Below are 143,419 nucleotides of genomic sequence, written 5' to 3'. Positions count from 1 at the left end.
CAGCATTCCTCCCGGTCTTGGAGAAGCCCAGTGGAAAACCTGAGTCCCCGGCAACGTTTCACCTTGTTTTCCCATTTCAGCAGGAGCCTTGCCCACCCCCTGACGGCAGCTTTCCTGCCCTCTCCCAGGGTCACTGGCATTGGGTAAAGGAACAGATAATCTCTGGCTTGCAGTGTCTGTCTCTCTCTCTCTCTCTCTCTCGGCTCCATTTTCCTTGCATTGTACACCTCCAAGCCATTGAGGAAATCTTTCGGGCCTTTCTGCAGCCGAGTGGTCACTGGGGGGGAAACCCAGCCCCCTTCCCCCCATTGTCAGAGTCCTGGCTGTATCCTCACTCTAAAAATAGGCCTTGTTATCAAGTGATTGTTCTGACACCTCAGCTTGAAGCCTTTGACGTGGGTCTCAGCCAGAAGGGCAGGTGGGGTCCGATGGAGAAAGGCCCGTTGGGAACCACCTCTTAAAAATAATAAAAATTAGTCAATACTGAGAATTCTTCCCATACACTTCATGCTCCCGAGCCTGGGAGAAGCTGAAACACATTCCTGTATCCCCCAAAAAAGGTCCTTATAAGCACCTCAATTGGACAGGAGTGGGGAGAGATTTCTTGTTGCTGGCTTTCGTTAGGCAGTTGGATGTGCAAAACTCTTGCCAATATTCTGCAAATTGCCTAGAGTTCTACCAGTAAGTCCCAGTCGTGTACCACTTTCTGCCCACCCTTCCCTTACAATGCTGAACTTTCAGTAATGCAGCCACCATCAACAAGAACTTCTAGCATTTTATTGTATTTTTTTAACTTTAAAAATACTCTTTATTATACACCAATCTACACAAAGCTTAAGCAGAACAATACATACAATACCTACATACATACCCGACATAGACACACCATGACTATTAGACTTCCAGCTATTCTCATTGTGCTGTTTTATAATTTGTTAATCTGTACGCATTTCATTTTTATTATTCTGCTTTCCTATTTTTTATCTAAACAAGTTTTGCTATACATTTTCTCTGTTTTCAAGATTCATTCTGAATCTGTCAGGAGATTTACATTGTCCGTGTAATTTTTTAGGTATTCTTTAAATATTATCCATTCCCTATACTTTTTGTATTGCATTCCCTCTTATTCCCCCTGTCAATTTTGCAAGGTGTAAACATTCAATCATTTTCGCTAACCAGTCTGTTTTTGTGGGAATGTTGTTACTTTTCCCGTTCTTGGCTATTAAAATCCTCGCCGCTGTGGTTGCATACATGAATAGAGGTCTGAAGGTTTTCTTAATTTCCATGGACATGATACCAAGCAGAAAGGTTTCATGTTTTTTTGTAAAAGAGAATTTGAACATTGTTTTGAGTTTGTTATAAATAAGAAGTTAAGAGAATTTTGGGACATTATTTATAAAGAACTTCTAGCGTTTTTCATTTGACAGCCACCCAGCGATACATGTGTGTTCGGTGACCATCCACTGTGAACCTGATGGATTGCTAAAAGTCAGAGGGTGGGATGGGTGGGAGATTGAGTGCTTGACGTTTCTCCAACAGGAGTTAATAACTGCCTTCCTTAATGATCTGGAATCTCTCTCCAGCCTTTGGAATGCAACACCCTTCGGAGTTTGCGGGGAAGGATAGGGGCACATCTGGAGAGAATTTTGGCAGTTAAAATTTGGACATAGAGGGAGCAGAGTGGTATGAATTTCAGCTGTACTGGAGTCATGCTGGGGAACCGTGAAGGTTTAAGTTGTTGGTCTCAGAACCTGATGCAGGACAAGCGGTTTTGCTGTCTGTCTATTGATTCTGCTTGTATATAAACTCACTGACGTGGTCCAAAGGAAAGTAGAGCAATATGTTTGGCATCAGCTGGGCTACAGAAGTTGCCGGAAGGAGGCGTACGAGGTGCCATCCAACGGTTTTAGGGACTCCACTCCAGATTTGTGTGGGGTTTACTCCTTCGCCTTTTCTTCTTCCAAAGATATCCCACAAGGCAGCAGAGATTTAGGGTCAGAGTTCTCCTTCTCCTAGATGGGCTCCCTTCCCAGGTGAACGAGCCCCATCTGCCCCTCATTTTTCAAAAAGGGAAAAAAAGAAAACTGCATTAAACATCCCACCCACACAGAAAAGCCATAGATTGTTAAAAGTCAAAGGCCTGATTAAAAAGGAATGTTTCCGCTTGGCACAAAATAACATAAAATACAAAAATGTGCTAGGCAAAATTTGTTTTGCAAAAATGTGTCTACTGGGTAAAATTGCATACAAAAATATATTTATTAGGAGAAAACTGGGTATTTCATTACTTAATCTGTATGGTGTTATGTGTTGGGAGAAATTGATGATTTTTTAAAAAAGAAAAGCTGCTGATAAAGTGCAATGAAGGCTTTAAATATAAATAAATTGCCAACTAATGTGGAGATGTGGCGGACTGGATTTCAGACTGGACAACAGGAAACTAAAAGCATCATCATCATCATCATCAGTGCTTTTTTTATGGGGGGGACGCAGGGGGACGCATACCCCTAAACATTTTACGAATTTAAGTTTGGCTTACAGAGAGGCAGTACAGTATTTCAATATGAGTAGGAATATGAGAGTACAGTCATACCTCGGGTCAAAGTAGCTTCAGGTTGAGCGTTTTCAGGTCGTGTTCTGCGGCGACCCGGAAGTAACGGAACGGGTTACTTCCAGGTTTCGCCGCTTGCACATGCGCAGACGCTTAAAATGACATCGCACGCATGCGCAGAAGCGACGAATCTCAGCACTCGCAGATGCGGGTTGTGTTCTGCTCAGGATGCGAACGGGGCTCCGAAATGGATCCTGTTCGCATCCAGAGGTACCACTGTATCCCTAAACATTTTTTTTAAAGAAAAAAGCACTAATAATAACAGTAATAATATCTGTACCCCACCCATCTGGACATACTCGTCCATCCTGAAAATGCTCAGAAGTGACCTGTGCAAAACAGAAGCAAAAAAATAAAATAAAATGTGAGTGCAGGTTCATATTTAATTCTTAAGGGCTCCCCTTTCCATGGCTGTTTCCCACATGCAGCATGGCACTGACCTGATCCACAAGTCCGGCCACTCAACCTTCAAGCCAGGAAGAGGGGGAAAGAGCACACGGAGGTCGAGCCCTCGGGATCTTGGGTGGATGCAAAGATGCCACTTCCCCTTGTTTTCTTGCTTCGGCAGAGAGGTAGCGGCTGTTTTTATGGAGCGTTGTCCAGGTGACCTTCAAGCAGAGGCTGAATAGGCCCTGGAGACTTCCCCTGGACAGCTCAGCGAGGAACTGGGCCAAGGAGTGCTCTAATTGCCTCCCCGTTTCCCCCCCCCTTCTCCTCTCCCCTTCCTAATTTACTGAGTGCTAAATACAAATATTACAACTTCCCCTCCTTGGGGCTGGTTTACGCAGGCAGCCCCCGGCAGGGCATTGTCCTATTGTTTTCAGAGGGAAGCCAGGGCTGGAAATTAACCTGCTGTTCACCCCAGTCCTGGGTTTCACACCCTGTCCCTGCTGGGGATTGAGAAGCAGGGAGGGGTTGTAAAGGAGGAGAAAGAGAGAAACAGCTCCTTGGGAGACAAACTGATGGAATGGAGCAATGCATGGAACTGCCCTTTAAAGAAACAACAGCAACCAATTTATTCGTGTTCATCTGTTCTCTGTCTATCTGGTTGCACCGTCAAACAAGCCGGACTCTGCAAAAGAATTAGTGGACGCAAGGTATGTTTAGCCTGGAGAAGAGGAAACTGCAAAGGTATACGAGAGCCATCTACAGTACAAATATCCAAAGGGGTGCCACATGCGGGCTAGGACCCACGTACCTACGGGACCGCCTCTCCTGGCATGCCCCGCGGAGGACCTTAAGGTCCACAAATGACAACACTTTGGAGGTCCCAGGTTGCAAGGTGGTTAGATTGGTCTCAACTAAGGCCAGGGCCTTTTCAGCACTGGCCCCAACTTGGTGGAACACTCTGTCACAAGAGACTAGGACCCTGCGGGACTTGACATCTTTCCGCAGGGCCTGCAAGATGCAGCTGTTCCGCCTGGCCTTTGGTTTGGACTCAGTCTGACCCTTATGTTTCCCTCCCCTTCTGGTTTTGATCTATGGGCTACTTTTAAAATGAGGCTGCATTTTAAATTGCATTTTAACCTGTATTTTAAATTGGTTCCCCCCCCCCATTATGTTTTTACTGTAATTTTACTGGTGTTAGCCGCCCTGAGCCCAGCTCTGGCCAGGGAGGGCGGGGTATAAATATTATTATTATTATTATTATTATTATTATTATTATTATTATTATTATTATTTTATGCTTAAGACAGCCCTGACCACAGCAGGAGGGGAGAGGGGTCTTGGGTTAGGGCAAGCTTCAAATGGCAAGAAGGCGATTCCAACTAAACATCAGGAAGAACTTTCTGACAGTAAGAACTGTTCGACTGTGGAACATTCATGACAGATATTAACAGATACCTTGGTTCTCAAACTTAATTCGTTCCGGAAGTCCATTCCAAAACCAAGGCGCGCTTTCCCATATAAAGTAATGCAAAATGGATTAATCCGTTCCAGACTTTTAAAAACAACCCCTAAAACAGCAATTTAACATGAATTTTACTATCTAACGAGACCATTGATCCATTAAATGAAAGTAATAATCAATGTACTATAGTGTAAAATAAATAAGACAGTATTGTAGATGGTAAAAATTAAAATTAATTTTTTCCCTTACCTGCACTGATGATAGTCATTGTTTGGATGGGGGGCTTTTATCTATTTCCACAGTCACACAGTCAATCAATCAGTAGCTGAACTGGATTCCACACAAAAACAAATTAAACAAAAAAGCCTCAAAAGCAAAAATGCAAAATAAATAGCAAAAACAAAAGCATCAAACTTAATCCGTTTGACTTCCAAAACGTTTGAAAACCAAGGGGCTGCTTCTGATTGGTGCAGGTACCCTGGAAACAATAGCTGACAGCCGCATTGGACATTCGGCTTCTGAAAAACGTTCGAAAACCGGAACACTTCTGGATTTCCGGCATTTGAGAATCAAGGCGATTGAGTACCAAGGTGTTTGAGAACCAAGGTACCACTGTATAAGCCACAAGATCCAGGAGAACCTACAGATTCAGAGGGAGCACGCCTCTGTGTTTCAGATGCTCTCCAAACGTCTGTGGACAGTGCCTGACCTTGTCAGATGCTGGCATCATCACAGGAACATAGGAAGGGTTTTTCCCCAGCCCGTATGGAGATGGCAGGACATGAACCCAGGACCTTGTGCATTGAAACCAAATGCTCTATCGCTGAGTTACGGCCAGGGGGACTTTGAAATAAAGAGAACGAACCTCTCTCCCAAGAGCGTGCAGAGTAGGTAAAATATTTTCCGCAATTTAAATAATTCACGTTCCCTACCTGCCGTAAATCCTCGAAGCAGAAGAATTTATAGTTAGCCTTGCGGAGGAGTCTGTTAAGAATTAAAAATGGTCTCCATGAGAAAGAAAGCAAAGCAAAGCAAAGCAAAGCAAAGCAGAGGCTCAGTCCAGACATCACATCAAATCAAATCATCGTTTGTATTAACCATAGTTTAGAACCCAAACCGGGACGCAGGTGGCGCTGTGGGTTAAAGCCTCAACGCCTAGGGCTTGCCGATCGAAAGGTCGGCGGTTCGAATCCCTGCGGCGGGGTGCGCTCCCGCTGCTCGGTCCCAGCGCCTGCCAACCTAGCAGTTCGAAAGCACCTCCGGGTGCAAGTAGATAAATAGGGACCGCTTACCAGCGGGAAGGTAAACGGCGTTTCCGTGTGCGGCTCTGGCTCGCCAGAGCAGCGATGTCACGCTGGCCACGTGACCCGGAAGTGTCTCCGGACAGCGCTGGCCTCTTAAGTGAGATGGGCGCACAACCCCAGAGTCTGTCAAGATTGGCCCGTACGGGCAGGGGTACCTTTACCTTTTACCTAGAACCCAAACCAGGATTTGTGCTTCCAGACATGCACAGGCAAAGAAAGTTTTAAACCAGCCTTTTCCACCCTGCTGTCTTTCAGATGTTTTGTGCTACATCAGCCCCAGCCGACATTGTCGCAAGGGGTGGGTCTGAACCTACACCCGTGTCCAGCACTCACACATATTCCTACACACACTACCAAGAGGTCTAGGATCTTTTGCTGGAGTTTGAAATGTGTGTTTCTTATGAATATGTGTTCATTCTTCGGTACAGTCAGATGTGCATCCTAAAATTAACTCTGTAGCACTTGGGCCCAGATGCAGGTATGAATGATCAGTCCAGGGACATGATAGTATTTCTGCTTCCACACTATCAGCCCATCCTTAAAACCCCCTATCTGTGCCCAAGTATAGGGCCTTCTCGGTGGTGACGCCCGCCCTTCCACCAGATGTGGAAAGCCCTTCCACCAGATGTCAAGGAGATAAATAACTATCAGACTTTTAGAAGACATCGAAGGCAGCCCTGTTCAGGGAAGTTTTTAAATATACTCAGAGTCGAGAGTGGATTTCATGCTCTTTATTCAGCTCATAGTGGTGAGGAGGAATGAATGTCCCCCCAAAGTATCTGCTTTATATACATTTTTTACACAATGGGCTGCACATGATTAGCTAATTCCGGAATTCTCCTGTAGGCCAATCAGGTTCTGGATTCACTTCCATCTGGAGCTGGATTGGGTGGCTCCTGCAGACCAATCATACTGCTGCATTGTTGTAGGACCAATCAGACTGCTGCATTGTTGTAGGACCAATCAGACTGCTGCATTTTGGATCCTATTCAACTCAGTACATAACATTTTTAATGTTTGATGTATTTTAATTTGCCGGAAGCCGCCCAGACTGGCTGGGGGAAGCCAGTCAGATGGATGGCATATAAATGAATTATTATTATTATTATTATTATTATTATTATTATTATTATTATTTTCCAGGGATACTCTCCAGCATCTCAGACAAGGATCTCTCCTAGCCCTACCTGGAGATGTTGAGGATTGAACTTGGGACCTTCTGTATACAGAGCAGATGCTCTACCCACTGAGCTATGGCCCTTCTTCCCCAAAAGCTATGGCCTTCCACTTGTGATGTCTAAGAGAACACCTCCCCCTGTGGTCCCCCTGCTTCTCCAGCTGCAAGCAAAAATGACAGAGCAGAACTCTGGCTCCCTTTTTGGCTCGGTAGGAGCCACGGAGCTCCAGAAAGCTGCGTCAGGAAAGAGAGGATTCAACACCAAATGACGAATGGGCTCCAGGTCAGGGGAGGCCATTGGCTTCTGCTGCGCTTCTTTCCTCCTTGCAGCAGGTAAATCGAAAGACAGGCCAGTCACAGGAACAGAGAAGAAAACAGGCCGCATCTAAACATGGCAGGAAAAACAACACAAGCAGATTAAAGTGGGTAAAATTATTATTATTATTATTATTATTATTATTATTATTATTATTATTATTTATACCCCACCGAAGAATTGATGCTTTTGAATTATGGTGCTGAAGGAGACTCTTGAGAGTCCCATGGACTGCAAGAAGATCAAACCTCTCCATTCTGAAGGAAATCAGCCCTGAATGCTCACTGGAAGGACAGATCCTGAAGCTGAGGCTCCAATCCTTTGGCCACCTCATGAGAAGAGAAGACACCCTGGAAAAGACCCTGATGTTGGGAAAGATGGAGGGCACAAGGAGAAGGGGACAACAGAGGACGAGATGGTTGGACAGTGTTCTCGAAGCTACCAGCATGAGTCTGACCAAACTGCGGGAGGCAGTGGAAGACAGAAGTACCTGGCGTGCTCTGGTCCAAGGGGTCACGAAGAGGCGGACATGACTAAACGACTAAACAACAACATCCCGCCCATCTATAATAATAATAATAATAATTTATTATTTATACCCCGCCCATCTGGCTGAGTTTCCCCAGCCACTCTGGGCGGCTCCCAATCAGTGTTAAAAACAGTACAGCATTACATATTAAAAACTTCCCTGAACAGGGCTGCTTTAAGATGTCTTCTGAATGTCAGGTAATTCTTTATCTCTTTGACATCTGATGGGAGGGCGTTCCACAGGGCGGGCGCCACTACCGAGAAGGCCCTCTGTCTGGTTCCCTGTAGCCTCACTTCTCGCAATGAGGGAACCGCCAAAAGGCCCTCGGCGCTGGATCTCAGTGTCCGGGCTGAACGATGGGGGTGGAGATGCTCCTTCAGGTATACAGGACCGAGGCCGTTTAGGGCTTTAAAGGTCAGCACCAACACTTTGAATTGTGCTCGGAAACGTACTGGGAGCCAGTGCGGATCTCTCAGAACCGGTGTTATGTGGTCCCAGCGGCCACTCCCAGTCACCAGTCTAGCTGCCACATTCTGGATTAATTGCAGTTTCTGGGTCACCTTCAAAGGTAGCCCCACGTAGAGCGCGTTGCAGTAGTCCAAGCGTGAGATAACCAGAGCATGCACCACTCTGGCGAGACAGTCCGCGGGGAGGTAGGGTCTTAGCCTGCGTACCAGGTGGAGCTGGTAGACTGCTGCCCTGGACACAGAGTTAACCTGCGCCTCCATGGACAGCTGTGAGTCCAAAATGACTCCCAGGCTGCGCACCTGGTCCTTCAGGGGCACAGTTACCCCATTCAGGACCAGGGAATCCTCCACACCTGCCCGCCTCCTGTCCCCCAAAAACAGTACTTCTGTCTTGTCAGGATTCAACCTCAATCTGTTAGCCGCCATCCAACCTCCAACCGCCTCCAGGCACTCACACAGGACCTTCACCGCCTTCACTGGTTCTGATTTAAAGGAGAGGTAGAGCTGGGTGTCATCTGCATACTGATGAACACCCAGTCCAAACCCCCTGATGATCTCTCCCAGCGGTTTCATATAGATGTTAAAAAGCATGGGGGAGAGGACGGAACCCTGAGGTACCCCACAAGTGAGGGCCCAAGGGTCTGAACACTCATCCCCCACCACCACTTTCTGAACACGGCCCAGGAGGAAGGAGCGAAACCACTGTATAACAGTGCCCCCAGCTCCCAGCCCCTCTAGACGGTCTAGAAGGATGTTATGATCGATGGTGTCAAAGGCCGCTGAGAGATCCAGCAGAACTAGGAAACAGCTCTCACCTTTGTCCCTAGCCCGCCGGAGATCATCAACCAGCGCGACCAAGGCAGTTTCAGTCCCATGGTGAGGCCTGAATCCCGATTGGAAGGGATCCAAATGGTCTGTTTCCTCCAGGCGTGCTTGGAGTTGTTCAGCAACCACCCGCTCAATCACCTTACCCAAGAATGGCAGATTTGAGACTGGGCGATAGTTGGCCAAATTGGCCGGGTCTAAAGATGTTTTTTTAAGAAGCGGTTTAATGACCGCCTCTTTCAGCGGGTCTGGGAAGGCTCCCTCACAGAGGGAAGCATTCACCACCCCGCAAAGCCCATCGCCCAGCCCTTCCCGGCTCGCTTTTATCAGCCAGGATGGGCAAGGATCAAGGAGACAGGTGGTCGGTTTCACTCGTCCAAGCAGCCTGTCCACATCCTCGGTGGTAACAGATTGGAATTGATCCCATATAACAGGACCAGACAGAACTCTAGCACTCTCCCGCCCTGGCCCTGCTCCCACTGTGGAGTCTACCTCCTTCTGAATCTGAGCGATTTTATCTGCAAAAAACTTTGCAAAAGCATTGCAGGAGATCTTGGGGTCCCTACCAGGCCCCGGTGGTACAGGTGGTTCCGATAAACTGCGAACCACCTGAAAAAGTCTCCTGCTGCTGTTTTCTGCAGATGCAATGGAGGCGGCGAAGAAGGCCCTCTTCGCCGTCGCCATTGCCACTTGGTAGGCTCAACGTTGAGCTCTAACCCGTGTCCGGTCTGATTCAGAATGAGTTTTCCGCCACCGGCGCTCTAGCCGTCTCAATGATTGTTTCATCACCCTCAGCTCCGGGGAAAACCACGGGGCTGTCCGGGCTCCATGCAATCGGAGAGGGCGCTTCGGAGCCAGACAGTCAATAGCCCTGGTTAACTCCGCATTCCAGCGTGCCACCAGGGAATCAGCTGAAAGGCCATCAACTTGGGATAAAGCATCCCCTACCACTCTCTGGAAGCCAATTGGATCCATTAAGTGGCGGGGGCGGACCATCCGAATCGGTCCCACCTCCCTGCGGAGGGGAAGGGTTGCGGAGAAGTCCAGTTGCACCAGGAAGTGATCTGACCATGGCACTTCTTTTGTTTCGCTTTTAGTTAATGTCAGATCACCGACATCCGTAGAGGTAAACACCAAGTCTAAGGCATGTCCGTGGCTATGAGTTGGGCCAGACTTATTCAGGGACAGCCCCATGGAGGCCATGCTTTCCACGAAGTCCCGAGCGGCCCCTTGTAAGGTCGTGTCGGCATGGATGTTAAAATCCCCCAGGACAACCAAGCTAGGTGTCTCCAGGAGCATATCCGCCACGACCTGAAGCAGCTCGGGCAGGGAATCCTTGGTGCAGCGGGGAGGTCGGTACACCAGTAGGAATCCTGTACTGCCCCTATTGCCCAACTTCCAGAACATGCACTCAGAAAACTGGGTCTTCCCAATAGGACGCCTGGTGCAGACTAATGACTTCCTAAAAATCACTGCAACCCCCCCTCCCCGCCCACATGACCTGGGTTGCTGTGCGTAAGAGAAATCTGGTGGGCAGGCAGCGGCAAGGATAGGCCCATCTGCCTCATCCAACCAGGTCTCTGTCACACATGCCAGGTCAAATCCTCCATCCACAATCAGGTCGTGGATGGCAGTGATTTTATTCATCATTGACCTGGCATTGCACAGCAACACTTTCAGGTCATGTGGGTTTCCCTTGTTGATTACTGTATCTAGCTGGGCTTCCCCAGCCACTCTGGGTGGCTTCCAACAAAATATTAAAATACAGTAATGCATCAAACATTAAAAGCTTCCCTAAACAGGGCTGCCTTCAGATGTCTTCTAAAAGTCTGGTAGTTGTTGTTCTCTTTGACATCTGGTAGGAGGGTGTTCCACAGGGCGGGTGCCACTACCAAGAAGGCCCTCTGCCTGGTTCCCTGTAGCTTTGCTTCTCGCAATAAGGGAACCGCCAGAAGGCCCTCAGCGCTGGACCTCAGTGTCCGGGCAGAATGTTGGTAGAACCCCAGGTGGGGTCAGGGTGGGTGGGGAGGTAAGAGGTTGGCAGGGGGCACTGGAGGTGTGAATAAGCATCAGACTTTGAAAAGCTGGTCTCATGAACCCAAGTTTATTTATTTTGTTGAATTAAACGAATTAGCTTTAACTGGATTTTTGGATAAATGTGCAATTAATTGTTTGTGGTTTTTGCTGCGCTGTTTTCTTAGCGGGTTGTGCAAACCACTATCTGAATAATGCTTTTAATAGGGTAGGGGGCACTGCAGATGAATTTGTGGAACCAAGGGGGCAGCAGCCCTCAAAAGTTTGGCAACCACTGCTCTAGAGGCATTGTAAATTGGATGCAACCATTATGGATTTTCCCCCTTTTTTAAATTGAGTATTGATGTGTTTTTATAATGGGAACTGTTTCCTTCGCAGCAAAATGGGGAGCAGCTAAAGGTTTGCCTTGGTGGATTCCTGGCAAGAGAGGCCTGGTCCACCCTCATCTCTCTCTCTCTCTCTCTCTCTCTCTCTCTCTCTCTCTCTCTCTCTCCAGCTCAACATCTTAGATTTGGGGGGGGGGGTTTAAATGTTTTCAAGAGCCTGAAATATTTGGGAGGGGAAAAGAGCTATAAAAAGAATTCTGAAAAACACAACTGCAAAAAAAAAAAGGAACGGGAGAGAAGAAGATGAAGACGAAGAACGCAGCTGTGCTCCGGGTTCCAGTTCCCAGGTGATGTCAGGATTGGAGCCCCGCCAACCCCAGCCCCACGGAGACAGTCTTTGTGGGTTCAGCACGGAGTGTTTTTCCTTCCTGAGACTTGGGGACACCTTCCTGTCTCAGAGAACGCAGCCAAGAGTTGTTTCGAGGGTTTCTGAGAGCAGGAAGAGGGAGAGAGAGAGAGAGAGAGAGAGAGAGAGAGAGAGAGAGAGAAAGGGGAGGCCCTGGCGTCAACACCTGATAGCCTGGGGTCCTGTGATAACCTGGCATGGTCCTGTGCTGGTGCCCACCCTCTCCTTCTTTTTATTTTGGCTCAGCGCTCTGAGCAGCGAAGCCTGGCCCCCTCTCAGCCTAACCTACCTCGCAGGGTTGTTGCTGGGCGGACTTTGGTAACATGGCACCCTGAGCAAGGACAAAATCTGCCCCCCGTCCCTAAGTATTTCTCATTTTCGAGTTCCAAGAAAGGAGATTCCGACTAAACATTTGGAGAAGTTTTCCGATAGCAAGAGCTGTTCAGCAGCGGAACAGACTCCCGTGTGAGATGGTGGATTTCTCCTTCCTTGGAGGTTTTCAAGCAGAGGCTGGCCATCTGTCATGGGTGCTTTAGCTGAGATTCCTGCATCGCAGGGGGTTGGACTAGATGACCCCTGGGTCCCTTCTAAGATTCTGTGATTCACAACAATTCCTTTTGGTAGAGTTGCTAGTTGTTGTGGGGATTAACTGAGGAGGGGGCGAACACACTGGAGAAAAAGGTGAAATATAAATGCAATAAATAAATAGGCAGAGGGAGAGAAAGTGGGAGACACTTTCTTTTTTAATGTATTTTTATTAATGATTTTATTGATTTACAAAGGTATGTGCAATGTCTCTCTCTCATACATTTTTTCCATGTACAGTGGTACCGCAGGTTAAGTACTTAATTCGTTCCGGAGGTCCGTTCTTAAGCTGAAACTGTTCTTAACCTGAAGCAGCACTTTAGCTAATGGGGCCTCCTGCTGCCGCTGCGCCACCGGAGCACGATTTCTGTTCTCATCCTGAAGCAAAGTTCTTAACCTAAGGTACTATTTCTGGGTTAACGGAGTCTGTAACCTGAAGCGTATGTAACCTGAGGTACCACTGTAACACATTTTTTAAAAACAAACTTGCTTTTGAACACATCTGTGATTTCATAGCATCCTCGATCCGGAACAACAGAAACTCCTGTGATTGATGGGTTTTGTGCTACACTGGAATTATTGTATGGTGTGTTTTGGTCCTGAAAAGCAACTCACACCAAAAGGCAAAGTGAGCAATTTGTCTCTCTAAGGACTGGAAGTGAATGGAGCCCTTTTGAGCCTCTGCCTCCGGTCTGCCTCTCCGAATTCCACCATCTTTGGAGAATGAGGGTCTCTTAAACGGCCCAGAGATGGGCACTTCTCCTTGCTAATGACAATTGTTTAAATTCACACTGAAATGGAGAATGCCTGTGTATATTGCTGAAAGTCAGAAACCCTTGATGCAAATTGCCCAGATAAATCTCAAACTACCTTGGGCCTGCCTCACCGTGATTTAAAATGAAAACAGAGAACATTTTTTCATTGAGCTGTTTTGGGAGACAAGTAACTGTCTGAAAAGTTGATAGATTTAGATTAGATATACAGTGGTACCTCGGGTTAAGTACTTGATTCGTTCCGGAGGTCTGTACTTAACCTGAAACTGTTCTTAACCTGAAGCACCACTTTAGCTAATGGGGCCTCCTGCTGCCACCACGCCGCCAGGGCACAATTTCTGTTCTCATCCTGAAGCAAAGTTCTTAACCTGAAGCACTATTTTTGGGTTAGCGGAGTCTGTAACATGAAGCATATGTAACATGAGGTACCACTGTATAAAGATTAACTTCAAAGGTCCAGGAAATTATACCCGAGGCCCTCCTTTTTTGGTCCCAAAATTGAAATGAGTGAAAATCCTCTGCATTCCTAGTGCAAACTCCCTGCAGTAAGAAAGCTAACCCATCGTACACAACCTGCTCAGGCCAGTCTTTTGCCTGCTGCTCTAGTTTTCCATTTGCAGGGAAGTGCTTAGGTGACGTGTTTGTGTGTGTAATTTCAGGAGGCAGACAGTGATTCCAGGACGAAATCCTGAGCCTTTGGAGGCAGAAGAGAAGAAAAAGAAGGTTGCTTTTGCCCAGGTGCGATTCTGTCCCACGTGCATTTTTTATTTTCTCTGGGCTGAATTTAACCCAAGGCTGTTTTGTTAGGGTGATCCCGAGCTCCAGGGTTATGAGAAATAAAATCCAGAAATGTCCAGAGCATTGCATCCTTTATATTCTGGAATCGGCGCACAGCTGCCTCCCTGCGTGCTCCACAAAACTTCCTTTTGCTCCTTGCGTCCAGCCCACCCCAAACCACGCTGACTCACAAGCTGTGTGGGAGAAGAACGAGGAACGCCATCCCTGCTGTTCCCCACAGAGAACCAGAAGGAATTCCCTCCTCCTCCCCCCCCCCACCCAGCCCCACGCTCTGGAGCCCAGCACCCTTGGTCTTGAAGGTTCTCTTCCAGTTCCCTGCCTCCCCCCCCCCACAACTCCCCCTCTGGGTTTTGATTTATGGTCCTTGATTGCTCTGTGCAGCTGTGAGCGAAAGTCCCAGGTGGGGCCAGGGTGGGAGGGGAGCAGTTTGTTCTCACTGTGTCTAATCCATCCCAGACCCCAATAAACAGCCGTGAGAGTCTTAAAAAAACACCGCATTCCGGCCACTGGGCTTTACTGGGGAGACTGGGAATGGCCGCTGCGTTCTGTAAATAAATATCCCCAGCCCTCTTAAAAGCAGGGCTTGTTTTTCTTTGGGAGAACAGAGGCAATGGGAATATAAGATGCTGCTTTTTTTCCTAAGGGGTTGGCTTCTACTGACTTCAGCCTGGAAACGGGAACTTCTCCCAAAGGCTGCATGCAAAAGTACTGGGAACTTTAAAAATCCGTTTCGCTTCATGCAGGACATAGTTAAACTACGGAACTCACAGCCACTGACCTAGACGGCTTTACAAGATGATCAGATAAATTAATAGGGCTGCTAGCCACAACGACTATGCTGTGCTTCCGTAGTTGGAGACAAAAATGCTTCTGAATTTCAGGAAACTGAAGGCGTGGAGGGCCCTTGTCCTGCTTGCCGGCTGCCAGGACCTAATAATAATAATAATAATAATAATAATAATAATAATAATAATAATAATATTTATTTATATCCCACCCTCCCCAGCCGATGCCAGGCTGAGAGCGGCTAACAGTAAAAGTAACACAATTTACATAAAATCACAATCTATTAATTGAAATACATTCTAAAATCAATTCATTCTAAAATCAATTCATTCTAAAATCAATTCAGAATCAAATTAATGGCAACCATTGGGCTAGAGTTCTATGAGGATTACCAAAGGAGGGGGTCAGACTGCATTCACTTCGAGGAGCAACTCATAGCACGCGGTGTGGTAGCCTTTTTTGAGGTTTTTGAAGACTTTGGTGATTTTTGAAGCTTTTCCAAAGTCCGTGCTTCGCAAGACGAAAAAATCGCAAGACGAAAAAACTCGCGGAACAAATTAATTTCGTCTTGCGAGGCACCACTGTAATGGCAACCATTGGGCTAGAGTTCTATGTGGATTACAGAAGGAGGGGGTCAGGCTGTGCCCTGGCCAAAGGCCTGGTGGAACAGCTCCGTCTTGCAGGCCCTGCAGAAAGATGTCAAGTCCTGCAGGGCCCTAGTCTCTTGTGACAGAGCGTTCCAGCAGATCGGGGCCACGGCCGAAAAAGCCCTGGCTCTGGTCAAGGCCAGCCTAACCTCCCTGTGGCCCGGGATCTCCAAGATGCTTTTATTTGCAGACCGTAAAGTCCTCCGTGGGACATACCAGGAGAGACGGTTCCATAGGTACGAGGGTCCTAGGCCGTATAGGGCTTTAAAGGTTAAAACCACTAGCTTAAACCTGATCCTGTACTCCACCGGGAGCCAGTGCAGCTGGTATCGCACCGGGTGAATGTGATCCCACGGCAAGGACCCAGTAAGGAGTCTCGCCACAGCATTCTGCACCCGCTGGAGTTTCTTGGTCAGTCTCAAGGATTGACATGGCTCCCAGTAGGTTTCCAGCACAATTCAAAGTCCTGACCTTTAAAGCCGTATACTGCCTCAGTCCAGTATACCTGAAGGAGCGTCTCCACCCCCATCATTCAGCCTGGACACTGAGGTCCAGCTCCGAGGGCCTTCTGGAGGTTCCCTCCCTGCAAGAAGTGCGGTTGCAGAGAAACAGGCAGAGGACCTTCTTGGTAGTGATGCCCTCCCATCAGAAGTCAAGGAAATAAACAACTATCTGACTTTAAGAAGACGTCTGAAGGCAGCCCTGCTTAGGGAAGTTTTTAATGTTTGATGTCTAACTTTAATTGAAGTGCCGAATTGCAACCCAAGCGTGCGCAGACGCAGGTTGCAAATGCTGCAGGTTAAGAACGTGCATCCCACATGGATCACGTTTGCAACCTGAGCATCAACTGTAAATGAATTATTATTATTAGTTTCCCAACAGAGGGATCTGGTTGGCCACTGTGAGAAGAGGATACTGGACTAGATGGGCGATTGGCCTGATCCAGCAGAAACTCTTCTTATCATCCTTACATTCGTTTTGAGTAGACACGGATACATTCAGAGCTATAAGGGAGAAAAATCAGAGATCCAGCTTGACCAGCAATTGTTTCTTTTGGACCACGCTCAGATTCACACCCTCCTTCTTCCAGGACAAATTTGCTTTGGCAGCTTTTTTGTTCCTTGGGACAACATATTGACCAAAGATGCTATCGGGGAACAAACACGCTGCAGGGCAGGAGACAGTGTGTGTGTCCCCCCTCCCCCCAGCTTCCAGATGGTAGGATGTTCCATTCTTGCTGAGTGAGGATGGGAAAGGGAGACCCTGAGACCTTGGAGACAAGCTGCCAGCCAGAGCAGGCTAGTTGGGTGAGCTGTCATCCTCGCGCTGTTGAGGAAGAGACGGGCTGCAGTCCATCTGCAGAGTTCCAGCTCCTCTGTCCCTGCAGGAGATAATACAGTGGATGCTTGGGTTGCGAACGTGATCCTTGCGGGATCGCAACCCGCAGCATTCGCAACCCGTAGCAGCACGTCTGCGCACATGCGGGTTGTGATTTGGTGCTTCTGTGCAGGTGCAAAGCGCAATTTAGCACTTCTGTGCATGTGCGGCTTCCAAAACCCAGAAGTAACCCATCCCAGTTTCGGTGGTCTGTAACACGAAAATAACGCAGCCTGAAGCATATGTAACCTGAGGTATGACTGTACCGGACTGGGAAAATAGATAGTCACTTTCCTATGTTCTTGCATGGTGCAGTGCAGGTGAGATTGCCACTGAAGGCGGCCAAGACCCTTTAGATCAGGGGTAGCCAACACAATGCCCTCTAGACGTTCTTCTGCACTTCCCATCGTCCCAGACAATTGGGCATGTTGGCTGCCCCTCCTTTAGTTGATCAGAAAGGGGGTAGAGTTTCCTTCATTGGAGGATCAGCGGTCTGGAGGGTGGCAACACCAGAACGGGGCCTTTTCTGCAGTGGAATGCTCTCTCCAGGGAGGTTCGGCTGGCACCTTCATTATACAGCTTTGAAATGCAAAAAGAAAGTTTCTCTTCAATCAGGACTTTCTTGAGCTGATTAACATCCAATACCCTTTAAAATGTGTTGTGGGAGGGAGGATTATTGGTTTGTCATGTATTTTGTCTTTTTTATCTTGCATTTTCATGGTGTGAACTGCCTTGAGGTCAACAGATGAAGGGCAGCATACAAATTTTAACAAGCAAGCAAACAAACAAAAATAAGCTGAATATCCTTTAATTGGCTGGTAGCCCTAAAAGAAGCCCAAGAGAGTGTATGCAAGAAAAAAAGGAACTTTAACTTGAGCAAAACCTCATCATGATTCACAGCAAAGCAAATCCAGCAGCTGATTAACCCCATCCTGACCAGCAACTGTAGTTTGGGGGTCACTGAGCATAGCAAGAACCCGGAGCAGCCTGTCTTCTCATGGGCTTTCTCTGATTCTTGTGGGCGCAGCAGTGCTGGTGGGGCAGCACCCCCTCCCTTTGGCTACGCCGGGGGTTCCTGCCAGTCCCTGACCCTCCAAAGCTGGCTCTGCTGAGCACCTCCAAGCAGCTTGCTTGTGGCAAAGACCTATTTAAGAGACTGGGAAGGGAAGGTCTTTAAGCTGGGCAACGAAGGCTCCTGTCTATAAAAGGGAATCGTGCAGGCCTATTAGGAAATGAATCCCAAGCTTCCTGTCTCCACAGCTGGGCTGGTCAGCCTCTGAGTCATCCAGGGCCATAGAGTCACCCTCAACACCCTTCACCTTTCCCAGACCAGATAAATCAGACATGCTCCTTCCCATGTTGCGAGTTTCCAGTGGTGTCCCCCACTGCAAGTTTTGCACCCGAATCCAGGGGACACAGTGTCCAAATTTGTCTGAGTTCTCGGTGCGACCTGTCAACATAAGGATCAGCTGCTGCAAAGGTTCACTGCTGTGAGTTTTCTTTAAAAAATCAGGATGACTTCCACCGTAATAGAATTTCATCAGACCTAAAGGACTACTATGGGATGCGGGTGGCGCTGTGGGTTAAACTACTGTGCGGCTTGGGCTTGCCGATTGAAAGGTTGGCAGTTCAAATCCCCGTGACGGAGTGAGCTCCCATTGTTCGGTCCCAGCTCCTACCAACCTAGCAGTTTGAAAGCACATCAAAGTGCAAGTAGATAAATAGGTACCACTCTGGGGGGAAGGTAAATGGCGTTTCCATGTGCTCTGGTTTCTGCCATGGTGTTGTGCCAGAAGCGGCTTAGTCATGCTGACCACATGACCCGGAAAAACTGTGGACAAACGCCGGCTCCCTCAGCCTTTAAAGCGAGATGAGCGCCGCAACCCCAGAATTGTTTGGGACTGGACCTAATGGTCAGGGGTCCCTTTATCTTTAAAGGACTACTTAAAAGCCCTATATCAATGGTATTTAACACCTTTTAATGTAAAGCTAATATGCAAGTTAAAAGGTAAAGGTAAAGGGACCCCTGACCATTAGGTCCAGTCGTGACCGACTCTGGGGTTGCGGTGCTCATCTCGCTTTACTGGCTGGGGAAGCCGGCGTACAGCTTCCGAGTCATGTGGCCAGCATGACTAAGCTGCTTCTGGCGAACCAGAGCAGCGCACGGAAACGCCATTTACCTTCCCGCCGGAGCGGTACCTATTTATGTACTTGCACTTTGAGGTGCTTTTGAACTGCTAGGTTGGCAGGAGCAGGGACTGAACAACGGGAACTCACCCTGCCGCAAGGATTCGAACCGCTGACCTTCTGATCAGCAAGCCCTAGGCTCTGTGGTTTAGACCACAGCGCCACCCGCGTCCCTTTAATATGCAAGTTAGGCTTGCATAAATGTTGAGATGTGGATCAAATAGCTCAGTTTGTAAGCCTGAGGCTCGAATCACGTGGAGCTTCAGAGTCTCGGTCTGTAGAGCATTAGAATCTCAATCTCTGGGTCGTGGGTTCGAGCCCCATGCTGGGCAAAAGATTCCTGCATTGCAGGCAGTTGGAGTAGATGACCGCCATAGTCCTGTAGCCCTGTAGTTCTACGATTTCACACACACACCCCTTTTGGAATTGTTCTCAGCTAGAAACATTACGGAAATCTGTTCCCTGATAACGCCCAACCTTACGCTGCTTCCAGCTTGCTGCAGCTTCAGTTCATTCTGCTCTTTAGCTTTGCTTAATTTTATTGAGAACCATTTCATTTTTATTAGTAAGTGGGATGGGGGCCAAGCCAAGCTCTCCTTAGTGGGATGAGCCTCTGAGAATAAAGGAAGACTCCGGGACACAGCAGCAAACAGAGAGTCACCCAAGGATGTGAAAAATAACTTTATTTTTGAGCCCCGCTGAATGAAGAAATAACAACAACTACCGACAGCGATCATACGGACCAGCAATCATCTTGGATAAAGCTCTGTTTCAATGTTGTCCGTTCGAAAGTAGGCTAGAGGTCTCAGGAGCTCCTGCCACACCCCCCCGGGATCCACTAAGTTATCGTGCCCTCTCCCCTACTGGAAAAGCACCGGTGGCGGAGTGACTCCTCCTGGATCTGGGCGGAAGTCCAAGGAATGGCTTGTCCATCTCTCCTTGGCAAACCACAATCCCTCATTGCGCCGCAGCTTGGTTCGGGGGTGGTGGTTTCGTTCCCACCCTCTGCCGTCTCCCCCGAGTCCGCATCTTCCCCGTCGTCTTGGAGATTGTCACCCGCCAGCACCGAGCCCACCCTGGTTCCAGTCACCCTACCCTCTTGCCCCAGTCAGGAACATTCAACTCAAGCCGCCCCAGGCGTCAAGCCCACCTTGGCTTCTCAGACAGGCGGTTGTCTCTGCTTCGTCTCATCTCCGCAGTACCTTCAGATGGCTCACGCCTCTCGCCTTCAGGCAGTTGCCCCCGCCCAGATCCCGGCGGATGCCCTGGAAGGAAGGCAGAGAAAGCGTTGAAAGAAGCTCAAGAAGGACGCTGACAAACTGGAACGTGTCCAGAGGAGGGCAACCAAAATGGTCAAAGGCCTGGAAACGATGCCTTCTTATGAGGAACGGCTAAGGGAGCTGGGCATGTTTAGCCTGGAGAAGAGGAGGTTAAGGGGTGATATGATAGCCATGTTCAAATATATAAAAGGATGTCACATAGAGGAGGGAGAAAGGTTGTTTTCTGCTGCTCCAGAGAAGCGGACACGGAGCAATGGATCCAAACTACAAGAAAGAAGATCCACCTAAACATTAGGAAGAACTTCCTGACAGTAAGAGCTGTTTGACAGTGGAATTTGCTGCCAAGGAGTGTGGTGGAGTCTCCTTCTTTGGAGGTCTTTAAGCAGAGGCTTGACAACCATATGTCAGGAGTGCTCTGATGGTGTTTCCTGCTTGGCAGGGGGTTGGACTCGATGGCCCTTGTGGTCTCTTCCAACTCTATGATTCTATGATTCTATGATTCTATGATTCTAAGCGCCGGACCTGCCCAAGGCTGTGGGGTGCAGTGGTTGGAGTCAATGCTAGGAATTCCCCAGGCACCAAATTACGCTAGTAGGACTACAAGAAGTTTTGTAAGGAGAAATATATGAAGTGTTACAAAGTAGGAAAAGATAGAGATATTGGTTATGAGTTTGAAACGTAATAGGGGAAGATAAGAAATGAACACTAAGAGATTAGATTGGACAATTTTCAGACAGGACTGGTAGAAGTCAAAAAAATTGAATAAGATGTAAAAGTATGTTTAATTACTGTTGAAAATGATATGTTAAAAAACTAATAAAAATGTATATATAAAAAAATTAATTCCCTAGGCACCGGGCGCATTTTGCGACTGGCACGGGCCCAATCGTGACCACATGGAGTTCTCTGGATGCCAGACTGGTGAGTGACATCTGGCAGGCCCCTCTAGCTTTCTTAAGCAGGTCAGCGGAAAAGCTTATTTATTGCATTTATACCCCCCCCCCTTTTCCTCCAAAGAGTACATGGTTCACCTCTCTCTTTAATTAATTCCTATGACAACACTGTGAGGTAGGCGAAGACCCTAATCTCCCAGGTCCAAGTCTGACACTCTAACCACTACACCACACTGCCTTCCTAGAGTCCTTCTGCTCTGTGGCAGCTACATAAGTAGGCTAATTATTATTATTATTATTATTATTTATACCCCGCCCTCCCCAGCCAAGACCAGGCTCAGGGTGGCTAACACCCAATATAAAAACAACTTGATTGAAATACAACTTAAAAACAAGTTTAAAATGCAACATCAAAACATTAAAATACATCCTCATTTCAGTGGAAACTCAAATCAAAAACTTTTTTGGGGATGAAAACGTCAAGTCTTCGCCAAGGCTAACTATCCAGACTGGTCCTGCATGGGCCAGGAAAAAGCCAGGGAAGTCCCCAAATAGGAGTTCCATATAAATAAATATTGGTAAAGCAAATTGTCATTTAGAGAAGGATCTGAAATATTTCCCTTGAAGCTTGAATTAGTTGTTTCTCGATTGTTTTGTGTTATGTTTTAAGGTAAACAGCAATGAATATCTTTTTTCTTTAAAATTCAAAGCTGTATAGAAATTACCGTATTTTTTGCACCATAACACTCACTTTTTTCCTCCTAGAAAGTAAGGGGAAATGTCTGTGCATGTTATGGAGTGAATGCCTGCGGGTGACGGGGGAGATCTGCTGCAGTCGTGAGCAGAGGATCCATGATTCCCCTTCCTTCCCTCCTCCATGGTTACAAAGTATAGATCCACATGGATCCTCAGGATTTTTGCATTGGGCTACTCCAAACTCACTGTCAGATCACATGTCTGTGGCCACAGCATGAACCACAAAAATCATATATCCACTATTTCGTTTAGAGTATTTTTTTTCTTGTTTTCCTCCTCTAAAAACTACGTGCGTGTTATGGTCTGGTGCGTGTTATAGAGCGCAAAATACGGTAAATGAATAGTAATAGCAATAAATCTCATCAGGGAAAAATGGGGGAAACAGGAAACATTCCATTGTGGCATCCGTAACCTAAGGTGCTATTTGTCGATTAGCTTCTATATTTCAGTTTCTAACAGTTTCAGTTAGAGTGCTAGGAGCTGTGGAAGACCAGGGTTTGCACCCCCACTCTGCCATGAAGCTCAATGGGTAGTGACGGGGGGGGCATTCACTGCCCTTCAGCCTAACCTACCTCACAGGGTTGTGGTTCGGATTAAATGGGGGGGGGGGAGAGAGAAGAACCATGCATGCCACACTGAGCTCCCTGAAGAGGAAGCAGAAATGTAGCAAGTACAGTCGTGCCTCGCAAGACGAAATTAATTCGTTCCGCGAGTTTTTTCGTCTTGCGATTTTTTCGTCTTGCGAAGCACGGACTTTGGAAAAGCTTCAAAAATCACCAAAGTCTTCAAAAACCTCAAAAAAGGCTACCACACCGTATGCTATGAGTTGCTCCTCGAAGTGAATGCACGGTTTTAAGAAAAAGGAAACAAACTTGCAAGGCAAAGGAAACAAACTTGCAAGACGTTTTCCTCTTGCAAAGCAAGCCCATAGGGAAATCCGTCTTGCGAAGCAACTCAAAAAACGGAAAACTCTTTCGTTTTGCGAGTTTTTCGCCTTTTGAGGCATTCGTCTTGCGAGGTACCACTGTAAAGCAATTCACCTGCATTATCTTGCAACAGTCACAACAACCCCCCAAGGTAGATGCATGTTGGAGGGGGCCGGAAGTCACTCACTCACCCGGTGGACTCACAAGCCTGAAATTGCAGCAGGCTCCCCCATTTGAACCTCAGCTTCTTAGTCACTACGCCAGAGTGGGGGACTCTTTTCATACAACAACAACAACAACAACAATAATAATAATAATAATAATAATAAATTTTTATTTATACCCTGCCCTTCCCAGTTCAGGAAACCGGGCTCAGGATGGCTGACAACAAATTTAAAACACTTAATTGATGCTACAAAAAAACCAGCATAAATTATAGTATAAAGTGTAAATAATAATACAATCAAAAATCAATTTAGGGGGGAAATCCATCCAATAAACATTAGATGATCCCCAGGGCTAGCTGGCTAAATTAGTCCTATTTGGGCCAGCGAGGAGACCAGGGGAGAATTAGCTGTGGGATCCCAGAGAGGATAATCTTCATAAAATGGGGAGAGGGAGGGAAGGAAAGGGAATAAAAGATCAGGCTAAGTTCAAATTGAAAGCCAGGCAGAATAGCTCTGTCTTACAGGCCCTGCAGAAGGAGGTTAAATCCTGCAGGGCCCTGGTCTCATGGGACAGAGCATTCTACCAGGTCGGAACCATCACTGAGAAGGCCCTGGCCCTGGTGGAGGATAATCTAGATGGAGGGCCACCTTCCCGTCTGTGTAATGTTCCGGGGGCCAAAGAGGGCAGGGCAATCAATGCCTTTTGTACAGAAGCGGCGTCACGTTTGCACAACCCTCACTGTCCTCTTTCCAGGCAAGCAAGACGTAGCGTCTTTTTAGGCAAGCGAAAAGCACTTGAGGATGGGGCAAAACAGGGATGGGAAAGGGGGCGGCTGTGACCTCGGGAGAGTCCTGGGGGCAAGTCAGAGATGCCTGGGGGGCTACACCTGCCCCCCACCAGGGCTAAGGCTCACCATCCTGCAGGCATAGCCCTAAGCTGCATGTTGCATTGTCAAAGACGTTTTCAACTAATGAACTCTGAGTAGGGGTCACGTTTTGGGACAATCCAGATTGGTACTGTGACAACTCCCTCCCCACCACCCCTAGCAATATTTCCTTTCGTTTATGAAAAAAAGAAAGAAAGAAAAAAGCTAATTACAAACCAATGCATGCAAAGATAATTATCTGTGGCAGGGGTTGGTGACCACTAGCTGGTGAGACCATTCCCACCTCTCAAACCACATCCACATGCCCACCAGTTGCTGTCACTCTACAATCCTGCAGAGATCAGGATTAACTCTTCACTCACCAACTGGGGCAAACCTAGGCAGCATCTTAAAAAGTAGAGACATCACCTTGCCAACAAAAGTCCGTATAGTAAAAGCTATGGTTTTCCCAGTAGTGATGCATGGAAGTGAAAGCTGGACCATAAAGAAGGCTGATCGCCGAAGAATTGATGCTTTTGAATTATGGTGCTGGAGGAGACTCTTGAGAGTCCCATGGACTGCAAGAAGATCAAACCTATCCATTCTGAAGGAAATCAGCCCTGAGTGCTCACTGGAAGGACAGATCCTGAAGCTAAGGCTCCAATACTTTGGCCACCTCATGAGAAGAGAAGACTCCCTGGAAAAGACCCTGATGCTGGGAAAGATGGAGGGCACAAGGAGAAGAGGACGACAGAGGATGAGATGGTTGGACGGTGTTCTCGAAGCTACCAGCATGAGTTTGACCAAACTGCGGGAGGCAGCGGAAGACAGGAGTGCCTGGCGTGACGGAGAGCCAGTGTGGTGTAGTGGTTAAGAGCGGTAGTCTCGTAATCTGGGGAACCGGGTTCGCGTCTCCGCTCCTCCACATGCAACTGCTGGGTGAACTTGGGCCACTCACACTTCTTTGAAGTCTCTCAGCCCCACTCACCTCACAGAGTGATTGTTGTGGGGGAGGAAGGGCAAGGAGAATGTTAGCCACTTTGAGACTCCATAAAGGGAGTGAAAGGCGGGATATCAAATCCAAATCCAAATCCTTCCTCTGGTCCATGGGGTCACGAAGAGTCGGACACGACTAAACGACTAAACAACAACACCAACTGGGGAGCAGAGAGTTCGGTCTTGGTGGGTGAGGCTTTGCCAGGCTAGTTTAAGCCTTTTGCCACTTGGCACCCCAAAGTCATTCATGGCAGCCTAGCTGGCTTGAAAGGCACCGTGTTCTCCAAGCTGAACCTTCTCCTGCAATGCACCATTTGATTCCTTTCAAGGTGACATCTCAGCCCAGCAGCCAGCGCTCATGCGATCCGAATGCCTTGGCAGAGGCGGTTTTAGGGTGGCGTGCCCGGTTTGGCCGCAGCGGGCACCACTGCAATGCTGCAGAACAAAGCGCAAGAGGCCGGGGTCACCAAATTTTAGTGCCACACAGGGTGCTGCTGACGTTTGAGAGCCCGAATCCTGCCACTGGTCTCAGAACAGGGTCATTACTAGGTATTGAAAGGGCTCAGGGTTTGTGCGTTACTTAAAGCGTAGAGATATCTCTGGGCAAATTACGATGGCAAGTAGGTGGGGGTTTCAAGAGGGCTTTAAACTCCGGTGACAAGGACTTGCAAAGTGGAGCAGAAATATAGAGAAATGAATTTTCAGGCTTCTCATTTTCCCAGCCTTAAATAGAGAAACGGAAAGAGCGAATGCCTTTGCTTTTCAAACTTGAGAGGAGAGGCTTTTGCAGGGGAAGCATTAATAATAATAATAATAATAATAATAATAATAATAATAATAATTTATTATTTCTACCCCACCCATCTGGCTGTGTTTTCCCAGCCACTCAGGGTGATTTCCAACAAAGACCAAAAATACACTAAAATGTCATACATTAAAAACTTCCCTGAACTGGGCTGCCTTCAGATGTCTTCTGAATGTCAGGTAGTTGTTTATCTCTTTGACATCTGGTGGGAGGGCATTCCACAGGGCAGGCACCACTACCAAGAAGGCCCTCTGCCTGGTTCCCTGTAGCTTTGCTTCTCGCAATGAGGGAACCGCCAAAAGGCCCTCGGAGTTGGACCTCAGCATCCTGGGAGAGTGATGGGAGGTGGAGAAGCTCCTTCAGGTATACTGGACCGAGGCCGTTTAGGGCTTTAAAGGTCAACACCAACATTTTGAATTGTGCTCGGAAACGTACTGGGAGCCAATGGAGGTCTTTCAAGACTGGTTTTATGTGGTCTTGGCTGATGCCCCCAGTCACCAGTCTAGCTGCCATATTCTGGATTAGTTGTAGTTTCCGGGTCACCTTCAAAGGCAGCCCCATGCAGAGTGCATTGCAGTAGTAGATACGGTAACTACTACAGTAGTAGATAACTAGAGCATGTACCCCTCTGGTGAGACAGTCTGTGGGCAGGTAGGGTCTCATCCTGCGTACCAGATGGAGCTGGTAAACAGCTGCCCTGGACACAGAATTGACCTGTGCCTCCATGGACAGCTGTGAGTCCAAAATGACTCCCAGGCTGCGCACCTGGTCCTTCAGTGACACAGTTGCCCCATTCAGGACCAGGGAGTCCCCCACACCTGCCCACCCCCTGTCCCCCAAGAACAATACTTCTGTCTTGTCAGGATTCAGCCTCAATCCATTAGTCACCATCCATCCCCCAACCTCCTCCAGACACTCACACAGGACCTTCACCGCCTTCACTGAACACCCGATGGAACCTGGGAATCTGCTTTGCACTCATAGTCTGGCCTCCTGGCTCCACAAAGCTCAGTACTGCCCACAGCAACTGGCAGAGGCCCTCCAGGGTTCCAGGCAGGGGTCATTCTCAGCTGTGCCTGGAGATAGCGGGGTTTGAACCCAGGATCATCTGCACGCAAAACTCACGCAAGCTGATCTACTGTCTTTCCCCCTTTCAGCAGCGTGCAATGGGGCAGCCGGGTTGCCATCTCCGGTTGGAGAAAGCGCATAGCCAGCATGTTCCAGCATGTGACGTGCGGGAAGAGATGCACCCAGACCTTAAGGGACTAAGAGCAATGGCCATTTTGGCAGAAGGGGGCATGGGACCTGGAGTGTCGCCCTTCCTGCCTCTCCCCGCCAGGAGTCTTGCTTATGTCCTCACAGAAGGTTGCCATGGCGAAGGTCATGATGTCATCACCAGCTGGGGAATAGCCGGAAGCCGGAGCGAGTCTGGAATGACAGCCAGCTCCCAAAAAGGTCGCACTCCTTCCCAGCACTTAGAAAGAAAAGAAAACTTTTCGATCGAGCCAGTTTTTCAAAACAAAACAAAACACAAGCATATCCTGGGCTCCCCTCATCATCATCTCCATTTTTGGAAGTTGAAACTACCATGGCTTGAAGGACAAAACCCACACACCGCAGTCATCCTGCCAACATTCCCCTCTCTCTTTCCAACAACCTGTGAAGTTGCTTCACACTACAGATCCCATTATCTTTGATCATTGGCCATGGTGGCTGGGGAAGAGTTGCAGTTGCAGAACATCTGGAGGGCACTGGATTGGTGAAGACTGCTTAATATTTGGAGCAGAGCATTGCTCTTCAAAAATCAATACAGTTGTCTGTTTGCTGACCACCAGATGTCTTTCCCTGCAACCAGAGATGCTAGACTGGGCATTATACATAAAACCCATGTGCTCTTCCAATAATTAGAAGCTACTGAATGGAGCTGCTAATCACAGAATTGTAGCATTGGAAGCGACTATGAGGAATCATCTAGTCCAGGCATAGGCAAACCCGGCCCTCCAGATGTTTTGGGACTACAATTCCCATCATCCCTGACCACTGGCCCTGTTAGCTATGGATGATGGGAGTTGTAGTCCCAAAACATCTGGAGGGCTGAGTTAGCCTATGCCTGATCTAGTCTAAACCCCAGCAGTGCAGGAATGTTCAATATGATTTTATTCCTGCTGCTGGATTCTACATTTTGGCTGTAAAATTCAGCTGAATGTCATGTTGTGAAAATGTCATGTTGAATTCCCTTGACAGTCCGTTAAAGTGCTGCAAAGACCCAAAGATGGGGAGATGATACATGCGTCCTCATTACCGAGGCTAGACTACCCAGAGACACAGTCAGTCTCACTGCGAAGCTGACCTGCTGTTAGTGGTGCTGTCAACATCTAGGAACCCCGATAAGGAACACAGGATGCTGCAGATGCAGCTCGAAATAGAATCACAGAATGAGGACCCCTCATCTAGTCCAGTCCCTTGCAATGCAGGAATTCTGCCCACAGCTGTTCCTGGGTGGCCTCAGACCACCAACTTTCTGGTGAACAGCCAGTCGCACAGCCCCATTCTGCCGCAGAGGATCCAGTTAGCATGGAATTATCTAGTCTGCTGAGACCCTCCCTGCCTGCGCACTGTCTGGCCAGGGTGGTGCATGCTCTGGTTATCTCCAGCTTGGACTACTGCAATGCACTCTACATGGGGCTACCTTTGAAGGTGACCCGGAAACTACAATTAATCCAGAATGCGGCAGCTAGACTGGTGACTGGGAACGGCCACTGAGACCACATAACACTGGTCCTGAAAGACCTACATTGGCTCCCGGGACGTTTCTGGGCACAATTCAAAGTGTTGGTGCTGACCTTTAAAGCCCTAAACGGCCTCAGCCCAGTATACCTGAAGGAGCGTCTCCACTCCCATCGTCCAGCCCAGACACTGAGGTCCAGCTCCGAGGGCCTTCTGGTGGTTCCCTCACTGGGGGAAGTGAGGTTACAGGGAACCAGGCAGAGGGCCTTCTCGGTGGTGGTGCCCGCCCTGTGGAACGCCCTCCCATCAAATGTCAAGGAAATAAGCAGCTATCTTATTTTTAAAAGACATCTGAAGGCAAGTTTATGTATTTTAAAAGTTCTCCAACTAAGTCAGATTTCACGAGCAAAACTTGAAAAGGCGCTTGAATGTGTAAGTACAACTTGATTACATAAAACCGGACAGAATTTTCAGTTCCACTCTAGGGAGAGCTGCGAGCTAACTCTTTGGGTCCTTTCCAACCTTACGATCCTATTATTTGGAGGGCACAAGGTTGGGGAAGATGATTAGCGAAGTCTGTAGCCTCTGCGGCCAGAAGAGCCTACAAGGTTTCAGAAGAGGAAAGACAGCAAAAGCTCGTTCATAAAAGATGCTCTGAGGCTCATGCATTGGTGCAAATCCTTCAGTTCCCTTGGGCGATGCAAGCGTGAAATGTTTGCTGGTGCAAAAGAGCATCAGTGTAAAAATGACCTGCAGACATTAAACAGGCTTGGCCTAAAGAATTTTTAGGCAACTCTGCAAGAACAGAATGACCCCTTCCTCCCCATGTCGTTGTCACGCTGGAGATCAAGGGGCAAGCCCCAGTTTTCATAATAGGATACCAACCCCACCAGAATCAGTGGGCAACCCCTAGATCAGGGGTGGAGAACCTTTGGCCCTCCATAACGCTAAAGGTCACCGTCACCCAATGGTGACAATATGCTGGCGCCCCACAACCATTACTGAATATATAGGCTGGTTCAGACATAACAATAGTCCATGGTTTGTACTAGCCATAGACTATTGCATGTTCTGCATCAGACACACACAAGCCATCCATGGTTTATTATTCTTCCTTCTACCTCTGTCTGCCCAAAGACCTCCTGGTTGCCATTCCACAAGCAGTAGACTCTGTGGGTGATGCAACAGCCCAAGCCATGGCAGTGCTGAGCCACAGTTTGCTCTCTCTCTCTATATAACCCAAACTATAAACTCTATAAACTCTATAAACCCAAACTATAAACTCTATAAACCCAAACTAAGGTTAAGGGGTGATATGATAGCCATGTTCAAATATATAAAAGGATGTCACATAGAGGAGGGAGAAAGGTTGTTTTCTGCTGCTCCAGAGAAGCGGACACGGGGCAATGGCTCCAAACTACAAGAAAGAAGATTCCACCTAAACATTAGGAAGAACTTCCTGACAGTAAGAGCTGTTCGACAGTGGAATTTGCTGCCAAAGAGTGTGGTGGAGTCTCCTTCTTTGGAGGTCTTTAAGCAGAGGCTTGACAACCATATGTCAGGAGTGCTCTGATGGTGTTTCCTGCTTGGCAGGGGGTTGGACTCGATGGCCCTTGTGGTCTCTTCCAACTCTATGATTCTATGATTCTAACCCCAGCTTGCAAGCAACCTTATAAAGGAATATTGGAAGCAGCATTATACTAAATCAGGACAAAGAACAACAACAAGGGTCCCTAAAGCAAATGCAAAAAAACATTATTTGGAACCAGGCTATCTCTTCAGGAACTGAATGTTATCACTTTCTCCATTGACAACTGAGAAAACAAAGTGATCTGGAAAAGACTGAGCAGCTGAAATGGATTTTTGTCTGCCATTGTGCGTCTTCTTGGTGTTTTATTTCCGTATCTCCATTGAAACATATATATTCAGTGTAATTTGAAAACTGGGTTTTCAGGGGAAAAACAGGGAACCATGCCTGATCTAACCAAGGAAATGCAGCTCAGACTGGCGATGCCTCCAGACCGTCTGTTTTGTACACCAGAATTTCAGGTGTGCACAAATAAAATGGGTTTAACGGTTCTGTTGTCCTGCACAACAAAACCACTTTTGAAACAAGCACTTGGAAAGTGGATCGAAAAGTGTGGAGTGCCTGAATGGGAAGATGTGGAGACACTCCCCCCCCCCCCCGCCAAGCAGAACAGGATGAGTGCTCAATAAATACTGGGTGCACCCTAGCCACCATATAAGCCATGGGTAGGCAAACTAAGGCCTGGGGGCCAGATCCGGCCCAATCGCCTTCTAAATCTGGCCCGAGGATGGTCCAGGAATCAGCATGTTTTTACATGAGTAGAATATATGCTTTTATTTAAAATGCACCTCTGGGTTATTTGTGGGGCCTGCTTGGTGTTTTTACATGAGTAGAATGTGTGCTTTTATTTAAATTGCATCATTTGTGAGACACAGGAATTAATTCATTTTTTGCCCCCAAAATATAGTCCGGGCCCCCAAAAGGTCTGAGGGACAGTGGACCAGCCCCCTGCTGAAAAACTTTGCTGACCCCTGATACAAGCAAGTCAGGATGAATGCCGTGCCAATTGATTGTCTGTAGGAGTTTCAAATATTTTGAGGATCTGTTGGCTGCACTAACTACCTCGAAAAACAAAAAAACTGCCCAGATGGATCAGACCAAAGATCATTCAACTCCGGGATCCTGTTTTATGCAAGTGGCCCACCATCAAGTTATGAAGGCCAAAGCCTCCTCATCTCCCCACTGTCAGAAGAGTGGGCCGGGTCCAGGAGGGCCAGCCCAGTAGAGATGGAAGCCATGTCGGACTACAGCCCTCCAATCACTATTTTGCAGTGGGGAGATGCAGGAAGTAGATGGAAAACAGGCGGTATGTGCAAACACTCAGAACTAACGCTGTGCCTTGCTATCCTAGAGGTTTGTGATTAGAGTGTTCGATTACAACCTCTGCCATGGAGCTTCACTGAGTGACCTTCGGCCAGTGATGCCCCTCAGTCTAACCTACTTCACAGGGTTGAGGTGGAGATTAAATGAAGAGAGGGGAGATGTATGCCACAGCTGGGGTATAAATGCAGTCAATAAAAATAATTGTAGAGGGCTGGTGTTAGATCAGGACCTAGACCTGTTCATCAGTGAACTAAGGGCTAGCCACCATCTTCCAACCTCAGTATACCCATCTGCACAAAGGGGGATAAACTTCTAGCATTGGAAGTTTCTGCACTGAAGCCTTTGGAGAAGCCAGGAATTCCAACCTTTTCCCCCAACCTGGTGAGTGCAGGTGTACACCCCTGCTTAAACAGTAAGAGAAAACCATTCTGCACATGTCCAGAGACACTCTCTCCTGATGAGCACTTACTGTTCCCAACCCTAATCCTGCGGGAAGCCATCTAATTAGACTTTAATTTGATTCTGACCTGTTTCTAGGAAGTAATTTAATTATTGCTTGGTTTTATACCAGTGTTATATATTTGATGTTAGCCGCCCTGAGCCCGACTTCGGCAGGGGAGGGTGACATATAAATAAAAGTTGTTTGTTATTATTATTATTATTACTATCACATTTGATTCAAGTCTTAGCTCTGGCCCTGAACAGAGGGTTTGGAGTCAAGCACTGTTTGTCACAGTCTATAAAAAGCACAGGGATATACAAACACATCAAATGAAGAACCAACTCTGCTGGCCTGACTGGAATCCCCTTAGCTGATAGGAGGAGGTGATTGCCTACCTCGCACCTAGGGTTTTTCCCAGGAGAAGCAAAACTGACCTGTGTATAAGGGAACAATCTGCTAGCCCGCTGGGAAATGAGGGCTTTTATAAACCTCCCCACCCTGGGGAGTTGCTTCTGAATGCCAGGCCCCTGCCTTGCATCAGGGGGCCATGATTGCCAAACAAAGCATGCCTCTAAGCATGCGCAGAGTGCTGCTGAGTAATTGTTTCCAGGCATGGGTGTAGCCAAGGAAGGGGGCAATAGAAATACAGTGGTACCTCGTGTTGAGAACTTAATTCATTCCGGAGGTCCATTCTTAACCTGAGGGCGCTGTGGGTTAAACCACAGAGCCTAGGGCTTGCCGATCAGAAGGTCGGCGGTTCGAATCCCTGTGACGGGGTGAGCTCTCATTGCTCGGTCCCTGCTCCTGCCAACCTAGCAGTTCAAAAGCACGTCAAAGTGCAAGTAGATAAATAGGTACCACTCCGGCGGGAAGGTAAACGGCGTTTCCGTGCGCTGCTGTGGTTCGCCAGAAGCGGCTTAGTCATGCTGGCCACATGACCCAGAAGCTGTATGCAGGCTCCCTTGGCCAATAAAGCGAGATGAGTGCCGCAACCCCAGAGTTGGCCACGACTGGACCTAATGGTCAGGGGTCCCTTTACCACTTTAGTTAATGGGGCCTACTGCTGCCACTGTGCCGCCAGAGCAAGATTTCTGTTCTCATCCTGAAGCAAAGTTCTTAACCTGAAGCACTATTTCTGGGTTAGCGGAGTCTGTAACCTGAAGTGTCTGTAACCTGAAGTGTATGTAACCCGAGGTACCACTGTACTTAACTGACCCATCGGGTCGGCTCTGCCCCTCCAGCCAATCTCTCTCTCCCCCCCCCAACAAAAATCCTGGCTATGCCCATGCATCCAGATGAAGGATTAGGGACCCGAAGGCTGAGCGCTTCTAAGCTATCCTGGACTCCCGCAGCCGCAGCCCCCTCGGGCGGCAGGACTCACCCCCTTCCTCTGGTTGCTGAGGCAGAAGGTGCAGATGCTGCGCGGCTGCTTGCCCGGCTCCATCCCGTCTCCCTTGGCCCCGCACAGGGCGCGGAAGCAGGGCTGCCCGTCGTCGGCGCCGTCGCCCAGGAGCAGCACGTTGGCCAGGTGCGCAATGTAGCTGGACGCCAGGCGCAGCGTCTCGATCTTGGAGAGTTTTCTGTCCACCGGCTCGGTGGGGATGAGGGTGCGCAGCGCCGTGAAGGCGGTGTTCACGCTCTGCGTCCGGTCCCGCTCGCGCGCGTTGGCCGCCTGCCGCTGCTTCACCACTACCACCGGCCCGCCCGACGGCCGGGCAGCGGCCGGACAGCAGCCGAAGGAGCGCTCCGACGCGTCGCTGCTGCCTCCGCTGCGCGCCTCCTCGTCGTCCTCCGACGCGTCGTCCTCCTCCGACAGCAGGCGCAGCTCCGGGTACAGGACGCGCGCCGCCACCGGGCGCAGCAGCGCGAAGGCCATGGCCGCGCCGTCGGGGGTGGGAGGCAAGGAGAGCCGCTGCTTCTCTGCAACGGGCGCGGCGCGCGGCCCGAGCCCCGCGGAGGCGCGTCCGACGCGGGGAAACTCTCGCCGACGCCTCGCCGCGCGTCCCGGAGCCGCGCTCTGCGGGGCTCGCCAAGGCGCCGTCTAGATATAGCTATAAAAGGCGCAGGGCGGAGGCCGGCGGCCACGGTGGAATGCGCGCCGGCCAATCGCAGCGCGGGGAGCGGAGCACCTCTCGCCGGCCTGGCCAATGGGAAGATGGGTCTGATCCGGTTTCTGGAGCCGTCTGGCCGGGCAAAGGGGATGTGCCGCTGCGTCGCATCCACCGCCAGTGTTTGCGCAGAAGGTTGCCACCCGTCCTGTTATAATACCGGAGTGTCCTGTATTTCTTTCATCTTTTTTATAAATAATTTTTATTGAATGATTTTATGTTACGAAAAACAATACAGCCATACTACCACTAAATATAATTAAGAAATAAAAATTACATACATCAATATTTAGTTTCTTATTTGTTATTTACCGTCTTATTTCCTCCCAAACACTGCATACAAAAACACACATATGTGTCCTGTATTTCAATGTAAAATGCTACGTCCTGTATTGCTAACAGTTTGTGCTGTATCTGTGTACAGTGGTACCTCTGGATACGAACGGGATCCATTCCGGAGCCCCGTTCACATCCTGAAGCAAATGTAACTAGCGACGCCACATCTGCACACAGACGCATCGCGTTTCGCCGCTTCGGTGCATGCACGTGACGTCAGTTTGAGCATCTGCGCATGTGCGAGCGGTGAAACCTGGAAGTAACGCGCTCCGTTGCCGTGGAGCGCAACTCAAACGCGCTCAACATGAAGCATATTCAACCCGAGGTATGACTGTATCTGAAGAAGTGTTCTTTTCTTTCTTTGGAGATCCCTCGTAGCTGAGTAAGATTGTCTTCCATAAACACAGTTTTAACAGTGAGTCCGTAAGTGATTGTGGAGGCCAATTCTGGATCCACAGGTCCTTCCACAGTGGGGACATAGGTTTCCGGGCAGGAGTTGATCACGGTGTGGATTTGCCAAGCATGCCTTCCTCTTAGCACCTTGCGTCCTGAGTTCGAGTGTCTTCAAAGCCCATGACACCTTTGGTAAAGGCTGTTCTCCAACTGGAGCACTCACAGGCCAGTGTTTCCCAGTTGTCAGTGTTTATACTACATTTTTAAAAATTTGCCCACTCGCTGGATCATCATCTTGTCGTGGTGAGTGGGCTTGCATGTTCCTATGACCCTTGTGAGCGAAGCCGTCGGGAATCTCGTACTCCCAGCAGGGTCACCCAAGGTGGTAAGGTCAAAGGGAAGGAGCCAGACGAAGAATGATCCAAGAAGTCCTCAACGGCAGAACAGGCAGATAATAACAAGCGGTATGTTACAACGGCTGTGAAGATGGAGGAAGGCTGCAGCTGATAGGAATCTACCAGTTTGTCGTGCCATCGGAACAGAGCCCTACTGCAAAGACTGTGCGTTGGTCAGCGTGCACTGATCTACACACATAAAACAAATTCACGCACAGGCGTCTTCCTTGTCTTCTTCTGAAGAAGTGTGCATGCACACGAAAGCTTATACCCAGAACAAACTTAGTTGGTCTCTAAGGTGCTACTGGACAATTTTAATTTTTTTAAAAATATTTATTTGTGCTGTTTTTGAAGTCTCTTCTTCTCTCTCTTTCTCTCTCTCTCTGCCAGTTTAGGGATCCTCTCCAAATGCATGAGTTTGAAAGGGTGTATAAGAGGTCATGCAAAGCACAGACGGATTTACAGATTCATGAGTTGTGGGCATAGCTTTCTCCTCCCAAATCCTCAAAAAGGATTGACAAAGCATTGAAAATACTCAATTAACTGAGATTTTGCTTCCCCAGCAGAAGTCTCCCCCCCCCATGCCTGCCCTCTGCAATGTCCTATTTTGGGGGGATTTTTACCTGTGATGTCCCCAAAAGAAGCTGAACATAATTTTGGGGGCCTTTTCCCAAAAAAAGCTCAACCACATTGGGGGTGACCTTCCAAAAAGGAGCTGTACAACTCACCCTCCCCCAAAAAATCCTGGCTACACCCATGTCATGAATGTGTATGTGTGTGCAGCCTGTGTGTGACAAATTCCAGAGGGGCCATCCTGTTAGACTGCAAGAGATTGTAATGGACTGATTTGAAGTCACTTCAGCACCAGATGACCCATAAATAAGTAAAAATTGCCCCCCAACTGCCCTGCCTCACCCTGTCCTGTCTTTTGCCAGAACAATGGTGGCAACCTCAGCTGTGTAGTTCAGCAATAAACATGGCACTATTTCTCCCGGGGGCAACAGGAGGAGGAAGGGGATGGGCGTCATTGAACCTTGGAGTTGGAATGAAGCAATGAAATAAATTTTCACCAATACAGTGGTACCTTGGGTTACATACGCTTCAGGTTACATACGCTTCAGGTTACAGACTCCGCTAACCCAGAAATAGTACCTCGGGTTAAGAACTTTGCTTCAGGATGAGAACAGAAATCGTGCTCCAGTGGTGCAGCAGCAGCAGCGGGAGGCCCCATTAGCTAAAGTGGTGCTTCAGGTTAAGAACAGTTTCAGGTTAAGTACGGACCTCTGGAACAAATTAAGTACTTAACCCGATGTACAGTGGTACCTCTGGTTGTGAACGGGATCCGTTCCGGAGGCCCGTTTGCAACATGAAAAGAGCACAACCCGCAGCCCCGTGTCTGCGCACGCACGGGTTGTGATTCACCACTTCTGCGCATGCATGTGACATCATTTTGCACTTCTGCGCATGCGTGAGCGGCAAAACCTGGAAGTAGCCCTTTCCGGTACTTCTGGGTCGCCGCGGGACGTAACCTGAAAGAACATAAAATGAAGCAAACGTAACATGAGGTATGACTGCACGCGGATTCGTGTGCACTTTCCCTAAGACAGTGTTTCTCAAACTCTGGTCTTCACCTGTTGGACTACAACTCCCATCATCCCTGGCTAGCAAGATGATGGGAGTTGTAGTCCAACAACAGCTGGAGACCAGAGTTTGAGAAACACTGCCCTAAGAGGTGCAATTTTTTTGACACATTGTCAGCTGGAGAACTTCACCGCAACATTTGGTTGAAGTGCAGATTTTGAAGGGGGGCTGCATTTCAGTGTAGTGCGCCTGTTGCTTCAAGAAGTGTGCGTTGGTTTCACCTTTAAATGCAAACTAAATTGAATTGGTCCCCCATCCTTAAACATTGCACACAACCCCATCTATGGGAGGTTTAATGGTGAAGTGGCAGGATACCAGTGCGGAACCCTTTTCCTGCCCAACATTTTTCACATGCACCCTTCCCGACTCTTACTATTCCTCTCCCCCATATTGGATTCAAGACACATGCTCACTCCACAAATATGCCCTGCAAACCCCCTGGAAAGAAAAACCCTGGGGTGGGGCAGAGAGGTTTGCCATAGAATAATAGGGGGTGAAGAAGGGTTAAGCACATCCTCTGTTGCTGGTTCACTCCGCGCTGTTTCCTTCTGAAGTGGTTTTTTCTCACAAAAATGACCACTTGGATTTTAGAATCATAGAATTGTAGGTCCCTGAGAGTTATCTAGTCCAACCCTCTGCGATGCAGGAAACTTTAGCTGAAAGTAAAACAAGTTTGTGCCTAATCCAGGCTTCCTCAGACTCAGCCCTCCACATGTTTTTGGCCTACAACTCCCATGATCCCTAGCTAGCAGGACCAGTGGTCGGGGATGCAGTGGCGTAGCGTGGGGGGTGCAGGGGGTGCCGGCCGCACCGGGCGCAACATCTGGGGGTTAGGGTTAGGGATAGGGTTAGGGGGCGCAAATCCAGGGTTAGGGGGCGCAAATTACTTGCCTTGCCCTGGGTGCTGACAACCCACGCTACGCCACTGCAGGGATGATGGGAATTGTAGTCTCGAAACATCTGGAGGGCCAAGTTTGATGAAGCCTGGGCCCTAATCCTTCATTTCACCTTCCAGTAAGTCAAGAGTTCTTCTAATCATTACATTTCCACTGCAGGGGGGGGGGACTTTAAATGCCACCTTCTTAGGACATGGCGGCTGGCCAGGATGTTCAGAAACCAGGGTCCAGTCCCTCCTCCACACCCCGCCCCTCCTTCTCCACCCCAGCTGGACTCCTCCCTCCAAACCCCATGGCCCTGTGGAACCCCAGTAGTACCCTCATGGATGACTTGAGTTGGAGATGTCTTTCTTTCTTTTTTTAAAAAAATTTTTTTATTGACTTACATGTTTTTATATACAGACAGCAAAACAAAGAAGTCTAAATTAACACTGCCTTCTACCGATAAGAAATAATAAAAACTATTACAATAATGAAAATTCTAAAAGTACATTTACTTCCCCTTTTAAACTTCTTTTCTGGTTACAATATATTGCTATTCTATAAGAATCTATTATATCCTTTGCTGTCCCATATATTATTTTTCCCCCCAAATTCAACCTAACCCTCCCCTCCTCCCCACTGCTTCCCTTCACCTGTGTGAGATCTTCCCATCATAATATATGTTCCTTTGATAAAATAGAGAACTTGAAAACTGTTAAATTATAATTACTTCTTTTGTCCTTACACGCTTAACAGTTGCCTATTAAGAGTTCTGCTTTAAACACCATATGTCTTCATGCATTCCCCTATGCATTTCCATTCTGTATAGAATTTTTGATTGGAGCAGCCCCTGATTGCTCCAATTACATGTAAAAGGGGACCATGCCTGATCTAACCAACTCTTCCTACAAGGAAATGCAGCTCACACTCCAGATGTTTTTGGCCTACAACTCCCATGATCCCTAGCTAGCAGGACCAGTGGTCAGGGATAATGGGAATTGTAGTCTCAAAACATCTGGAGGGCCAGGTTTGATGAAGCCTGGCCTAATCCTTCATCGCACCTTCCAGCAAGTCAAGAGTTCGTCTAATCATTACATTTCCACCACGGGGGGAAAAAACTTTAAATGCCACCTGCTAGGACATGGCAGCTGGCCTGACCAGGATGTTCAGAAACCAGGGTCCGGTCCAGACCAGGAAGATATTAGAAGTAGCATTGACCTGTGTATCCAGAAATATTTAGATGTTGTGTGGGGAACGAGATGCTTTTTCTTACAAAAAAAGAGAGGCTGCAGTTATGTGCCCAGAAACCAGAGCAGGTAATTAAAGAGGATGTTTCAGAACTGAGAAGTGAATTGCAGAGGAAGGAAGCACTAATTCAGAAACACTTGGGTAAACTGCGACGCTGGCAGCAGGTTCTGGAAGACATCAACACACAGCACAAAAAACTTGCTGAAATGCCTCAAGGATCCTTAGCATATCCAGATCAGGCTAATATTTCTGCACCACTCAAGCAAACGTGAACAACTAGAACAATGTGTCAGACCAAACTGTTTAACTTTTAATTTCCTGTTAACTATATGGTGCAACTTCATATGGATATTTTTAAAGTGATGACAGGAAGCATTAAAAATTATGATAATAAAGCAATTTGCCCTTGGTTAAGATTTTTTTTTTTTAAGCACCCTGCTAAAAGTGCAGAAGGAATGGCGGCAACACTCACTGCCCTTGGGCCCTGTGAACACATGCAAAGTGTGACATTTCCCAAAAAAGAGAGAAAAAAACGAGCCAAGTTGCTATCTAGCCACATGATGAAATAAGAGTGTGCTTTTGGGGAATGAGGATTTGCAAATTGGGGATTAGAAAAGAGTTGCAATTGGTCTTGACAGTTTTTCATCTTGCAGTGGTGTATGTGCAGATGCATGCAGGTAAGGTAAAGGGACCCCTGACCATTAGCTCCAGTTGTGGACGACTCTGGGGTTGCGGCGCTCATCTCGCTTTTTTGGCCGATGTTTGTCCGCAGACAGTTTTCGTGGGTCATGTGGCCAGCATGACTAAGCCGCTTCTGGCGAACCAGAGCAGCACACGGAAACGCCGTTTACCTTTCCGCCAGAGCGATACCTATTTATCTACTTGCACTTTGATGTGCTTTCGAACTGCTAGGTTGGCAGGAGCAGGGACTGAGCAACGGGAGCTCACTCCATCACGGGGATTCAAACTGCCGACCTTCTGATCGGCAAGTCCTAGGCTCTATGGTTTAACCCACAGCACATCGCCACTCTATTCCTTAATTAATAAATTTTGCCATTTTTCTCTTGCTGCCACTGAAGCTGCATGAAATGCTGCCCATCTCTGAGAGAGCCCCAAATTTCCTGGCACCAGCCTCTCTCGGGTCACGGTGCCCCATGTCCCAAACTGCTGGCCTGGGAGGAAGGAAATGGCAAGGAGCTTTCGTTGGCTGGCTGCCTTCGGCCAAGGCGCTCCAGCGAGGGAGTCTTGGGGAAACAGAGATGGAGAGCCGGGAGGTGAGAAAGCGAGAGTGAGAGAGAGGAGTAAATATCTCCGGTAAAGGGGAGCAGACAGGAAAGGAACTCTCTCTGGCCATAATTCAATGTCTCAGGAAGCAAACCCTGCCTCTGTGGGGAAGCTGAAGGAGATCCTTTGACCTCTCGGAGGCAGAGGTAAACCCCAGCCGGTGGGTCACTAGTCTGCTCAGGCTGGAATGGATCCGGTGAACCCCGAGTGGATTTGGAGGCCCCGCCTCCCTTGCAAGGAAAGGATTTATCCCTCCCCACCCCAAAGCTGGAAAAAACACATGCACAAAGAAGGGGGGGACTGACCCATCTACCTCCTGAGGAAATGTATTTCTACACAGCTCATTGCTGCTGATCCAAAAGAGAAGGCAGGCTTCTTACAGAATTCGAAAGGCCTGTTTACACTTTGGGGTGATAGAGAAATTGAGTGGAATTTGCATTTAGAAGCAAACCTGCTGAATTCGCAGTTTCCAGCTGCAAGAGCCATCCTTTGAAATTTGCCCTTCTCTGAATTTTGCAATACCCAACCATAAGACGCACCTAGTTTTTAGAGGAGGAAAACAAGAGAAAAAATATTCTGAACGAAACAGCGGATGTATGATTTTTTTTTGTGGTTCATGCTGTGGCCACAGACATGTGATTTGACGGTGAGTTTGGGGTAGCCCAGTGCAAAAATCCTGAGGATCCATGTGGATCCGTGCTTTGTAACCACGTTTTTATGCCATTACGGCCCCACGAAACAGTGGATGTGTGCTTTTTTGGTGCAGGCTGTAGCCATGGACATGCTATGTGATCTGATTTGGGGGTGAATTTGGGGTGACCCAGTGCAAAAATCCTGAGGATCCACGGGCTTTTGCCTCCTCCCTCCCAGGCAGCCTCCTTTATTGCTAGCGTCCCTTATCTCTCTCCCGATCTCACCGATCAGCTGCTTCCTTTCAACACTCCCTTCCCTCTTGTTTGCCTTAGTGTTTTTTCCTTAGCTGGAGCAGCAGTTTTTTGCTTCTCCTTTTCTTCTAATTTCTCTCGTTGCTTTAGTCTTCCTGTCCCCCCCCCCCCGTTGCAAGTTTGCTGTCTTTACCTCCCCCCTTCCAGGCAGCCTCCTTTATCTCTAGCATCCCTTATCTCTCTCCCCATTGGCAAACGATCAGCAGCTTTGTTTCAACACCCACTTCCCTCTTTCAAAAAAAAAGAGCATGCTCTGCTTTTCACCCCTGGGCAATTTGGCTCCAGGCACCACACATTTGCTCCATAAGACGCACAGACATTTCCCCTTACTTTTTAGGAAGAAAAAAGTGCATCTTATGGAGCAAAAAATACGGTAGTTCTCCAGCTGAGTAAGCACAGAACAGGAGAGTTGGGAGGGAAACTGAGGATCATCGAGTCCAACCCTCTGCAGTGCAGCGAATGTGCAGCTATCCCAAATGGGGATCAAACCTGAAACCTTGGTGATATCACCACGCTCTAACCAATGGAGCTATCCAGAATATCCCTTTTAAACTGTGGCACAGGACTGGACACAGAACTGGACACAGGACTACACAATGTCCATTATGACAACAAAAAGTGCATAAAGGGAGTAAAGTTTCCATAGAAAGATGTATATATAACATGCAAATGCATTATTTCAGGGGAAATGGCTTTGTGAGAAAATTGTGCTCATTGCAAAACTGCACACAAATTATGTCCAAGCAGAGAAACCGGCGCTTTTGTGAGGAATAATTTTCTTTTAAAAAACATTGCCGACTGATTTGGAAATGCAGGGAACCGAATTTAAGGTTAGAAAAAGGGAAGCTGAAATAGACATATTCACCCCTCTGTATTTGCAGTACCTGAAATCCCACATCTATGGAGACTCTGGCCTGTCTGCAAGGTCTCCCTTTGTTTCATGCCATTTAAATCACAGTTGGAAGATTTGTGGGGCATGATGGGGGGGGGGCAACTTTGTACACTTGGTGAACAAGTGGTGCAGATAAGTAGATAATTTTAGACCTTGGGATTATGGGGGAGGGGGGAGGCTGGTGCTCAGTGATTAGTCCTTCCCCTGTTTATATCCGCACATGGTGCGTTCAAGGCCCATTGCCTTTGCACAAACGTTCAGCCAGGCTCCACTGGAAAGCGCTGTCCGCCCTGCGGTTTGCAAAGTGGACATCTCAGGATGAACAGCAGGGAGAGGACCATTTCACAGGCGTTTGCGTTTGGCAAGGCAAGTCAGGCTGGCTTGGAGCTGGTCGGGGGTTAAGGACATCCCCCCTCTGCTTCCCTCTCCACAGGACTTAATGGGAGAGTGAGCAGCCACCCTCTTTTCTCTGTGCTTAGAACCATTCCCAATAAAGCAGAGCTAAAGACCTGCTGGCGTGTTTGTTTGTGTGTGTGCAAGAGAGTTGGGGATTCTGGCCGGGGGAACCCAGGGGAAAACAGGGAGCAAAAGGTTGAGCACTCCACATTTTCCAGCACATTTTGCCCGCCTCCTTCCATCTCGGCAGAGAGGGTCCGTTTTTGTTTTTTAAATTGCTTTTCTATATCTATGTCATTTTAAATTGTAATTGATATTAATGCTGTATTCTTAGTTTTAGATTTTATGATTTATGTGGAAATTGTTTTCCATTTGTGTACTTTTTGATGTGTTTTATTTATTGCTTATGACTTTTCTGACATTGGTAATTATGTAAATCTTGTCATATTGTAAGCCGGCGGACTAGAAACTTAATTCCTTCTTCCTGACTGCTGAGCTTCTTGGGCAGTCTAGCAACATGGGAATGGGTCATGGCTTCATACAATTGTAGGGTTAGAAGGGACCATTCGGGTCATCTAGTCCAACCCGCTCAATGCAGGAAACTTTTGCCCAATGTGGGGCTCGAACCCACGATCCCTGAGACTGAGAGTCTCATGCTCTACAGGCCGAGACTCTGAAGCTCCATGTGATTCGAGCATTAAGACCCCCCACCCCTGCCCTGCTCCATCTAAATCTTCTTCTTTTCTTTGGCGATCCCTCGTAGCCGAGTAAGATTGTCTTCCATAAACACAGCTTTAACAATGAGTCTGTAAGTGACTGTGGAGGCCAATTCTGGACCCACACATCCTTCCACAGTGGGGACATTGGTTCCCAGGCGGGAGTTGATCACTGTGAGGGTTTGCCAAGCGGGCCTTCCTCTTAGCACGTTTCTCCCTTGCGTCCTGAGTTCGAGTGTCTTCAAAGCCCAGGACACCTTTGGTAAAGGCTGTTCTCCAATTGGAGCACTCACAGGCCAGTGTTTCCTAATTGTTGGTGTTTATACGGTGGTACCTCAGGTTAAGAACTTAATTCGTTCTGGAGGTCCGTTCTTAACCTCAGGTACCACTTTAGCTAATGGGGCCTCCCACTGATTTTTGTTCTCATCCTGAAGGAAAGTTCTTAACCCGAGGTACTGCTTCTGGGTTAGTGGGGTCTGTAACCTGAAGTGTCTGTAACCTGAAGCGCCTGTAACCCGAGGTACCACTGTACTACAATTTTTGAGATTTGCCTTGGGAGAGTCTTTAAACCTCTTTCGTTTACCACCAGCATTATGTTTTCCATTTTTAAGTTCAGAATAGAGTACAGTGGTACCTCGGGTTATGAACTTAATTCGTTCTGGATGTCCGTTCTTAACCTGAAACTTTTCTTAACCTGAAGCACCACTTTAGCTAATGGGGCCTCCCGCTGCTGCCGCACGATTTCTGTTCTCATCCTGAAGCAAAGTTCTTAACCTGAGGTACTATTTCTGGGTTAGCAGAGTCTGTAACCTGAAGCGTATGTAACCTGAAGCGTATGTAACCCGAGGTACCACTGTAGTTGCTTTGGAAGACGATCATCAGGCATCCGCACAACATGACCAGTCCAACGAAGTTGATGTTGAAGAATTATTGCTTCGACACTGGTGATCTTTGCTTCTTCCAGTACACTGGCATTAGTTCACCTGTCTTCCCAAGCGATGTGTAAAAATTTTTGGAGACACCGTTGATGGAATCTTTCGCGGAGTTGGAGATGGCGTTTGTAAGTGGTCCATGTTTCACAAGCATGCAGTAAGGTTGATCTCTCCATTTCAAGCCGCTGTGTCCCCCCCCCCCCTTCTCTCTCCATGCTTGTTTGCTAATGTGTCTCTCAAGCACCGACTTCCTACTGGGCTGAGGCTTGGCTAAGCAAGGAAGGGGCACGAGGTTCATGACAGCCGGCTGACGGATAAGCTACTGCTGTGTACTCAGGTGCAGCCGCTGCAGAGCATGTGGGTGCCATCTGAAGGATCGTGGGGGTCCGAGTGTCGCTTTGCAGGAAAATACAGGGCAGAACCTCTCCCCAAGAACCTCTTTGGAAGATGCGATGGGCCCACAGTTCTGCATCTCTAAACAGGGGAGCTGCCCGAATCCCGTAGAAAACTTGTGGGAATATGTAGCGACAGCGCCATCCGTCAATTTCAATTCCCTTGTTTCTCATCCCCCCCCATCTTAAATTCATTTTGCTGTACACGTTGGAACTCCCTGCCTATTGATAGCAGGCCAACGCCTTCACTGCAGTCATTTTTATTGAGAAAGTTAATGAGATTTCCAATGTGTTTCAATAATAATAATAAAATAATAATAATAATAATAATAATAATAATAATAATAATTTATTATTTATACCCCGCCCACCTGGCTCCCAACAGAATATTAAAAACATGATAAAAAGCATCAATTCTTAAAAACGTCCCTAAACAGGGCTGCCTTCAGTTGTTTTCTAAAAGTCAGGTAGTTGTTTATTCCCTTGACGGGCATTCCACAGGGCGGGTGCCACTACCAAGAAAGCCCTCTGCCTGGTTTCTAGTCTATTCATTTAAATTTCTGAAAGTCTTAAAAAGTCTTTAAATGATTGTTGTTAATTTTTCTTATTCTTGTTCATTTCTCTTATGGATAATTTTTATCATTTTATCTCAAACCAGGACACTATTTCCGGTTTTGCGGAGTTTGTAAACCGAATTGTTCTTAAACTGGACTCTTCGTAAACCAAGGTACCACTGTATATAATTTCCCAAAGTGCTTTCATTACTTTACACGTCCACCACACGTGATAAAAGGTACCCTCTTTTTCCTTACATTTCCAACACAGATTTGACTCTGCCTTATACATTTTTGCTAATTTGCAGGGAGTTAAATACCAACGGCGCGTCATTTTCATACGATTTTCTTTCAATGTACAACAAGCTGTCAATTTTAAATCGTATTCCCATCACCTCTCCCATGCCGAAGGATGTACATATATTATACCCAAAGTCTTTTGCCCAGTGAATCATTACCGATTCGACTTCTGGACTCCCCTTATGTTCTTGTGCCATATGGGCGCATCTCTGGGCACAACTTCCCAACTGACAGCCGCCTTGCACCCTCCAAATCCGGCTTCCCGCTGCCAAAAGCTGGGCAGCCGGTGGGATCAGATATGCAAACAGTAGCTTGAAAACCTGGAGAGGGGGTCTCCGCAGTGTCAACATAGGACAATGACCCCCCCTTGCACACTTTGCACCCCCCACATGGGGACCTTTTATCCAGGAGGTGATCCTTAAGTGTAAGTAAATAAACAGGGAGCAGATGGGAGGGATGTGCTGAGAAGCTTTCCCCATCTCTCTGGGGTACCATTACCTCTCCCGGCAGCCGAGGCAAATGGATTCCAGACCTGGGCCGTGTTAAACGTCAGACACATGTGGCCACCAGGATGCTGCCAGCCTGACCTCCTCGAACCTTTGTTAAAGGGCCCTCTCCCTGCCCGGGAGCAAGCTCCCCTAGCACGGTGGCCTCCTTTACAAGGCTCCCTGTGCCCTTTAGGGTCTCCCTCCGCAAAGCTTTGATGGCCGGTGTCAGATATTAACACCGCAGTGGGGGCAAGACCTCTTCCAGCAGGACCCTACAACTCTTCATGCCGCGTTATGCCGGAGAGGGTTAGAGAGGGGCAGGTCATTTTCCAGGGTGTTGTTTGCAAAAGAAGGGAACCTTCCCCGTTCCAGCGTAGGAAACACTTATCACCAGGTCTGCGTGTGTTCTGCACACGCACACACAATCCAACCGCTGTGCAATTTCAGCTTTTGTTTAGAAATATTATTCAAAGGAGGGACGCGGGTGGCGCTGTAGGTTAAACCACAGAGCCTAGGACTTGCCGATCAGAAGGTTGGCGGTTCGAATACCTGCAACGGGGCGAGCTCCTGTTGCTCGGTCCCTGCTCCTGCCAACCTAGCAGTTCGAAAGCACCCCAAAGTGCAAGTAGATAAATAGGTACCACTCCGGCAGGAAGGTAAATGGCATTTCCGTGCGCTGCTCTGGTTCGCCAGAAGCGGCTTAGTCATGCTGGCCACATGAAGCTGTACGCCGGCTCCCTCGGCCAGTAAGTCGAGATGAGCCCGCAACCCCAGAGTCGTCCGCGACTGGACCTAATGGTCAGGGGTCCCTTTACCTTTATTATTCAAAGGAAATCATGTTTCTAGTCCCTAGGAATGTGAAGACTCTTGAAGCAAAACTTCTGGCTGGAATTGTGTGTGGTCAATGAAAGAGGGGGACAAAACCATCTCCTTTATCTAGTAGCATCTATCATTGCTGGGAAAAGCAGCATAAATTGGGGAAAACTCAGAGTGGCGGGGTATAAATAATAAAATTATTATTATTATTATTATTATTATTATTATTATTATTAGACGAGCCCTGCTGGATAGATGGAACAATTGTGGCTCCTCTCTGTTCTCCTAGCAGTGAAAGGAAACCTGCTCTGGGGAAACCTGCCTTAAGCCAAGTTGGTTGACCTAGCACAGCAATGAACATAATAAGATCCTGCTGGATCAGGCCAAAGGGGGCCCATCTAGCTCAGCATCGTGTTCTCACAGTGGCGCACCAGGTGCCTCAGTTGGAAACCAACAAGCAGGACTCGAACCCAAGACCCCTCTCCCCTCCTGCTGTGGTCAGGGCTGTCTTAAGCATATAATAATAATAATAATAATAATAATAATAATAATAATTTATACCCCGCCCTCCCCAGCCAGAGCCGGGTTCAGGGCAGCTAACACCAATAAAATCACAGTAAAAACATAATAGGGGGGAAAGAGAGGAGGGGGGACAATTTAAAATACAGATTAAAATGCAATTTAAAATGCAGCCTCATTTTAAAATAGCTGATAAATCAAGACCATAAGGGGAGGGAAACATAAGGGTCAGACTGAGTCCAAACCAAAGGCCAGGGGGAACAGCTCCATCTTGCAGGCCCTGCGGAAAGATGTCAAGTCCCGCAGGGCCCTAGTCTCTTGAGACAGAGCATTCCACCAAGTCGGGGCCAGTGTTGAAAAGGCCCTGGTCCTAGTTGAAACCATTCTAACCTCCTTGAGGCTCGGGACCTCCAAAGTGTTGTCATTTGTGGACCTTAAGGTCCTCCGCGGGGCATACCAGGAGAGGCGGTCCCGTATGTGGCGCCAGGGTGCAAAGATCCGCCCGGCGCCCCCCCCCCAGGTTGCCCAGTCCCAGGTGCCCAGGAGGGGGGAACCAGCCAACTGCCTCAGCACCTCGCTGGCTCGGTCACCCCCCCCGAACTCGCAGCGCAGAGCCACCCGTAGCAGAAGAGCCCGCCATGGCGCTCCGACTGATGGGCAGGCTGTTCCCTGGACTCCAACTCTCGGGCCCCGGACTCTCGGCCTGGCATCCCTGAGAGCCCGGGTAAGACGGCTCTGGCTGTGGTTTCCGGTAACTGAGATTCAGAAGCATTGCTTCCTCCAACTGAGGAGGAAGGGCTAGGAGCCCCCGATAGCCCTCTCCACCATTAATTTGCCCAATTCTTCTTCTAAAGCCACCCAAACGAGCTGCTCTTTTCACGAGCTTTGGCCCACCAAGCATGAAGAGAATTAGGAACGCTGGAAGTTGGCTCATACTGAGTCAACCACTGGTGCATTGGACTCAGTACTGTCCAGACTGGCTGACAGCAATGGCTTTCCAGGGTCTGAGACCACAACTCCTTCCTGGGGCCTTTTTGGAGGTGCCATGGACTGTACCTGAAATATTCTGCATGCTTCTTCAACATCAACTTTGTTGGATGTGTCATGCTGCTTGTATGCCTGATCATCGCCTTCCAAAGCAACTACAGTCATACCTCATGTTACGTTTGCTTCATGTTATGTTTTTTCAGGTTGTGTCCCGCGGCAACCCGGAAGTACGGGAAAGAGTTACTTCCGGGTTTCACTGCTTTGCACATGCACACAAGCACCAAATCGTGCCATGCACCTGCGCAGATATGGCACTTCAGGTTGTGGGCTTTTCATGTTGCGAATGGGCCTCCGGAATGGATCCCGATCACAACCAGAGGTACCATTATACTCTGTTCCGAACTTAAAAATGGAAAGCGTAAGGCTGGTGGTCAACAAAAGAGGTTTAAAGACTGTCTCAAGGCAAATCTTAAAAAATGTAGTATAAACACCAACAACTGGGAAACACTGGCCTGCGAGCGCTCCAGTTGGAGAACAGCCTTTACCAAAGTTGTCCTGGGCTTTGAAGACACTCGAACTCAGGACGCAAGGGAGAAACGTGCTAAGAGGAAGGCACGCTTGGCAAATCCACACCGTGATCAACTCCCACCCGGAAACCAATGTCCCCACTGTGGAAGGACATGTGGATCCAGAATTGGCCTCCACAGTCACTTACGGACTCAGTGTTAAAACCGTGTTTATGGAAGACAATCTTCCTCGGCTACGAGGGATCGCAGAAGAAGAAGAAAGACAATCCTCCCCCCGACGTGCGAAATAACCTGAAATATTTGCTTGTTGAGAACGGGGATTGGGGAGATGAAACTGGAGAGTATGAGGCTTAACCCTTTGCTCTTGGTCTGTGGGGCCCCCAGGGGATGGCGGTGTCTGTGCACATGTTTGCGGTGATTAACATGTCTCATTCGCAGCCCACGCAGATGAGTCTCCGTCTCGGTGCAAGGGAAATACCGGGTGCCGGGGGGCTGTGCTGCCGCTCTTTCCCCCCTCTGGGGATGCCTGCGGTTCCTGGCCATTCTTACCCAGACTATTGATGTTGCTGCGAAACACACACCTGTGACATATAAAACGTAAACCAGCTCTGCGCCTGCTTTCCCCCCATTTTCGTTCCTCAACTGGAAACTGAATCTCAGCTGAGAAACTCTGAAAGGACTCGCTCTCAAATTGGATTGCTCTGTGGGAGGGCAAAGACTTTCATCTCTGTACATCTGTTTGAACATCCGACATCTGCGGGCACCTGTTTGCAACAATATCCCCTTTTTATATCTGTATTAAAAGTTGCTGTTCGTTTGTCACTTAATTTCAGAGCCATTTAAAGCCAAATGAATATCGAAAGCCCGTAAGACAGCATCTGGTGGAACAGCCTCTCCCAGCCAAGTGTGGATGGGAGCTGCGGTCAGAGCATGAGATGACCTTGAAAGCCCTAAATGGCCTTGGGCCAGTATATCCGAAGGAGCGTCTCCACCCCCATTGTTCTGCCCGGACGCTGAGGTCCAGCACCGAGGGCCTTCTGGCGGTTCCCTCATTGCGGGAAGCAAAGCTACAGGGAACCAGGCCGAGGGCTTTCTTGGTAGTGGCACCCGTCCTGTGGAACGCCCTCCCATCAGATGTCAAAGAGATAAAGGTGACATTTAGAAGATATCTGAAGGCAGCCCTGTTCAGACTCATGACATTCAAAGCGAGATATGCCTTGATTTGTTATAATTATGATGATCACGGCGTACAGCTGATGAAAACCCCAAATTAACAATCTCAGAAAATTAGAATATTAAATGAAATCAGCAAAACAAGGATTGCAAATACAGCAATACTGGACCTCTGAGAAGCAGAAGCATATCTCGCTTTGCAGGTCACGATTCTGTCTCATATATTAGTTTCACCTTTTAAGTTGAATTACTGAAATAAATGAACCTTTTCCACGATATTCTAATTTTTTGAGTTTCACCTGGTATATAATTCTGCAAACTTTGATCACGGTGCCTCTTACTCAGCTGTCCTCTAAAATAAAAAACTTCCAAATGTGGCAACCTTTCTTCAAAGGGAAATCAAAGCAAAATTCTCAAGCTAGTGTGAAAAGTGCGTGGAACAGGTATCGGTGTTTCGATTTCTGGTAATGGAGTTGAGAGATGACCTAATTTGGGGAGAAAACAGCAAAGACCTGATGAAGAGAGCACAGCAGAGGTTATATTTTCTGAGAATCCTCCAGAAAACCAATCTCTCAAAAGACATTTTGATGGCATTCTACCATTGTACTGTGGAGAGTGTATTAACTTATGTTCTGTGTGTGTGGTTTGGGAGCTGCACGGCCAGGGAAAAAACAATGCTGTCCAGGGTTGTAAAGACTGCGGGGAGAATAATTGGGTGCACTCTTCCCACCTTGGATCAAATCTACGCTTCCAGGTGCCATAAGAAAGCTGCAGAGATCGTGCAGGATAGTGCGCACCCCGGAAATGATCTCTTTCCACTTCTGGCTTCTGGAAGAACGTACAGGGTTATTAAGACTAGGACTAGCCGCCTGAGAAACAGTTTCTATCCAAATGTGATTCTGGTTTTAAATGCAGTATAAGGTGTCTCTATAAGGGGTATACTTGGACGCGGGTGGCGCTGTGGGTTAAACCACAGAGTCTAGGACTTGCCAATCAGAAGGTCGGTGGTTCGAATCCCTGCGACGGGGTGAGCTCCCATTGCTCGGTCCCTGCTCCTGCCAACCTAGGAGTTTGAAAGTGCAAGTAGATAAATAGGTACCACTCTGGTGGGAAGGTAAACGGCGTTTCCGTGCGCTGCTCTGGTTCTCCAGAAGTGGCTTAGTCATGCTGGCCCCATGACCCAGAAGCTGGACGCCGGCTCCCTCAGCCAATAAAGCGAGATGAGCACCGCAACCCCAGAGTCGGCCATGACTGGACCTAATGGTCAGGGGTCCCTTTACCTTTACCTTATAGGAGTATATTGTATTTTAAAATGGGGTTTCAGAGTTTTAAGGGGGTTTTGAATGCCTGATGTAGATTTTTCAATTTCATTGTTCTGTATGGGACAATGACAATAAAGATACCGTATCGTAAAAATCAGCTGCGGAACGTGCCCCTAGCCTCAGCTGCCTGGGCAGGGAAGGGGCGCAGAAAGGTTGTGTCTTCTGTACTCCTGACATTCCTGTTGGAGAGAGAGAGAGAGAACAGTTCACCTCCATTTTCCCACACCTGCCAGAGAAGCAGAGCTCTCCCCTCTGCTTGGCTAAGGGCTGAATCACAGATCGTTGGTCCAGCCCATCTGAGGACTCAGCGGAGGAAACCTGGAAGGCATTACACGGCTGTCTTTGGAGGAAGTTTCTCCGAGTTCCGGACCCAGGGATGCCGGTGAGCCACGCAAGATTAAGAAAAGAGAGCGGATCCCACAAAGCGCCTTTGTTCTCTCCTGGAACAAATGGATTGGAGGCAGCTGAGGCCGTTTGTCAGCCTGGCTTGCGAGAGGAGTCCAGTTGCAGGTCAGGCAGGCAAGGGAGACAGGTGGGCAGAGGCAACATCAACAGAGCAAACAGAGATAAATAACGCCGTCCCTTCGCTCCCTCCGGACACCCAGGGCTGCTTGCTGGACCGCAATGCCATGCCATATGACTCAGAGAAAGAAAGGGCTCTGGGTACATTTCACACCACAGATTCAAAGCCCTATTATGCCCCGTGAAGGACTTTAAGGTCCACAAATGACAACACTTTGAAGGTCCCAAACTACAAGGTGGTTAGATTGGTCTCAACTAGGGGCAGGGCCTTTTCAGCACTGGCCCTGACTTGGTGGAATGCTCTGTCACAAGAGACCAGGGCCCTGCAGGACTTGACATCTTTCTGCAGGGCCTGCAAGACAGAACTGTTCCGCCTGGCCTTTGGTTTGGACTCGGTCTGACCCTTATGTTTTCCCGCCCCTTACAGTTTTGATCCATGGGCTACTTTTAAAATGAGGCTGCATTTTAAATTGCATTTTAACCTGTATTTTAAATTGTCCCCCCCCCATTATGTTTTTATTGTAATTTTACTGGTGTTAGCCACCCTGAGCCCGGCTCTGGCCGGGGAGGGGAGGGTATAAATAATAGTAATAATAGTAATAGTAATAATAATAATAATAATAATAATAATAATAATAATAATACCACTTTGCAGAGTCGTGGCTTCCCCCAAAGGATTATGGGAGCTGTAGTTTGTTATGGGTGCTGAGAGCTCTTAGGGAACCCCCTTTCCCCCTCCCAGAGCTACAGTTCCCAGAGTTCCCTGGGAAGAGGGATTGAATGTTAAATCACTGGAGGCTGAAGGTAAAGATAAAGGGACCCCTGACCGTTAGGTCCATCACTGACGACTCTGGGGTTGCAGCACTCATCTTATTGGCCGAGGGAGCCGGCGTACAGCTTCCGGGTCATGTGGCCAGCATGACTAAGCCGCTTCTGGCAAACCAGAGCAGCACATGGAAATGCCGTTTACCTTCCTGCCAGAGTGGTACCTATTTATCTACTTGCACTTTGACGTGCTTTCGAACTGCTAGGTTGGCAGGAGCTGGGACTGAGCAACGGGAGCTCACCCCGTCGCGGGGATTCGAACCGCCGACCTTCTGATCGGCAAGCCCTAGGCTCTGTGGTTGAACCCACAGCGCCACCCGTGTCCCACTGTGAAGCTGAAGAGGCACATAAATGCACTTTTTGACCTCGCACCAGCGCGTGTCTGACCACAGGGAAATCTGTCTCCTCGTTGCCTTCCCCTGGGATTATTTCACTTACCAGATTGAGTTTGCTTTGCCCCTCTTCCTTGCCCAACCCTTTCCCCTTTCGTGTCGTAAAGCGTTGAGATTGCTTCATCAATGACACACTTTGGGAAGCTTCCCAGCCGAAGAGCGGGGGCAGAAACGCTCCGTCCGCACGCCCGAAAAGAATCCCCCAACATCTTCCTCCTTTTTTGCTGGACAGATGCCCAAACCCCAGGCACTTCCAGATAATAAGAGCTCAAACGTTTGTCTCTAAGGCTCTGGAAGCTGCCGTTTCCCCCTTGCTGACGACAGTGTCCCCCTGTTTTCGCTGGTGGGTGTGACCAGTAAGACAGCGACAGGGCTCTCTGTTGAGACAACTCCTTCGCAAGTGGTTCCTTTCGCAACCCCCCTTCCCCTCTGCCGGTCTTTGCAAGAGGAAACTTTTTGGCACGCCACAATTCTTCGGGCAAAATTTATAATCCTCCAGGGGAGCCGATGCCCAGGGTCTTTGCCTCCATGAGCTCTCGCAACGTTTCCTGCGGGCCAGAGGGATGCTTTGATGCTGCGCGGGGAAGCCAGCGGTCTCTCCTGCTCAAGGGAAGGAGCCATTCAGTCTCACCTCCTTCTCTTCCGCCCTGCAGTGACCTCCTGAGGAAATGGCTTTCTCTCCCGAAGCACGTGGCTCCTGCCTAGCAGGATCCTTCATCTCCTGCGTTGCATTCATTCATTGCAAAAGGATTCCCTCGCTTCCTCCAATGGTTCTATTTTGTATTTCATTCATTCATTCATTTATTCATTCATTCATTCGTAATAACGCAAGGAAAGGCCTGCTGAATCTAGGGCAGCGGTCGGCAAACTAAGGGCCGTGGGCCAGATCAGGCCCAATTGCCTTCAGGATCCAGCCCATAGCTGTCAACTGTCCCTTATTTGACGGGAAACTCCCTTATCCCAGCGCCGTGCCCCGCTGCTATCCCTTATTGATGATGTCCCTTAAATTTCCCGGGTTTCAAAGGAAGCAGCTCCTCTCCCTCCCTGCCTGCTGGCCAGGGAGGAGGGAGGCTCCAACTGTGTTGCTTGGCTGCCCGGCCCGCCCCCCTCCGGCCTCCTCTCACCAGCCTTGGCCCCCGGGAGCCCCTCCCCGCCAGGACTGGCGGGAGCCTCGGGCCCTTTCATCGCCATCCTCCTCGTGGCTGCTGAACTGAGCGTCTCTGCCTGGGGCCTCCCCTCTTCCTGCTGCTCCTGCTAGGCCGTACTGCCGCTGCGCCGCCAGAGGACCCGGATGAGTTGGGCAGCCTATGAATTGCTGAGGAGCCTTGAGAGGAGAGCGAGGGCAACCACAGAGAAAGCAGTTCAGAGAGAGGAGGAGGCAGCGGAGGCGTGGGGAGGTGTTCCAAGGGCTAACCATAGAGGGAGAAAGCGGAGGAAGGACCGCAAGTGCTTCTCCCATAGATTTGTAGTGGTAGACTAGCATAGATGGTCTGATCTGCGGGTTTACTTCGGACGCTATTCCCCCCCCCCTTCCTCCCGCCCCGCCTGATGGAACTGAGAGCTGCAGATGGAGCACGAGAGAAAAGATACAGAACTGCAGCAGCATCTTCATAACTTGGACTTCGTTTTGCGCGAAAAGTGTTTGCTGCTTGTAGTTATTTAATTGCAGTGTTTCATCAGCTGGTGTTTTGAGCAGCAACCTCTGGAAACGAAGGGCTAAAAACTGGCGCTGCTCTCCCAAATTATCTGGTTCCTTTTAACTTTGTATTTCAGCTGGTTGACTAAAATCCCTTATTTTGGCTGCTGATCCCTTATTTTCAATGGCTGCTGGTCTTTTATTTTCAAATCTGTAAGTTGACAGCTATGATCCGGCCTGCAGACTGTCCATGGATCGGCGTGGAGATTCTGTTCGTTCAGGCTGCACCACTCTCCCCCCCCCCACGCCATTCCATTCCCCCCTCTCTCATACACACCGTGGCAGCGCCTCCTCCCTCCCTCCTCCTGGCTTCTCCCCGCCCTGCCTAGAGGAGGAAGGGGGCTGGGCTGAGCTGCCTGAGCACCATTGCACTATTCTATGATTGGGTCGGAAAACCAATCTCTCAAAGGACCTGTTGATGGCATTTTACCATTGTACTGTGGAGAGTGTATTAACTTATGGTCTCTGTGTGTGGTTTGGAAGCTGCACCGTCAGGGGAAAAACAATGCTGTCCAGGGTTGTAAAGACTGCGGAGAGAATAAATGGGTGCACTCTTCCCACCTTGGATCAAATCTATTCTTCCAGGTGCCATAAGAAAGCTGCAGATAGCGCAAGATAGTGCGCACCCCGGAAATGATCTCTTTCAGCTTCTGGGTCATGGCAAACCAGAGCAGCGCACAGAAACATCATTTACCTTCCCGCCAGAGCGGTACCTATTTATCTACTTGCACTTTGACGTGCTTTCGAACTTCTAGGTTGGCAGGAGCTGGGACCGAGCAACGGGAGCTCACCCCGTTGCGGGGATTCAAACTGCCGACCTTCTGATCGGCAAGTCCTAGGCTCTGTGGTTTAACCCACAGCATGAAGGTACAGGGTTATAAAGACTAGGACTAGCCGCCTGAGAAACAGTTTCTATCCAAATGCGATTTTGGTTTTAAATGCAGTGTAAGGTAGTCTCTATGGGAGTATATTGTATTCAATTATGGGGTATCAGAGTTTTTAGGGGGTTAACCAGGCTGGGTTGGTTTTTGAATGTCTGGTGTAGATTTTTTCAATTTTGTTGTTCTGTATGGGACAATGACAATAAAAACTATCGGATCGTACCATTTGAAGCAGCCCCTCTCCAGAGCCAGCCCTTCTGCGCCACTCATCTTCCCTCTGCCACCGCTGCTCTGGTGCTCCTGTGCCTACCCACAAGAAGCAGCAGCGGCGGTGGCAGCCTTTGGGAAGGTAAGCGCAGCGGCTGGGGAGGAGGACTACTTGCTTCCCTTGCCTCTTCTTCCAGCCCGCCCCAATGCCGCTTCTCCAGCCCGCCACAAGGTCTGAGGGACAGTGGACCAGCCCACAGCTAAAAAAATTTGCCGACCCCTGTTCTAGGGCTCTGGAAAGGCCTGCGTTTGGTTTCCAGCAATGGCAACCGGTGTTTTGGATGAAAGCTCACTTCTTTCCAAGAGTTCTCCCCTGGCTCGTAAAATGTTGGTGCCTGCACACAGTGGCGTAGCATGGGTTGCCAGCTCCTGGGGCTGCGTGGCAAGAGGGAAACAGATGAAGTATGCATGCGCATTCAACCGCCTAACAGTGCCTGCATCACCCAGGAGATCGCAGCCAGAGGGATAAGAAAAAAAGTAATTCTGTTGTTTGGGGAGGTCATTTCCTGGTTTCTATTAAGAAGCTGCTTTTAATGTAGCCCAGCGATGGAAGCAGCTGTATTGGGACAGCACCAGGTGTTGAAATTTTAAGGTTCGAAACAAGGCAGTTTTGTACGGAGGACATTCCCTCCCTGGCTTCCTGTTGCATCAGAACAGAGGTGATGATGTTTCCAATCTTAACGCCAGAGAGCAAGTTGATTTCCCCCTTTTCAATGCAAACTGCCCAAATGTGTTGCTGAGATCAAGAGCAATCCCATAATTTCAGGACAGTGGCGCCATCTGCTGGTGCTCTTGTTAAGTCAGGCACTTCTTCCACATCAAAGACTCTCATATACAGCAAAGGCCATTCCATATGGACTGCTCGTATTAATTCATACATTGGTCAGGAAATGGGGAAACATTTTACCGCTGGAGATAAAAGCATGTACATAAACACCAAAAAGCAATGCAATTCCAAGAGTCAGGCTGTCCATGCGCATTTAAAGCACATTTCTCTCCCACCCAAAATAATGTGGGGAATTGTAGTTTAAGGGTGCTGGGCAGTGCAGGGTAAGCTACAGTTCCCAGGATTCTTTGGGGATGTGTACTTTAAATGTATTATTTCAGAGAATTTATACACTGCTTGATTGTAAAAAAAAAAAAAGACCCTCAAAGCAGTTTGCAAAAAAGATGATAAAATTATCAATACCAAGAATTTTAAACTTTCAAATTGTTAAAATGAACAAGAGAGATGAACCAAAATAAAAAATTCCTTCCAGTAGCACCTTAAAGACCAACTAAGTTAGTTCTTGGTATGAGCTTTCGTGTGCATGCACACTTCTTCAGATACACTGAAACAGAAGTCACCAGACCCTTCTATATAGTGAGAAGGTGGGGAGGGGTATTACTCAGAAGGGTGGTGGGATTGGGTGATTGGCAGATAGCTGTGATGAGCCTGTTGACGACTCTTAATGACTGCAATAGCTCTTACAGGAAAAAGCAAGGGGTGAGAAGGTGAAAAATGGCTTTGTCATGTATAATGAGATAAGAATCCAATGTCTTTGTTCAGACCAGGTCTCTCCATGGTTTTAAATTTGGTAATAAGTTGCAATTCAGCAGCTTCTCTTTCCAGTCTATTTCTGAAATTCCTTTGTAATAGAACAGCTACTTTGAGATCTTGTATAGAATGTCCTGGGAGATTGAAGTGTTCTCCTACTGGTTTCTCTGTCTTGTGGTTCCTGATGTCAGATTTATGTCCGATGAAAATGTACATCAGCTTTTTAAACATCTATGAGGCCTTGTCTAAAAAATCTTGTTCGTTTTTTGGAGGTGCCAAAAAGAGCACAGTGAAGGCACCTGCCTGATGTCAATAAACAGGGAGTTCCAAAGGATGGATGCTGCCACACATAATAATACTCTGGGCAGCTTCCAACTGAATATTAAAATACAATAACCTATTAAACATTAAAAGCTTCCCTAAACAGGGCTGCTTTCAGATGTCTTCTACAAGTCTGGTAGTTGTTTTTCTCTTTGACATCTGGTGGGAGGGCATTCCACAGGGCAGGCGCCACCACTGAGAAGGCCCTCTGCCTGGTTCCCTGTAACTTGGCTTCTCACAGGGAGGGAACTGCCAGAAGGCCCTCGGAGCTGGACCTCAGTGTCCGGGCAGAACGATGGGGATGGAGACGCTCCTTCAGGTATACTGGAATGAGGCCGTTTAGGGCTTTTAAGGTTAGCACCAACACTTTGAATTGTGCTCGGAAACGGTCAAATTCTCACAAATGCGGAACGCACAGCTTTGATTTGTGCTGGCATTATTTTGCTTCCTGCCATTTCTAAATCAGGGCTAGCAAGATTGCAGAACAGGCCAATCCCGGGAGCAGGAATTGATTTAGCCAGCAAGCCAAGACAGGGCAGAGAAATAAAGCCAGCTGTGGAAGCAACACCTGGAAGTTGACGGAAGTTGCCAGGGCCCAAACACTCTGGGAGGGTCCATCGGTGCCTGAACGCTGCCCCTCTGCCTGCCTAGTCTGTGTGGTTTTCAGCAGGTTGCCAGCAGGTAAGCCTATAGCTAGGGAAGCAGTGTTGTGTAGTGGTTAGCGTGTCCTGGCAAACTAGGGTTCAAAGCTTGGGCCAGTCACTGCCTCTCAGCCTAACCTACCTCACAGGGTTGTTGTAAAGTAGGCACCCCCAAACTTGGCCCTCCAGATATTTTTGGGACTACAACTCCCATCATCCCTAGCTAACAGGACCAGTGGGCAGGGATGATGGGAAGTGTAGTCCCAAAACAGCTGGAGGGCCAAGATTGGGGATGCCTGTTGTAAAAGCACAAAATGGAGAGGGGTAGTGAAACCCTGCGGATAAGCTTTGGCTCCTCGGAGGAAGGGTGAAATATAAATGTAATAAAAATAAATGATAAAAGCCTCCATGGTTCTACCACCCCCTTCTTTCCCTGCTAAACTCCGAATGGGGGCAAAAGGCCTGACAGGATGGGCAAAATCTTTTCACATTAAGTTACGCATCTCGATCCCGTCTCTCAGTCAGGAGACCCTCAAGGCGGCAACTTTTTAAACAGAATTAAACAATTAAAAACAACAACAACTTCTGATACATTTTCCTTTATTCATTTATAGGCTTCTCTTCAATCTTTCCAAAGCCTATTGTGAAAAGTCCATAAAAAGTGTTTTACGATATAAAAAACGTTTTTTTAAAAAAATATATATACTAAAGCCAGGAGGAGAAATTACCTGAGGTAAAAAACAGTCTCTGTTTCTGTTGCGATTCAACAGTCTCCTTATCGGAAGCCTGCCATCCTTGAGGAACACAAGAAGAGAGTGGCAGGATGAGGCCAACGGCCCGTCTAGTCCAGCATCCTGTTCTCGCAGGGGCCAACCCGAGGCCTGTGGGAAAGCCGCAAGCAGGATTCGAACACAAGATCAACTCTCCCCTCCTGAGGACCGCTTGGTCCCCAGAGCATCCCTACCGCAAATCAGGCAGGGAGGAACCCAGGTAAGTGCGCAAGTCGCTGATGGTGGAGCGGATGATTTTAGCTGGGATGGTCTCTTTGCCCAGGCGCTTGTAGGCTGCGTAACGGTGGCACCCTCCAAAGGAGTAGAAGTAGTCGCCCCCTTCTCGGCCTTTGATCCAGAGGACATCTATCGGGGGCACATGGTCAGCTTCTTCCTAGGAGGGTAAGAGATGGAGTAAAGGGTGATTCATAAAGAAGGTAAATAATTTTAAAAAGGTGTAGTCATAGGTATATCAGTGTATTCAAATCTGAAATGTCAAACTGTGTTATTAGTGTTATTATGGCTTTTGTTGTACAGTGGTACCTCGGGTTAAGTACTTCCGGAGGTCCGTTCTTAACCTGAAACTGTTCTTAACCTGAAGCACCACTTTAGCTAATGGGGTCTCCCGCTGTTGCCACGCCGCCGGAGAACGATTTCTGTTCTCATCCTGAAGCAAAGTTCTTAACCTGAAGCACTATTTCTGGGTTAGCGGAGTCTGTAACCTGAAGCGTCTGTAACCCGAGGTACCACTGTATGTGTCTTTTGTGGTTGTTGTTTGTATTGAAAAAATGATTAAATATATTTTTTTAAAAAAGTAAAGGGTGATTCATAAATAAGGTGAATTATTTTAAAAAGGAAGCTGTCTTCGGGGCAGAGCAAGGTGGGTGCAGACTGCCTTAGGTGTCATCACCGAGGGGGGTGGCATTCAGCGTGCTGCCCGCCCATGATTCCCGCCTACTCTGAGGTAAGGAGAGAAGCAGAAGCTCCTTATTATTTTTTTAAAAATAATTTTTATTAACTGGCCAATCACATCAAATTAATCACATCACATAAATTCTGAATTACAAAGCCAAATTTTAAATTTTGTTGGGGGGACCCATACTTCAAGATCCAAAGGGGGATTCTAATCATCTTCTTGCTACTGCGTTAATGTCCAAATCAGTCCCAATCAGTCCAAACAGGGTTCTTAATTCTATCCAGTCTTATCTTGCTGTTTCCACATCATATCTTGTTCATATAATTTCTCTTTTTTCTTTACGATCTCTTCTGATAGTCTCCTTAAGCCAATAAACACAAATATAATAATCCTGTGTGAATTTCCCGTTCTTGCAATCCAAGTCCAGATGGTTTCCATATATCATCTCCTTCATAGATAACATCGCTCTTTGCATCATAATTTACGCAGTTGTCGCTCTTAAGTCCCACTGAGGAGTTAATCCACGATATATAAACAGCTTTGTTTCTCTCTTTCTCCTCCCAGACTCAAGACCTCCGACAGTGCTTCCCAAAATGGCGACGGCATTTTTAACTGCGTCATTCCAAAACTCTTATACTTTCCAGATTCGTCTTGAAACATTGCTTTGGTTCAAAAGTTTATCTCCATACAGCCTTAAATCCACAGCTTAAATCCTTAAAACAACATTTCTGACTCATTAGGGGAGGGGATTCTTGTTTAATCACATATAAAAAGAGGAACAGAAGCTCCTTAAACCCTGGACACAAACCTTGGAATCCCCCCCCCCCCCCAAAAAAAAAAATATTTCAGTTTTCATTTAAGAATAAACCTGAAACCTTTCTCCTAGGAATAACGTCACCAGAAATCAAAAAAGAAAATAGACCACTTTTTATGTGTGCAACAGTAGCAGCCAGGATCTTAATCGCAAAGAACTGGAAAAGTGACAAAACACCTACGATAAATGAGTGGCAGCTCCAAATGATAGAATATCTACAGACGGCCATGATGACAGGGAGAATTGCCTTCAGATGTCTTCTAAAAGTTAGATAGCTGTTTATTTCCTTGGCATCTGGTGGGAGGAAGTTCCACAGGGCGGGTGCCACCACTGAGAAGGCCCTCTGCCTGGTTCCCTGTAACTTGGCTTCTTGCAGTGAGGGAACCACCAAAAGGCCCTTGGCACTGGACCTCAGTGTCTGGGTTGAATGTTGGGGGTGGAGATGCTCCTTCAGGTATACTGGACCGAGGCCATTTAGGGCTTTTAAGGTCAGCACCAACACTTTGAATTGTGCTTGGAAATGTACTGGGAGCCAGTGTAGGTCTTTCAGGACTGGTCTTCTATGGTCTCAGCGGCCGCTCCCAGTCACCAGTCTAGCTGCCGCATTCTGGATTAGTTGCAGTTTCCGGGTCACCTTCAAAGGTAGCCCCACGTAGTGTGCATGGCAGTAGTCTCTGAGATTAAATCTCACGCTCTCCCAATTGAGCTATCAGCTCCCAGGAATGTCCGTTCCACGTGCCTGATTTCTGCATTGCAGGGGAGGTTTGGACTAGATGATCCTTGGGTTTTCTTCCAACTCTACAATTCTATGACCACACGTGCAGGGCCAGATTTAGGTTTGATGAGGCCCATAGCTACTGAAGCTAATGGGGCCCTTTATATGTCCAGTTTGTCAGAATTCAGGCTCGGTCAGAGGTATGTGCCTATCTCTCCAGGCACCGGCTGAATTCTTTTGACCTCCCTCCGGCGACTCCCGGCAGGAAATACACACGAGGTCCGTTCCGGCGATTTTCCTCAGGCTGTGAGAAAAACACACCAACTGCTTCTCTTCCTCCCTGCTCTCCAGCATATCCCCAGGGAGGGGAATCAGACACAGACAGAAATGAATCTACATTGCTTTTATTCCTGTCTTTCACTTCAGTACAGAGAAAACATGTCTGCTCTCACCAACAAACAGAGAGAAACTCCAAACTCCACCCATGTACATCCTGTACAGGTCATATGACACACACTGAGCTAACATCCGGTGCTCAATACAGAATGGACTGCCCCTTTGTTTCCATGGCAACAGTCACATACATCCTGTCTGGCTTTGCAGCCACAAGCAGCTGACTTGGCTGCTAGAGCCTTTGCTTGCTGCTGCATTGCTGCTTTAGAATAACATACTCCCCCTAAAGTATCAATGCGTGCAGCGAGCAAAGCGTCATCCAGAGAAGAAAACAAACAGTTGTTATACTTATAACACTCCCCTGTTGTTTCAGTTCCACCCTTGGAACTACCCGCCACTGGTTTTACCAATGTACCTCTCTGGTTGTGTGACTTCCAAGGAATGAGTGCTTCTGCATTACCTTGGTTAGCAACTCTCTGTTGTGCCTTTGTCTCTGACTCAGACACAGCTTCAATTTGACCTTGGTCGTTTACAACAGCAACACATGCAATAGCTTGGTTGGCAAACTCTTTTGAATACCTCTTGGGTGGTACACCCTTCGTTGCTCTCTCAGACCTACGTAAGAGGTGCTGCTCTCCCTTGCTTTCTGGTTCAGCCTCTGAACTCTCTGAAGAACCAGTACTAAGCTTAATCAGTGGTTCATCCTCCTCTTCTGAGGGTCTAGTCATTGTGTGAGATTTCTTCTCAATGACTGTGACAACTGAGCTGTCTGAGCTATCGCTGTCATCATCAGTACTACTGAACTCAATAAGATTAAACTCATCATCATCATCATCATCAGAATCATCATCATCACCTGTGGGAAATGTGTGAACAATCACTCGCTCCTGTTCAGGAGCACTCTCTAGAAATTTTGTGAGAATCACCTTACCAGATTCAGACAAAATTACTCTGTAGAGACCCTTTTCATAACCCACAAAAATGCCTCTGGCATTCTTTACTCCACCTGGAGCTTCTGTTCTCACATGAGACCCAAAAACCTTGAAATGGGCAACAGAAGGTTTTCTGTGGAACAGTTTCTCAAAAGGAGAACATCCCAAGTCTTTTGAAACCTTTCTCAACCACGTGTAACAATATGACGTTAGCGACTCAGCCCAGTACTCATGTGGCAGATGTGAACTAAGCAATTGCGCATGCATTCCCTTTTGCAATTCTTTGTTCACCCTAACACAGACACATCTGTTCCAAGCTTCTTCGGAAGCTGCAATTTTGTGTCTTATCCCTTTCTTCTTCAGGAACCTCTGGAAATCCTGTAAGAGAAAAATTGGCTTCTCATCTGTACAAAGACAATCTATGTCAGCATCATGCATATTTTTAACCTTGTCACAAAACTCTTTAAACCTTTCTAAGGCTTCTTTCGGTCTCTCCAAAAGATAAATCCAGACAAAACCTGTAAAAGAATCAACACATATTAGGTAATATTTTGCATTGCCTCTAGATGGTGCTAAAGGACCAATCACATCAGCATATACCCGCTGAAATGCCTTGTCAACCCTCGAGGTGACCTGCTTGGCGTTCTTCTTGGCTACACCTGCAAAAGAAATCATGTTAGAATCATAAGAATTACATTCCATGTAATCACTTTGATCAAAAGTCAACAAATACAGTCCATCTTTCTCTTCGGCAGAAAGATACAGCTCTCCATCTTTGTAGATCTCGCAGTGTTGATCATCATAGGACAGTTTTAGCCCCTTCTTGGCAATCTGCGAAACGCTGAGCAGATTGTACTTCAACTCTGGAACCAAATAAACATCGTTTATAGTCAAGTTCAGACTTTTAAGATACACAGTCCCAATTCCGGTGGCTTCCAGCTCTCGACCGTTGGCTTGTTGTACAACGAAGCTTTGCTTCTTAAACGACGAAAACAAATCCCTGCGATGGGTCATGTGAACCGTCGCTCCCGTGTCTAAAACGAAAGAATTCCCCACTTGTGGTGTGGCTTTTAGGGACATCAAAGCCTTTGCAGGCTTCGCCTGTGACTTGGCATGACTTCTGCCTGACGCCTCAGACTTCGTGGAGCTTCCCTTGGCTCCTTTGTTCTGACGTGGCTTCCTGCAGTTCCGCTGAAGATGCCCAGTCTGTCCACAATTGTGGCATCGGACAACGTTCAAAGCTACGGCGTCTCCTCCAGTAGCTACAGCAGTGGGGGTGTTAGAACTCCGTTCTTCCCTCCCCCTGTCCTTGACTTCCAGGGCGGCAAGTCTGTCATGTTCGTTCAGAACCACGGCAAAGACCCTGTCCGACGTTAGATCTTGCGCTGGGAGAGACCCCAGCTGACTGGCAACCGTTTTGTAAGTCCGATTCAGGCTGTTTATCACCATGAAGCAAAACACTTCCTCCTGCAGACGGAAATTGCGTTCCACCATCTGCTGACGCAGAAATTTCATTTCCGTCAGGTGCGCTTGAACATCTCCATCAGGCGCAAGCCTCAGGTTAGTCAGCTTTTCAAAATACAGCAACGCTGAAGAACCTGCATCTCTCTGATGTGTCCTTCTCAGCGTGTCCCAAACATCTTTCGCGTGCTGTAAATCTTGTATATGAATAAGCTGAGAGTCTGACACGCACAGAATTATAGCAGTTCTGGCCTTCACATCCTGTGACTCCCAAGGACGCGTTGGTGCTGCAGGGATGGGGTTCTCAATCACCCCAAACAGTCTCTGATTCTGCAGCAAGGCCTTCATCTTAATAGACCAAGATGCATAATTGTCACTGGTCAAGAGGGGTGGAGAAGGCAGGCCTCCCCCCTTCTTGGCATCCATTTTGAGTCCTTGCATTGACTCTCAAACACAAGCCTCTAAAATCCAATAGCTGGCTTGTTTACACTCTGTGCACCTGGCAGCAATAACACTGGCTGCTTGGAAAGTCCCCTTTCACAGTTCCTTTGTAAGGGCCTAGTCAAAACACGAGCTGTTTTTGCCTCTTTGGGCATAGCCTGACTTCCAGCCCTTATCTTGAAACTGGCCTGCGTTGCTTAGCAACCACATTCCTTTCCTTGGACAGGAAAAACCACAGGAATGTTTGGAATGCAGACTCTTCTCTCTCGGAGCTGTTTTTCCCAAACGTTGCTCCCATGAAGCAGAGAATTAATCCATCTGCATTCACACTCTTAAGCCCGAAAATCTCATACCTGGGCTCCGTGGCTTGGCTTTCAGCTTCTTCTGGTCAGCTTCTAGCTGCAGAGAATCAGCATCCATCTCAGGCTTCCATGGAGAGGGATGATTACTCCTTGATGCAGACTCCCATGGATCGTAGCAACCATCCTCTGCTACCAATGTCAGAATTCAGGCTCGGTCAGAGGTATGTGCCTATCTCTCCAGGCACCGGCTGAATTCTTTTGACCTCCCTCCGGCGACTCCCGGCAGGAAATACACACGAGGTCCGTTCCGGCGATTTTCCTCAGGCTGTGAGAAAAACACACCAACTGCTTCTCTTCCTCCCTGCTCTCCAGCATATCCCCAGGGAGGGGAATCAGACACAGACAGAAATGAATCTACATTGCTTTTATTCCTGTCTTTCACTTCAGTACAGAGAAAACATGTCTGCTCTCACCAACAAACAGAGAGAAACTCCAAACTCCACCCATGTACATCCTGTACAGGTCATATGACACACACTGAGCTAACATCCGGTGCTCAATACAGAATGGACTGCCCCTTTGTTTCCATGGCAACAGTCACATACATCCTGTCTGGCTTTGCAGCCACAAGCAGCTGACTTGGCTGCTAGAGCCTTTGCTTGCTGCTGCATTGCTGCTTTAGAATAACACAGTTGTCCTTTGTCAACAGCTGTTTTTTTGTGTTGAATATATATGGTAACTTATGGACCTAATAGGTATCTAAAGCTATTTGCACATAACAATATATGTATTTTATCAAAGTAATTGTTGAACTTATCTTATATTTTGGAAATGTACACTCAGTTTTTTCCCTTTAAATTTTTTTGGGGCCCCCAAGAGAGTGGGGCCCTAAGCCAGACATAGGCAAACTCGGCCCTCCAGATGTTTTAGGACTACAATTCCCATCATCCCTGACCACTGGTTCTGTTAGCTAGGGATCATGGGAGTTGTAGTCCCAAAACATCTGGAGGGCCGAGTTTGCCTGTGTCTGCCCTAAGCTATAGCTTGTTTAGCTTAGGGTTACCAGATGTCCCTGGTTTCCGGGGACAGTCCCGGATTTGCAAACTTAGAATCATAGAATCATAGAATCATAGAGTTGGAAGAGACCACAAGGGTCATCGAGTCCAACCCCCTGCCAAGCAGGAAACACCATCAGAGCACTCCTGACATATGGTTGTCAAGCCTCTGCTTAAAGACCTCCAAAGAAGGAGACTCCACCACACTCCTTGGCAGCAAATTCCACTGTCGAACAGCTCTTACTGTCAGGAAGTTCTTCCTAATGTTTAGGTGGAATCTTCTTTCTTGTAGTTTGGATCCATTGCTCCGTGTCCGCTTCTCTGGAGCAGCAGAAAACAACCTTTCTCCCTCCTCTATGTGACATCCTTTTATATATTTGAACATGGCTATCATATCACCCCTTAACCTCCTCTTCTCCAGGCTGAACATGCCCAGCTCCCTTAGCCGTTCTTCATAAGGCATCGTTTCCAGGCCTTTGACCATTTTGGTTGCCCTCCTCTGGACACGTTCCAGTTTGTCAGTGTCCTTCTTGAACTGTGGTGCCCAGAACTTGTCCCCGGGAAACGTGGCAGCGGCAGCCTCAGCAGCAGGGAGCCAGCCTGTTACCGCAGTTGGCTCTGGCTGGCTTCAGGAGCTGCTTGCTGCTCGCTGCCGTGGTGCCCACCATTTTTCCTGCGCCATGGCAGTGAGCAGCTCCTGAAGCAAGCCAGAGCCAACTGTACTACCAGTCTGGCCCCTCCTGGGCAACGGCTGCCCGCCTGTGACTCCCGAGCCTCCCCTGATCTGCCAAAACAAAGGTGGAAGGGGGCAGGAGATCAGGCGAGGCTCAGGAGTCACAGGTGGGCGGCATAACATTGCCCAGTTTTTTTTAAAGAATTGTGCATTTATGTTTCACAGGGTGCAAAAAAAGGGCTTTGCACCTTTATACAATATGCATGTGTGCTTGGGCCCAGGGTCTTTTGCCTCACCATCCCCACTAGTGACCATAGCTGTCAACTTCCCCCCTTTTTTAAAGGGAAATTCCCTTATTCCAAATAGGATTCCTCGCAAGAAAAGGGAAAAGTTGACAGCTATGCTACTGACTCCCTGATGCTACACAGCTTCAAAAAAAAAAAAAAAAAAAAAAAGAGTTGTCCTGATTCATTGAAAAAAAAAATCTAGTAACCATACTTTAGCTTATATAGTGGTACCTCGGATTAAGAACTTACAGTGGTGCCCCGCAAGACGAATGCCTCGCAAGACGAAAAATCCGCTAGACGAAAGGGTTTTCCGTTTTTCGAGGCGCTTCGCAAGACGAATTTCCCTATGGGCTTGCTTCGCAAGACGAAAACGTCTTGCAAGTCTTGCGAGTTTTTTCCCTCCCCCCCTTTTTCTAAGCCGCTAAGCCGCTAAGCGGGATGCTTCGCAAGATGAAAAAACCGCTAGACGAAGAGACTCGCGGAACGGATTATTTTCGTCTTGCGAGGCACCACTGTAATTCGTTCTAGGGGTCCGTTCTTAACCTGAAGTACCAGTTTAGCTAATGGGGCCTTCCACTGCTGCTGCGCTACCGGAGCACGATTTCTATTCTCATCCTGAAGCAAAGTTCTTAACCTGAAGCACTATTTCTGGGTTAGCGGAGTCTGTAACCTGAAGTGTATGTAACCTGAAGCGTATGTAACCCAAGGTACCACTGTATTGCATTCCACATGGTTCAAATTGTAAGACGGTATAAAACAATGTAAGAAATAAAGAAAGCAGTGAAAAAGGCAATTAAAAGGCAATTGAAAGTAATATCCAGTATGATGGATAGGCCGTATCCCATCTTCAAGAACAAACCCATTGACATGCCATGGATTTCCTCAATGAAACTCATTAGATCACTGGTGGTCTACCAACCACAATGTGTGTTAGGGCTGGGCGATATATTGTCCAAAACCGGTTTCAAGTCCATATTATGATACTCAATTCGTAACTTTTGACCTGGCAATACAGCGGTACCTCGGGTCAAGAACTTAATTCGTTCTGGAGGTCTGTTCTTAACCTGAAACAGTTCTTAACCTTAGGTACCACTTTAGCTGCCGCCGTGCCACCGAAGCACGATTTCTATGCTCACCCTGAAGCAAAGTTCTTAACCCGAGGTATTATTTCTGGGTGAGCAGAGTCTGTAACTTGAAGCGTCTGTAACCTGAAGCGTCTGTAACCCCAGGTACCACTGTAGTAAATCCAGTGGCGTAGCGTGGGGGGTGCAGGGGGGGCCAGCCGCACTGGGCGCAACATCTGGGGGTTAGGGTTAGGGGGCGCAAATCCACGGGTTAAAGGTAAAGGTAAAGGTACCCCTGCCCGTACGGGCCAGTCTTGACAGACTCTGGGGTTGTGCGCCCATCTCACTTAAGAGGCCGGGGGCCAGCGCTGTCCGGAGACACTTCCGGGTCACGTGGCCAGCGTGACATCGCTGCTCTGGCGAGCCAGAGCCGCACACGGAAACGCCGTTTACCTTCCCGCTGGTAAGCGGTCCCTATTTATCTACTTGCACCCGAAGGTGCTTTCGAACTGCTAGGTTGGCAGGCGCTGGGACCGAGCAGCGGGAGCGCACCCCGCCACAGGGATTCGAACCGCCGACCTTTCAATCGGCAAGCCCTAGGCGCTGAGGCTTTAACCCACAGCGCCACCTGCGTCCAAAAATCCACGGGTTAGGGGGTGCAAATTACTTGCCTTGCCCCGGGTGCTGACAACCCACGCTATGCCACTGATTAAATCCGGCACTGCGACACGTGCGAAGATCAGGTTGATTCTGATTCTCTGATTCCCTGATTCTCTCTCTCTCTCTGTGTGTGTGTGTGTGTGTGTGTGCTTTTTGCCTGAAGCGTACCTGGATGGTCCTCATGAGGCTCTCCACCTTGCCTTCCTCCAAGACAGGAGGAAGGGGTCTGATGATCACCTTCATGGGCACCTCGTGGACCGCGGCGATGTTGTCCGAATGGATGCTGCGCCCTGCGCTGCCTTCGCTTGCCATGCTGGCGACGTTCTCGGCCCCGAGGCGCCTCCGCCTTCCCAGATCCGCCCCCAGCAGCGCCCTCCAAGCTCGCGATCTCACTCCCCACATCCCGGGGCTCATATAACGCCGTCCCTTTGGTTTGCACCGGATCGCACCACCGCTGGGCCGCGGGGGTGGACGAGAGAGAGGAAGAGGAGGCGGAGGAGCCACAGACACCCCCACCCCACCCCACCCCCACTTGCCAAGGCTGCGCGACGCCTTGTGAACCCGATCCCCGATGCCGGGCTTGCAAGAGAGCAAGGGATCCCGGCAGGATCCCGACGCCCGTTCCCCCCCTGCAGTCCCCAATGGAAGCGTCCCCTCCGGGTGATCACACGCGCACGTGGGCAAGCGCTTTTCCTGGGCTGGGTCATATGTTTTTGGGCTGAGTCACGATGAGGCAGCAGAAAAGTGGGCGAAGGAGGAAGCGGAGCGCTGCAGCAGCAGCCGAGGCTCGATCTGGACCGGGGAATCAGCTCCGGAACCGGTTTCCACTCGTCCTGAGGGATCGAAGCCCCAGCTTTCGGCTGCCGAAACTTTCAGCTGCTGATCCTTTGGGAAGAATCATAGAATCCTAGAGTTGGAAGAGACCACAAGGGCCATCGAGTCCAACCCCCTGCCAAGCAGGAAACACCATCAGAGCACTCCTGACATATGGTTGTCAAGCCTCTGCTTCAAGACCTCCAAAGAAGGAGACTCCACCACACTCCTTGGCAGCAAATTCCACTGTCGAACAGCTCTTACTGTCAGGAAGTTCTTCCTAATGTTTAGGTGGAATCTTCTTTCTTGTAGTTTGGAGCCATTGCTCTGTGTCCGCTTCTCTGGAGCAGCAGAAAACAACCTTTCTCCCTCCTCCTCTATGTGACATCCTTTTATATATTTGAACATGGCTATCATATCACCCCTTAACCTCCTCTTCTCCAGCCTAACATGCCCAGCTCCCTTAGCCGTTCCTCATAAGGCATCGTTTCCAGGCCTTTGACCATTTTGGTTGCCCTCCTCTGGACACGTTCCAGTTTGTCCTTCTTGAACTGTGGTGCCCAGAACTGGACACAGTACTCCAGGTGAGGTCTGACCAGAGCAGAATACAGTGGCACTATTACTTCCCTTGATCTAGATGCTATACTCCTATTGATGCAGCCCAGAATTGCATTGGCTTTTTTAGCTGCCGCGTCACACTGTTGGCTCATGTCAAGTTTGTGGTCAACCAAGACTCCTAGATCCTTTTCACATGTACTGCTCTCAAGCCAGGTGTCACCCATCTTGTATTTGTGCCTCTCATTTTTTTTGCCCAAGTGCAATACGTACTTTACATTTCTCCCTGTTAAAATTCATCTTGTTTGTTTTGGCCCAGTTTTCTAATCTGTCAAGGTCGTTTTGAAGTGTGATCCTGTCTTCTGGGGTGGACAGGATCACAGAAGAAGAAGAAGAAGAAGGGGGAATTGATTGTTAGAGACCAAGAAGAATTGTAGCTCCATGGCATCGGGGTTGGATTGCCCAATGGGCAGAGTAAACACGTAGTTAGGTCTCACAAAGCAGAGTCACCAAAAATAAATGCGGTAGTCGGGGCCGGATTTAGATTGGATGAAGCCCTAAACCATGGGTAGGCAATAATAATAATAATAATATTTTATTTATATCCCGCCCTTCCCAGCCGAAGCCGGGCTCAGAGCGGCTAACAACAGTAAAATGATACAACATTCTAAAATCATTTCATTATAAAATCAATTCAAATCAGATTAGTGGCAACCATTGGGCTAGAGTTTTGTGAGGATTACCGAAGGAGGGGGTCAGTCTGTGCCTTGGCCAAAGGCCTGGTGGTACAACTCTGTCTTGCAGGCCCTGCGGAAAGATGTCAAGTCCCTCAGGACCCTAGTCTCTTGGGACAGAGCGTTCCACCAGATCGGAGCCACAGTCTGTGGACAGTCCGGGAATCAGCGTGTTTTTACATGAGTAGAATGTGTCCTTTTATTTAAAATGCATCTCTGGGTTATTTGTGGGGCACAATAATTTGTTCATTCCCCACCCCCCAAATATAGTCTGCCCCCCCACAAGGTCTGAGGGACAGAGGACCGGCCCCCTGCTGAAAAAGTTTGCTGACCCCTGCCCTAAGCTACTGAAGGTATGTCCAGCTGTCCTTTGTCAACAACAAATTGTCACTGTTTCTTTGTGTTGAATATATGCTATATGGTAATTTATGGACCGGATAGGTATCTAAAGCCATTTGTACATGTTGCCATGAAACCAGTCCATGCAGAATGTAGGCACCCTATATATAGAAAGAGCAAACCAGCGATATTTTAAGGAGCAGGCGGGGCCCATTAGTTATGTAGCACCCTGCTTGTGGTTAACGCTTAGCTGGAATGAAATATTCAACGCAGCAATAGAGAAATTAAAATAATAATTTATTTGTCAGACAAATAAATATGAGGCACAGTGGTATATGGTTACCAAGCTCTGGCCTGGCCTCCTGCCATTCTGGCCAGCACTTATATTTCCTTAATCCAGCCCCCTTGCTCCTCCTGTGGCTGCCTCTGTCCAATCAGCCTGGTTGAAATTCCTATTGGCTGTTTGCTAGAACCAATCACAAAAGATACACCCATTTCCTTCTGTCCTTTTATGGGAAACAAAAAGCTATATATTCTTCTATCTATAAATGACAAATAAGTAGTAATATATCTTACATGTGTCTCAACAAGGAACCTTAATTACCAGCTCACCTCACCCTATTGCCCTCCAAAACAGATGGTTAATCTTAAATTTTTATCTTAAACAGATGTCAAGGATCATCATTGAAAGATCTCCTTCCCTTGAAGGTCTCTAAACAAAAGCTTGACAAATGCTCTAATGATGTTTCCTGCTTGGCAGGGGGCTGGGCTGGTGGCTGATGGCCCCTGTGATCTCTTCCAACTATATGAAATAAGAATCTAGCATAAGGATTTAACATTTCTTAGTTTTTAATTCCTTTGCATAATTACATTTAAGCCAATATATTTAATACATAACATAAATAACCTTTTAAAAGGAAAAGAAATCTTAAAAGGATCTCAGTTTAAGAAAGAAACAACTTTAGAAAAAGACTTCCCAAAATATTCTCTTCCTTTCTGCCAGCTAGATGCTTTTCCATTGCTCTTGACCTTTCAACCTTAGGAAAATATGGCTCAAGTTTAATGGGAGGCACATGGTTTTATTTTACTATTTACCCACTCTTAATTATGTTTATCTCTTTTTTTATCTTCTGTAATATGTAGGGTCAGTGTCCTCGCTCTCAGACTGTAATTCCCTTTTTGACTTTGAGAATTGTTTTCTGCTATAAATCAGGGGGCCCCCTTGTCTAGGAGGAAAAACATTTTGCCAAGGTTCTTAGGAAGCTGCTCTTCTGCCTGGCATGAACATTTGAAAATCTTTAAGCTCATTTTAAGATACAGGCCCTGATCAAGCCTTAATAAAAATGCAGGCTTATGATTAGATGCCTCAGTTACATCATAGGAGCCTACACAACACAAAACACTGTTGCTGGATGTAGGTTTTATTTTATTTGTTTTTTATTATATTTTAAAAATGTACACCCAGTTTTTTCCCCTTTAAATTTTTTGGGGCCCCCCAAGAGAGTGGAGCCCTAAGCTATAGCTTGTTTAGCTTATACGTAAATCTGGCACTGGTGGGGTTTTTTTGGGGGGGGGGGGGAGAATTAAATATTTATACTGAATTAGCCATGGGCGTAGCCAGGAGTTTTGTTAGGGCGGGGCAGGACTTTTGTTTTTGGGGGGGGGCAGAACTGACGTGATTGGTCAGTTCAATATTTCTATTGATCTAAGGGGCTAGTTGCCCCCCTGCTCCCCCAGCTACACCCATGCAATTAACCATCCTGGGAAAAATCAGGGGTTTGTTAGACTTCCTTACATGCCTCCCCACATTTTTCTAAATACAGTGGTACCTCGGGTTACATACGCTTCAGGTTACATACGCTTCAGGTTGCAGACTCCGTTAACCCAGAAATAGTGCTTCAGGTTAAGAACTTTGCTTCATGATGAGAACAGAAATCGTGCTCCGGCGGCACGGCGGCAGCGGGAGGCCCCATTAGCTAAAGTGGTGCTTCAGGTTAAGAACAGTTTCAGATTAAGTATGGACCTCCGGAACGAATTAAGTACTTAACCCGATGTACCACTGTAATGCGAGGAGATCAGATCTGGTCCTGTGTTGCAAAGGACATGTTGGAACATGCATTTCAGCATAGCTGTAAGCTTTGTGCCATTTCAAAAAATAAAATTCTATTTTACAGTTTAGTAATTTTTAATTCGAATTACATATGTGTGGGGTGGCCGCCACAGTCTTTTCAGCCCTCTGAAGGTCTGGGTCTTAACCTGGAGCAGAGAGTTGACATTTTCCCTGCTCTGGTTCCTTGGTGCTTAAATTCTCTCTCTCTCTCCCCCCTTTTCCAAAGTGCACCTTGTGATATTTATTGTGTCTTCCCCTTTTGCCTGCAGCATAAATCTGCGCTGTTTGAAGTTTCTTAATCTTTCCCTTAGGCTTCAGTCTTTAGGGACTTCCTTAATTTTAAAAGCATTAGGTGGGTAAATGTCATGTTTTATGTACTGTACTTCCTGATTTCACAACGATGGGTGGCCCCTTTTATGACATCAGGCTATTGCATTATGCTTCCTTCTTGTCACTAAGAACAAGGGCCAAACACAGTGGTTGCTTGTTCATCTATTTCCCCTATTAGTCAAGAGGTCTAGTTCATGGGTAGGCAAACTAAGGCCCAGGGGCTAGATCCGGCGCAATCGCCTTCCCAATCTGGCCCGCGGACGGTCCGGGAATCAGCATGTTTTTACATGAGTAGAATGTGTGCTTTTATTTGAAATGCTTCTCTGGGTTATTTGTGGGGCATAGGAATTCGTTCATTTTTTCCCCTCTCCAAAATATAGTCCGTCCTACCCCCCACAAGGTCTGAACATAGCTGTCAGCTTTTCCCTTTTCTTGCGAGGAATCCTATTCGGAATAAGGGAATTTCCCTTAAAAAAAGGAAAACGTTGACAGCTATGGGTCTGAGGGACAGTGGAAAAAGTTTTCAGGGACTGCTGAAAATGTTTGCTGATGCTTGGAACTGCTTAACCTTCAAAATACCTTTTTGCTGAAGGATTGTTATGGAAGAACTATACAATTTTTGGGGTGTGTGTGTGAGATAGATCATGTTGAAATAACCTCTGTCTATAGGTGTATCAAGGGACGCGGGTGGCGCTGTGGGTAAAAGCCTCAGCGCCTAGGGCTTGCCGATCGAAAGGTTGGCGGTTCGAATCCCTGCGGCGGGGTGCGCTCCCGCTGCTCGGTCCCAGCGCCTGCCAACCTAGCAGTTCGAAAGCACCCCCGGGTGCAAGTAGATAAATAGGGACCGCTTACCAGCGGGAAGGTAAACGGCGTTTCCGTGTGCAGCTCTGGCTCGCCAGAGCAGCGATGTCACGCTGGCCACGTGACCCGGAAGTGTCTCCGGACAGCGCCGGCCCCTGGCCTCTTAAGTGAGATGGGCGCACAACCCCAGAGTCTGTCAAGACTGGCCCGTACGCGCAGGGGTACCTTTACCTTTACCTTTTATAGGTGTATCAGCTGCTAAAAGAACCTCCATCTTCATAAGAAGTCTATCTCACTGTAAGCACGATTTGCTGGGGACAAACTGTGTAGAAGCCTTTGAGGGATCCAAAATCTCCATAATGAGGACTTTACAGCTGGGAAGGTGGATTTGTGGGAGTGGGGTGATAGGGGAATTTAGATCTACTTGGGAAGAAGTCAAGCTATCCTACTATTCTTCCCGATAATGTAGCCATCATCAATTGGGCAATGTACCTTGCAGGGTTTTGTAAGCAAAACCAAGATAACCCACATCCCTAGGTGGGGGGTGAAATTTTTGTTCTCAGAGGGAACAAATGCCATTTGGGTTTTCTGAAGCATGCATCTACTCTTTTAAAAACAGGTGGTCTTTTCAACAAAGGAGGTGTGACAAGGGTGGGATAACTGATGCGATCTTCCCTGATCTGGGACCAGCTTTCGGGAAGCAAAAGTCTCCCCCTCTTGGGCTGGCCTGCATTGGTCCTTGGGCCTTTGCAGTGGGGCTTCCTCGTGCTGCTGACCTTTAAACCCCTAAACGGCCACGGCCCAGTATATCTGAAGGAGCGTCTCCACCCTCATCATTCTGCCCAGACACTGAGGTCCAGCGCCGAGGGCCTTCTGCCGGTTCCCTTATTGCGAGAAGCAAAGCTACAGGGAACCAGGCCGAGGGCCTTCTCGGTAGTGGTGCCCTCCCTGTGGAACGCCCTCCCACCAAATGTCAAAGAGAACAACAACTACCAGACTTTTAGAAGACATCTGAAGGCAGCCCTGTTTAGGGAAGCTTTTAATGTTTGATGTATTACAGTATTTTGATATTTTTTGGGAAACTGCCCAGAGTGGCTGGGGAAGCCCAGCCAGCTGGGTGGGGTATAAATAATAAATTATTATTATTATTATTTGAACCTCCTTGTCTCCTTAGGTGTGCCTGGCACTGTGTCTATTGCAGGGGTCGGCCACCTAAGGCCTGTGGACCCCCGCCGCCCGCTCCGTCGGCTCCCATGCGCCACGCTAAACTGGAAGGAGCACCGGAAATAGCGTTTGCGCATGTGTGCACGCACACACACTCCGGCTCGCCGCGGCATGTGCGGGACCATGAACCGACCCAAGCAACAAAAACTTTGTGGACCCCTGGTCTATAGCTTTTGGTGATGGGTAAAGACCTACTCTTTCAACATCTGTTTGGAGGAGAGAGAGACCTGCTTTGACAAAGGGATTACCGTATTTTTCGCTCCAGAAGACACACTTTTTCCTTCCTAAAAATAAGGGGAAATGTCTGTGCGTCTTATGGAGCGAATGCGTGGTCCCTGGAGCCGAATTGCCCAGGGGCGAAAAGCAGATCATGCTCTTTTTCTTGAAAGAGGGAAGTGGGTGTTGAAACAAAGCCGTTGATCAGCAAGCGATCAGGAGGGAGATAAGGGACACTAGCAATAAAGGAGGCTGCCTGGGAGGTGGGAGGTAAAGACAGGGGACTTGCAAGGAGAGGAGACAGGAAGACTAAAGCAATGTGGAGAGAAATTAGAAGAAGAGCAAAAAACTTCTCCAGCTAAGGAAAAGACACTAAGGCAAACAAGAGGGAAGAGAGTGTTGAAAGGAAGCAGCTGATCAGTAAGTGATTGGGAGGGAGATAAGGGACGCTAGCGGAGGCTGTCTGAGGAGGAGGAGGTAAAAGCCCATGGATCCTCATGATTTTTGCATTGGGTCACCCCAAATTCACCATCAGATCACATAGCATGTCCATGGCTACAGCCTGCACTGAAAAAAATCATGCATCCACTGTTTTGTAGGTCCGCAATGGCTCAAAAACGTGGTTACAAAGCATGGATCCACATGGATTCTCAGGATTTTTGAATTGGGCTACCCCAAACTCACTGTCAAATCACATGTCTGTGGCCACAGCATGAACCACAAAAATCATACATCCACTGTTTCGTTCAGAATATTTTTTTTTCTTGTTTTCCTCCTCTAAAAACTAGGTGCGTCTTATGGTCAGGTGTGTCTTATGGCACAAAAAATATGGTCGCTGCAGCTATTAACAAATTATTTGAATTATTTGAGCTGTTGTTTTGCTGCATTTTAAGGCCTGTGTTACTTCATGGATGCTTTTTATCTTCCTCGATTCAGTTTTAAACTGCCCTCTTGGTTGTGCAAATGGCAGGACAGCAATAATCAGAATAAATATGTACAGAGCTTTGGGCTTGCCCCTGCTCCCCCCCCCCCTCACTCCACCAATTCAAACACAGACAACACAATTCTGTAGCAGAAGAAGGCCCTTTTTTATTATCCCTGAATTGCGTTTTACAATACTGCAGGTAGTTTCATCTGGGGGAGATTTGTTTCTTTTCCCCGTGATCTGTCCAGTTCAAAATCTGGCAGGAGAAAACAAGACTCTATCATGCAGAGAAATTATTGCTGTCTTATCTTATTTACAGTATAAACACTGACGAGGATCTGGGTTGACCTTGAGCGTTCCCAGTGCAAAAAGCAGCAGGCGAGAAACCAGGAACCTTTGTTTACAGAAAGAAGCTTTCTGCTGCTTGTCGCTCATGTCAGAGGGAGGTGGTTTTTATTTTTTTGTAACGAAATGATATCTATGATGAAAGAATGTAAGCATCACATGGATGCTGCTTTGAGTGTGCATGTGCAAGCACAGAAATACGGGGGTGATGAAACCATGTGCAGAATTCCAAAAGTGTCGTCATGGCACCTAAGAAGACATTAGCAATACCTTGAGCCTCGGCATGTTTTTGAATTGTGCTATTTGTGCCCCGCGGGGGAAATTGCAAATGATTATTGTATACAGTACAGCCTTTTCTCACTCCGTGGTGGGAATAGCTAAGACTTGCCCAAGCCCTAAGAGGAGGGGAAAGGTAGGATAATGCCTGTATCAAGGTCCCCGTAACCCATACTGTAGGGATGCGGGTGGACCTGTGCGTGAAACCACAGAGCCTAGGGCTTGCCAATCAGAAGGTTGGCGGTTCGAATCCCCACACGGACGGGGTGAGCTCCCGTTGCTCGGTCCCTGCTCCTGCCCACCTAGCAGTTCGAAAGCACATCAAAGTGCAAGTAGATAAATACGTACCGCTCTGGCAGGAAGGTAAACGGTCTTTCCGTGCGCTGCTCTGGTTTACCAGAAGGGGCTTAGTCATGCTGGCCACATGACCCGGAAGCTGTACGCCGGCTCCCTTGGCCAATAAAGCGAGATGAGCGCCACAACCCCAGAGTCATCTGCAACTGGACTTAATGGTATGGGGTCCCTTTACCTTTAACCCATACTGTACGGCCAGCCTGCACCAAAGATTCGCTCCCATTGTGTGTGAGCTGCTGAGGGAGCGAAAACCTTGTGTGCTGCTATTGTTGGAAGTGGGGAAAGAAACCTGGGGGAAGTGAGAATGATGGTGGGGCAGAGACTGGGAGAGGCAGCTCTGTGGGGCAGAGAGAGGAGAACAAACCATGTTTCAAATGAGCACATCAAGTTGGAATTGTAGCAAAACTGCTTTTCCACCATTCACACATTCCTGCTCCTACGGAATGGTCATTTCCAAACTTTGGGTAGCGAGGCACACTTTCCCCCTGAATTAAAATTGGAAGCACGTGTTATGTTTTTACACACACCCTCAAAAGGGTTTGCTTTTTCTGAGCATGGAGCAGACAGGGTTCCTTTTCCCTCAGAGGGGCAATGTTCCCCTTCCCATATAAAGTCACAGGTCTGAGAGCAGCTCCGGTGCAGAGACTATGCAGAGAAAAGAGGCACCCTGGATTCTTTGAGCTCATAGGAGCCTTTGATTATTAGCTACATACCCCTTTAACCCTCTTGTGATGCATTAATGTGTTTTGGCTCCCCAGCGGAAGTTACAACTCCAGGAGAATGTATGGGACTTGTGGCTTGTGGAAGAAGGCTGCATTCCAAAGGTGGAGGGGGGGGTGCGTTGATGAGTTGTGGTGTTTGGCGCACCTGTTCTAACAACAAACAGTTTTCTTGGACAACCGAGGAGACCATTGCCGAGTTGTGTCCGTTGTCCTGCGAGATGGCTCATTGGGTCAGAGGTAGAAAATCGGAGGTGTCACAAAAAGCGGATGAGTCTCTTTATCACATTCATCGTTGGGGCCTTTTCCTTTCCCCAGAGGCTTATATGTCCACATCTGGAAGACACTGATGTTGTTTTATGTACTGTTGTCCGCAGCGCCGAAAAGTTTGAAGCACATGCAAAATGGCGGAGGCTGGAGAGGCAACGTTCACCTGGAGAGTTTGCATAGAAACGGCTGTTGCTTCCCATCACCTGGAATTGCAGCCCATGGAGGAGCCGACGTTTCTCATCGGTGAGGAAGACGTGACAGAACAGCTTTGCCTTCGAACAGGTCTTGCACAGCCCAAAACACAGCCTGTTCCAAAGGGGGCAATGACACTGAAAAATTAGCTTCTTAAACATTCCACTTCCCGCATGGCTTTTACTCAATTCGGCTGAGTGTAGAGTTCTTTGCCCCCCCCCTTTTTTCAATTTAAAAAAATCCATCACTTTATCAGCAAAATATAAATGTCATTTAATGAGGAGTTGCCCCCTCCTGGTTCTTAACTCTTGTTTTAGGCTGAAGATGATGGCTAGGAAGAGAACGGATGGTTGGTTGAGAAAGACTTTGGTTCCCAGAGCATGTCCGTGTTTATTTTGTCCTGCTTTTCGTTCGAGAAAACTGGTGCCAGATATTGGCTGCGAGGCAGAGCTGCCAATCAGGAAGTCTCAGTCTGAAATATTGCCTCTGTGGCGCGCTGCCTAGGTGACTTTTGGCTGCCTCCAGACTGTCACTATTTTGCAGGAAGAGTTTGAGCACATACCGGAAATTTCAGTTTGCGCAGTTAAAGTGGATTAAAGCGCTCTTGCCACCCTAGCGCGACTAATGCACTTTAAAAGTGAACGGTTTGCACTTAGGGAAGTAATAGCGAAATGCTGTGAAAAGTGGTATGAGTTAACACGTGGAGATGTAAATATTCCCACAAGCAGATAAGGATGAATGCAGGATGAATGCTCGTTGTCATATAGCCTCACCACAAACAATTCAGATTGCTCTGTAGAGACCGGGTACGATCTACCTTGCCCTGTAAGCTTTGTGCAAGCAAGTCAGGACAAATGTTCAATAAACAGATCATCTGAGGAACCCTGTATTCTCTCTCGGTCTCCCCCCATCCCATCCCAGGGCAGCACCTAACTAACCTTAGGCAAAGACCCACAGCGCAACGAAATAGGGTATGTTTTGCATGTGAATATTCAAAGTCCAGTTCCCATCATCCAACAGCCATCTCTAACACAGGTCAAAGTAAATTGGTGATTCCTCCTTGCAAATGGATCCTAGCTCTTTGAAAACGGCCGCTGCCACTACAGAGCTCTAATATGCCTTCAGCTTCTGTGACAATGGTGTACCTGCAAACAGCTTCTGCCATTGACGTCCTGCTTGCTAGGATTCATGCAAAGAAACCCCCAATGTTTCACCCACCCATTTTTCTTAAACAATAAATAGCATAAATAGCATAAATTAGAACTTTAAAATGGAGAGCTCCTAAATTTATGGCAGCAGCTGCCATTCTTGCTAACTCACACGCTTGAAAGGACAAACTCCTCAATCAAAGGGAAATGGATGCACTATATTTCTGCCATGAGAGTGGCATAAAGCCTCCCGCCCCCCCCCCCCCCCCCGTTACATCCCATATCTCTGATGGGCTTGCAAAGGCAAGAAGGCGGGAGCTGAGCAGAGAGGCCTCCTGATTGGCTGAAAGGCAAATGGTTCCGCCACAATCCATTGACAGAATATAGGCATCTAATACGGGCGCCTGTGTAGCAGCAAGAGATTCCACACCCGTCTTTAACAAATGTGGAATGGCAACAAAAAGAGCTACAGTGTGGCTACAGTGGCGTAGCTAGCCACTCTGGTGCCCGGGGCAGTGCACGCACCCTGCAGCCAGGGGCGGAGCAAACCGCCCATGGGGACGGGGCGAACCAAGGCAGGGCACGTTGTGTGGGGTCTCTCTGCAGCCTCCTCATTTGTAGGGCGGCTGAGGTGGTGGGCAGACGCAAGCCCCACGGTGCTCGAAAAAGCGCAGAGCTTGCAGGCAGTCCGCCTGCCGCCTCCCCCCCCCCCCCAGGAGTGACGCATGGCTCAGGTACATAGCTGTCAACTTACAGATTTGAAAATAAGGGACCAGCAGCCTTGAAAATAAGGGACCACCAGTCAAAATAAGGGACCTGCAGCCTCACCTCTTCCAGGCACTCCAGTCTTCCTATCCTCCTGCAGTCTGGTCAAACTCACGCTGGTAGCTTCGAGAACACTGTCCAACCAACTTTGTAACCAGAGGTTCAACTGAATAGAATCTGAATCACATGCACCACAAGGCCTATGCAGCCTCAACTTAAGATGGCTCCCCGGCCTGGCTTTGCACTGCAAAGTTTGCAGCAGCACGTGCAACAAAATGGCATCCAGCATTCAAAAACCCCCTCAGCTTGCATTAACTAGCCACACACAAGGCATGCAAACTCCACCCCCCAGTCGTTCTTAGACTTCTTATTGGGTGAGCAACACAGCCAAGCAACACAGTTGGAGCTTCCCTCCTCCCTGGCCAGAAGGGAGGGAGGGAGAGGAGCTGCTTCCTTTGAAATTTAAGGGACATCCATCAATAAGGGACAGCAGCAGGACATGGCGCTGGAATAAGGGACTGTCCCTTCAAATAAGGGACACTTGACAGCTATGCTCAGGTATGCTGCAGGCCCCGCGGTGTGGCGCCCAGTTTCCCCGCTTCACCTAGCTACGCCTCTGAATTAGGCAGATTAATGGAGGAGAGGGCTGTCGAAGGCTACTAACCATAAGGCTGTGCTATGCCTGCAAAGTTGGAGACAGCAATGCTTCTGGTTTCTGGAAATTATTCGAGGGGAGAGTGTTTCTGCAGTGGCGTAGCAAGGGGTGTGCGGTGGGTGTGGGAGTTATTTTTTCAAAAATACATATTTTTGCCATTTTGTCACCCCCCCTCAGTGATGACACCCAGGGCGACCCGCACCCACCTCACCGCCTTCCTACGCCACTGCCTGGCTATGCCGCTGCCTGGAAACGATGTTTGGATTTAGCTATGCAGTCAATCTGTTTCTCGCCCTTGTCCCTTCCGGCCTTCCATGAAGAATGCTTCTCTTGCGATGACAGGAGGATGGAGAGGTTATGGTTGGGGTTTTTGAGTTGGGTTCTTCTCGGGAACATGATGTGGTTCCTCAGAAGCTCCTGAGGGCATCCCACAATGTGGAGATGGGTGAATGAGGGCCGGCTTTGGTGAAGTCTCCTCTCAAAGGCATCACTGTTAGCAACCACTAGGTGGAGATGTCAAATAACCTGGAATGAGAAGACCTATAACCTCTGTGCAAACAAATTGGGATGGATGCTCAACAAACAGGCTGTCTAGGGGAGATCCTAATTCTGAAAACCATATGGAAAGAAAGAAATGACTGGTTCTCTCCCCCCCCCCCCCACACCCACGCATTGTGCCTTCCTGGGTCCTTCAAACATAAAAAAAGTTCCCGTTTCCTATGCCAAACATAACAAATCAATCTCTTCCTCGCTTCCAAAGCTTGATTTGAGAAGTTGTTGCGTCCAAGCGTCCCACACCCAGCCTGGTCAGCTTCGTGGGTACCCTTCCTCGCAATGCCCCCCTGAGTCGGGTTTCACAGCTTCTGCGCTTGTTCTGTCCCCAAAAGATCTCAAAGGGCAACACTGATAGCTTTTCTTCCTCCCCATCAAGGGGAGAGGAAGGAGCAGCACACTAAATAAATAAGGTAATAAATAATATAAATACACCCGGCATTTCCCAAGTTATCTGAAAGAGAGAGAGAGAGAGAAATGGAAAGAGAGACGACTTTCTCTTTCTTTCTCCATCCTGGTAATCCTGAAGAAAAGTCAAAAGCTTGTCTCGCTCGTGCGAGACCAAGCAAGGAGTCTCCCAGAAGACGGCCTTCTGCTGGCGTTGACTGGAGTTATTGCTTCGGTTGACGATTTGGAGAAGGAAGGAGAAAAAGGCAGGTCAGGAGGACCAGGGGTGGAGAACGTTCTGCGGACCACAGCTCCCACCGCTGATGAACATGTGGTTGATGGGAGCGGCGGTCCAACAATATCTGAAGAACATCCCATGGACCACCGCTGGGTTTGAAGGTTGCTGGGCCTCGGGACCAATGCTTGCCATCTTCCCAAAGTCTCCATCACCTTCTGAGAAGAACAGGTTGCGGTTGCCAGGTTCTTAAGTGCTTCCTCCCGGTAACAAAAGGACTTGCAATTTGTTGCGGCGGTCCCTTTCGCCTCCCAGGGCGATGCTTGTCCTTTCTTGTCCAAACCCCAGATCCCTGAAGACGGTTGCCGTGGTCCTGCCCCTGGACCTTCTCTCCTTCCCCTGGCCGGCTCAGTTCTCCTCCTCGCAGGCGTGCTCAGCCCCCTTGAAGCAGGCCGACTCGTAGTGCTTGTTGAGGTACGACTTGAGGGCGAAGGTCTTCTCGCATTGCTTGCACTTGTAGTGCTTGAAGGCCGAGTGCGTCTGCATGTGAGCCCGCAGGTTGGAGCGGTCAGCGAAGGCCTTTCCGCAGTGGGAGCAGCCGAAGGGCTTCTCGCCCGTGTGGGAACGCATGTGTCCCTGCAGGAGCCACGGCCGGCTGAAAGCCTTGCCGCACACGTCGCACTTGTGTTTGAGGTTGTGCGTCAGGATGTGCATGGCCAAGGCGGGCATGGAGACGTAGGCCTTGGAACAGGTGGGACACTTCCTCGCCATCTTGCTGTCCAGGCTGCGGTGCGTCTGTTTGTGCCTGCTGAGGTTGGAAGACGTGGCGTAGGTCTTGCCGCACTCGCTGCATGAGTGGCGGTGCGCCCCCCGCCGCTGGCCCTCTCCCCGGCGCCGCGACCGCCCGTCGGTGATGAAGAAGGCATCCATCGAGTAGCTCTCGGTGACGGCGGCTTCGCCGTTGAAGTAGTGCGCCGACAAGCTGGACTGGGGGCTCTCGGGGTCGCTGTAGTCTTCGTGCGACGGCGTGTAGATTGGGTCTGAGGACGCCAAGTGGAGCTTCTTCTTTTCATTCTTGTAGCCGGACGATGCGAGGCAGGTCTGGAGATACCCTATGGAGGACAGAAATGGTTCAGTTAATCAGGGAATCCTAGAGTTCGAAGGGACCCCCAAAGCCATATAGTCCAACCCTCTGTTACGATATGGATGCAATGCAGCTGCAAAGTGCTAGCTTGAAAAGTAAACATGATGGGAATGTTGGGACTGCCCATGGGAATCGGAGGGACAGTCAATTCACAGTGCGAAGCACCGGAATTAGCTCAGAGTGTAATATGAGCTCTTCCGTTTGTTCCTGTCCAGGAAGTGTTTGTCACTAGACTGCTGGAACTTGAAGAGAGCAGTCACGTTTTTTGTAATGCTGCAAAGACAGAAATAAAGGCATGTAAATACGTTTCTGTCTATCTCTTTCCCTTGCCCGGCGGCGGCGGGGGGGGGGCAGGAAAGAGGGGTGTGTTCTTCTCACGCTGAGAAGGATCGCCTATTGCGACCTAGCCTGGATCTTGCTGGGGAATGCAGCCAGGGAGGTCAACAGGAGATCAAGCCGGGTGCCTGGGAGAGTTACCAGTTTCTCCTGATATGGGCTTGATTCCCGACACCCTCTGCAATGCAGGAATCTAAATCATTCATGACAGAGGGCCATCCAACCTCTGCTTAAAAACCTCCAAGGAAGAAGAGTCCCCCATCTTCCAAGGGAGTCTGGTCAACTCATTGATGAAATCACAGAATAATGATGATGATGATGATGATGATAATTTATTATTTGTACCCTGCCGATCTGGCTGGGTCTCCGCAGCCACTCTGGGCGGCTTCCAACAAAGATTAAAAATACATTAAAATGTCACACATTACAAACTTCCCTGAAGAGGGCTGCCTTCAGATGTCTTCTAAATGCCATGTAGTTGTTTATCTTTTTGACATCTGATGGGAGGGCGTTCCACAGGGTGGGTGCCACTACCAAGAAGGCCCTCTGCCTGGTTCCCTGTGGCTTTGCTTCTCTCAGTGAGGGAACCGCCAGAAGGCCCTTGGAGCTGGACCTCAGTGTCCGGGCTGAACGATGGGGGAGAAGACGTTCCTTCAGGTATTCATAGAACTGTGTTGGAAGGAACCTAAGAGTCATGCACAGTGGTACCTCAGGTTACAGATGCTTCAGGTTACTGATGCTTCAGGTTACAGACTCCGCTAACCCAGAAATAGTACATCGGGTTAAGAACTTTGCTTCAGGATGAGAACAGAAATCGTGCTGCGGCAGAGCGAGGCCCCATTAGCTAAAGTGGTGCTTCAGGTTAAGAACAGTTTCAGGTTAAGAACGGACCTCCAGAACGAATTAAGTTCTTAACCCGAGGTACCACTATAGTTCAAAAATGGAAAGAAGAAGAAGTCCCAGCAAAAGAAGAATGGATACAAAAACTTATGGAAAATGCAGAAGTGGCGAGATTTACCGAAAAAATAAGCAATCAAGATAACAATTTTTTATATATATAAAAGAATGGAAATGGTTTATTGAATATTTATAAATAAACTACAAACAGATAAGAACATTGGCAGGATTATTGTAATAACCTGAATGTTTATAAGAGTATATATTTAAAGCAGATGAATAAATGAGCACATTAAGTTAATTTGGATATGCAGACAATATTAAAATTTAAGGAACCGCAGAAAGAGGGGAAGGAAGTCAAGTTTTGAAATGTTAAAATGATTGTAAAAATATTGAAATGTATAAAATTGGAAATCATATTGATGATGATGATGTCATCATCTAGCCCAACCCCCAACAATGCAGGAATAATGAATCAACGGATTCATTTAATAATATTTCTATGCTGCCCCATTCCGTAGGCTCCTGACAGCCAGCAGGGCATTCAAATAGGAAGCTGCCTTATACCAAATCAGACCATTGCTCTGTCTTGCCTAGTATTGTCAACACGGACTGGCAGCAGCTCTTTAGGAGCTCATGTGGGGGTGTTCCTCAGCCCTGGCTGGATTGATCCTAGGCATTGAGATTGGGGTCTCCTGCATGCAAAAGAGGGGCTGTACCCCTCAGCAATGTCTCTTGCTCTCTGGAAAGCAGATATAATACAGCCAACGAACAGGAATAATAATAATAATAATAATAATAATAATAATAATAATAATAATATAGTTTTATTAGTTTTATTAATTATTATTATTATTATTATTATTATTATTTATTTATTTATTTATTTGTACCCCGCCCATCTGACTGGGTTTCCCCAGCTACTATGTGCGGCTTCCAACAAAAATTAAAAATACATTAAGGAATGATTTAAAGGCACAGTCAAATACCTGTGGAAGTTTGCAAATGGTGGTTTGCATGACAAACCACTGTTTTAAAAAAGAAGGAGGAGGGGAGGTATTAGCATTATTATTAATTTTGAAAATGGCTAAGATTTTTAAATCCATCTGAAACATGGATTCTAAGGTAAAGGTAAAGGGACCCTTGACCACTAGGTCCAGTCGTGGACGACTCTGGGGTTGTGGCGCTCATCTCGCTTTATTGGCCGAGGAAACCGGCGTACAGCTTCCGGGTCATGTGGCCAGCATGACTAAGCCGCTTCTGGCGAACCACAGCAGCGCACAGAAACGCCGCTTATCTTCCTGCCGGAGTGGTACCTATTTATCTACTTGCACTTTGACATGCTTTCGAACTGCTAGGTTGGCAGGAGCAGGGACCGAGCAACGGGAGCTCACCCCGTCGCGGGCAATCGAACCGCTGACCTTCTGATCGGCAAGTTCTAGACTCTGTGGTTTAACCCACGGCGCCACCCGCGTCCCGGATTCTGAGGTGCTGCGCCCCAAATATGAATACAACAAAAATCTGATGGCTCTACAGTAAGAAAACAAATAATTGCAAAGGAATTAAGGAACAAGATCTGAGAAATGTAGTCTCACTGGAGAAAGTGCCACATAATTCATTCATGAGTCTTTTCATGACTCTGCACAGAGCTCCATCTATTTTGATCAGGGCTAATAATAATAATAATAATATATGTTGTCCATCTGGCTGTGTCAGAGTGTCCTATCGCCTTCCATCTGACGATCCTTATTAACCTAGATTGTCTCAGCATTGAACCTGAGAACCTTTGCACGCAAAACATGTGTTTTTGCCACTGAGTTATGCTTTGGTGTTGCAACTAGGAAACAGGGTATAGGAGAGAGGACAGACATTTGCATAGCCGTGTTTGCAGAATGTCAGCTCCTCGAGAAAGAGAGGCCGGTATGTTCCCTTCCCACACTGGATGAAGGGAAAACTAAGTCTCCCTTTTCCAGGAAAGCCTTTGATGGCAGCCAGTGCTGTCAGTGAACGGGGGCTGCAACTCAGAAGGAGCTCAGCAAACAAAGGAGCATCGGGCGCACGGTTCCACAGTGAGAGGCTACTACGAACGCACTTGTGTTTCCCCCCTTCCCTGGGGAAATAAGAGGAGCTGAAGTGGAATGGAGCCGACCTCTTTCTCAGGCCGTTCCTTCTGTCTTGTCCAATTTCCTCTTGATTGACGGAGGGAAAGGCAGAGGCGAGCCGGGTCATCTCATTACCTCCCTTCATCTGCCTCACACGAAAATAAAAAAGGAATTAAATTTTGTCAGCTGCCAAATAGCCTAGAAGTTAGTAAAACGGGAAGTGGGTCACAGTCACGCTGAGCGGAAAGGCGCTTTGTGCATTTTGATCACGGGGTGCAATCCTCTCCCCAGGATCAAACTCCAGGAAAACTGGGTGTGTGCACAGCACTGATTGGCGCTGGCCTGTGACGTCACCAACCCACCTTCCCAATGTGTTTTTTTTCCCAATTGAAAAAGAGTGAAAATTTAAAAGGCCAACAGCTTGCCAGAAGCTTTGGTGGAGGTGGAAGCTGGGTGACTCTCTAAGCGTTCGGTTTGCTAATACTATAAGTCCGTCACTGAGGAGGCTGATGCAAGACAGGCAAAAGAGTTTATTCACATAGTGTATAGCCAAAAAATAAAATTAACTCCCACAACATGCAGTGATGGCCAACGAGGTGGAGGGCTTAACAAAAGGATTAGACAATTTAATGGACAATAAGGTTAGAAAGGGCTATTAGCCACAATGGCTAAGTTGTACCTCAACTGCTTGAGCTTATATGCCTCTGGCTACCAGTTCCTGGAAACTGCAGGAGGGTAGAGGGCTGCTTGTGAATCCTGCTTGTGAATTTCCAATTTGGGGTATCTGGTTGGCTATCGTGCAAATAGGATTCTGGATTAGATTAGCCCTTGACTTGATACGTGAAGGAGCGTCTCCACCCCCATTTTTCAGCCCGGGACACTGAGGTCCAGCTTCGAGGGCCTTCTGGCGGTTCCCTCCTTGCAAGAAGTGAGGTTACAGGGAACCAGGCAGAGGGCCTTCTCGGTGGTGGCGCCCGCCCTGTGGAATGCCCTCCCACCAGATGTCAAGGGGATACACAACTATCTGATTTTTAGAAGACATCTGAAGGCAGACCTGTTCAGGGAAGCTTTTAATATCTGATGTTTTATTGATTTATTATCACCATCACCAATTGTGTTGAGAGCAGTCCAGCATGGCTGGGGAAACCCAGCCAGATAGCTGGGGTATAAATAATAAATTATGAATATGATTATGATTTAGCAACCAGGCTCTTCTTATGAGACAGGGAGAACCCAATGGATTTGCTCCAAAGGTGGTCGGTGGATACACAACCAATTCATTTTGGGAAAGAAAAGACCCCCCTGTGCTCCCTGCAATACTGATTGTGACTGTTTGCCTCAACTCACTGCAGTCCCTTGCAATTTAAATTGGAAGCCCAGAAATATATGAACAGTTTACTACCACTTCTCCTGAAATATGTAAAAATGAAATAAATTGATGCTGAAATTCCCCTACTCCTCCATTTCTAACTGCTGCCTGTTCTGACCTATATGGTGGTGCTGTGGTCTAAACCACTGAGCCTCTTTGATTAAGATTAAGGCTTTCTGGGAGATGATATATAATGAACTGAAAAAGGTATTTAAATATACCTTCCTTAAGAAACCAGAGGCCTTTCTCTTGGGCATAGTCGGCCAATTGGTGTTAAAGAAAGATAGAACGTTTTTTATGTATGCGACAACAGCAGCAAGAATACTCATCACAAAGTACTGGAAGACACAAGATTTGCCCACCTTGGAAGAATGGCAGATGCAAGTAATAGACTACATGGAATTGGCAGAAATGACTGGCAGAATTCGAGACCTGGGAGAAGAAGCGGTGGAAGAGGACTGGAAGAAGTTTAAGATTTATCTGCAGAAATACTGCAAAGTATATGAATGCTAAAATGATGTTGGATATAAAAATAATATGGCATTAGTGATACAGTGTTAAAAAGTATGCAAAAAAGTAATAGAAAAAGGGTGAAAGATTAAAGTTATATTATGTCAAAAGTAAACAATATGTTAAAGGTGTTTAAATATAAGGAGGAAAGATCGGAGACATAATAGAAGTGATTTCATCAATTAGAAATGAGTTTTGAAAGAGGGTAAGGATCTGCTGTATCTGATTGGACAAAGAGGAACACAAAAAAGGGAGGCGTGAGGAAGTCAAGAAAGAAAGTTTTGTAAACATGAATTTAAAAATTGGAGTTTTTTATTTTTAATTTCTTCTCTTTTTTGATGTATATCTGTGATTGGTTTTGCTGTTTTGTATTTCTTTGATGTTTCTTCTTTGTCTTTAAAAATAAATAAATATATATATATTTTTAAAAAACCACTGAGCCTCTTTGGCTTGCCGATCAGAAGGTCAGTGGTTCAAATCTACACAACGAAGTGAGCTCCTGTTCCTCTGTCCCAGCTTCTGCCAACCTAGCAGTTTGAAAGCATGCCAGTGCAAGTAGATAAATAGGTACCACTGTGGTGGGAAGGTAAACGGCATTTCCATGCGCTCTGGTTTCCGTCACGGTCCTCCGTGTGCCAGTAGCGGTTTAGTCATGCTGGCCACATGACCCGGAAAGCTGTCTGTGGACAAACACCAGCTTCTTCGGCCTGAAAGTGAGATGAGCACTGCAACCTGATAGTTGCCTTTGACTGGACCTAACCGTCTGGAGTCCTTTTTACCTTAATATGGGTTGTCAAAACTGAAAGAATAAAACCTAAAACTTCTGACAAAGTTGTAGGCCACACCTAGTGGGCCACTTTGACAGGTGGATAGGGCTGGACACCTGTCAGTCACCTGGCATCCCCACGACACCAGGTGATGCAGCTTCAAAAAAAAGTAATGGGATTAAGTACCATCTATACATCATTTTCATAATATTTTCTTTTAATACAGCCCTGTTTAGGGAAGTTTTTAATATTTAATGCTGTATTGTTTTTAACACTTGATTGGAAGCCGCCCAGAGTGGCTGGGGAAACTCAGCCAGATGGGTGGGGTATAAATAAATTATTGTTGTTGTTGTTTAGTTGTTTAGATGTGTCCGCCTCTTCGTGACCCCCTGGACCAGAGCACGCCAGGCACTCCTGTCTTCCACTGCCTCCCGCAGTTTGGTCAGACTCATGTTTGTAGCTTCGAGAACACTGTCATTATTATTACATGCAGTAAACTTAACCCCTTTCTTCCACAGCCTTTCCCAATCTTCCAACATTATATTGTGTCCAACATCTCTTGCCCAATCAATCATCACAGATTTAACTTGTTCGTCCTTTGTATGCCATTCTAACAACAAATTACACATTTTGGAGAGATTTTTAACATTAGTGTCTAACAATTCCGTTTCCAATTTGGATTTTTATGTTGCAAAACCATTTTTCTTATCAAGTTTATACAATTCGTTAATCTGATAATATTGTAACCATCCATCCAATTTATCTGATTCCTTCCTGAGCGTTGATTCCTTCCTTCCTTCTTTTGGAAGGGGGCGCCCTTGAATTCAAGTTGAGGATGCAAAGGAGGAGTCAAGTGAATGTTCTGAGTACTCTCCTAATTATTCGTTCTTTTAACTATGGCTTGAAGTTCCAAGCTTCACCTTGAATATTCCCATATATGACACCAGGACCAGGAGAAGAGGAAGTAAATTTATCCTGCAATGCCAATGTCCAAGGATGGGGGGTCCCCACCCCCGTTGTAAATGATAAGAGGGTAGTTATCCCTGGAGGGTGGATGGCAGACACCCACAGGGAAGCCCTGTGACTTTGTTTCAAAAAAAAAAAAAAAAGTGATTAGGGAGAAACACACTGGAATGCCAGGCTGTGCAAACAGGAGCTTGATATTTTAGAAAACCACAACCCTGGAGTAACAGCTTTGGCTGGAGTAACAACTATCTGTGTTCACAATCTGAGAGACTGTATGTATGCATGTGTGTGCATGCGGGGTTCCTCATAGTCTGTTCTTCTGAACCTCTGCACCAGTAGGTGGCCCCCTCGGGCAGGAGAAAGTTGCCAAGAAAGAGGAGGGCATGCTTGCAGAAAGAAGGTTGTGCCATTTCTCTGAGATGGGCTAAGTGCATCTCATTTCTAATGCCCTTGCGTATAAATGCACACATGCACAAATATTTCTGCACCGTGAAGTGCTCAGCTTGCTTCTGACCCTGGAAATAGCACATATCCATTGTTACCAGTAGCCTTGTCCTTCATGAGTTTGCTTAATCACCTTTCAGTCATCTAAGGTGGCCGCCGTCACTGCCTCTCAGTGGTCTAAACCACTGAGCCTCTTGGGCTTGCCAATCAGAAGGTCGGCGGTTCAAATCCCCGTGACGGAGTGAGCTCCCGTTGCTATTTCCCAGATTCCATCCCAGCTCTTAGCAGGCAACACAAATATTTAATGCAGGGATGGAGGGAGGGTGATGTGCAATTGACAGCAATTGATCTGGATTGGAACTGGACCCAGAGTCATAACTATCAGCTCTTGCAGAAGCTTCTTTTGGGAGAACAGGCTCCCACCAGTTAACTTAGAATCATAAAGGTAAAGGTAAAGGGACCCCTGATCATTAGGTTCAGTCGTGGCTGAATCTGGGGTTGTGGCGCTCATCTCGCTTTGTTGGCTGAGGGAGCTGGCATACAGCTTCCGAGTCATGTGGCCAGCATGACTAAGCCGCTTCTGGCGAACCAGAGCAGCGCACAGAAACGACGCTTACCTTCCTGCTGGAGTGGTACCTATTTATCTACTTGCACTTTGACGTGCTTTCAAACTGCTAGGTTGGCAGGAGCAGGGACAGAGCAATGGGAGGTCACCCCGTCGTGGGGATTCGAACCGCCGACCTTCTGATTGGCAAGCTCTAGGCTTTGTGGTTTAACCCACAGTGCCACCTGCGCCCCAACTTAGAATCATAGAATTGTAAAATTTGAAGGGACCATCTAGTTCAGAACTTTCCAAATTTTTCATGTTGGTGACACACCTTTTAGATACGGTTCATTTCGTGACAGTTATTCAGTTTTACTAACAAACCGGAAGTTAAACTAACAAATTTCCAGCCCCAGGAGGAGCGCACGGAGTGTTTGTGCGACACACCTGCACACGGCAGCTGACACACGAACGTGTCGCGACACACAGTTTGGAAAGCTCTTATCTAGTCCAACCCTCTGCAATGCAGGAATCTTTTGCCCAAGTGAGACTCAAATCCACAACCCTGAGATTAAGAGCCTCATGCTGTACCAAGGGAACTATCTCAACACTATAGCACATCTTTCCATAATGTGCTAAAGCACAACCATTGTGCTCCTTGGTTGTGTGCTGCTTAATAGTCAATGGGGACATGGGTGGCACTGTGGGTTAAACCGCAGAGCCTAGGACTTGCTGATCAGAAGGTCGGTGGTTCGAATCCCCGTGACGGGGTGAGCTCCCATTGTTGTGTCTCTGCTCTTGCCAACCTAGCAGTTTGAAAGCACATCAAAGTGCAAGTAGATAAATAGGTACCGCTCTGGCGGGAAGGTAAATGGTATTTTCGTGTGCTGCTCTGGTTCTCCAGAAGCAGCTTAGTCATGCTGGCCACATGACCCGGAAGCTGTACTCCAGCTCCCTCGGCCAATAAAACGAGATGAGCACCGCAACCCCAGAGTCGGCCACGACTAGACCTAATGGTCAGGGGTCCCTTTACCTTTACTAATAGTCAATGAATCCTCTTAAGCAGTTTACAAAGGAAAGTTAGTTTAGTATAACCACATGAAGGAATCATTTCTTCTAGCATAAACCTGCTGCGATCAATTCGACTGGACCATCCAAAGTTCTGGCACTTGGGCTGACCATGGTTAAAACGATGGTTCAAAGAAACACAGCAATGACAATTCCCTGCTAGCTAATTGGATTCTTCCTGTGCAGTGTGGAACTCACACCACGGAAAATCAACAGGCTCCTTTTATGTATTCAGCTCTAAATGATGTTAGGAAATCAAATTACGCCTACTTGGGAGTCGGTTCCAGAAGCGACCATTTGTCCCAACATCTGTGCCTTATGGAAAAGAACCAGGAGAGATTCACCCATTTGGTATATTCCAGCTACAGATGGCGTTCATGTGGCAAGTGGGAGAGTTGAAATCCCTCCCCCACAAATAAAAGTAAATAAATTGAGGTTTTTAAAAAAGAAATAAATGGCTAAACTGGTATTTTTTTCTTCATTTGAGTTTCTGTTCTGATCTTCTTGAGATCTAGGGCAGAAAACAAGAGAACAATTTCTTGCTTACGCCCAAGAAGAACTCCCTAACTGGAAAGGTGTCTCCAAATGGATCTGAGGTCATCTGCCAAGATGTCTCCAGACGGGCCCCTCAACATATCAGCAGGCAGCTTCTGTGATGCCTCCACAAATGCTGTTCTCCAAGATGGTCCAGGACAGAGAAAAGAAAGTCCTTCTTCACGCAGCTCATTGTTAACCTGTGGAACTCCCACCCACAGGAGCCAGTGATGGCCGCCAAGCTAAATGGCTTTAAAGGACGATTTGACAAATTCATGAAAGAGAGAGGGCTTTTGACGGATACTATTCAGGATGGCTATATTCTGCCTTCACAGTCAGAGTCAGTTAGTTGTTGCTGGCATCCGTCTGTCTTGAGGGACAATGCGCCTTCAGGGGTGAAGTCAAACCTATGTGTTAGCTGCCCCAAAGTGACCTCCGTGGGGTGTAAGCCTGGGCTGTGTGCATGGAGGTCCTTGGCCGCCCAGACGACAAGACCCCCCCTCAAGAAGGGGGTGGAGCAGCATAGGCTCCAGTATGAAAACAGTGACATTTCTCACTCCCCACCCCAACTGACACTCCTCCACCCCCCATTTTGTGGTGGGATGTAATCCACTGGGAGCAGTCAAGTACAACATTCCTCGTTTTCCTAGAGTGGACATGCAAGGGGATGTTTGGTCCAGCCAGTCGAAACCTCTTGTTCCTCCTGGCTTGGAACATCCTTCCTCTTTCATGTGTCCAGAAGGTGGGTGTGGCCTCAACTGTCCAGGTAAAAAAAGGACAAAGCATGCTGCCACCCTCTCTCTTTTTCACTTCCTTCTTCGCTGGAGCAGCTTCTAGCTAGGACTGCTCTGCTAGCTTCCAGCTAGCAGGAGCTGGGATCATTTCTCCCTATGGGGTAGATCCACACGTACATATTTATAACTAAGTCAGCCTTCCAGAAACAGGAAAACATGAAGACACAATGAGAGATAAAGGAGGTGCTGTGGGATTGGTGGAAGTCAATGTTTCGTAAGATATGGATTTTGTGTTTTGTTTTTTTAGTTGTTGCTTTTTTAGTTTTTTGAATGTTGGTTTGTGTGTGTTGTGTATTGTTATTTTCCGATATTTTCCGTGTTGTTGTTGTTCTGTGGAAAATACTAATATTTTTGTTTTGTTTTGTTATTTAAAAGGTCCTAATAGTAAAAGCGGGTGGCGCTGTGGGTAAAAGCCTCAGCGCCTAGGGCTTGCCGATCGAAAGGTCAGCGGTTCGAATCCCCGCGGCGGGGTGCGCTCCTGCTGCTTGGTCCCAGCGCCTGCCAACCTAGCAGTTCGAAAGCACCCCTGGGTGCAAGTAGATAAATAGGGACCGCTTACTAGCGGGAAGGTAAACGGCGTTTCCGTGTGCTGCACTGGCTCGCCAGATGCAGCTTTGTCACGCTGGCCACGTGACCCGGAAGTGTCTCCGGACAGCGCTGGCCCCTGGCCTCTTGAGTGAGATGGGCGCACTAACCCCAGAGTCTGTCAAGACTGGCCCGTACGGGCAGGGGTACCTTTACCTTTACCTTTAATAGTAAAAGCTATGGTTTTCCCAGTAGTGATATATGGAAGTGAGAGCTGGACCATAAAGAAGGCTGACTGCCAAAGAATTGATGCTTTTGAATTATGGTGCTGGAGGAGACTCTTGAGAGTCCCATGGACTGCAAGAAGATCAAACGTATCCATTCTTAAGGAAATCAGCCCTGAGTGCTCACTGGAAGGACAGATCCTGAAACTGAGGCTCCAAGACTTTGGCCACCTCATGAGAAGAGAAGACTCCCTGGAAAAGACCCTGATGTTGGGAAAGATGGAGGGCCCAAGGAGAAGGGGACGACAGAGGACGAGATGGCTGGACAGTGTTCTCAAAGCTACGAACATGAGTTTGACCAAACTGTGGGAGGCAGTGGAAGACAGGAGGGCCTGGTGTGCTCTGGTCCAGGGGGGTCATGAAGAATCGGACACTAAACAACTAAACGACTAAACAACAACACATTCTGGAAACTTGCTAACACAAGTTAGGAAGGATATTAATAAAAAACGACTAAACAACAACAAACTCTGGAAACTTGCTAACACAAGTTAGGAAGGATATTAATAAACAATATATCCTCTCCTGCCACCCTGAACATTCCCACCATTTTTTTATCCCCCTTCTTGCAGACCATCTCCACCACCATTATGCCAACAAGACGTGCCACACATGCCCTCCAGCATCCTAAGAAAACCCCTTAATCCTGATTTGATTAGATTTGATTCTTTGGTAGATTTACAGAAAGAAAAAACACACACACCCCAATAAATAAATTTTAGAAAGGGGCAAGATTACCAACGGATGCACAAAGCATAACAAAACCCCAAGACTCCTTGCACTCCTCTCTGCTCCCTGTTTCTGCCCACCCAGGGTGGTCCTGCCCCTTGCCCGCCCCTCAGAGCTGGCACGTCACATGGGGCAGGGTCTTGGTGGCAGCAGTCTCCTCCTTGCCTGCTTTCCAGCTGTGAGCTCCCCAAGGGAGGAAGCCGGCAGCGGTGGCCATGAAGAGGCCATGGAAAGTAATGGAATTATTTTGGGCTGCATCAATAGGAGTATAGCATCTAGATCAAGGGAAGTAATAGTGCCACTGTATTCTGCTCTGGTCAGACCTCACCTGGAGTACTGTGTCCAGTTCTGGGCACCACAGTTCAAGAAGGACACTGACAAACTGGAACGTGTCCAGAGGAGGGCAACCCAAATGGTCAAAGGCCTGGAAACGATGCCTTATGAGGAACGGCTAAGGGAGCTGGGCATGTTTAGCCTGGAGAAGAGGTGGTTAAGGGGTGATATGATAGCCATGTTGAAATATATAAGAGGATGTCACATAGAGGAGGGAGAAAGGTTGTTTTCTGCTGCTCCAGAGAAGCGGACACGGAGCAATGGCTCCAAACTACAAGAAAGAAGATTCCACCTAAACATTAGGAAGAACTTCCTGACAGTAAGAGCTGTTTGACAGTGGAATTTGCTGCCCAGGAGTGTGGTGGAGTCTCCTTCTTTGGAGGTCTTTAAGCAGAGGCTTGACAACCATATGTCAGGAGTGCTCTGATGGTGTTTCCTGCTTGGCAGGGGGTTGGACTCGATGGCCCTTGTGGTCTCTTCCAACTCTAGGATTCTATGATTCTATGATTCTATTATCCCTTGCAGCTGCGGCAAGCTTGGCAGCGGTGCTGGCGAAGGAAATAGGGACATTCCAGGATCAAATTAGAAGACAGGACGGATTTCGTTATTCTGGGACTGTCCCTGGGAAATCAGGGCACTGGGAGGGGATGGAGCAGGACCAATGAGGGGGGTGGTCTGCTGAGGAGGTGTGGCCTGGGGAGAACCTGGGTGGGGGCAGACGGAGAAACCTATAGGGCTGAGTTTGGCCCCTGGGTTCTGAGGTTCTCCAGATGGATAGGAAAGCAAGGGTGGAGTTGGGTTCAAAACACCCCACAAACATTTTTAGTACAGGCTGAGCAGGAAAGGGTTGTTAACCGTTTTGGTGCTGGCCATTTGTCACCCAAACTGACTGACACACACATACACACACAGCTTTTTCTCCTCCACAGGGAAAAAGATACAGATCCCCTTAGTTCAGGGGTCAGCAAACTTTTTCAGCAGGGGGCCGGTCCACTGTCTCTCAGACCTTGTGGGGGGCCAAACTATATTTTGAAGAAAAAAATGAACGAATTCCTATGCCCCACAAATAACCCAGAGATGCATTTTAAATAAAAGCACACATTCTGCTCATGTAAAAACACCAGGCAGGCCCCACAAATAACCCAGAGATGCATTTTAAATGAAAGGACACATTCTACTCATGTAAAAACATGCTGCGGGCCGGATTTAGAAGGCGATTGGACCGGATCCGGCCCATGGGCCTTAGTTTGCCTACCCATGCCTTAGCTTTTCCTGTGCAGGGAGACAAGCAGTTGGAGCTGGAAGGTGGGCAATTCTGGGAGGGAAAGTAGCAGTCTCATCTGCCCGCCTTTTTCATTCCAAAATGAAGCTTTTTAAAAACTGTCCAAAAACTTGGACATTGGGGGGGGGGGAGCACTCCACAGAACTCTACATAAGGAGTATTTTTGCCCTCTGTTATCCTTCCAAAATCTCTTAACTGTCGGTGATGAATATTATTGTCCCATATTTACAAATTTCTTTTAGGGGAGGGGTAGCTGAAGGTTGAAATGTGCCTTCATGAAGGCAATACAGGAGTGAAATTTCCACCAGGGAGAATGCAGGTGGATGCTGTCAACATCAGGGTGTGTGGGTGTGTATCTGTAAATTGGGGCTTTGCCACTCTCAACCGCTTTTGAATTTTTGAATTTATTGTTATTCACGTTTTATACTGTATTTTATGCTGTTTTTTTGTTGCATCAATTAAGTGTTTTAAATTTGTTGTTAGCCACCCTGAGCCTGCTTTTCTGAACCGGGAAGGGTGTGGTATAAATAATAAATTATTATTATTATTATTATTATTATTATTATTATTATTATCCCATCACTCATTCCTTTGCAGAGGAAGGAGGGCACTAGCAACCTCCCTAACAGATGGTGAGTTTTCTAAGGGTAGGAAAACACATTCCCTCAGCGCTGCATTTTGAACACTCAGCACCAGAGATCACTGCAGGATGACAGACGCCTCTCTTGCCTCCCCCAATCTCTGTTCTTGAATACAGATTTTTATATAGAAAGGGAAAGAGAAATCCCTGAACGCATAGAGCTATCCTTGCTTTCTCTCGCTGTTGAAGATCACTGGGAGATGCTTCCCTCTGCCTGAGATGGGTCTTTAAAAATAGAACCCACCTTTGATTTTTATTATTTTGGCAGATGTGCAATTCAGAAGGTTTAAGAGACGTCCCCCCCAACCCTGGCAATCTCTACGATTCCCCCCCTCCTGGTTCGCCTTCTCCCCCTCCTCCTCCTCCTTGTTTACCAAGTGCAGTCACACACTCTGGGCGGAAAAATGCACTCCTCAGCAATTTTTCACACTTTCGCTGGAACGCACAGCAAGGTTATTGCCAAGAGGAGCAAACTATTTCAGGCAAGGAGCTGCTTCCAGCAACAGGGATGGAAGGGAAACAATGTCTGTGTCGGGAATCTTTTAGGATGCGTCCCATGTTCCTTCCTGACAAACCTTCTCTCCTCAAATTGTCAAGCAGCGGGTTCCGTTTATCCTCTCCAGCATATCAAAATTATGATTTTTTTTTTTGGGGGGGGGGGTTAACAGGGGAGGGGGATGCACTACAAGACTCTTCCAACCCCCTCAGAGCAGGAGCAACCATCCTTTTTCAGAATGACTGACGGGCTCCACTTTGCTCCATATGAGGTGATAACGAGTCTTTCAAGTCTGGTCAGCATGGTGCTTGTATTTCAAAAACATATGGAGAGCACTAAGAGGGAGTCAGAGAATAATAATTTTTTTTGGGGGGGGGATTGGAACAGGAGTGCACTCATTGGATATGATCCCCATTAGTGAAAAAGGCACCCTGTGTGAATTCAGCTCTATTCATATAGGTCCAACGTGGGACTTGAACACACGAACATTGGATGAAGAGTCCTGTGTCCTCACACATTTACTGATTCCTTGGGGTTCCCCCCTCCACACTCTTTATGTGATCTCAGCCAATCAGGGATCACATAGTGAATTGACGATATTGTGGCACCCTTTGACAGACAAATGAGGGTGTGTTGCCTTGTTTGTATGTTTTTATAAGGATTTATCTTCTGCATTATGATTATTCCTAATTATTGCCTGTGTGGTATCTTGTGAGCCGCTTTGAGCACAACTGTGGAAAAGTGGCATATAAGTAAACTGATGATGATGATGATGATGATGATGATGATGATGAATGAGGAGGGGTGGGGAAGAGGAGGCATGTGTTTTTGGAGGATAGCACTTTGGATTTTAATGAGGGTGAAAGAGGAGAGCACAAAATATGGTCTGAAGCTCAATATCAACAAAACTAAGATCATGGCCACTGGTCCCATCACCTCCTGGCAAACAGAAGGGGAAGAAATGGAGGCAGTGGGAGATTTTACTTTCTTGGGCTCCATGATCACTGCAGATGGTGACAGCAGTCACGAAATTAAAAGACGCCTGCTTCTTGGGAGAAAAGCAATGACAAACCTAGACAGCATCTTAAAAAGCAGAGACATCACCTTGCCGACAAAGGTCCGTATAGTTAAAGCCATGGTTTTCCCAGTAGTGATGTATGGAAGTGACAGCTGGACCATAAAGAAGGCTGATGCTTTTGAATTCTGGTGCTGGAGGAGACTCTTGAGAGTCCCATGGACTGCAAGAGGATCAAACTTATTCTTAAGGAAATCAGCCCTGAGTGCTCACTGGAAGGACAGATCCTGAAGCTGAGGCTCCAAGACTTTGGCCACCTCATGAGAAGAGAAGACTCCCTGGAAAAGACCCTGATGTTGGGAAAGATGGAGGGCACAAGGAGAAGGGGACGACAGAGGACGAGATGGTTGGACAGTGTTCTCGAAGCTACCAACATGAGTCTGACCAAACTGCGGGAGGCAGTGGAAGACAGGAGTGCCTGGCATGCTCTGGTCCAGGGGGTCATGAAGAGTCGGACACGACTAAACAACAACAGCAACTTCTGGTTTTGCCAGGTTGCCTGATGGCAGCATCATTGCACGAGGGCACAAAACTGGAGGGAGCGCCAGGACTTGTACCCTCCACCCGCACAATATTATTATTATTATTATTATTATTATTATTATTATTATTATTATTATTGCACCCTCTTCAAGCCCTCTCAACATTGCAGAAAGTTGGCAGGGCTTTTGGAGTGGGTGGCTCGGTCACGATTCATGGAAATCCGTCCCCTATCGCGGCTCAGATCTCAGCTGCCCCTCTGTCCTTGTTCCTGGTGTGCAGAATCCAACCATATCCACCTTGCCTCCCTCTCCATCACCAGGTTGCTGCAAACTTCTCTTTATTGGTGTCCTCGCTCAGAAACATCAGCTTCTCAAGGGCACCTGTTCCCTTCAACAAAGAACATGCCAAGCACCGTGTTTTTCTGCCTCGCTCAGCTTTTCTGATTATGGCAATGGGGGAGGGAAACAGGCCTCAAAACCCCAGGCAGGTATTTGTGAATTAAGGAGGAGAGGGGGAGGGAGATCTATAGCAGCAGCCCATTCACTCTCTTGCCTCTCCTGCTATTCCCAGAGTCCCAGCTCAAGAACACTTGACACTGATTGCTCCTTAATGCACTAAAAGCACCTTCTCTCTCTTTCGGATTCCTGGATTCTCTCCCTCTCCCCTCCCACCTTTTCAGCGCATGCTTATGCACTGAGAAGGGCTCCCTGGGAGAAACAAAATGAGGTCTCCTTCATCTGGGCTGGCATCCTATTTCAAAGAGTGGCTATTAATCCGCCGATCAACTAGCGAACTGTTAGTTGCCCTATATCCAAAGTTACGATACATACAATAATCTTTATAGTCATTGTCCCATACAGAACAACGAAATTGAAAAAATCTACATCAGACATTCAAAAACCAACAAACCTGCTATCCCAGCTATCCCAGCCTGCTTAGCCCCCTAAAATCTCTGATACCCCATAATTAAATACAATATACTCACACAGAGACTACCTTACACTGTGTTTAAAACCAAAATCGCATTTGGATAGAAACTGTTTCTCAGGCGGCTAGTCCTAGTCTTTATAACCCTGTAACTTCTTCCAGAAGGCAGAAGCTGAAAGAGATCATTTCCGGGGTGCGCACTATCCTGCGCTATCTCTGCAGCTTTCTTATGGCACCTGGAAGCATCGATTTGATCCACGATTTGATCTGAGCTGTGATCTCCCTCAAAGCCCTGTTGTAATTCTGAGCTGTCTTCTTCTCTGGAAGGGTCAGGCTGGGGAGAGGGTCTCCACCCTTCCTCCACTGTCCAGTCCCTGCCACAGGGTTGTGAAGGATGAGGCAATATGCCCTCCATGAGCAGGTCCATCCTCTCTGCACTGCTGTGGAGCAAAGGGCGGTAGCTCAGTGGTAGAACTTCTGCTCTGCATGCAGAAGGTTGCAGGTTCAAGCCCCGGTAGGACTATCTCCTGCCTGAAACCCTGGAAAGCTTCTGCCAGTCAGAGTCCATATTACAGTGCCTCCCTCCCTCCCCGCTATTTATTTTTATTTCGTGTATTAAATTGCATTCATAACCCCACCTTTCCCTCAAGGAGCGCTCCTCCCCCCCATTGTACCTATACAACAACCCTGCGAGGTAGGTTAGGCTGAGAAAGAGAAAATGACCATCCCAAGGTCACCCAATGAGCTTCATGGCTGAGTGAGGATTTGAACTCGGGCCTTAGGCCAACACTCTAACCACTAGTCTACACTGTCTCTTTCTGCCCCCACCCAGCAGGCTCTGAACGCTTGTGCCAGAGGTCTGAACTGGCTGCTTGGAGAGACCCTTTGAAAGTAGGCTGAGGAGGAACAGAGGGACGCAGATTGCCCTCCCCTTTCCTGAATTGTGGGCTGCCTGCTCCCCTCCCTGTAAAGAAAAACAGGCATTTCAGGAAGGAAAGCAAGAATCAGAGGAAGGATTAAGCTGTCCTGGGCTGAGTGAGAAGATGAGCTGTCAAAAGCTTTCCACTTCAAAGTCTTGGCAAGCCTGTTGTGCCCAGGGAGGCTGCAGAAACCTGGAAACTTGAAAGGAGGGCGTGCAATGCCTTTCCTACCAGTCCCCCCCCCCCCCAGATCTTTCAACCCCTGCTTTAGGAGTTAAAATACACAACAGAAGTGGTAGAGGTGGCTAGCTTGGCCTAACCTCAGCTAGAAAAGTGCCAGCCCTCGCAAATGCAGCATTTGGCCCAGGAGGGGAATAATAATAATAATAATAATAATAATAATAATAATAATAATATATTATTATTATTATTATTTATTCCCCAGCCACTCTGGGCGGCTTCCAACAAAATATTAAAATACAGTAATGCATCAAACATTAAAAGCTTCCCTAAACAGGGCTGCCTTCAGATGTCTTCTAAAAATCTGGTAGTTGTTTTTCTCTTTGACATCTGATGGGAGGGCGTTCCACAGGGTGGGGGCCACTAGCGAGAAGGCCCTCTGCCTGGTTCCCTGTAACTTGGCTTCTCAAGTGAAGGAACTGTCAGAAGGCCCTCGGTGCTGGACCTCAATGTCTGGGTAGAAAGATGGGGGTGGAGATGCTCCTTCAGGTATACTGTTCCTAATCATGGTGGACACATCACCAGATACTGGGGATTTTGTCCAGAAAAGGGCGCCCACACCATTTTAGCTACGTGTCCTGCATTGCAGGAGTTAGACTGGATGACCCTTTGGGTCCCTGCCAGCAGTACAATTCTGTGTGGGAATGTTGAGGAAAGCAGGAGAGGATATACTGATTAAATATTATCCTCACTCACACTAGAGAGCAAGCAGCAGAGCACATTCCCTTGCAGATTGCTGGAAGCAAGTTTATGATTCGTTAGAATCCTTTAAGTCAAGCAATCCAGGCTTGCTTGTCCAGTAGGGATTTTCCCTGGTATGTTTTCCCTTTTATTTCCCTCTTAAAATAATAATAACACGACAGTCTTGATAAAAAGTAAGAGTAAAGTTTACTTACAGTGGACGCTCAGGTTGCGAACGTGATCCATGCGGGAGGCATGTTCGCAACCCGCAGTGTTCGCAACCCGCAGTGCTGTGTCTGTGCACGCGTGGGTTGCGATTTGGCGCTTCCGCACATGCGTGACCACTGAAACACGGAAGTAACCCATTCCACTACTTCCGGGTTTTGGCGGGTCCGTAACCCCCCCCCCCCCAAAAAAAAACAACCCAACCTGCAGCGTCTGCAACCCAAGGTATGACTGTACATTCAGTCCAAAGTAGTATTCTGAAGGCAGGCTTCATCTCATGGTTACAGTTACATTTGTAAAGAAAATAAATCTGAGTTAGGCCTCAGACTTTCTGCTTTGTGGCTTCCATCCTCTGTAAAGATATGAGAGCCGTGTGCTGCTGGCTAAGAGCCAGCAGAGAGGAAGATGGCAAAAGAGGCAAAAGAGGAAGATGGTTGCGTGAGTAGCCCTTTTATAGGGTCTGCTGGGGTCACGCCCATCTACCACCCCCCTGTGTGTTCACTCTATGCAACAGGAAATGTTGTATTTGACTGCTTCAGTGATGATACATCCCACATTCTGTGATTCTATGCTCCTGTTCGGCTTGCAGGTTTCCCATAGACATCTGGTTGGCCTCTGCACTGAACTAGAGGGGCCTTTGGTCTGATCCTGCTGGACTTTTAGGACAGTGGCTGCTTTTCTACTCAGGCAAATATTAACTTGGGGTGAGGAGTTTTGGGGCGGTTCTTAAAAGGAGAATTCTAATTCATGGCGATGGATGATTATCCATGACAGTTCAATCAGTGGCGTACCGTGGGTTGCCTGAGTCCGGAGTGCACAAGCTGTCGCTGTTGGGGTGCCTCCCTCCCCACCGGAGCCAAGGGCTGTGCTGCACCACCTGCCTGCACCCCACATAGAGGTGGGGATCCTGGCCAGCCAACAAAGCCCTTGGCAGGCAAATCCCACCCCCCAATGCCTGTGGAGAGGAGTGCCAGGCCTGGGCTGCTCTGCTGCCTTCACCGGGACAAGATGGGGACCTGTGCAGGATCCTGCGTAGGAGCAACTGGTTGTGCTCCCTCTGAATTTTGTGCCTAGGGCACAGCTCCCCTGCCTCCCCTGCTACGCCACTGAGTTCAATGGAAGGGTACATGCCTTTAATTTGTAGACCCACTAATTATGATTTGGCCACCAGTAAAAATGGACCCTCCCCGATAAATTAATCAACAGAAACTTTTAGTTGATTAATCTACCGTTGAATGGATTGAGACGCAGCTCTTTGCGTATCCTGTTCCATTGAAGGGAATGGGGAAGCGCCTGCATACAGGACAGCTCTCTCTCTCTCTGTGTGCACATGGAAGTCCTCATACCCTCAAGGGACAACTGTAGGTGGGGGCAGGGAGGCTAAAGTGCAGATCTCACACAATGCAGCTACATGCATGGATGCTTGTAGCTGACAGCCTGGTAGGCCAATGGCAACACGCTCTGCTGCTTTCTTCCTCTCTCCCTCTCCCTCCCTCCCTCTCTCTTTGCAGGGTTGTTCATGCTCTCCCCCCACACTCCGGAATCTTCCCCCCTGGGGAAAAGCAATCCATATGGTCTTGCTGCTTTCCTCTTGCCATTGATCTGCCAGCCCCCGCTGCCTGAGACAAGAGAGAGAGCTCTTGCCAGTCAATTTGCCTTTGTTTTGCCTTGGTTCCACCAGGGGAGAATCGACTCTCCAGTTCCTTGCGATGGTTAACAACCCCCCTCAGATGTCGTCCTGCAGGGTCCCCCGTGGAAAGGAAGGGGAAACGATGGAGCCTGCGCAAGACAGAGTCCCAGCGGAACACAGAAAGCTGCTTTAGCAGTGAATCAGATGCTTGGTCCACCTATCTCCATATTGCCAGCACAAACCGGCAGAGCTTTCTAGGACATGGGTAGGCAAACTAAGGCCCAGGGGCCGGATGCAGCCCATTCACCTTCTCAATCCGGCCCACGCACGGTCCGGGAATCAGCGTGTTTTTATATGAGTAGAATGTGTCCTTTTATTTAAAATGCATCTCTGGGTTATTTGTGGGGCCTGCCTGATGTTTTTCCATGAGCAGAATGTGTTTTATTTAAAATGCATCTCTGGGTTATTTGTGGGGCATAGGAATTTGTTCATTATTATTTTTCAAAATACAGTCTGCCCCCCCCCCCAAGGTCTGAGGGACAGTGGACCGGCCCCCTGCTGAAAAAGTTTGCTGACCCCTGCCCTAATGTGCCCATCAAGAATCATGCCCTGTTTAGGGAAGTTTTTAATGTTTGATGTCGTATTGTGTTTTAATTTGTTGGAAGCTGCCCAGAGTGGCTGGAGCAACCCAGTCAGATGGGCGACCTATAAACATTATTATTATTATTATTATTATTATTATTATTATTATTTATTATGCCACTGCAAAGATCAATGACTCTTGCTGCAAACTCTTAGAAAACATTTCACATAAGCCATGCAGCACCACAACAAAATGTTGCAGCACAACAGCGAGAAATAACTTCAGATGCCCCCATCTTGCATGTAAGCAGCATTTTGTGCACTCAGCACACCTGTGGGACTGTGGACACAACAGCAGATCAGAGCTGCCTATCCACAGGGTCACAGCAGGGAAGTTGCCAAGGCTAAAAGGGAACATGGGTGAATGTGTGCTTTGGCTGTATCCCAGGTCAAGGTCAGCTGCAGGTTTGTGGAGGGCCTGGGCAAACCCCCACCACTCTGGCTGGGCCCCAGTGAGCTTACCAGCCAGCAGCACTGGAGGCCAGTGAGCCAACATTTACATTTCCCACAATGCCCCCGAACGGCGCTCCATTGGGGAATCAAAATGGCAGCTAGACTCTACCAGATGCTCAGAGCTCTGGGCTGGATAAAAAGGGGCTGCCAGGGTTTCTGAGACCCAGGCAGAAAGAGGCTTTTCTTAAGATCATTAAAAAAACAAAACAAACCAACAACACCTGGAGATGTTGGGGCTTGACTGTGGGATGCAAAGTCAGCGCTCTGCTAATGAGCTACATCAGCTGCCTTCTCCAGGGTGCTTTGGACCACAGCTTCCATCTGCCTGCATTGTAACTAAAGGACCCAGGTCACAACTTGATGGTGTGCATTCAGATTAGAATATCCAGCCCACAGCCAATGGTCAAAGATTAGGGGAGTTGTCATCCCATGTTGGCTATTCCTGATGCCTTCCTCCAGAGAGGGTGGCCGGTTAGGGATCTCTGAGCTCCATCTCCTCTCCCAGAGGGGGTCTCAGGAGGCAGGATGAAGGAAGGCATCAGTGATAGACTACAGCTCCCATCATTCTTGACTCTTGGCCATGCTGAGTGAGGATGGTGGGAGTTGTAGTCCACACCATCTGGAGAGGGTTAGGGACCACTGAGCTCCATCCCCTCTCGCAGAGAGGGTCTTAGGAGGCAGGACGAAGGACGGCATCAGAGGCAGCCAACATGGGATGACAACTCCATCATCCTTGATCATGGACTGAATATTTTCATGCACACCATCATCAATGTATGACTTGGGTGGTAAACTTAGAAGGGCAAGAAATAGGGGAGGCGCTGTTCTTGGGGAGGATGGATAAGGAGAACAGCAACACAGTCCTTTAGTTGCAATGGAGGCAGCTGGAATCGTAGAATTGTAGTTGGAAGAGACCCTGAGGGTCATCTACTCCAACCTCCTGCAATGCAGGAATCTTTTTGCCCAGCATGGGCTCAAACCCTGAGATTAAGAGTCTCATACTCTACCAACTGAGCTATCTGAGTGTAAGGTGAATCTGATTTCCCCATTTTAGCTTTGGCACAAGTAGGGTAGCAAAGAAATGGAAAAGTTGTCCTCCACTTTGAAACCCACAAGGACCTTGTGAGGCAGGTTAGAGAGAGGTTGGCTCAAAGTCATCTAGAGAACCTCATGTCTTGAGTGGGGATTGGACATTTCCCAGTAGTGATGTATGGAAGTGAGAGCTGGACCATAAAGAAGGCTGATCGCTGAAGAATTGATGCTTTTGAATTCTGGTGCTGGAGGAGACTCTTGAGAGTCCCATGGACTGCAAGAAGATCAAACCTATCCATTCTGAAGGAAATCAGCCCTGAGTGCTCACTGGAGGGACAGATCCTGAAGCTGAGGCTCCATGACTTTGGCCACCTCATGAGAAGAGAAGACTCCCTGGAAAAGAGCCTGATGTTGGGAAAGATGGAGGGCACAAGGAGAAGGGGACGACAGAGGACAAGATGGTGGGACAGTGTTCTTGAAGCTACCAGCATGAGTTTGACCAAACTGTGGGAGGCAGTGGAAGACAGGAGTGCCTGGCGTGCTCTGGTCCAGGGGGTCATGAAGAGTCGGACACAACTAAATGACTAAACAACAACAATAACACCCCAGGAATCTCATAGCTTGTCTGGGTCTCCCTGGTACTAGTTCAGCACTCCGGACACTACCTCTCACATGCTTGCAAAAATCATTTGGACACAGGAATGTTCTCTTCCCACCTCCTCCAAATTCCTTGTTCTTAAACAAGGAGGTCTGCTGCCCAACCTAAGAGTCACAGAAAATTGGATTACAATCTCCCTTTCTCTCTCCTTTTCTTCCATGACTGCATAGTATATCCTTGTAAATGGGAGGGCAGTTGTGAAATCTCATATGTCAGAGGGTGATTGAGCAGGATTCCCACTAACTGGGGGTGGGGGTGAAGGCTTGAATCCAATGCTGCCCCCCCCCCGCTGCCATGTGGTTCTCCTCCTCCTTCCACTATCTCCTGGCTCCCGTCCCTAAATCCCTCAAATCTTCAAATCATTTTGCTTCCCATCCCCAACACTTGCAAAAAAAGTTTCAGATCCTCTCAGAAGCTTACACTGTATGCAAGAAGCAGCCTTCTCAAAATAATGCAATAGAGTGTTTCCCAACCTTGGACCTCCAGCTGTTTTTGGACTACAATTCCCACCATCCCTTGCCACTGGTCTTGCTAGTCAGGGATGATGGGAGTTGTAGTTCAAAAACAGCTGGAGGCCCAAGGTTGGGAAACACTGCGATAGAGGGTCGTTCCGCAGATTATTCTGATCACAGGAGTCGTATTTCCTTAGTACAGTAATTTGATTTAAACAACAACAACCCAACAACCACAGAATATATAGCCTCATCAATCCTGTGTAGGTCTACTTGGAAGTAAGACCCACTGATCTCAATGGGACTGACCTGCTCCCAGGTATCATTGTTCACAGAGGAAAGATGGGGATCCCACTTTTGAATGAATGAATGAATGAATGATATGTATCCATCAGAATTTAATTAAAATTTATGGTGGATCAGACTACCAGCAGCTCTTAGTCATGGTGGTTTAATCAAGCCTCCTTCTACAGGGACAGTATATCTCTTCACCCCAAATACTAGGGTGAAACAACAGGAGAGTTCCATTGTTTTCTTGCTACAAGCGTTTTAAGGGACTGACCGCTGTTAAAAGAGTGTGTGACCTTTTGATCTGAGCCAGCAAAGCATCTCTTTAATCCTTAGAAACACATCCACACCCTTGACCTATTGAAGCTTCGCACAGCAGTCCTGTCGGGGCGAACGGACTGGAGCGACGCCACTCACAGAACCAAAACTCCTTGCTTAGGCCACCGCATCCACTCTGGGAGGAATGTCATATTTCTGCAGACGCAGCAGTTTTACGCAGGGTGCACCTATGGGAATTCATCTGCAATAAACTAGCACGACAACACACAAAAACACGGAGCCGCTCTTTGCAAACGCGTCCTTCGCTTTCACATACATTGGGCCATTCCCGGAGGTTCGAAAAACACGCGCAGAATGCCCTTTCCAACACACACAGCTAGACGCGAGAAAGACCAAACTTTTCCATGCCCCATTTTTTTTTTTTTTTTTTTTTTTTGCAACGGCTCCGCTAAAGTCATCCACCTGAGCTGTCCAACATGGGTTTCTGGTTGGCGGGGGGGGGGGGGGGAGCGAGGAGAGAATGGGAGGTACTGCTGCTGCTGCTTTGGGTCATAAACTTGGGAGATGGAAGAAGGCAGCCGAGGATGAAAGCTGCTGGAAGGAGAAGGGGGGAGGGGAGACCATCCTCCCTCTTTGTAGGACGAAATGGATGAAAGAAAGCAAGGAAGAGTCCGGGCCGCGAACAGAGGCTTTGCCTATCTTACCTTGAGCTCAAAACCCTCTTTTGAGGCCTAGGGGCAAGCAAACCCTATCCATCTCTCACTCTGCCCCCGCACCCCGTTTAAAAATGTATTTATACAAATCTCTTGGACTCAGAACATTTCTCCCCCCTACAGAAAACTCTAAGATCTCACATTGCATAACGGAAAAAAGCATCCCAATTTAAGTACAGTATCATCTCTGCCCTCCCCCGTTTTGTGTACCCTTTCGGTAGTAGAGGGGGTGAGTGAGGACCACCGCCTGGTCCAAACTTTGCCCACCCAGACTTTGGGTGCCGATGTGTCATAACGCACCCAACGCTCTCTCACAAAGGTTATTTCTCCTTGCTCACTGGCGATGTACCCCCGGGGGGCAATCACACACACACACACAATCCTGTTCTAACGTTCAGAACTATCCCTCTGGTACAATGATGCTGTGGGAGGATGGGTGGGAGCAGTAGAAGAGACCCCCCCCCCCGCGCTCACCCTGCAGCAGTTTTGTGTTTTATGTTGTTTTTTTATAAAAAAATATTGACACCACTTTTTGGTGCCTGTTTCCGTTCCCTAAAGGAGCAACGAAGGTGGGGGGGGGGGGGAGGTGTCACTGTGTCCGGGCAACAGATAGACCGAGGTAGAGGGAAGGAGAACTCCGTTAACACCCACCGTGGTTATAATCGAGGTCCCTCTATGCAAAACGACCCAGACCTTGCCAAATAGGTTGCGCCCGCTCTTGGCTCACCCCGCACGCGCATAACCAAGTGTTTTCCCCTTTACACGCTCCTCCTGTCCCCTTCTAAGTCCCCTCTCCCTCATCCCCACACTTTCGCTCTCACGCGCACGGCGCCCCCTTCCTAGCATCGCACGCGCCCCCCCGCCCACCGACCCTTCTCAGAGCGCCTCTCGCCTCCTTACCATCTTCCACCCCAGGGTCGCCGGCCCCCAGGGGTCCCGCCAACTCATTGTAGGAAGTTTCCAAGGGGTGGTAAGTGGGGGTCGCCGGGCTGGGCTGGAAAGCGTCTGCCTTGATCTTCTTGACCAGGAAAGAGCGAGGCATCGTGCAAAGGACCCGAGACGACGCCGCCGCCTCCGCCGCCTCTGGCTTCTGCTACTGCTGCTGCCGCCTCCTGAGCCTCGATCAGCACTTTGGACAGCGCCCGCTCTCCGCTGGGGAGCGAGAGGAGGGAGGGGCGGAGATGGGAAGGGGGGGGGAGGAAAGTGGAGGAGGAGACAAGGTGGGGGGGGGGAGGCGGGAACTGCCGAGGAATAGCTGAGGTCAGCAGCACGCTCCAGCCTCGCCCCCCCTTCCTCCTGTCTTTATATGGGACGCAGGCGGCGGGGAGTGGGGTTGGAGGGGGGGGCGATCAGGTGGATTAATCCATCAACGGTCCCCCAGGACCGTCAGCACGTGAGCAAAGAACAGGCCGGGCTAAAGGATGGGGGCCTTGTGTGTTGCGGGGGGGGGAGTTGGGGGGATATTGCGAGAGGCAAGGCAAGGGTGGGAGGAGGGGAGGGGGTAGGGGAGGGAGAAAGTGAGAGGAGGGTGAAGCAGACAAGGGGACCGGGTTGGCAGTGCGGTGCGGGGGGGGGGGGAGGAAGAAAGAGAGAGAGAGAGAGAGAGAGAGAGAGAGAGGAGGGAGGGAACACAGTATTCCATTGCCCATCTGGTTAACACTGCGACACACACACACGTCTAGAGTCCAAGGTTTGAGCCTATAAACACCTTTTCCCACATTATTCGGCTCTCCCACCCCCGCGCCAGCATTGTATAACCCGCGCGGCGACGGCCAATTTCAGCTCCGGGAGAAATTCGCAGGCAAAGTCTGTACCCAGGATGAGGAGAGAGGCCGGCGCTCTGACATCTGTTCTAAAATCAGTGCAAGATAACTTTTTTTTCTTCCCCTTCTGCACCCCAGAAAATAAAATGGGATGCTGGTTGCCAGAGGGATGGAGGCAAAAATAGGTACCTATCGATCCCTATCGCTCCCTCCGCTGCATCCGTCCCTTTCTCTTCCCACTGAGCAAAGCTCCAGAACAGGCCGGCATTTTCTGCCCCTTTTGGAAACACTCTTCCTGTCCCCCCCCCCACCCAGCAACGTTTCCTAACACAGCTACCCAAATTCCTCGCCATGCAGGGAATTCCTCCGCCCCCCTCGTCGTTTCCCCTCCTCTTCCTCCTCCAAATCGACCCCCTCCCCTCGAGCAAAACTGCTCCTTCGACAGTCGTTTCTCTCCACCCGGAGGGTTGATTAACTCTTGCCTCCCCTCCCCTTCCTCGTGTCCAGCCAAAGGCAGAACAATAGGGACACGTGTCTGAGGAAGAAGAGGAGGGGAGAGGGGGTGGGGAGGGGGGTAAAGATTCTCTCTCTCTCTCCCCCTCTCTCCCCCCCCCCCATCCCTCTCTTCACCACCATCCACGGTTTCTTTGTCTTGGTGCAAACCCAGGGTGGTTTAAGACCCAGCAAATTATTATTGTTATTGAGCCTGGATTCAAGGGCGGTGAGAAACCCTGATTTCCCAGTTCAACAAAAGGTGGAGTACTTTGACCTTTGGAAAAGCGAGAATAGAGAAGGAGAAGAGTCAGTTTATTCCTTTTATCTAGAGCCAGCTGAAGTTATTTCGCTGCTTGAGAAGAAGAAAACAAAACCCTCAATGGTGCCACCACCCTCCAAAATAATGCGAGGCACACAACTCGTGGAGGTAATTCTCTCCCACAAGCCCCAGTGCACAGCTCCCGGTTCCTTTTCAAGGGGAGACGTTTGCAGCGGATTGCACCCCAGACAGAGCCGGATTTAGGGCAGTGCGATCGGTTAGGTCGCATGGCAAGCAGGGTGTGTGTAGGCCGAATTCTGGCATCGCTGAAATCTGAGACCCCTGAGGGTCCAGACCTCCAACTTGGTCTTCTGTTCCATAGCCTTTGATCACACCCCTAATCATCCAGCTGCCCCTTGCCTGGTCGTGAAGCTGCCTGTGTCTTCATTTGACCCCAGAAAAGGGCAGTGGTAATGGGAGGACAGCACAGACCCCAGCTTGTTCAAGATGCATTGCAAACCTGTGTGTGTGTGTGTGTTCTGCACAGACTCTTCTTGACTTTGACCATTCCAGTTCCTTCCGGGTATAAATCAGGGGCTGTTCCTTGCACTGTGCCATCAGGCCAGGACAGCCACTAAAAAGTCCACCAGGCGTTTGACGGATGGTGTTTCTTTGCCTGTTGCCAATGCCTGTCAGCTTGGGCCAAGAAGCCTGTTGAAATGGCTCCCTCTCAAATCCACAAAGCGTTGCCAGCCTGGGGATGAAATGAATCCTGTTCTCCGTGTCCTTGGATAATTCATTTTATCACAGCCATTGTTTGTTTAGCCTGTGGCCTAACTACTGCACCAGGAAGGCTACAGATTGCAAAGTTTCCCTGCAGCTTTCAGAGCAGAAACTAACGCACCGTCCTTAATCTAGGAAGCAGCTGCGGCAGACCAGTGACATTACAGATGTTGCCATATCCCAGATGTTCACATTATCCCAGACTATTGCCCATTCTGACTGGGGCTCAGGGATGGACAAATCTTTTCAATTTGGTTTCTTAAACTTTCTCATTTTGGAAATAGTTCAGTTCTCCACATTTATGTAACTGCAAAGAGGCCCTATGAAAATCAGCATTTTTGTGCAAATTTCTCCTAATATTTGCATATTTACCCGCTGTACATATTTTGCAAACTAATAATAGTAGTAGTACACTATTGCTTTTATTTGCATTTTAATGCTCGCTTTTTTGCAGCATATGCATTCTTCTACACATTATTTGGTTGGAAAGCTTCGCCGCAAAATTTGGAGAAGTGTGACTTTTGGATACCTGTGTTTTATTTCATGCATTGTTCAGAGCCGTAGCTATTGGGGTGGGGTGGTTTAGCCACATTTGTTGTTGTTGTTGTTGTTGTTCTGGGTGAAGCCTCCAGAGAGGCACCATTGAGGCTCCCAGCCTGTGTTTGTACACAGCAACGTTTCTTTGACCCAGGTGAAAATGAGCCTTGTTTCATTCCGCATTGTTTCAGGAACTGTGAATCATGTAAGGTAAAGGTAAAGGGACCCCTGATCCTTAGGTCCAGTCGTGACCGACTCTGGGGTTGTGGCGCTCATCTTGCTTTATTGGCCAAGGGAGCCGGCATACAGCTTCCAGGTCATGTGGCCAGCATGACTAAGCCGCTTCTGGCGAACCAGAGCAGCACACAAAAACGCTGTTTACCTTCCCGCCGGAGTGGTACCTATTTAACTACTTGTACTTGATGTGCTTTCAAACTGCTAGGCTGGCAGGAGCAGGGACCGAGCAACGGGAGCTCAGCCCGTCACGGGGATTTGAACCGCCGACCTTCTGATTGGCAAGTCCTAGGCTCTGTGGTTTAACCCACAGCGCTACCCACGTCCCGCGTGAATCATGTAGGCTTGCATTAAAATGTAAACTGTGCCAAATTTCTCCCCTCATCTCTACTGGGGGCTGATGGGATTTGGAGTCCCACAACCTGCCCTGTGCAGTTTTCCTTTTAAAATGAAATTTCAAAAAAAAAACCCTTGAAATAAAATTTATTTTGAAATTGGTCTTTCAATGATATACACATTGTATATAAACACAGAATGGAAATTAAATATAACAATAAATAGAAAGGAAACAATAGCTCGCACCACTCCACCCTGGGCCACAAGCCAGGTAAGTGATCGTATCACTGCTGCCTGTTTAATTCATTTTGTGTGTTGCTCCTGCAGGGATGATTCTTCAACATCAACTTCGTTGGACTGGTCATGTTGTTCGGATGCTTATCATCTTCCAAAGCAACTACTCTATTCTGAAAGTAAAAATGGAAAGCATAATGCCAGTGGTCAACAAAAGAGATTCAAAGACTCTCTCAGGGCAAATCTAAAAAAATGTAGTATAAACACCGACAACTAGGAAACACTGGCCTGCAAGTGCTCCAATTGGAGAACAGCCTTTACCAAAGGTGTCATGGACTTTGAAGAATCACGAATTCAGGGTGAAAAGGAGAAACGTGCTAAGAGGAAGCTATGCTTGGCAAATCCACGGTGTGATCAACTCACACCCAGAAACCAATGTCCCCACTGTGGAAGGATGTATGGGTCCAGAATTGGCCTTCACAGTTACTTACGAACTCATTGTTAAAACTGTGTTTATGGAAGGCAATCTTACTTGGCTATGAGTGATCGCCAAAGAAGAAGACTTTAGTATTTGACCCCACTCACCACCAACATGGGGCCCCTGGATGTGGCTCCACAGGCTGAAAAAGACCCCTGATGCAAGCTGATGGCCCTGTATGTTGTTGCTGTTGATGCCAGTGCCGGTGTCACACCCTAGAACAGTGTTTCCCAACCTTGGGCCTCCAGCTGTTTTTGGACTACAACTCCCATCATCCCTAGCTAGCAAGACCAGTGGTCAGGGATGATGGGAATTGTAGTTCAAAAACAGCTGGAGGCCCAAGGTTGGGAAACACTGCTCTAGAAAACAGGAAGATGGAAAGGAGACCAGACAAAGCCCAGATGGCCACCACTTCTGGACACACAACCAGAGTTTTTGACCTCGCCATCCAAAAGAAGCTTGTAACTGCAACTTCTCTTTCTTTCTCTTATGCTTCAACCTGCCCCAGATGGGTTGGCCTCTATGTTTATTGTATTCGTATCCCCCCTTCTCCCTACCCAGGAGCTCAAGGAGGTGTACGTGCTTCTCCCTGCTTCTCATCTAATGCCCACAACAACCCCGTGAGGTAGGTTAGACTGAGAGACAATGACTGGCACAAGGTCAGCCAGAGAATTTCATGGCCTAGGGAGGATTCGAACCCTGCCCTTGTCTACCCAAGTCTGAAACTCTAACCATTGCATCCCACTGGCTTTCTGTATCTGTTCCCCCTTCCTCAATACAGCCTCGTACTCTTAACTCCTTCACCACCCCCACTTTTTTTAAAAAAACCCTCACCAACCTCACATTGGGGGCTATCACATTCAGTTGAGGAAAATTATTTCCATACAGCTGCCCAGAAAGCCACGAATTTTAAGATCATTGTGGGTTGCTGGAGGCTGGGGGGGTGTCCTTTCTTCCTAGCGTGGAAGAAAAGGTTTGCATTCTTCCTTGTGTGTCTCTCCCCTCTGTCCTTTTTTGTGCATGGAGAAGGGGGTTCTTTGTGTGCATTTGGGGAGGGGGGCTGCACACAGAGGCTTATTGCAGTCGGCAGTATTAATGCCACTCGGCAGCTCTGATTGCCGGTTATTAGCATATATTATCTCAGTCCCCTGCTCCTGAAAAGAGAGGGGGGGCTATTCTCTTTCTCCCCTCCCCAGCCGTCCCTCTCGCTCCCCTCTCCCCAATCCGCACCCCTACCTTGTCTTTTACACTTAATTACCTCGCTTATTGCACTAAGTCGAGGTGGGGAGGGGTGCAGAAATATCGCAGGGCAGCGAGCAAGTGTGCTTGGCACAAATAGGGCATGAGTAATCGCCAATTCGCTTGCTGTGCCTCCGAGGAAGGAAAGGGAAACAGGATTCCATATTAATAGATAAGGTACAGGGAAAACCGGACGCTTCTATCTCCCCACCACCGCCCAAGGCCTTGTGAAAGGGAATCTCCGAAGCATGCAATAAAGGAGCAACAAGGAGATGGGCTCAGGGAGGAGGGGGGAAGCAATGCTAAGCAGCGGCATTTAAATAAGAGCTGCCCTTTGCCGACTTTGGCTTCTGCTTGCTCCAGCGGGACCGCTAACCTTGAACTTGCAAGGCGTGTGATGTCACAGCTCCTTGCCGGGGAGACAGATGGGCTATGATGTCATAAAGAGCCCCAGATTGTTCTCATGGGCCATGTGTCGTTTCAGGAGGGTGTTATGTGCATGTGGTGATTTGGAGGTGGAAAGCATGAATGCAGACCTTCCAACTGTCCCGATTTTCCTGGGGCAATCCCAGATTTACAGCAGCCATCCCTGTTGTTTTTTTTATTATTTGATCCCGGAATGTCCCGCTTTTCCTGATGATGTACCTATTTTTATCAGAGAAATGTTGGAGGCTATGCAATGAGGGCAAATATGAGATGTGGTTTGAGCAAACAAGTTGGAGGAGAGAAGACTGGGTGTTGATTTGAGAGCCATCTTCAATCATGAGCATCATTACTGTATTCTGCTCTGGTCAGACCTCACCTGGAGTACTGTGTCCAGTTCTGGGCACCACAGTTCAAGAAGGACACTGACAAACTGGAACGGGTCCAGAGGAGGGCAACCAAAATGGTCCAAGGCCTGGAAACGATGCCTTATGAGGAATGGCTAAGGGAGCTGGGCATGTTTAGCCTGGAGAAGAGGAGGTTAAGGGGTGATATGATAGCCATGTTCAAATATATAAAAGGATGTCACATAGAGGAGGGAGAAAGGTTGTTTTCTGCTGCTCCAGAGAAGCGGACACGGAGCAATGGCTCCAAACTACGAGAAAGAAGATTCCACCTAAACATTAGGAAGAACTTCCTGACAGTAAGAGCTGTTTGACAGTGGAATTTGCTGCCAAGGAGTGTGGTGGAGTCTCCTTCTTTGGAGGTCTTTAAACAGAGGCTTGACAACCATATGTCAGGAGTGCTCTGATGGTGTTTCCTGCTTGGCAGGGGGTTGGACTCGATGGCCCTTGTGGTCTCTTCCAACTCTATGATTCTATGATAATCATTTTTTTGTATGCCGCCTTTCCATAGTTGAAACTATGCTCAAGGTGGCTTACAACACAACAAGATATACACAATTACAAACATAACAGAAGTCATAAACAATAAATAAAACACATCAAAAGTACACAACCAAATGGAAACAATTTTCACGTAAATCATAAGATCAAAAACTAAAGATGCAATAATAATACCCATAACAGCAGCAGCTCTCTCAATCCTCCGTAAACAATACAGTGGTACCTCGGGTTAAGAACTTAATTCATTCTGGAGGTCCATTTTTAACCTGAAACTGTTCTTAACCTGAAGCACCACTTTAGCTAATGGGGCCTCCTGCTGCCGCTGCATCGCAGCTGCGCGATTTCTGTTCCCATCCTGAAGCAAAGTTCTTAACCCGAGGCACTATTTCTCGGTTAGCAGAGTCTGTAACCTGAAGCGTCTGTAACCCGAGATACCACTGTACTCCAGCCCAAGAATCTGTTCAACAGCCTCAGCTTTTGTAGCTGGAGTCAGTCCGCACTCAAGTCTCCCAGGCCAGATGGGAAATGACCAGCAAGGCAGGGTGCAGGTATTCCAGGGCTCACAGCCAATAAGATAGTCTCATTTAAAACAATGCAGATAAAAATTAAAAACAATTTTGAAAGAGGAGCCCTCTCTGCTGAGCAGCAGCCGCAGTCCTTGTGAAGCTGTCAGGCCCTGCCCCAAGCCAGGTGGAGAGAAGAAGAGGAAGAAGAGTTTGGATTTGATATCCCGCTTTATCACTACCATAAGGAGTCTCAAAGCAGCTAGCATTCTCCTTTCCTTCCTCTCCCACAACAAACACTCTGTGAGGTGAGTGGGGCTGAGAGACTTCAAAGAAGTGTGACTGGCGCAAGGTCACCCTTGTGGAGGAGCGCGACACGAACCCGGTTCACCAGATTACTAGTCTACCGCTCTTAACCACTACACCACACTGGCGCTGAGAGAGGAAAGGGCAGGGCCCTTCAGGCCCTCAGTGGGCAGCCCTCCTGAAGGGCTGAGGCGCTGCCACACGGAAGATGGAACAAGCTTGTTTTCCGCTGCTCCAGGGGGTAGGACCCGAACCAATGGATTTAAATGGCAAGAAGGGAGATTCTGACTGAAAATCAGGAAGAAGAACTTTCTGATGGTAGAACAGCAGAGCAGACTACTTTGGCAGGTGGTGGTCTCTCCTTAAACAGAGGCTGAACGGCCACCTGTCAGGGATTTTCTAGCTGTGATGCCAGCATTGGACTAGATGACTCTTAGGGTCTCCCAAGAGCCAGTGTGGTGTAGTGGTTAAGAACTGTGGACTCGTAATCTGGTGAACCGGGTTCGCTTCTCCGCTCCTCCATATGCAGCTGCTGGGTGACCTTGGGCCACTCACACTTCTTTGAAGTCTCTCAGCCCCACTCACCTCACAGAGTGTTTGTTGTGGGGGAGGAAGGGAAAGGAGAATGTTAGCCACTGTTACAGGAAAAATCCGAGGGCTCCCTTGGACAAAACAAAGACACCAACCAGGATAACTTGGAGCAAAACAGCAGCCTGTAGGCTTGGCCTTTATTGAACTGTTGCAACAGGGTATTCCCCTCACGTGCAGGAGAGAGGAAAGACCCAGAAGAATAGTGTGCAAGGTCTTATAAAAACTTTTGAAATTCCCCTCCTCTAGGTCTAGCCCACCCCCAGAAACATCATGCATACATTACAGAAAGGAGGGGTTGAGGGAGGCATACATTACAGAAAGGAGGGGTTGAGGGAGGAGTTGGTGGTAACTTGAGTGTCTTGTCACCTGGCTGGTTCCTCCTTTCCCCCTCCCCACAGTTTCCTGCCCCCTGAGGGAAGATCTGATCATTGTCCTTTGTTTCAGTCCATGTTGAATCCACTCCCATATGCAGGTTCTTTGTGATCTTGATTGTCTTCTGTCTGGGATCATCAGGGTTGGCATGGGCAGGGCTCCTGTGTATGTGCTGAGACAGTGAAGGGATTATGGCTGACCAGGACTAAGTCACCCCCCTTTGTTAGTTCTTGTCATATGGAGTAAAATAAAAATGGAACAGTGCAAATCCAATGTATGGTTGATTTTCTATGAATTTATAACAGAAATGTGGCGTTATGAATTTATAACAGAAATGTGGCGCATGTAGTGTGTGAGTGTGAAGTTTATACAAACAGAATGATTGGGGTGGGGGGGTTCCTGCTACAGTTCCCCCCTTCGGAGATAAGATTGCAAAGGTGGTTACTTTGCAATCCTTTTCTCCGCACAATTTAAGGTGGTAAATATTAACCTGCTATTCTCCCTCCCAGATGCGTGTGTCCATGTGAACCTGAAAGGGACTTGGATGTCATGCTTCTTAAGGATATTTGTATAGAAATATAACAGTGTAACAGTGAACATAGTTAGACATAGGATATCACGTAAAATTAATATTTTGTTGCTCAGTTACTTGTGGTATTTTAGCACCTTGGAATAAATATTTTCTCAATAGTGGCGTATGCTTTACATTTAGCAGGAAGGTCCACTAATGACTGAAAAATGCAGTTTGCTTTGTCCCCCGCCATTTTTGTGTTCTCAGGTCTCAAGGTAGCTCTTCTGTGGTCTCACACCGGCCTCGTGTCACAGTAGTGGCAATCCCTGGCGAATCCACTTAGGGCTTTCATATCAACCATGTTGCCTGGCACTCACCACAGCTGGCACAGGTTTGGGCACGTCAGGAGAGAAATGTCCTTGCCTGGCCATTCTATGGGATTTTATTATTATAGGCTCTGGTCTTGCAGTCATGGGAAGTTGCTCACTTGCACATTAAGGACCAAAAAGCTAATTGCAGCCTGGATACACTTGCCCAATTCAAACTGAGTCCAATTTGAATTTATCTTGCCCCATGGTTCTCAACTCTTCAAACCAATCTGTTAAAAGAAAACCATTCTTAAAAGGGCACTTGTCCAAATAAGTCAATTTAACTCTATAAGGGATCATTCCTGCTAAACCAAAGCATATCCACCTTCATGTATCTTAGAAGCTTCTCCTTGGTAAAGTGAGTTTTAGCACATTTTTAAAATGGGTAGGGAAGTTGGCAGAGTGCCAGGTGAAACAACTAAATGTGGTTATAAATTTATCTAATTCTAAACATTGGACTACATAATAGCCTGATCTGTAGAAAAGCATAAAATGTATGAGAATCCTCCACTGGGGTGTAAGGAATAAGACATAAAACATAAAACCAATTACACACAAAAATAGCCCTCTCCCCTTTTGTGGAAATAACACTGTCAGACACATTTCAACATTCCTACATAATAACACATAATACAAAACAAACTAATTAAATATCAGTTGCATATCTTGAGACAATTGGGATATTTTTTTTTTACGCATGTATCTTGAGGTTCAAAAGTGAGAAAATGTCCTTGTAATTCAACTCCACCCCCCTTTGTCAGCCCCACTCCCCCGGCAGTCTATATCCTTTGAAAGAGATAGCCGTGGGCACTTTGAAAACTTTGGTGTCTGTTGCTGCAGGTGGTGGCGAAGCTTTTTCATCATAGGTCTGTAGTAACACATCTGTAGAAGTGACATCCTGTAAGGGGCAGGGTTTTGGAGACTTAAAAAGACAGGAGTTAGTAAGGGGAAGGGGCAAAAGGGAAAAAGGATGTCCTTCAATTTACGTGGGAAGCTGCAAATAATAAAATCTTAGCGGATTAAGCATTTCATTCATTCCAATATTATTATCACATTTCCATATAATTACTGTTATTATCTGCTAAGTTGGTTTGCTTTCCTTCACTTTGGAGAGAAAGAGAACTGTAAAAAATACAAGGTTAAAATAATAATAAAACACACACACGCACACACAATGACCTATGAGGAACAAAAAATAAATAAATGCTAAGACACACAATTTCAAGAAATCTGAAGTAACAATGAAAATAAAAGAGTGTTTCTTGATGTGACAACATTGGCTAGAATGTTAATAGCAAAATACTGGGAAATGACTTAATACCAAGAAAAAATGAATGGCAATTTAAAGTTGTGCAAGTACCTTGAACTAGCCAAAATGACAGAATTAATAAGAAATGCTCAGGCAAAAGGTAAACAAATACCATTCCACAAACAATGCTTGGTTGTGCTTCGATTAATTTCATAGACATCATGGAAAAACTGATTAAATAAATGAAAAGAGATTATTTGTAACTTTAAAAGTGTCAAAGCCACAAAGAGATGGAAGTCACTACTACAGCAGGGATTTCACAGAACAGAAAGAAAGTTGTTGTGGGAGGAAAAAGGGACAAACACTTTGTTATCGGGGTTCACATATCCTGTTAAAAGGGAAAAATTATTTCATGCGAGAGGCCTGTCAGGAAATGCTGTTCCTAAAATGCACACAAAGCCTGTTATAAAAGTTAGATCTCATTGGGGGGGAGGACTATTCAAGAGTGGAACTCACAGTGGGAGCGCTTTGATATTTACCTGTGAAAAGAATTTGGCATGTTAAGATTTGGAACCTGGAAGCCTCTTGACTTTTGATGGGCTAGTTTTTTTTGGGGGGGGGGTTTGTTTTTTTTTTTTTTTTAATCCTTTTGTCTTACGTAGCCCCTGGAGCAAAGGACACATTAAGGGTGATTTCCCTCAGTGGCTCCAAGTTTTACATAAGGAAATTTGGATAAATTTCCCCCTTCAGCCCAAGCTCCTCTCACTCCCTACAGTTCCCCCTCCTTCCTCTCTCTATCTCTCTCCCCCCCTTCTTTGCTGATCTAGCCTCTGTGCATGTGCAGAGTTCATGTCTCAGCAAACCTTTTATACTATTGAAAATGTTGAAACCTTTGGCTAAATTACCATCTGAATAAAGGGAATGAAGGGTAAGGAGTAGATTTTAAAAATAGGGTTAGATTTTAAAACAAAAAAGAGAAACTCAGGAATTTAAGTATTCACAAAAGCTAGCTATTGCAGCCCAAGCAAAAGGGATTGCTTCCTTTATGTACAGGAAAGGGCTAATATCCCTCTGGCAATTCGCGGAACAATGCCACGCCCTTATATATGGGAAAAAATGGCCAGAGAGTCAGAATTTATAGGATTTTTTTTTTTTTTTTTAACATTCTGAGTCATTTCAGCCTTACCATTTGCAGACAAATTTTTTCTGCCCTTTATTTACAGGATAAATGGTCAAGACTCATATGTATTTTATGTGCTTAAACTTTGAATTGACTTTGAAGTCTGAATTTTTTTTTTTTTTTTTTTTAATAGCAGACAAAATGATAAACACTGTAATCACTCAAATGCTTGATATTACCAGTTGTGCTTCAAAACATCACGGCTTCACCTCTCACCTTTTAAAACTAAAGAGCAAAGCTAGGCTGAATTTCAACTCCATCACCACACAAGAACACATTTTCATAGGCAGATGCTTAATGAAATACATACACTGCATTTTAGCTTGAGAGAGCAGTTGGCTCTACTAGGCTTTTGCAGCAGAAACATTAGTTTTCTTCACAGCACATTTCAAAATACTGGAAAGAAATACTGGAACACGGATATAAACTCATAAACTCAAACGTTGCAACATAACATTATCTACCATCAACTTAAAATTATACTCCTCACTCAAGCTACTCGGAGGAAGACTCCTTGAAGCCTCTCTCAAAGAACAAACATTTGCACACTTCATTCTAATTATTTATTTATTTATTTATTTATTGGTCCTGTTTAAGATTGATGAGGCCCAACATGGCTTCCTTAGATTCAAAATTTTGAAGCATGCTTGCAATTTAAAAACTATGTGCATTTAAGGACAGTCTGTGGATGCCGGAGCCAATGTAAAGACAAACCCTTTTAATATTTCCAAATCTTTGAGTCCAATGTAAAGACAAACCCTTTTAATATTTCCAAATCTTTGAATACATCTCTTATCCTTTTTTTTTTTTTTTCCAAGAGAAACTAAGATCTCTAATGCGTGGGCTCTCAGGCTGGGCTGTTATTATATCTACTGCCTTCTGAGCACCATTAAGTTTACGGTTTCATGTTCTAGCTTTAGGTTATAGTTTAACAACCCAAATTTGATGTGTTCAGCTCTCCCTAAGGGTTCACACTCTGATTTTGTTGAAAGATCCCTGAGGTGGCCGCTGTGCCCTGGGTTCCAGGTGGTGGGCCTAAGCCACCCACTAAAAGTTACAATGGTCTCGTACTTTGTACTTGGAAAGACCATTTTGCCCCTTTATTTTTATTTTATTTTTCCCAATTGGAGATGACAAGCTGGAGGGGCATATTAGAATCCTCGCTGGGGCAAAAAGGCTTCAAGGAAGCTTTGTTGCCAGGAGGAGTCCAGTTAGGGTGTTTAGTGAGCTCCCATTCTCTCATATGTTATTATTAGGCTTTTTTTTCTTCTTTTTTCGTTAACGAAGTACGCTAAAGACAGAAAGAGTGGACGCACACACACAAGGGAAGAGGGGCAATGGGAAAGAAAGGGGGGACAGATAAAAGATCCTTTCAGTACTCAAAGTACCCTTGACTAACACAATTCCTACTTATCTATAAACCACGAATTAATTTCTGGAAATCTCAAACCTGAACCTGAAACTCAAACCACGGGTCTCTGCCCGGAAACTCAAACCACGGGTCTCTGCCCGGAACCTAAACCACGGGTCTCTGCCCGGAAACTCAAACCACGGGTCTCTGCCCGGAACCTAAACCACGGGTCTCTGCCCGGAAACTCAAACCACGGGTCCCTCTGCCCGGAATTCCTTTACCTCAGCGCTGTTTACAAGACTAATCCTAGTGTGGGGCCCCAATTTGTGAACCTCCCCCTCTACCCTCCACAACAGCCTCCTGCCTAGCCTTTGGACTAAGTTCGGATTCCTTACTGAACGCCTGCGCAGCGCAGTGCCAGATCAGGACCCGAGAAAACAAAGTTTTGAAAGGAAGCAAATGACCTTGCGTTCTCACGTACACGGGTCATCCCTAACAAAGGTCGCCGTGCAGGGGGGGCGGCTTCATTTGCATAAATAGGGACATTGAAGAAGGTTCGTAGGGGACGCCTCTGGCCGACTCCGAGAGAGGACGTCAGAGAAACAATAAGCACCACGTTTTTCCCGGCCACGCTCCGAGAGGAAAAACGGGGGAGAAAAGAAGAGATTCGTAGGGGACGCCTCTGGCCGACTCCGAAAGAGGGCGTCAGAGAAACAATAAGCACCACGTTTTCCCTGGCCACGCTCCGAAAGGGAAAACGGGGAGAGAAAGAGAAAGGGAGATTCGAGATTTGTAGGTGTAACGTTGGAAATAAAGGAGAAAGATCTGGCTGTTGTGGAGACGTTACATTCCACCCTCCTCCCAATGTATTTTCTTCAGAACCATACTCACGTTTGAAGATGTCCCCCGTGGATCCCGGGATCCTTTCCCCTTAGCCGGCTTGACCTCGCCTTTGCTCCCCCTGGTTGGGCTTTTGGTGACGATTGATTACCGCCCGCAAAGAGGAAGCAGGGAGAGGAAGAAGGATCCCTGGGCTAAGGTTGCCCAGTGGCGCCCGATCCCCTCTATCTCCCCTCTCACCTTTGCAGGAGAACCAAGTGTCCCTGAGCATGGTCGCCAAACTGTTACAGGAAAAATCCGAGGGCTCCCTTGGACAAAACAAAGACACCAACCAGGATAACTTGGAGCAAAACAGCAGCCTGTAGGCTTGGCCTTTATTGAACTGTTGCAACAGGGTATTCCCCTCACGTGCAGGAGAGAGGAAAGACCCAGAAGAATAGTGTGCAAGGTCTTATAAAAACTTTTGAAATTCCCCTCCTCTAGGTCTAGCCCACCCCCAGAAACATCATGCATACATTACAGAAAGGAGGGGTTGAGGGAGGCATACATTACAGAAAGGAGGGGTTGAGGGAGGAGTTGGTGGTAACTTGAGTGTCTTGTCACCTGGCTGGTTCCTCCTTTCCCCCTCCCCACAGTTTCCTGCCCCCTGAGGGAAGATCTGATCATTGTCCTTTGTTTCAGTCCATGTTGAATCCACTCCCATATGCAGGTTCTTTGTGATCTTGATTGTCTTCTGTCTGGGATCATCAGGGTTGGCATGGGCAGGGCTCCTGTGTATGTGCTGAGACAGTGAAGGGATTATGGCTGACCAGGACTAAGTCACCCCCCTTTGTTAGTTCTTGTCATATGGAGTAAAATAAAAATGGAACAGTGCAAATCCAATGTATGGTTGATTTTCTATGAATTTATAACAGAAATGTGGCGTTATGAATTTATAACAGAAATGTGGCGCATGTAGTGTGTGAGTGTGAAGTTTATACAAACAGAATGATTGGGGTGGGGGGGTTCCTGCTACACCGCTTTGAGACTCCTTAGGGTAGTGATAAAGCAGGATATCAAATCCAAAGTCGTCTTCTTCCCTTACAATTCTACAATTCTAAGTGTAAATAGGGGTGTGCATTTTTGAAACGTAGGATCAGAGGCGTAGGAAGTTCAGGTGGTACCCGGTGCGGAAAATTTCTTGTCTCCCCCCCACACACACACACACATTGACTTTTTTTTGCCTGCAAAAATGGCTTTATGTTATTTCATATTTTCTTACAAAGGAATAAATAATAATAACAAACTTTTATTTATATCCCGCCCTCCCCTGCCGAAGTCGGACTCAGGGCAGCTAACATCAGATACATAACACTGGTATAAAATCAAACAATAATTAAATTACCTCCTAAAAACATGTCAAATTCAAATTAAAGTCTAATTAGATGGCTTTCCGCAGGGTTAGGGTTGGGAACAGTAAGTGCTCCACAGAATTGAAATTCCAGCCTTCACGACATAGGAAGACGGTCAAGTAAATAGCTGTTTTCATGGAGGAGGTCAAGATATTAACTGATATGCATGACATTTCATATATAGCTATATAATCCCTAGTGTAGTAAGAGAAGAACCTTTGGAGCAGGCTTTTTTATTTAAAAAAAGTTATTTTATGAACTGCCCTAGCAGGGCAGTTATTGTTGCTTGATAATTTGTCATCCCCCGCTCCATAATGGCACCTGGGGCAGCCCGCCCCCATGCCCCCCTTTCCTACGCCCCTGTGTAGGATTAAGCATTGGTTCTGGGAATCATAATCTGAATGCTTCTGTGTTAAACCTAAGAGTTGGAATTGTGGGTGACTGGGCTCTGTTTGGTTATTTCCCTGGCACCACCTGCCTGACGTGCTCTGGCCTGCTCACTCATGAATCATGAAAGTGGCCCCCTCCTTTGTAGCCTGGGGGGGGGCTGGGGGGGCAGGCGGTAGGGGGAGGGCAGAGAGCTCACAGGTGGCACATTCACAACCTCAGACCTCCATCTTTTCTGCTGGGCACACCTGGCTCCCTGTGGCATCTTTCGTCCTGCCTGCCCCGGCTGCCTTGATTTAAGACAGGTTAGCACTGCAGCCGTCCCATAAAACCCCCAGCTGGAGTCACAGACAGAGAGGGAAGCACCCCAAATAAAAGAAGGGGGGGGGAAGAAACGACAGGGCATCTTGGACCCTTTTAAAGGGGAAGGAGGAAACAGGTGTTTCGGCTGTTCTTCCTTGCTGGCATGAAGAGGGCAGCTGAGGATGGTGGCCTGGGAATTGTGCCCCAGTTTCAGAAGGGAATTGTTGGGCGTTTTCAGAGTGGGGTCAGGAGCCGCCCTGCTTTGCATGCTGACAGTGCCAGCTGCTCAAATGGATGGCAAACAAGGAGTTTTGCATTTCCTTAAGGCTGCATAACTTGTGGTGGTTGGAGAGTTTTGATCACACCTCCTGAGTTTCTGGCTCCCTTTTGTCTATTCAACGCTGAGCCTGTATCTGAGTATTTTCCTCTCCTGGGTCTTTACTCTTCTTATTTATTTATTTATTTTAAAAAAACCTTAGGTGACTTCCCCTCTGTTTCCCCCCCCCCCAAATGCTTTTTATTGAATTTTCACAAACAAAACTGAAAATCAGTTGCACTTTATACCTGTACACGTAAAAGTAAAGGGACCCCTGACCATCAGGTCCAGTTGTGGCTGACTCTGGGGTTGTGGTGCTCATCTCGCTTTACTGGTCGAGGGAGCCGGTGTACAGCTTCCGGGTCATGTTGCCAGCATGACTGAGCCGCTTCTGGCGAACCAGAGCAGCGCACGGAAATGCCGTTTACCTTCCCACCGGAGCAGTACCTATTTATCTACTTGCACTTTGATGTGCTTTTGAATTGCTAGGTTGGTAGCAGCACATAAAGTAGCACATGTAAATTTCATTTAAATTTGGCCAACATGGCGAATGACAGATTATTATTTTTTTTAAATAATTTTTATTGATTTTAACATATAAATTATAAAATGTACCACAAAACTTATCACTTATACAATCTTTTTAGACTTCCATCAGCACCTCTGATGATGCATTGTTTTAACCACTTCTTATGCATTTCTTAACTTTATATTGCCTTTACAACTCTTAACAAATCATCCTCCCCCTTCTCCATTTTTGCAATACTTCCAATAATACTCCTCACAAAACTTCTTGCAAACCTACAAACGTCGTCTGATCTTCACAAATACTTTTCAAATAGTCCGTAAATTTACTTCAGTCTTCCGTGAATTTCTGGTCCCGCCGGTTTCGAATCCTTCCTGTTAGTTTATCTAGTTCTGCATAGTCCATTAACTTCATCCTCCATTCGGCGAATGACAGATTAACATAATCCTGAAAACACTTAGCAAAGGAGTAAATCCCATGGAGTTCAGTGGGACTAACTTCTGACTGACCCTGCTGAGTTAGGGCTGCCCCTTTCATCCTGGATCTCTTGCCACACTTGCAGTTTGGCAAAGCTCAAATAACCAGAGGCAGGGTTAATGCCTTGACTTTCTTTGCTCTCCAGATTCAAACTGATTTGGGTCAGCAATGCAGAGGAGCCCCCTGGGTCTCACCTACAGCTACCACTGCTGTGATCTCCTACAGCAGCCTTTCTCAACTTGTGGGTCCCCAGATGTTGTTGAACTACAACTCCCATCACCCCTAGCTAGCAAGGCCAGAGCTCAGGGATGATGGGAGTTGTAGTCCAACAACCTCTGGGGACCCATAGGTTGAGAACTGCTGTCCTAGAGGGTCTGGCTATCAGTGGTGGTGGACCTTGGGGTCTCCAATTCCAGCAGTGCCCTGTGCAGTGCCAAAATCTCCCCCTTTTCTAAATCATAGTTGCTCCATCCCCTGCAGCGCCCCTGAGGCTTGGCTCCCAGTGCAATAGAACAGGTCGTGCTCCCCTAAAACCACCTCTGTGTGTATATTCAAATGGCTGAAGTTAAATTGTTCAGCAATACGTTTTTGACAGACAATAATGCAATTTCTGTGAGGGAAGTGGAATGTCCTTTTTTTGCTAGTGAAACCACCACCAAGGGCCTATGGGCTAAGTAGACGATACCTCCAACTGCAAAAGTCAGTGTTCTTTGCACAGGAATCTGGCTGTGTAAAATCATTTGTGGAAGGTCTCCCCTTGAGTCATTCACGAGGCTCAGCCCTGCAAGATGTACAGGTTGGGAACGGTGCCCCTTGTTGCTAAAAATAAAAATGTTTTATTAGTTTTTTAACATACCATTTTCAACTGTAATTAGACATACTTTTACATCATACTCAATTTTTTGACTTCCATCAATCCTGTCTGAAAATGTTCCAATCTAATCTCTTAGTATGCATTTCTTATCTTCCCTATTACATTTCAAACTCATAACCAATATCTCTATCTTTTTCTACTTTGTAACACTCCGTATGTTTCTCCTTACAAAAATTCTTGTAGTCCTACTAGCGTAATTTGTTGATTACAGTTGCTCTTCAAATAATTCATATACTTCTTCCAATCTTCTGTAAATCTCTGGTTCCGCAGGTTTCGAATCCTTCCTGTCATTTTGTCCAATTCTGCATAGTGCATGAATTTCGTCTGCCATTCTTCTTTCACCTCGTTGCTAAAATTAAGAGTGCAGCATGCTTTGTGCAGTTAAAATGTGCAATGGATCACTCAACATCCCGTCAGCAAGCTACTTTGTGGATCAAATGCCTTCATGAGTAGTTTGTTGTTGCTGCTGCTGCTGCTTTTATTTTCATGTGCTAGTTGTGTAATTCCAAATGGTCTGTAGGCAACTTCCAACATGATTTAAAAACACACAACCATTTAGAACAAAAACCACAAATAGTTAGCAACTTAACATTACTGAGCCAACGCCAGCCATGGAACTGTAAACAATATTGTCAGCTGCTCAAAACATCAGCAACAAATAGAGGAACAGGAACCAGATATCAAATGCCTGGAAGAACAGGGCTGTTTTTGCCTGATGATGAGAATATAAGAACACAAGAAAAGCCATGCAGGATCAGGCCAGGGCTCCAACTAGTCCATCGTCCTGTTCTCACAGTAGCTAACCAGATGCCTGTGGGAAGCATGTGAGTATGGGAAACATATAGAGCATAAGAGCAGGTAAGTGATTCAAAACGACCTTAACAAATTGGAGAACTGGACGCAAATTAATAACATGAATTTCAATAGGGACAAGTGTAATGTTCTGCACTTAGGCAGGAAGAAGCAGCTGAACAAATACAAGACTGGGGACACCTGGCTTACTAGCAGTGCATGTGGAAAGGATATGGGGGTCTTGGTGGACCACAAGCTGAACATGAGTCAACAGTGTGATGCAGCAGCAGCAAAAAAAACCCTAACGCTTTTCTAGGCTGCATCAATAGTAGTGTCCAGATCAAGGGAATTCATAGGACCATTCCATTCTGCCTTGGTCAGGCCACACCTGGAATACTGTGTCCAATTCTGGGCACCACAATTTAAGAAGGATGTTGACAAGCTGGAATGTGTGCAGAGGAGGGCGACCAAGATGATCAAGGGCCTGGAAGCCAAGCCTTCTGAGGAGTCCTTGAAGGAGCTGGGTATCTCTAACCTGGAAGAGAGGAGACTGAGAAGAAATAGCCATCTTCCAATATCTAAAGGGCTGTCACATGGAAGAGGTAGCAAATTTGTTTTCTCCTGCTCTGTAGGATTCGAACCAATGGCTTCAAGCTACAAGAAAGGAGATTCCAACTAAACATCAGGAATAATTTTTTGGTAGTAAGAGCTGTTTGACATTGGAACGGTCTTCCTTGGGAGGTTGTGGACCCTGCTGCCTTGGAGGTTTCAAAACAGAAGTTGGTTGGCCATCTGGATCTTTGAGTTGAATTTCCTGCATTGCAGGGGGTTGGAATAGATGACCCTTGGCATCCCTTTCCAACTAGACACTTCTATGTTACAGTGGTACCTCAGGTTAAGAACATAATTCGTTCCAGAGATCCGTTCTTAACTGAAACTGGGGCCTCCTGCTGCTGCCGTGCCATCGTCGAGCAATTTCTGTTCTCATCCTGAAGCAAAGTTCTTAACCCGAGGTACTATTTCTGGGTTAGTGGAGTCTGTAACCTGAAGCGTCTGTAACCTGAAGCGTCTGTAACCTGAAGCATCTGTAACACGAGGTACCACTGTACTAAGTTTGGTGAGTGAAGGCAAGTAAGTGAAGTATGGGCACAAGCATATCAACAGAACTTTCCATTCTAAAGATTCAGAATTTGACCGTCTAAATTAGATATGATAACCAGGCATGGCTGCTTCCAAATCTTTTCCATACTATGTAAATACATATTTATTTGAACAACCTCAAGCTTCGAAAGAGCAGTTGATTTGCCGCAGGGCTTCTCATCGCTTGGCCGGATGACTTACATGGCGGCCAACAACGAGAAGGGTTTTTTCTGGTCTCTTTCTCTCGTAAACCTTTAATCCTCTGGCTGCCCACGGCTTGAGGAAAGAGCCCTGTGGCTTTCGCTTTTGCAACTTGCTCCACTCAGGCCCTCTCAACCACGTATCAATTAGACCCACCACCGCTCAGTGATCTCTGTTCTTCACCACAGGGTGGGCAAATGGAGCCCACCCAGCTTGGCCCTCCGTGCCGAAAGGTCACAGGAGAAGGTCTCCGGCAGCGGCCAATCAAACGGATCGATCTGTGTATCAATTAAGCAGCTGGAGCACCAGAGGTCTGAGCCGTTTCCAAGCTGCTTCAAACATGATATGTGCGAAGCACCTCTCTGTAGGGGAGAGAGTGGAGTGTTTGCGCATGGAATCGCAGAACCACAGAATGGTAGATTTGGAAGGGATCCCTAAGGGTCATCTATAATAATAATAATAATAATAATAATAATAATAATAATAATAATATGTTTGTACCCTGCCCATCTGGCTGGGTTTCCCCAGCCACTCTGGGCAGCTTCCAACACAATATTAAAAATACATTAAAATGTTATACATTAAAAACTTACCTGAACAGGGATGCCTTCTAAATGTCAGTTAGTTATTTATCTCTTTGACATCTGATGGGAGGGCGTTCCACAGGGCGGGCGCCACTACCGAGAAGGCCCTCTGCCTGGTTCCCTGCAGCTTTGTTCTTGTAATGACGGAACCGCCAGAAGGCCCTCAGCACTGGACCTCAGCATCTGGGCAGAATGATGAGGGTGGAGACGCTCCTTCAGGCATACTGGGCCGAGGCCATTTAGGGCTTTAAATGTCAGCACCAACACTTTGAATTGTGCTCGGAAACGTACTGGGAGCCATTGTAGGTCTTTTTAGACTGGTGTTATGTGGTCTTGGTGGCTGCCCCCAGTCACCAGTCTAGCTGACGCATTATGGATTAGTTGTAGTTTCCGGGTCACCTTCAAAGGTAGCCCCACGTAGAGCGCACTGCAGTAGTCCAAGCGGGAGATAATCAGAGCATGCACTACTCTGGCAAGTCTGCGGGCAGGTAGGGTCTCAGCCTGCATACCAGATGGAGCTGGTAAACAGCTGCCCTGGACACAGAATTGACTTGCGCCTCCATGGACAGCTGTGAGTCCAAAATGCCTCCCAGGCTGCGCACCTGGTCCTTCAGGGGCACAGTTACCCCATTCAGGACCAGGGAGTCCTACACACCCGCCCGCCTCCTGTCCTCCAAAAACAGTACTTCTGTCTTGTCAGGATTCAACCTCAATCCATTAGCTGCCATCCATCCTGCCCCTGGCAGTAGCCTGAGTGATTTTGCAATTTGCACAAGTTCAGCCTTGGCTCTGTCGTGAGTTTGGGCAAAAACGTATTCCTACATTGTGGGGGTTGGACTAGATAACCCTTGGGGATCCCTTCAAACTCTACAATTCTTTGATTCTAACATAGCAAGGGGAAATTGAACCAGGAGTGGCATGGACACCAGAGAGGCCCATGCAGCAGAGTGCCAACGATTGCAGTCCAAAAACCCCGAGCTTATAACAGAATGTATCGAAGCCTTCCCCAGAGCCTCGGAGAATGCCTCCTTTCCCAGATTCCAATTTTAATTAACTGGATTATTATTGTGATCAATCAAGTTCTTGGCTGTGGCTTCCCCCTACGCGGGTTTGCTCTCCTCAGAGCGCTTTGCATGGAAGCAAACCAGCAAACAAATGCTATTTTTTGTGTGCGGAGTGGTGGTGCTGGGAAACCTGCCTGCCTGCTACCACCAATCCATTTGTTAGATTGTTCTTACCTATTTTCATGTGTGACAGGACCCAGCAGCAAGAGGCCCACGCAGGCAAAGTTGTGTCTCCTTGTATGCCGATATAAAGCGGAAACATAATGAGGCCCCCAGGCAGCCCAAATTCTGTTCCGAGAAAAAATAGAATCCTTTGTCCTGCATAAACTGAATGCCGTTGCTGAATTTATATTATTGCCTGCATTTGCCCCAAAATGGGAAGGAGGAAGGATTCCAACATTGTGTTGCGCAGCTCCCGTTTATTTGAACTGGGGCAGGAGGTGACCTAGCTGAAGGTGGTCTTTTTCCTCTTTGACATTCCCACCTGGATTCGAACTTCCTGATCTCCATCGCTGAGAGAGGATGGGGAGGAAATCATGGGCCTCTTTCTGATGGCCCCCCGGTGACTTCATGATCGGGATGCCAAGTTCAGCTCCAGAACAATTATTTTGCAACCTCCCACCCCCAACCCATTCCTTCCCCAAATAATTATACTTTCATGCAGTAACGAGGACACACAAAAGCCATAGATCAGCTCTCTCTCTCTCTCTCTCTGTTTCCCCCCTTCCCAGCACCCTGGGGGAATAGTCCTGTGCAAACAGATGGATGGAAGGCGAAAGGGGAAAGAGGAGGGGAGCGAGACAGCCAAGGAGGAGTGTGCCGTGGGGGGGGGTATCCATTCCTCCCTGAGCCCCTCACAAAGGGGGAAGCAGCCTTGGCAGTGCGTCTTCTTCCTTATCACCATGAACAGGCCCTGAGCCCCATGGCTCCTGCCTGCACCCCCATCCCATTCATGGCCGCACAATAGCCAGTTGGCTGGTTGAGGTGCGAAGATTAATTGCCCAAAGGACTGGAGTGTGAGATCTGGCTGCCTTGTGTGTGTGTGTCATTGTGGGGGTAGAAGAGGAGAAGGAGGCATAATTAAGTGTGCAAAAGTTAATTTGATCTTGAACGTGCCGGTCGTCAAAAGGGCCAGAGATAAAAAGGGTCTCCTTTGGGGGGCAAGTGGGGTTCTGCTTGGGGGATGAAGGGATGGCCAGCGAAAGGAGGAACCTGGTCTCTCCAGGAGCGAAAAGGGAGCCAGGATTTCACAGTGTAGCCACGAAAAACAACCCCTCTCAACGCCGCTCATTGAGGTTTTCCTTACCATCTGCAACGCTTGCATTGGCGGGTTTTTTTGGAAACATGTAGAAAGCGCAGTGCTTAATTTTCACATTGAATAATACGTCCATTTTGGATGACATCCATGTCATCTAGTCCAACTTCCTGCCATGCATGTCGCTCCACTTTTGAAAGAAAAAGACTTTATACAGAGTAGCTTCATCTAGCTTTTGTCTACACTGACTGGCAGTAGCTGTCCAGAGATTCAGCTCTGGGTTTCTGCAAACCAAATCTGAAGATGCAAGGGATTGTATCAAGGAGCCATTGTGTGCGGGTAAAGGTAAAGGTAAAAAAGGTAAAGGACCCCTGGATGGGTTAAACCACAGAGCCTGGGACTTGCCTATCAGAAGGTCGACGGTTCGAATCCCCACTACAGGGTGAGCTCCCGTTGTTCGGTCTTTGCTCCTGCCAACCTAGCAGTTCAAAAGCACATCAAAGTGCAAGTAGATAAATAGGTACCGCTCTGGCGGGAAGGTAAACGGCGTTTCCATGTGCTGCTCTGGTTCGCCAGAAGCGGCTTAGTCATGCTGGCCACATGACCCGGAAGCTGTACACCGGCTCCCTCGGCCAATAAAGCAAGATGAGCGTCGCAACCCTAGAGTCGTTCGTGACTGGGCCTAATGGTCAGGGGTCCCTTTACCTTTACCTTACCCTGAGATCTACAGATGAAGGGTGGTATACAAATTTAATTAGTAATACTAAAACATGAGTAAATAAAAATACAGGCAACAAGGATGCCTTTGTTGTTTGCATTCACTGCGCGGAGGCAAGTTATGCTGCCTCTCAGCTTGGTGCCACCATTTTAGGCAATCATACCTAATAGTTGTGGATGGAGCTGTCTGCCATAAGGCTTTCTCTGAAATCCATTTTGCGCCCGCCCCCTCTGCATAGTCCCCCAGCCCATCTCTCAGTGGGGTCTCGGATCAATAGTTCAACATCCTAAGCTGAGGATGCAGGTGGAATGCAATTATCAGACTCCTTGCAGAAACCTTCCCCCCCCCCTCTCTCAGAGCAGAAATTGATGTGGTTTTCCTGATAGCTGTGCTCCGCACACTGGAGGGTCCTCGCTTAGCACCTTGATTGGATCGAGCTGTTTGTGACACCCCGTGCTGCTTGCTCCATTTGTTGGGGAGCCCAAGACAGCAAACAAATTGGAGCATCTGCATTTCTGACTCTTGGAAAGGAAGGGAAGCTCAATTATCCCCTGTTCTCTTGCACTGAATTGTTGTTGTTGTTGTTGTTGTTGTTGTTGTTGGTTGTTGACAGCTCCAGATCTGCCCTCAGGACATGGGTGTGGGGTGCGTGGAGGTGACAGCTGCCCCCTCACTGCTCATGGGTTTGCGTGTGTATTCTATGCCATACCAGAAAACTACTGAACTGGCAATGCTATAAGGGCCAAGTAATATTAACTCTGCACTTGCAAGAAATTGATCTTATGGGGTGGCCAGATCTGTACAGTGGTACCTCGGGTTACAGACGCTTCAGGTTACAGACTCCGCTAACCCAGAAATAGAACCTCGGGTTAAGAACTTTGCCTCAGGATGAGAACAGAAATTGCACGACGATGGCATGGCGGCAGCAGGAGGCCCCATTAGCTAAAGTGGTGCTTCAGGTTAAGAACAGTTTCAGGTTAAGAACGGACCTCCAGAACTAATTAAGTTCTTAACCCGAGGTACCACTGTACTTTGAAATGCACTCCTCCATGAGGCAGTGATGACCCCCAACTTGGCTGGCTTTGAAGGAGGATGAGACCAATTCATGGAGGAGAGGGCTATTGAGGACTCCAACCCATGATCTGTATGCTTGTGAAACATGGACCACTTATAAACGCCATCTCCAACTCCTCGAAAGATTCCATCAATGGTGTCTCTGAAATTTTTTACACATCACTTAGGAAGACAGGCGATTGCCAGTGTACTGGAAGAAGCAAAGATCACCAGTGTCGAAGCAACGATTCTTCAACATCAACTTTGTTGGACTGGTCATGTTGTACAGATGCCTGATTATCAGTGTGGTGTATTGGTTAAGAGCAGTGGACTTGTAAACTGGTGAACCAGGTTTGATTCCCCGCTCCTCCACGTGCAGCTGCTGGGTGACCTTGGGCTAGTCACACTTCTCTGAAGTCTCTCAGCCTCACTCACCTCACAGAGTGTTTGTTGTGGGGGAGGAAGGGAAAAGAGATTGTTAGCCACTTTGAGACTCCTTAGGTAGTGATAAAGCGGGATATCAAATCCAAACTTCTTCTTCTTCTTCTTCTTCTTCTTCTTCTTCTTCTTCTTCTTCTTCTTCTTGTCTTCCAAAACAACTACCTATTCCGAACTTAAAAATGGAAAGTGTAATGCTGGTGGTCAACAAAAGAAGTTTAAGGACTGTCTCTAGGCAAATCTAAAAAAATGTATTATTAAACACCGACAACTGGGAAACACTGGCCTGCGAGTGCTGCAATTGGAGAACAGCCTTTACCAAAGGTGCCATGGGCTTTGAAGACCCTCGAACTCAGGACGAAAGGGAGAAATATGCTAAGAGGAAGGCACAATTGGCAAATCCACACCATGATCAACTCCTGCCTGGAAACTTATGTCCCCACTGTGGAAGGATGTGTGGATCCGGAATTGGCCTCCACAGTCACTTATGGACTGTTTATGGAAGACAATCTTACTTGGCTACGTGTTGTCGCCAAAGAAGAAGAAAGAAGGAGAAAGAAGAAGAAAGAAGAAGAAAGAAGAAGAAAGAAGAAGAAGAAAGAAGCTCTGCCTGCACAGTTGCTTCAGAATACAGTGGGATGAGCTTCCTTGTGCTCCTCTTTCTGCTTGCATGCTTCTCACGGTCAGCTGGTTGGCCGCTGTGAGATCCAAGATGCTGGATTAGATGGGCCATTGGCCTGATGCCTTCTTATGTTCTCATGACCATTGTCCATGCTTCCTGGGGCGCCTGGGAGTTGGAGTCCAATCACCTATGGACGGCCATAGATTTTCCCACTCCTGCTTTACCACCTGGGGAAGGAAAGAGCACATGGGTGATATTTGATGGACTCATTGCCCGCTTGTCTGCAGGGCCAGATTGACATGATGTTGCAACTCCTGATGGATGGATCGAATGATTGATTTAACTCGAAAGCAGCCGTGGAAGTCAAGATCAAAGCAAAAGCGATAAGAAGGGGGAGCTTGAACCCTTTCCCTTCATGCCAGGTTCTCAGGCTCAATCCATGGGGCCCCTCCAAACACTCTTTTAATTTTCTGCCAGTCAGATGGGTGGGGTATAAATAAATTATTATTATTATTATTATTATTATTATTACCACCTCCCGAGGGAAACTGTTCCACTGTCAAAGAAGCTCTTTCTGTCATAAAGTTCTTCCTGATTTTTTCCTTTCTTGTATCTTGAATCCATTGGTTCAAGTCCTAATGCCCTCCCATCAGATGTCAAGGAAATAAACAGCTATCTGATTTTTAGAAGACATCTGAAGGCAGCCCGGTTCAGGGAAGTTTTTTTTATGTTTGATGTTTTATCATGTTTTTAATATTCTGTTGGAAGCTGCCCAGATGGGCGGGGTAATAATAATAATAATAATAATAATAATAATAATAATAATAATCTGCTTTATTATTATCTATCCTGGCTGTACCTAAGAGTGTCCAATCGTACTGTCCTCCTGTGTGCAAACAGAGAGACTTTAGAGGCCTGAGTGGATGGAGTCAGCCACTTGCAGGAGAAATAGGGTGTGTGTGTGGGGGGGAGGTTTTCTCTCCTGCCTCCCCCCACTCCAGCTCCAGATCTGCACCCTCAGATAAATCTGGCATGTACAGCTGGCCATTCCTGGCCAGCTGCAGCCAAGGAGGGATATCGGCAACCAGGCGCTGACATGATGCTCTTTGCATCTCAATGCTGCCTTCTGCAGCCAGCACAAAAGAACCCCCAAATCGGCATTTTATTAGCTCCGAGTTAATTATACCCCTCCCCATCACATCAACACACACACACACACACACACACACACACACACACACACACACACAGACGTCTCTTGAGGATGACTCCTGCAGGCTGGAGGCAAAATTGCAACCAAATTTATGCCTGGAAAATTGGCCAGGGCTGGAGCGAGAGGGGAGGGGGGTTGGAATCATTCTACACCTTCTGCCAACTTTATAGGGGATTCCAGACAGATGGAACTTGGAGTCAGGGACACACAGACAACCCCTGGTTTCAGAATTTGCCTCTCTGTGTGCAGGTTCCATGCCATTTTAGTACGAAACAGCACCCATCCGTATCTCAAGGGCTCTGTTGAATATTTTTTTGGGGGGGAAGGGTGTACATTTCACACGCAAATACAGTTGTACCTTGGTTTTTTATATACTGTATATAATTTTTTAAAATTAATTTTTAGCATATACAAATTTTAAAGACACACCACACAAATTATATTATACATATATCCTTGTTTGGACTTCCTTCAGCATCTCTGATAGTCTTCCGTCTTAATTATTTCTCCTGCAATTCTTAATATTGCCTTTACATTTTCTAACAAACCGTTTCTCCCTTTCCATTTTTACAATATTTCTTAAATTACTCCTTACAGAACTTCTTGTAGTCCTACAAACGTAATCTGATCATCACAAATACTTTTCAAATACTCAGTAAATTTAGTCCAGTCTTCGGTAAACCTCTGGTCCTGCCGGTCTCGGATCCTTCCTGTTAGCTCGTCTAATTCTGCGTAGTCCATCACTTTCATCCTCCATTCTTTTAATATTGGTAGTACTTCTTGCTTCCATTTTTGGGCCAATAATATTCTTGCTGCTGTTACTGCTGCTGTTACCTTGCTGTACCTTGGTTTTTGAACAGCTTAGTTCTCAAACACCTTGGAACCCGAACGCTGCAAACCCGGAAGTGACTGTTCCAGTTTGCGAACTTCTTTTTTAAAAAAGCTGAACGTGCTCCGTTTTTATAGCCCTCCGTTTCTGATTAGTGTGTTCCTCTTCCTGTCTGGGGACGCGGGTGGCGCTGTGGGTTTAACCACAGAGCCTAGGGCTTGCCGATCAGAAGGTCGGTGGTTCGATTCCCCCCGACAGGCTGAGCTCCTATTGCTCGGTCCCTGCTCTTGCAACCTAGCAGTTCGAAAGCACCTCAAAGTGCAAGTAGATAAATAGGTACCACTCTGGCAGGAAAATAAACGGTGTTTCCGTGTGCTGCTCTGGTTCGCCAGAAGCGGCTTAGTCATGCTGGCCACATGACCCAGAAGCTGTACGCCGGCTCCCTTGGCCAGTAAAGTGAGATGAGTGCTGCAACCCTAGAGTCGTCTGCGACTGGACCTAATAGTCCCTTTACCTTTACCTGTCAGCTTGCGTTTTCCAAGGTGTGAAACGGTCTTTAAATGCAAACTGAAATCCATTTCTCCCTTATCCTTACTCCCAAATTGTGCTCAGATGCAAAGATTCCCATCCTGCTCTTAATAGGATCACTTGCTGCCGGGCAAGGGGGAGCCCAGTGGCTGCCCCCCCCTCTTTCTTTGACAGGCGAAGGAGCTGCCTTGGCCTTCCCGGGGCATCAAACATTCCATCCACTCACTGGCCTGACAAGCTGGCCGGATGGCAAGTGGGTCACCCAGTCTCTCCTCTGGCCGCCTCTGCCGGCTGTGCCTGCTCTGATTGATGATCTGGACAATGGGGCTGACACCCTCTGCCTAATTGTGATTAAGTGCAGGGCAGGCAAATGTGGGGGGGGGCAAAGCATTGCAGTGTGTGAGTGAGAGAGAGAGTGTGTATACACATATGTGCGTGTCTCATGCGAGTCGTGAGCCTCCTTAAAGAACAGCTTTTGCGGAGGAGGAAATTGCAAGCAGCTGGGCAACGGACACAGATAGGGGGGACCCCCCCTCTGGCCGATTGTCAAAGGGGGTGGGGAGGAAGATGCTGTTGGTGGACAGAAAAAGGGAAGGATAACAGGAATATACTCCGTCAAGATGCTAAAATCTTTCACCTTTGCTAAAAACAAAACGAAGATCATGGCCACTGGTCCCATCACCTCCTGGCAAATAGAAGGGGGAGAAATGGAGGCAGTGAGAGATTTTACTTTCTTGGACTGCAGATGGTGACAGCCGTCACAAAATTAAAAGACGCCTGCTCCTTGGGAGAAAAGCAATGACAAACCTAGACAGCATCTTAAAAAGCAGAGACATCACCTTGCCAACAAAGGTCCATATAGTTAAAGCTATGGTTTTCCCAGTAGTGATGTATGGAAGTGAGAGCTGGACCATAAAGAAGGCTGATCGCCGAAGAATTGATGCTTTTGAATTCTGGTACTGGAGGAGGCTCTTGAGAGTCCCATGGACTGCAAGAAGATCCAACCTCTCCATTTTGAAGGAAATCAGTCCTGAGTGCTCATTGGAAGGACAGATCCTGAAGCTGAGGCTCCAAGACTTAGGCCCCCTCATGAGAACATAAGACTCCCTGGAAAAGACCCTGATGTTGGGGAGAAGGGGACAACAGAGGCGGACACGCCGAAACGACTAAACAACAAAAACAAAACAAAACAAAACAAAACAAAACAAAACAAAACAAAACCCTGAAGCCTTCCTTTTAGGAATTTTAGGTGCCGAAATCCCAAAGGAGAAGACTATTTATGTATGCGACCACAGCTGCACAGATGTTATTGGCCCAGAGATAGAAAGAAGACGAAGTCCCAACCAGAGATGAAGTTGATGGACGTCAAAGTACAAGTACATAAATAGGTACCTCTCTGGCAGGAAGGTAAACGGCGTTTCCACGCGCTGCTCTGGTTCACCAGAAGCGGCTTAGTCATGCTGGCCACATGACCCGGAAGCTGTACGCCGGCTCCCTCGACCAGTAAAGCGAGATGAGCGCCGCAACCCCAGAGTCGGCCACGACTGGACCTAATGGTCAGGGGTCCCTTTACCCCTTTACCTTATACTTATTGGAGACCTTCCCAGCTGCCACTGCAAACTGCCTCACAGGTGATACTACAAACTTCCTGTAGACTGTGACGCCCCATCCATGAAAGTTATTCCTGCAGGGGGAGAAGTGGAAGGGTTTTGTATCTGAATTGTAGCAGTGGGAAATGCAATACCATGCTTAATGAGAGGGCCTCCAAGTCCTTGATATGCCCACAGAAGTTCCATTTTCCAGATGGAGAACTGAGGCTGGATGCACCATATATCATATCTACAGAACTGTAGAACCGCGGGGAGCTGGATCCAGTCATCAGCTGCTCTTCCATCCTTGCCAGAACTGTGTGTGGCAGCTGTTAAGGGATTACACCCATTTCACAAGTGAAGATCTGAGGCACCTAGAAGAACCCAGGAGGCGGCAGTTTTTGCATATGTCTATCATCATTTACCCCTTAACACCAGAAGTGACAATGCTCTCTGAGAATGCCTAAAATTATTGCCTCGCAAGCCTTGTTTCTGGCATTTTAAATGCTGGATGAGATTTCGGTCATTTACCGAAAGCATATTGTAAGGAGCAAAAATGTCCCATTACTGAGTTCCAGATACAGAGGTAGCGAAACCTAGTGACTTACGTTGCCCTTTTGAGCCAATTTGCATTAAGCATAACACGGTACCGAAATTATATTTGTCATTCCATGCTCCACTCACTACTTTATATGATCTTATGCAGTTTGCAGAAGAGAATATTACATGCATGGTTGACCTTAAGATTTGCAAGCAAATGTCTGATCCTCTCCAGATTTTCTCTGGCCTTTAGATTAATTATAAAATTATATGAATCAGCTGGCAAAATCTGTGTTATCAGCATATTAAACAGGGGAGGGGAGTATGTGACCCTCCACACCTCTCCATCTGGCCCCCATGATTCTTCCCACCCCGCTGCCCTCCCCAGTCCCCCCTTTGCACACCATGCCTCTCACTCACCCTACATCACAGCCTGGAGAGCCAGTGTGGTGTAGTGGTTAAAAGCGATAGACTCGTAATCTGGGGAACCGGGTTCGCGTCTCCGCTCCGCCACATGCAGCTGCTGGGTGACCTTGGGCAGATCATACTTCTTTGAAGTCTCTCAGCCCCACTCACCTCACAGAGTGTTTGTTGTGGGGGAGGAAGGGAAAGGAGAATGTTAGCCGCTTTGAGACTCCTTTGGGTAGTGATAAAGCGGGATATCAAATCCAAACTCTTCTTCTTCCTCAAGTGTGTTCACCTGATGGGAATGCGTTCTTGAACTCTGGTTGTTGTTGTCGTTTAGTCGTGTCCGACTCTTCTTGACCCCATGGACCAGATCACGCCAGGCACTCCTGTCTTCCACTGCCTCTCGCAGTTTGGTAAAACTCATATTGGTAGTGTTGAGAACACTGTCCAACCATCTCATCCTCTGTCGTCTCTTTCTCCTTGTGCCCTCAATCTTTTTAAGATGCTGTCTAGGTTTGTCATTGAACTCTGGTATTGTGCCTCTTTTCCCTGGGTGCAGGATAGAGAGGGCTGTGTGCTTAGAAACCACAACAGTAAAACTTGCATTCATTGCTCCGCCCACTTTTGCCCATGGCCACCTCATGAGAAGAGAAGACAACCCCAGCATGCAGCTCCTGGGAGGCTGCTGGGAAGAGAATGTGGCCCCCAGACAGAAAAGGGTTCCCTGCTCTTGAGAAAAACAAACAAGCCCATGGGAAGCAGAGCAGTGGCTTTCATTCCACTTCTGGGGCATCCTTGAGCTGCTCAGAAACCTCTTGGGCTTTTGGAGGATGTGCTCCAAGTGCAAGAATCAGCAATGGTGGCTGAGCAGCCCCCAAAAAATCACATGGCTTTTCTTGCCTTCCTGTTGCTGCCGATTGTGCAGCACCAGTTCCGTGGCATGCAAGGCCACGCAGAAAACCACAAAGGCGGAAAAGCAAAACTGCTGAACCAGCGTCGGGACCTGGTTCCTTGAATCTATGCCGCCATCTGGTGGATCTCAAGGTAAGTCCTGTCAAAGGCGACTACAGTGGTACCTTGGGTTACAGACGCTTCAGGTTACAGACTCCGCTAACCCAGAAATAGTACCTCGGGTTAAGAACTTTGCTTCAGGATGAGAAAAGAAATTGTGCGGTGGCAGCGGGAGGCCCCATTAGCTAAAGTGGTGCTTCAGATTAAGAACAGTTTCAGGTTAAGAACGGACCTCCAGAACAAATTAAGTACTTAACCCAAGGTACCACTGTATGGGGTCGTGGCGCTCATCTCACTTTTAGGCCCAGGGAGTCAGTGTTTGTCCACAGACAGCTTTCCAGGTCATGTGGTCAGCATGACTAAACCACTTCTGATGCATCGGGACACTGTGACGGAAACCAGAGCGCACGGAAACGCCGTTTATCGGGGGTCAGCAAACCTTTTCCGCAGGGGGCTGGTCCACTGTCCCTCAGACCTTGTGGGGGGCCGGACTATATCCACAGCGCCGGGCGAGCCCCGGTGGCTGCTTACCTGTGCCTTGCGAGTGGTAGAGGCTGGCAGTGGCAGCAGTGGGACAATAAGGGGCCGAAAGGGCTGGCTCTGGAGAGGGGCTGCTTAAAATGGCACTCAGCCAACTGTGGCTCAACAAAGCCCAGCCCCCTTCCTCCTCTAGGCAGGGTGGGGAGAAGCCAGGAGGAGGGAGGGAGGAGGCTCCACCGTGGTGTGTCTGAGGGAGGTGAGGGGGAAATGGTGCAGCCCAAACAATCAGAATCTCCACGTCGATCTATGCAGCGGTTTCCAAACCATCTGCAGGCCAGATCCAGAAGGCAATTGGGCTGGCCCCGGCTCCGGGGCCTTAGTTTGTCTACCATGCCATTTGCCTTCCTGCCACAGCAGTACCTATTTATCTACTTGTACTGGCATGCTTAGGGACGCGGGTGGTGCTGTGGTCTAAACCACAGAGCCTAGGGCTTGCCGATCAGAAGGTCGGCGGTTTGAATCCCTGCGATGGGTTGAGCTACCATTGCTCAGTCCCAGCTCCTGCCAACCTAGCAGTTCAAAAGCACATCAAAGTGCAAGTAGATAAATAGGTACCGCTCCGGCGGGAAGGTAAACGGCGTTTCCGTGTGCTGCTCTGGTTCACCAGAAGCAGCTTAGTCATGCTTGCCACATGACCTCAAAACTGTCTGCGAACAAACGCCGGCTCCCTCGGCCTATAGA

At 47.6% G+C, this 143,419-nt stretch overlaps 3 protein-coding genes and 1 long non-coding RNA gene across 4 annotated transcripts; all 4 read right to left on the bottom strand.

Annotated features, from left to right (window-relative positions):
• Positions 1-19,668: 19,668 nt before the first annotated feature.
• Positions 19,669-33,774, bottom strand: TCF15 (transcription factor 15). The gene is made up of 2 exons (XM_079980058.1): positions 33,151-33,774; positions 19,669-20,265 (listed from the first exon to the last, which is right to left on the bottom strand). The coding sequence occupies exons 1-2, from the start codon at positions 33,643-33,645 to the stop codon at positions 20,188-20,190; spliced, it is 573 nt and encodes a 190-aa protein (XP_079836184.1). The 5' UTR covers positions 33,646-33,774; the 3' UTR covers positions 19,669-20,187.
• Positions 33,775-50,900: 17,126 nt separating this feature from the next.
• On the bottom strand, positions 50,901-141,589 carry LOC307218141. Its single transcript, XR_013839817.1, has 3 exons — positions 141,480-141,589; positions 140,232-140,613; positions 50,901-50,974 (listed from the first exon to the last, which is right to left on the bottom strand). It is a non-coding gene; the product is annotated as an uncharacterized lncRNA (long non-coding RNA).
• SRXN1 (sulfiredoxin 1) lies at positions 58,676-69,304 on the bottom strand. The gene is made up of 2 exons (XM_079980112.1): positions 68,744-69,304; positions 58,676-59,256 (listed from the first exon to the last, which is right to left on the bottom strand). Exons 1-2 carry the CDS (start codon positions 68,987-68,989, stop codon positions 59,053-59,055), a joined length of 450 nt encoding a protein of 149 aa, XP_079836238.1. The 5' UTR covers positions 68,990-69,304; the 3' UTR covers positions 58,676-59,052.
• On the bottom strand, positions 81,523-110,093 carry SCRT2 (scratch family transcriptional repressor 2). Its single transcript, XM_079979931.1, has 2 exons — positions 109,883-110,093; positions 81,523-83,632 (listed from the first exon to the last, which is right to left on the bottom strand). Exons 1-2 carry the CDS (start codon positions 110,022-110,024, stop codon positions 82,929-82,931), a joined length of 846 nt encoding a protein of 281 aa, XP_079836057.1. The 5' UTR covers positions 110,025-110,093; the 3' UTR covers positions 81,523-82,928.
• Positions 141,590-143,419: the final 1,830 nt, after the last annotated feature.

The sequence above is a fragment of the Podarcis cretensis genome, assembly GCF_951804945.1.
Source record: "Podarcis cretensis genome assembly, chromosome: 6".
NCBI classification, from domain to species: Eukaryota; Metazoa; Chordata; class Lepidosauria; order Squamata; family Lacertidae; genus Podarcis; species Podarcis cretensis.
The sequence above is the reverse complement of the archived record's forward strand: the minus strand, read 5'-3'. Positions and strand labels throughout refer to the sequence as shown.

Coding starts and splice junctions, on each gene's coding strand:
- TCF15 (XM_079980058.1), bottom strand. CDS start 33,645: ATGGCCTTCGCGCTGCTGCGCCCGGTGGCGGCGCGCGTCCTGTACCCG. Junction 20,266..33,150: donor TCAGCAACCAGAGGAAGGGG/GTGAGTCCTGCC, acceptor CCTTCCTTCCAG/GGCATCCGCCGGGATCTGGG.
- SRXN1 (XM_079980112.1), bottom strand. CDS start 68,989: ATGAGCCCCGGGATGTGGGGAGTGAGATCGCGAGCTTGGAGGGCGCTG. Junction 59,257..68,743: donor GCCTCATGAGGACCATCCAG/GTACGCTTCAGG, acceptor TTACCCTCCTAG/GAAGAAGCTGACCATGTGCC.
- SCRT2 (XM_079979931.1), bottom strand. CDS start 110,024: ATGCCTCGCTCTTTCCTGGTCAAGAAGATCAAGGCAGACGCTTTCCAG. Junction 83,633..109,882: donor CGACCCTGGGGTGGAAGATG/GTAAGGAGGCGA, acceptor TGTCCTCCATAG/GGTATCTCCAGACCTGCCTC.